General features: G+C 27.4%; 1 protein-coding gene and 1 long non-coding RNA gene across 5 annotated transcripts; both read right to left on the bottom strand.

The window, feature by feature from the left end:
* Positions 1-43,688: 43,688 nt before the first annotated feature.
* LOC129611531 (uncharacterized) lies at positions 43,689-92,782 on the bottom strand. Of its 2 annotated transcripts, none has more exons than XR_008697176.1 (3): positions 92,523-92,782; positions 91,854-92,171; positions 43,689-43,824 (listed from the first exon to the last, which is right to left on the bottom strand). It is a non-coding gene; the product is annotated as an uncharacterized LOC129611531 (long non-coding RNA). The 2 variants fall into 2 exon arrangements; XR_008697175.1 differs by lacking the exon at positions 43,689-43,824 and adding an exon at positions 90,561-90,665.
* Positions 92,783-94,797: 2,015 nt separating this feature from the next.
* On the bottom strand, positions 94,798-111,189 carry LOC129612989 (myosin light chain alkali). 3 transcript variants are annotated; one of them, XM_055526878.1, is made up of 6 exons: positions 111,062-111,187; positions 110,834-110,864; positions 106,993-107,301; positions 106,814-106,900; positions 105,416-105,468; positions 102,147-102,919 (listed from the first exon to the last, which is right to left on the bottom strand). In XM_055526878.1, the coding sequence occupies exons 1-5, from the start codon at positions 111,062-111,064 to the stop codon at positions 105,428-105,430; spliced, it is 471 nt and encodes a 156-aa protein (XP_055382853.1). In that variant the 5' UTR covers positions 111,065-111,187; the 3' UTR covers positions 102,147-102,919; positions 105,416-105,427. The 3 variants fall into 3 exon arrangements, with proteins under 3 accessions (XP_055382847.1, XP_055382853.1, XP_055382839.1); XM_055526872.1 differs by lacking the exons at positions 102,147-102,919; positions 105,416-105,468; positions 106,814-106,900; positions 106,993-107,301 and adding exons at positions 94,798-95,414; positions 95,486-95,578; positions 95,674-95,979 and having other exon boundaries at positions 111,062-111,189; XM_055526864.1 differs by lacking the exon at positions 105,416-105,468.
* Between the last annotated feature and the right edge of the window lie 10,499 nt (positions 111,190-121,688).

The raw sequence follows: 121,688 nt of genomic DNA on the forward strand, positions 1-121,688 counted from the left end.
GTAGAAGAAAAACGTATAGTATGCCGCAGTAGAGGAAGCCAGCCAATATATTTCTGCGTTTGAAAAATTGAAAAAATTCATATGGCTATACTACAATAAATAGTTAAAAAATAGCATTTTTAAGGTTTTAGAGGATATAACTTTTAAGGGGGGGGGGGGGGGGGGGGAGGGGACTATACGAAAATTAGTTTCTAGTAAACATCTATGTGCATATAAAATTTCAGCTTTCTATCTTCAAGGGTGTAGAAGTTTTGAAAACAGACATACGGACGGACGTACGGACGCATGGACAGAGTGAAACGAACAAGCATTTTCTTCAAAAAATTTTTTAGAAAAGTGCTAAAAATTTTCATTCGGAAATCTTAGCAAGTTCAAGTTTGAAAAAAATCAGCATGTTTTTATTGATTAAATTTTTTTAAGCATATCTATATATAACTTATATAATTTAACTAATAAAAATTAAATTTGATTTAAGATTTATTAGTTAAATTAAATCAAATTTAAAGTTAGTTAAATTTAGTTAAATTTAGCAAAAGTAGAATTTTTAATTATCAAAGATTTATAATTATGTAAAAAAATATTTTTAAGATTTCAGTTAAGAACCTATAAAAAGGGGAAATTAAATACCTTTAATTGATCATTTCTCTTATAGTTATTGCTCATTTCTCTTATAATATACGAAAAGTGAAGTAAAAAAAAAACAACAATAAAAACGTTTCAATCGGTATAAACCGATTGAATTATACCCTGCACCTTTCGTTATTGTGTAGCAATTACTCGAACCTGTGAAGTCATTCTATAGAAACTTCACGGATATGTCTGACCTATAATTGGACATCCGACTGCCAAGTTTCATGAATCTGACTTTATAATTTTTCCAAATATTTAAAATAAGCTTTAAGACTTGTATGGGAGCTACTCGAACCTGTCAAGCAATTCCACTAAAACTTCAGAAATATATCTGACCTATAACTCGACACAAAACTGCCGAGTTTCATGAATCTGACTTTATTATTTTTCCAAATATTTAAAATTAGCTTCTTGAGTTGTATGGCAGGTACCCGAACCTGTCAAGCAATTCCTCTAAAACTTCACAAATATATCTGATCTATAATCGGACATCCAACTGCCAAGTTTTATGAATCTGACTTTATTATTTTTCCAAATATTTAAAATTAGCTTCTGGAGTTGTATGGCAGGTACCCGAACCTGTAAAGCAATTCCTCTAAAACTTCAGAAGTATATTTGACCTATAATTGGACACATGACTGCCAAGTTTCATGAATCTGACTTTATTATTTTTCCGAATATAAAAAATTTGCTGTTGGAGTTGTATGGCAGCCACCCGAACCGGTGCAGCTATCCCATTATAATTTTTAGAGCATGTGTAGAATATAATTGGACACATGTATACAAAATTTTATATTTATAGCTTTATTAGTTTTTGAAATATTTAAAATAAACTCTTTGAGTTGTATTGCAGCTACCCGAACCCGTTGTCCGAATTAGTCCAATAACAATAGGGCTCGTCCTTGGCACAAAAGGAAAAACTTGTGGAAGTTTGGTGTCGATTGCATTATTCGTTTTTGAGTTATCGAGCGATCGGACGGACGGACGGACGGACAGACGGACATATCTAAATCAACGCAGAATTTTACGCTGAGCAAGAATATATATATGTCCATACCGCAGATGACTTCTTCAAGTAGTTACAAACTCCATACCAAAGTTAATATACCCTTCACGAAGTGCAGGGTATAAAAAGGGTTTACTTTTGCAATAATTCCTTTTCAAACTAAAAAATAATGTCGATAGAAATTAAATTGAGGGAAAGCATACGAATTATATCGAAGTTGACCCGATTGAAACCATTCGAAAAATTTTTTTAATGCGGTTTGCAGTGGCCTTTTAGTTACCAGGCCAGTGTTCCATATTTGAAAATTTGATGTATAACCGACCGAATTGTGTATTTTCTAGTTAAGTGAAAGTGTTACAGAATATTATAAAAATGTCTGTTAAATACTTTTTTCCAATTATTAGGACATAAGTAAGCTTATAGTTAACATACTTAGAAAAATGTAAATTTGGCTCTTAGTAGAGTTTCGCTTTGTGCTACCCGAATTTCCTGAAATGCTCGCCAGTTAGTTTCGGTAACAACCAGAACTCAAATATCAAATTTCAAGAAATTCCATCAATTTGTTCTGTGGATATGGTGAAAAATGTAAAATCGGCCCGCAGATCAGTTTTCGAGCCCTGATCTTTCCAAAAAATATTAAATTTCAATGGAATAGGTTGATTATTTCTCTTTATATACGCAAAAATGTATATTTGGCCCGTAGTAAACCTCTAATTGGTGACACCTGATTTCTTCCAAAAGTTAGGATCGAGCAAAGTTTATATGTAACTGAAACTTCAAGTAAATCGGTTGAATATTTTCTTTAAAATGGTGAAAAATGTAAGACAGGCCCACTAAAAAGTTTAGTTCCCGAGGCCTGATATATTCCAAAAGTTGATCAATCCGTGCCATGATTGAAATAAACTTACATACAAAATTTCATCAAAATCGGTTCAGTGCTTACACCCAACTTGAGATACACGCGTGACTAATGTACTTTTTATTTTATTTAAAGAAAAAAATTTAATTTTTTACTTTTCTGATTTTGTTTTTATTTTATTTCTTTTTTTTCTCTTTTTATTAATAAAATAATTGTACATAGAATTTTGATTTTACATTTTTATTATAATTTTTACACTACACTTTTATTCTAATTCTTGCTTAAGCAAAAATTTAGGTGAACTGCACTGTTTTACAAACTGACTACAATTAAATTTTTGTTTTTTAAAAACGAACAGTTGCGTTGGATCAAATTTGCTTAGTATGCATTTTTAATATAAAATATTCCATGTGTAATTTAAATCATATTTTAATAAACAACTCGCAACGTGGTTAAATTACTCACGTTGTCTAAGCATGATAAATTGTCTCGGTTATTATATATAACTCTCCCTTCGTTAGGGTTAAGATTCTCCTGAATCTTTTTGTTGAAATTTGGTCCATCGCAATTGCTTTTACAATAAAACAAGATTATTATAATAGTTATTATCAGCATCATTATTATTATTGCTGTAAGTGTAATGAGATAAGTTGACAATGAATTTTTATTGTTTCTTAATTCAATAATTTGATTTAAATTTTTTCTTGTTTCTAATATAATATCATTGAAAGAATAAGATTGGTTAAAAGCTTTATAATTTAAATTTGGGATTATAAATTTATTTTTTGTTTCTTTAATATCATTATAAAATGTTTGGTTGTTTATGTTTATAGTACAGTTATAAAATTTTACGAAGTAATTTCCATTTAAAACAATCTTTCTCTCGTCACAATTTGTGTATTATACTACTATCGTCGATACTAATTATTTTAAAGTTACAATTTTTTATTGTCCTACAATTTTTGTTCTGTACACAATGGTCTAATTCGTTCAATTGGTGAAGTGCTTTAGTTTCCTCATATTGGTAAAGTTCGTTATGAAATTCTAAGGTTTTTGTTATTGAAGTGTCTATTAGATTGCAATTATTTTCGTTAGCTAATGGGACTATTAACTTTTCGTTGATTGAGACTAATTTAAAAGGTATTTTGATTAGAAATACCAACCTATTTGTTGTGGTTCTCGAGAATCCTACTTTTAAGTGTTTGAGTTTATCTGCATTTATTTTAAAATTGCTTATTTCGTCATGGTTTAGAAGAGAAGGATGAATGATGTTCAGGCCAGTTAGGATAATATTGTCTTGCAAATCTTCGATAAATTTATTTATTTGTTGTATTGTTAATCTCAGGTCAAAAGCTGCAATTTTTAGAGTATTTTCGTTCACATTATTTTTAAGCAAATTTTGAAATAATTGTCTGTCTTGTTGAAAATTTGTTAGTAATTTATTTATGGAGTTATTCAAGTTATTGTTAATTTCTATCTGTTGGTTCATCTTTTTTATAATATTATGGTCATTATGTTCGATTAGGTGAAGTTGTCGGTTAATAACTTGTCTGTCTTCGTCATCCATAGTTCCAGTCAACCATTTATTAATTGTTCCTAAGAAATTAGCAAGTCCTCGTTTTTGAATACTATGATGACCATTCCTTAAAGTAGCTAATTTGTCTTGTAAACCACCAATTTCATTGATTATTGGCTGGCTCAAACCTGTGTCAAGTAAAGAGGAACTCCTTTTTAATTCGCCTATTATATACTCCATTTCGTTTAAGTCAATTATATGTAACGAGTAGTTGAATGTTTTTGGTATTTGAATTTGGTCTTTTTGAATAATCGTTCAATTTTCTCTATTTGAAGCTGATTTGACTGTACTAGAGGCAGTTTTAGAAATACTAGAAATAGTGTCATCGTCATTATTATCTGAAAATTTTAAAGGTCGTTTAATATTAATAGGATGTACGTTGGTTAAGTTATATTTTCTAAATTTTGGTTCTTCTTTATGTCGTAGAGACTTATAATTTTTAATATAGCCTATTTTGCGATTTTCTGTATAATCTTCCCTATTTTTATTATGCTTAACTAACCGTTTCTCTTGAGATTTAATTAGGTTACTGTATATATTTTCATTTGAGACAAGGTTATTTTCCGCGTTTTCTGGTGTAGTTTTTATTGTACTATGATATAAAGTATTGTAATTTTTAATTGCGTTTAGCATTAGTATTCTAACAGGTAGTAATTCTTCTATTATAGTGTAATTCTTCTAGTTATAGTGTTATTTAGCCTTTCAACGTCGGAATTACCGGTATGGCTGTTCGGTTTGGCTAAATGAAGTTCGATATTTTCTTGATTTAGGAATTCTTTAATATACATAATTTTAAACTCATTATCAGCCACTAATTTTTTTGGTTTTCTGTGATTGAAATAAATCCTTAATTTTTCTATTATTTCCTATGGTTTTTATGTTCTAATGGATAGGCAGTTGCAAATTTTGTAAACTTATCAATAAATATAATGAAATATAAGGTTTTATAGGTTTTCTGTCGTATTTGCCCTTGTTGCAAATCTCGCAGTTGTTTGTAAGTTGGTTAATGATTAATTTTAGTTGCTTATGGTAAACTTTATATTTTAAATATTCATATAATGAAATAATTCCAGGATGTTTTTGTTCTTTATGATGTAGAGATACAATTTTTATAAGTTCCTCCTCTGTTTTTATGTCTTGTGCAAAGTAGGTACATTTTAGAAATTTTGTATTGGGAAATTGTCTTATTAATATTTGTTGAATAGAATTATACTCGCTATCTGATACTTGAGTAAATATTGCTATTTTGTTGTCTGATATGTAGGATTTTAGTTTGTTCGTAAGTTCTGGTTCGTTTAAGTCGGGTCTAATGTAAATTCTTCTCTTACAGTATGGTAGGCTTTCGAATTCTTGGGTGAAGTTGAAAGTAAATATGAGTTGGGTTTTGAATCTATTGACTATTGTTTCTAAGATAGGAATATGGTCAAGTCGTTCTTCTTCTTGCGAATGTATTGTAGCTTGGAGAGAGGTGTTGTCATTTTCGTCATTGTTATTGATTTCGGTCAATTCTCTCCCTTCGTTAAGACTGAACGTCTCGGTCAGGTTTATTTCGTTTTCGTTTGAATTAATACGGCTTAAAAAATCTGCAAGTTTATTGTCTTTGCCCTTTAGGTATTCTATTTTAATATTGTACTCGCCCAGAGATAATATCCACCTTTGCAACCTTGGATTTAAGTCTTTTCCCAAATATTTAGTATGAAGCCATTTTAAAGCTTGGTGGTCCGTTTGTAGTTCAAATTCCCTCCCGTAGACGTAGGGCCTAAAGTATTTAACTCCCCAAACAAGTTCTTTCTCTGTTATGCTGTATCTAATTTCGTGATTGCTTAGCGTCCTGCTAGCATAGGCAACAGGGTGGTTGTCCTGCATCAGCACCGCTCCTATAGCAAACTGACTGGCGTCCGTATTTATTTTAAATGGTTTATTGAAATCAGGATATTTCAATATGGGATGGGATGTCAATAATATTTTTAATTGTTCAAATGCGTTAATGTACGTTGGGTCTAGGGTATTTATTTTACAGTCCTTTTTCAGGTATTTAGTTAATGGTTGTGCAATTTTAGCATAGTTCCGTATAAATTTTCTATAAAAACCCGTTACACCTAAAAATGACTTTATCTGTTTTTGTGTTACTGGTAACCTTAAATTGATTATGTCCTGAATTTTTTTTGGATTCGGCTTAACGCCTTCACGGGTCAGGACGTGTCCAAGATATTCGGTCTCCTTACATAGAAAATTACATTTATCTACCTGAATTTTTAAATTTGCCTTTCTGAGGGCATTAAAAATCTTTCTTAGGCTCACCACGTGCTCTTGTAACGATGTGCTAAAAACGAGTATATCGTCTAGATATACAATGCAAATTCGATTAATATATTCTCTCAGGATTGAATTCATCAGCCGTTGGAACGTGGCTGGCGCGTTTTTCAATCCAAAAGGCATTCGAGTGTATTCGTAATGGCCAAATGGGGTTGAGAAAGCGGTCTTCTTTTGATCTTCAGGTTTCACCTCTATCTGGTGAAAGCCCTTTGCTAAGTCTAAGGTCGTGAAGTATTGAGCGCGGCCTAACTTGTCTAAGATGCTTTCGATATTGGGAATTGGAAACTTGTCGTCGATGGTTATTTCGTTTAGTTTCCTGAAATCAATTACAATTCGCCATTTCTTTATATTAGAATTGTCCATTTTCTTAGGGACAATCCAGAGTGGTGAGTAGTATGGTGAATTTGATTCCCTAATTATATTTTGTTCTAACATATCCTTGATTTGTCGGTTTATTTCTTTTTCATGTATTTTAGGGTAACGATAACTTTTACAATAAATTGGAGTATCTGTTTTGAGTTTAATTTCATGTTTTATTTCATGGGTAGATGTTAAATTATCTCCCTCCCTAAAAAATAAGTTTGAGTTTTTTGTCAAAAATTCCCGTAATTCGTTCTTTTCTTCGTTATTTAGATGATTTTGGTTTATTTTGTTAAAAATTTCGTTGTTGGTGTCTAAAAGAGGTTCGAAGTGATTCGCTTCAGCGATATCACGAATGTATTTTATATTTTCAAAATAAATCTTATTCCCTGAACATACTTCCAGATATTGGTTTGCAGTATCGATCTTTGCTTCAAAAGCCAATAAAAAGTTGATACCCATAATGGCGTCGTATTTCTTGCTCTTTAGAGGAAACACCTTCCATTCCAATGTTCCTTTTCTTTTTAATTCTATGGGAATAGGAGTAACCATTTTAAGATTTACCTTGTTAGGGCCTCCCAAAGAGTTATAGGTTATGGGTTTTGCTAATTTTTCGGTTTTGAAGGGTAAAATATTAGGTTTTATAAGGCTTGTGTCTGATCCTGAGTCAATCAAACAATTTATTTCTACACTATTGAAAGTCAATTTTATTATGGGTAGTTTATTGTCCTAGGCTAGTATGTAAAATTTACTTCCTCGTTCACTTCATTTGTAGTGTCGATGTTATCAACCTCCATCGGTTCGGTAGTCTGTATGCGAAAATTCTGTCTAAATTGTCCAGAACCATTTCTGAATTGGTTAAAATTCTGTCTAAACTGTCCAGAGTTTGGTCTGAATCGTCCAGAATTTTGTCTGAACTGTCCAGAGTCTTGTCTAATACTATTTTGTTGAAAGTTTCTAGAGTAGTTTTGCCTTGGGAAATTATTTGTATTGTTGTGTTGAGAAAAATTATTATTGTGGAAATTACTGTTTTTATTAAAATTATTATTTCTAGTATTTTTATTGTTATACAAGTTAGAATTACTCGATTTATTATTACTATTATAATTTTGTTTAATTACATTTTCTCTGATTAGGCCAGAGTTCTCTAATAAATTGTATGCTTCTCTAAGCGAATTTATATTTCTATTTAAAATTAGGGAAGCTAAATGAGATTCGATTCCATCTATAAACGTTTTTAATACTACAGATTCGTTATTTTTCGGGGCGAATTCAGATGGTTTATCTGAATCGTATTCGTACTTCTCATTTAACTTTCCTAATAGAGATTCTAATTTATAATAAAAATCACTTACCGACGTTTTTCTTACTGAGAATATCTGTTGGTATAAATGATGATATGACTGTTTCACTCCGAAGTTTTTTATAAGTACTTGTTTTATTTCTTCCCAGGAATTATTTTGGATAGTTCTGATCACATATAGGGCTGGTCCCTGTATCTTGTTCAGGATTACTCGTTGATAGACATATCGTGCTGCACCCACATTGCTGCTGAGTAGGTTTTGTATCGTCTCCACCTCCCTTATGAACGATGTTAAAGCATATGATTCGTCACCTCTGTATTCGTGAATTCTTTGAGCATCCTTAATAAGATCGCTAATTGATATTGTGAATGTGTTTGGATTTGGAGTTGATGAATCTTCCTGACTGGATGAAGCTTGCTGGGTATTTGTTTGACTCTGTTGGCTGTTGTCGGTCTGCATGTTTTCGTCGCTATCTTCACTGGTACTATTGGCGTTATAAATTTTCGTTTTAAATTTTTTTTGAAATTTTCTAGTAGGTAGTTTATAAAGTATATAGTTTATAAGTAGGTAGTTTATTAATTTATTTTATCGATAATATTGATTATGTTTTATTTACACTTCGTATTTTATTCTGATGTTTTAATTTAAATTTTATTCAGTATATATATATATAATTTAGTTTTATATTTAATATAAATTTTCTGATTTCCCTACCATAGAGAAGAACATTCCCACCAAAAACTCGATATGCAAAATTTGTTGCCATCACATAACCTACCTATTGTACGAGTAGTCGTATACCCAATACGGTCGGTAAAAAAGAATGTAAACAGAAGTACATTTGAAAGATATGTATATATTATGACTGTATACTTTGTTTTGTGTGTACCTGGAATTACGACATTTCGCTTAACATCGCAAATTTTCAGTCCCCAAAAAGTGATTAACCGAGAAATCCCTGTACCTAGTTCTGAAATATTTTCCACAAATAATGAAAGAAAATAATATAGATACACAGTACACATATACACATACATGTATCTATCTGCAGGTAATTAGATTATTAATAGTTTACAACTATTTAGTAATGCATTTTGTTTTGCTTTTAGAATGTAATTTCTAAAAATATTTGGAAAAAATGTGCTTTAGAAATTTTACTTTATACGTCCGTTTATTAATCCGTTTATATATAATTTATATACGTACCTTTTAAAAGTAAAGTTTGTAGAAAAATATCTTAATGAAATGTAAAATCACTTTCAGTTCTCCGGAATGTATGCAGAATATTTGATTTATTCATACATTTCGGAATAAGATCGTATTGGAGTAAAAATACTTTAATTGAATGATTTTACTATATAAATTTAAAGCTACTCGTATAAAATTACGAATTCCCAAAAGGTAGTTTTCTTACGCTTTTCTTATACATGTCATATAATTGTCGCCAGAAATAAACAATTAAATAAATTAGCATACTCGTATAATAGGTGTACCGGTTAATTCGTGCCGTTTTTTTTGAAAATTCAATGCTTTATTTAGAAAAAATGGTTACAATTTCAATATTCAAGGTAATTGCCATCGTTAGCTGCAACATTTTACCATCTTTCTGGTAATTCACGGATCCCGTCTCGAAACCATGTTTTGTTTTTGTCGGCCAAGCAAGAATCGATCCATTTTCCGACATCGGTGTGATTGGTGAAGTGCTGGGCAGCCAATTCATGCTGCATCGATCGGAACAAATAGTAATCAGAAGGAGCAAGGTCTATACTATACGGCGGGTGCGGTAGAACTTCCCATTTCTACGTTTCCAAGTATGTTTTGACCGCTTGAGCAACGTGTGGCCGTTCAGTGTCTCTCGGCTTTAATTCCTTCGGCACCCAATGTCCCACCTTTCGAATCATCCCCATTTCTTTTATCCGGTCGGAAATGGTTTGTTGAGCAACACCGAGTGTTTTTGCAAGTTCATTTTGCTTTTGGGATGGATCTTTATTGAGCAAGGTCTCCAATTCTGCATTTTCAAACTTTTTCGGCTGGCCGGGGTGTTCTTCGTCTTCCAGCTCAAAATGACCACTTGCGACACGTTCGCTCAGCTAGAGCATGCTCACCAAAAACTTCCACCAAAATACGATAACTTTCGGCAGCGGTTTTCTTCATATTAAAGTAATGAAGAAGAATTTCCCGCAAAAACAGATTATCTGGTACAAAATTTGACATTTTTGAAGACAAAAAAAACAATGTTTTTCACACTTCAACAAAAAAAGTTAAACTGACATTTATCTTAATGGAAATTTCTTCATGCAACTGCAGAACAGATGGATGACGTAATCAAAGGAACGAATTAAAGGCAGAAAAATTCATTAAAAAAATTTTTCTCCTCGAGCTGGACTCGAACCAGTGACCTACCGCTTTCTAGGCGGACGCTCTACCAACTGAGCTACAGAGGCATGAAGAAATTGCCGACGAAATGTTCTCTACATTGCTCATACTGTAATTCACATGATTACTAAGTATTTGTTTTGTTTACATTGATTGCTACATACAATCTACTATTAAAACACACAATAACAAGAACATATATATTTATAGGATTGTGCCTATTGCACTAATTAAATTATGAATTTTACTAATACAACATCATAGTTGCGGAAATAATAGGAATGTGCTTATTACACTACTAATTTATCTTAATGGAAATTTCTTCATGCAACTGCAGAACAGATGGATGACGTAATCAAAGCAACGAGTTAAAGGCAGAAAAATTCATTAAAAAAATTTTTCTCCTCGAACTGGACTCGAACCAGTGACCTACCGCTTTCTAAGCGTCCGCCTATCCATCTGTTCTGCAGTTGCATGAAGAAATTTCCATTAAGATAAATTAGTAGTGTAATAAGCACATTCCTATTATTTCCGCAACTATGATGTTGTATTAGTAAAATTCATAAATTAAACTGACATTTGTAGCTAATGACAGCAGCTTTCGAATGAATGTTTGGAATTGTGGAACGGAGGTTTAAAAAACAAGTTACGCCATCTGTTGTGAAAACGGCACGAATTAAACGGTACACATATTATTTTCAGCAATAAAGTGCTAGTTCTTAAGTTTTTTTCCTCAAATGCAGCATAAAAATTAAAGAGAGGGTATTATAATCGTATTAATACCGTACTTAAGCTTTTTATAAAGCACTATTAAAGTCACGGATGCTTACATATTTTGGTATATACATATATGTGCATGTATGTACGTATATGTATTAGAAAGTGTATGAAAGTAGTTAAGCTTGGAACAGAACTTATAAAACGAAAAAAATAAATATGTAATAATAATAATAAAACTAATACAAAAGTAAGACAATGAATACCCCTTTCCTAAATAAAAGTATAAAAAATGATGTCTATTTTGTTTTAAATTTTGATATTTTTGGCGCGCAATGCTTATGTTAATTTTATATAAATAAACAAATGAAACTTTAATACAATTTTACATTAAATGTGTGAAATATGTATTGTTATGTAAACATGTAACTAACTTTCATTAGTGTCAGTCTCAATTATATAATTGATAAATGTTACTTATACTATTATTGCTATTAAACAGTAAATAAACTAGAATTTTCTCCAGACATTTCTATAATAAAACACAAAATTTTAATGGCACACATAATTGAACTTTGGTGGCTTTATTAATAAAAAAAAAATCAATAAAAATATTATGTAATTTCGTTCACTTCTTGAAATATACATACATATTTACATGTAAAATTAAACGTAAGAATGTATTATTTATTATTATTAATCTGTACATGCATATACTATGTTTTAATATAATTATAGAATAGGTTTTTATTAAAGAAAATTTTTCTATCCTTGTCATACAACTCTTTCTTCGAAGTTGTGTTAGAAGAAGTTGGTAATTTATCCTGAATGGAACAAAGAAAAAATTTTTTTTAAATTTTGACATTTTTTACAATAAATTTTTTGTATTTTATTTAATTTTTATATTTTATTTACATACATATGTATATAATACTAATACTTCATTTTTTATTTTTAAAATTTTATTCAAATTAAATAATGAATTATACATATGTATGTATATAAATATGAAATTGCAAGAAATTTTCTCATTTTTATTAATTTTCAAGATAAATATACAATACATTGTACATAACGTTTCAATATGTCAAAATTGAATTAATTTTATAGCATTTCATGACAGTAAGCTATTAATCGATATTGAAAAAATAAATAAAAAAAATATTATATTAATTTTAATTATAAAAAGAAAAATCTAAGTTTTCTTTGCATAGATTTGGAAAATACGAAAAATAAAAATGAAATTATAATAGTATCAATTTTTGGAAGGCATATGTATGTACGTTACATATGTATATCCGTACACGTGTATGTTTATGTACATATTTATTTGTGCATGGAGTTTTTGCGTTGTTAAAAAAACAAATCGAAAGTAAAACTTTTTTAATCCTAATCGAAAATACGAATGCAAAAACAAAAAACCACAGTTTATGTGAACATACTTTTAAAATGTAAAATCATAAGTTAACGCAGTTTTCACCAGGTTATTTTAAACAAATTAAATTATTAAAGAACTTAAATAATTACAAGGTAAGTTAAAATTAACGTTACTGATTAATTAAAATTAACGAAGATTAACTTAAAGGTTTCTTTCTAGCATTTCATCATTACCGACCGTATTGTGTATACAATAGGTAGGTTATGTGATGCATATCGAGTGCATATCAACAAATTTTGCATATCGAGTTTTCAGTGGGAATGCACTCCTCCATAGTAGGGAAGTGTAAATAAACTATTTTTAGCAACCTGTCGGTCTGTCGGTCTGTGTGTGCACGTGTGTATCTCAAGTTCGGCTGAACCGATTTTGATGAAATTTTGTATGTAAGTTTATTTCGACCATGGCACGATTTGATCAACTTTTGGCATATATCAGGCCTCGGGAACAGAACTTTTTAGAGGGCCTGTTTACATTTTTCACCATTTTGAAGAAAATATTCAACCGATTTACCTGAAGTTTCATATATAAGCTTCGCTCGACCGTCCGCGTTACCTCCTAATTTTTGGAAGAAATCAGGCATCAGCAACTGGACGTTTACTACGGGCCAAATATACATTTTTGCGTATATAAAGAGATACAATCAACCGATTCTAATGAAATTTAATATTTAAATTCTTTGTATTACAACAATGAACATATAAATTTGGAAAGATGAGGGCTCAAAAACTGATCTGTGGGTTGATTTTACATTTTTTATCATATATACGGAAAAATTAATGGAATTTCTTGAAATTTGATATTTGAGTTCTGGTTGTTACCGAAACTAACTTACGAGCATTTCAGGGAATTAGGGTGGCACAAAACGAAACCGTACTAAGAACCAAATTTATATTTTTGTAGGCATGTTAACTATAAGCTTACTACTGTCATTAAAATTGGAAAGAAGTATTTAACAGTCATTTTTATAATATGCTGTAACACTTTCACTTAACTAGACAATACACATTGCATTTTTTTGATTTAAGTTTCTTATGTTAAATTAAACAATTTAAATTTTTGAAATTTCTGAAAAAGTTTCTTACTGACTAACTATTATACTTCTGGATAAACTTTATGTTAAGTTAGATTTAGAGACTTTATCCATGAGTAATTGAAATGTTATTCTTCAGATCATTTGCAGAGGATTAAGATTGGAGGTATTTTCAGTAATATTATTATTTAATTTGCAAAGTACTGCAGTTTTCTATGTTAGAACCTGTTATTTTTTTAATTCATTTTTTTTGGTAAATCATTTAGGATTAAAATTGCAGCGTTTGGTGATGATACAGCTTTCAGTTATGGGGGGAAAAGTTGTGCTCATATTATTACTCATATAATCATATGAAATTCAATTCAAATATTCTTAGAATTTGGTTTAATACGCAAAAATGATAAAATGAAATACATACATACGTAACTTTTAGTATTTTTATAGAATATTTTAATTGAAATGAAATAAGTGATATAAAATACTTTTATTTCGTTGAAATTTTTTTAAAAGAAAATCCCAGCCAGATATTCTGCTGTTTGGGATTTTTTTACGAATTCAAATACTTTAAGTTTAACTTTTTAAGTTAAAAAATCTATTATCGTTCGTCACTTATTTTTAAACAACAGAACGTTTATAACTTTATTCTCCTAATATATTAAGAATATAATCTATATTCTTTCTACAAAATTAATGTTCATACTTTGTTTAAATGAAATCTTTGCAAATATTTATAAAAAAACTGAAATAAAAAAAATTTATAAATTAACAAGTTAATAACTGTGACACACTCACCCGATTATAATATATATGCACTATTATGGTCTTTATTTTTTATTATTAACAAACTACTCTACTTATCTAAAATTTAGCATATAATTTAGCCAAAACATGAGACCTTAACTAATATCACAGATTGAGCTAAATTAATGTTATAAAGTAACACAAACTATGCCTTCCCACGTCAGTAAAGCACATGTGTTGTACCTGTTCTGTTAAAAGTTAAACTCCTAAAAAATCCAATACGAGTATGTGTCATGATTGCATTGCAATTTGTGATCATTATAAAAAATTTAATTAACAAAAAATAAAAAATAACTTTTTATTGTTGTACGTATGTATAAACCAATAGTTTGTAAAGTAGCACTTTCCATTGAACAGGGGAACATCCTATTTTTAAAAACATAATATATTAAATTATAGCATTCACCAATATGGTTGAATCATTTATCAATAATATAATGGTCGAATTTCACCGATCAGCAAGTGAGGTTAGATATTATGTAATCTAATTATTTTTTTGTTGGCATGGTATTTACAACTAGGAGGTTGAAAACATTTTTCTTCTAGCGAAATAAACTTTTTATTAATGAATGAAAGTCGCTAAGTTTCAGAACTCTTCAATTTACAGCTTTGAAGAAAAACGATATCAAAAATTTGAAAAAAAGGTGTTTAATGGTTAATTTCTATTATTTAATTTTCATTTCGTTATTCTAGTATTTCGCAGTAAAAGTAATGTCACTTCTTTTCTGCAGGATTAAAAAAATGTTTGTGGTTTCGATACAATAAATAATCAAAAACGGACATTTTCAGGGCTTTGAAGAGCAATAACTTTCAGAAAAAAACAACAAGGTAAAAATAGCCAGGTAAAATTAGCCAGACAAAAACATTCTTCTGGAGAAATAAGTTCCTTGCAAAGATCTATTTGCTTATGAAATTTCAGCTTCCAATATTAAAGGATGTAGAAATTTTATAAACAGACCCAAATGGACTGACAGAGTGAAACTAATAAGGACTTTTTTTAAAATTCAAAAATAAAAAAGATGCGCTAAAATCTACAAAAATAAGAATCTTTTAACTATTTTTCTTAGAATTTATTCTTTTTCATTCTTTTTACTTTTTTTTTGCAATTATTCTTCTTTCTCATTCTTTTTTAATAGCTTGAACTATTTGCACAGCAACTAAATCCTACGATTTATTAGCAGTCAAATTATTTGAGCAATTATAAATTGTGGCCATTACTTATGATTACAAAAATATATTTACGTTGTTATCCGTTTTAAACTATTCAACTATATTTGATTTAAAAAACAAATAAAAATCTTAATCCAAAGAAAAGCGATAACTGCAGTTAGTTTTATTAAATTGATAATCATTTACAGTTTTTATTGTATACTTTTTTTGTGCTTGATACTTTTTTTATTGAGAGTCTAAGTTGCATTTGAAAATTTTTCTTTAATTTTCCTTAATATTTGGAAAATGGAAAATATACACAAATTTTCACACTATTACAAAGTATCTATTTCAAAATGTTATCATACACAGATTTACATATACATATTATGTAAATAGAAAAATTATTTTATGTCTCCAAACTTTTTTTTTAAATAATGTTTTGGTTTTGATATCCCCTTCGATTCTTTTTATTTCATTTGAATTTAAAACGAAAATTTCAACTTTTATTTGCTATTTCAAAGTTAAATGATTTATTAAAGTGTTTTTAATATTTTACTCATATTTTCGATAGCTTAAACTGCTCCAAAAATATTTTAGTATGTAGGTCTAACATTGCATGTATGTTAAAGAATTTTAAAGAAGCATAATTTTAAGTTTTAAAATTGTAAAACTTTATACTTAAATCTAATAAATTTCAATTTACAATGCTTAATATTACAAGTTTTAGTATTAGTTTAAAACAATTCTGATTATAGTAGGAATGAGAAGTTTACTGAAGTTTCGTGAAGTGTTTCGAGAATCACTTTAAATAATATTATAAAATTAAAATTATAAATTAAATTATAATTTATAATTTGCAATTTTTATTTTATTAATTTATATTTTAATTTATATTTTAATTTGCAGAGAATAAATATAGTTTGTAATACGAAAAATTGTGGAAAATTATTTTGGTTTCCCATTCCTGAATTTAAAATTTAATATAATACGTTTATATACATATGTATACGTATTTAACGATTTTTAGCTTTTTAATAGTGCAGATATTTTTATTTTTATGAAAGAAAAACGTACTTCTTTGTCGAATCGAATAATATGTTTCTAATGTTTGGATTATTTAAAATAAGATGTCGTGAAAATCATATGAAAGGTAACGGTTCCGGGGTGCAATATTTAATAAATTCTGTGGTCATATTAAAGTCTAAAATATATTCAAATAAATTTAAAAACTCGAAAGGCGTAGCACATATTATGACGTTTTTTGAATCAACCTGTTGGTAAATATTCTATATTATATTATTCAAGCCAAAACCGATGGCGAAACCATCGGGTATTTTCACAAAAAAAATAATTCTGAATTCTACAACATTTAGGTATGTATATCATATTATAAATTGTATACAGATTTGTTGCAGAACTTTTTTATTGTTTTGTTATGTTTATTTTCTCATAAGTTTAAGAAGCGTGTTGCGCAGCGCAAAGGCGATAAGATTCGTTTTTATATAATTTATTCTTAATAATTTTCTGCAAAATGAATAAAATCAGCAAAGACATATAACTCGTGCATGATTAGTTATCATATCTATGAAGCTAATTGATAGAATTTCTTAAAATTGAAAGTTTGAGTTCTATTTGCTACCGAAACTAACTGACGAATTTTTCAGGGACCAAATAGTTAGCATACAATGAGCCTCTGATAAGAGCTAAATTTATATTTTTCTAAGTATGTTAACTAAAAGCGTACTAGCCTCTCTAAAATTTGTGGCGAAAGTAAAGCAAATTTACTTGTTGAAACAAGTTCATTTAGTTGGTTTCCCCAACAATTTGCCCTGGTACAATTTCATGCACGGTTTCTACAATTAAAATCTCCACCGACTATAAAATTTCCTTTTATTCTTGATATTTTTAATAGGTCATTTTTGAATAGTAAACGTATTATGTTTTTCTTATCACTTTTAGATTCAGTAATACTACTTTTATTTATGAGTTTACCTGAAAAGTACATCGAATAAATTTGTATACTTTCATTATTATTAATAAATAATTTTATTCCAACGTTTTCTATCAATCTTGTTTCAATTACAGGCAATAATTCACGTTTTAAAGTTTTTAATATTATTACAGCTACTCCACTTCCCTTATGCTCTTCTCTATCATTCCTATAGACATAATAGGCAGGGTGATATAAATTAATTTTTGATTCTAGCCAGGTTTCACTAACAAGACATGTTTGAATATTTTCTCTTATCAAAAATTCAAATAGTTCTAACCATGTAACCAATCTTATGTTATTGATTGTACTACACATGACTATATAAATATTTAATTGATAATTCAGTGATTACCTTGAATTGCTCTTGTTTATTATTGCATTTACTTAGCTTTGCAAGTAGTTCGTCTGTTAAACTATTTATTTCATCTGGAGTAAATAAATTTGAATTTTTTTGGTTTTGTGTGTTTTCAGTCATATTGTATGATATAGTGCAGGATTATGTAAATCAGAGGCACTGGCGCTAGAATTAATATTAATATCAGCACGAGGTTGAGCTTTTAAATTATTGTTTTGTAATTTTGGGAAATTCATATCGTAATTCGCATTTAGTGAAAACTGATGTTTTTTAACTTTGGCATTTCCCAAATTTTTATTTTTATCTACAATTTTATTATAGGCTTAGCGAAAAGGACATATTGGATCACTAGAGGTATGGTCTCCTTTACAGTTTATACACTTTTTTGGATTCTCATTATTACATTTTACAGTACTATGATTGCCAGCACAAAATGAGCAATACGTACGTACATTGCAGTGGGTCCGAACCCATGTCCATACATTTGGCAATTTCTACACTGCGTTACTCTTTTTGCATTATTTACTTTAAATTCCCAGCGAACCTTCGTGAAATTAATTACACTGTAGTTCTGTTTTAATTCTGACATTTTTATTGAGTTTTTCTACACGAGATAAAGAGGAATTTCAGTATTAAATTTAGTAAAAGATCTAATTTTTTTAACTTTCAAAAAATTTAATTTCAGTTCTGTGTTTAGGATTTCTTTTAACTTATCCTCTCCAATACCATCCAGCCCAGATAATATAACTTTAAATGGTTTTTTGAATCCATATGAAAAAAATTCACAGTTTTTATCTTTCAATGCGCTGTTTACCACGTCGTACGATTCAGATGACTTGCAAAAAATTTTTATTCCTATTGAAATTGTTTTTATGAAATAATCTTTGATAGAAATTTCTCTCATTAGATTATGCACAAAATTTGTTTTAATCATTTTACCTGCTGATTTCAATAGAGTAATAGGTGGCACTTTTGGGTTTTTTTTATTTCATTTGCAATTACATTATTACTATTATTTTGATTAATATTATTTGTTTCTTTATTATTACTGGTGTTAGTATTTTTATTGGCATCACATTTCATGTGCACATTATTATTACTGTCATTATCATCATTAAAACGTTCGCTGATTCAGCGACCAATGTCCTCTTTCGGCTTATGTTGATGTTTTATGTTTATTTTAACAATAATAAGAAGAAAAAGAAAAAAATAGAAAAAAAAAAATAAAAAATTCTCCTATTTTGTATAACATATTACAATTGCTAAGAAAATATGTATGTGTCCGAACCGAAGTAGCGTTCATTCAATACTGATTTACTATAATGAGCATTGCGGATATATGGATGTAATTTTTTACATTTTGCGAGAGAACGAGAAGCCTCAATCTAAGTTTTAATTTTTCTTTATTAAATGAATTACTAATGTACATGCGCCAGTGAGCAAATCTAAAATGCCAAAAATTTTTAAAAAGGATGCATACCTTTTTATATACATCACACCATTAATGTTCAAATAGGTGAATTATGAAAAATATCTAATGTGGTCAGCCATAACCGACCGCAATGTGTATTGTCTAGTTAAGTGAAAGTGTTACAGAATATTATAAAAATGTCTGTTCTTTCTATACTTAAATGCTTTTTTCCAATTTTTAGGGCATTAGTAAGTTTATAGTTAATACACCTAGAAAACTGTAAATTTGGCTCTTAGTAGAGTTTCGCTTTGTTTGAGAGTTAGTTTGGGTAACAACCAGAGCTTAAATAGCAAATTTCAAGAAATTCCATCAATTCGTTTCGTATACATATATGATAAAAAATGAAAAATCAGCCCACAGATCAGTTTTCGAGTCCTCATCTTTCCAAAAAATTTATATGTTCGTTGTTGTAATACAAAGAATTTAAATATTAAATTTCATTGGAATCGGTTGATTATTGCTCTTTATATACGCAAAAATGTATATTTGGCCCGCAGTAAACGTCTAGTTGCCGATGCCTGATCTTTCCAAAAAATTTACATGTTCATTGTTTTAATACGGGGAATTCATATATTAAATTTCAATGAAATCGGTTGATTATTTCTCTTTATATACACAAAAATGTATATTTGGCCCGTAGTAAACGCCCAGTTGCTGATGCCTGATTTCTTCCAAAAGTTAGGAATTTTTGCGTATGATCGAGCAAAGCTTATGTATGAAATTTCAAGTAAATCGGTTAAATGCTTTCTTCAAAATGGTGAAAAATGTAAAATCGGCCCGCAAATCCGTTTTCGAGCCCTGATCTTGCCAAAAAATTTATATGTTCATTGTTTTAATACGAGGAGTTCATATATTAAATTTCAATGAAATCGGTTGATTATTTCTCTTTATATACACAAAAATGTATATTTGGCCCGTAGTAAACGTCTAGTTGCCGATGCCTGATTTCTTCCAAAACATACGAATTTTTGCGGACGGTCGAGCTTAGCTTATATATAAAATTTCAAGTAAATCGGTTGAATATTTTCTTCAAAATGTTCAAAAATGTAAAACAGGCCCGCTAAAAAGTGCAGTTCCCGAGGCCTGATATATACCAAAAGTTGATCGATCCGTGCCATGGTGAAAACAAAGTTACATATAAAATTTCATCAAAATCGGTTCAGCCGAACTTGAGATACACGCGTGCACACACAGACCGACAGACGGACAGACCGACAGACCGACAGACCGACAGGTTGCTAAAAATAGTTTATTTACAATTCCCTACTATGGAGAAGTACGTTCCCACCGAAAACTCGATATGAAAAAATTGTTGCCATCACATAACCTACCTATTGTTTACACAATACGGTCGGTAAAAAAGAAAAATCAAAGAAGTGTTAGATAAAACTTATATTTAAACCGTCAAATTTAAGTTTTGATTTAATTGACGGTTAAGTTTTTTACCTTCTTGTTATTAAGAAAAATTGGAAAAGTTTACAGTTTCGGAAATATAAGACGTCGAAAATTCGAATTGTATAAATTTCAAGAGGCGACAGGAATGGGGATGGAAAATGCTTCTTCTATAATAGATTTAATTATTTATTTAAAGAAGTCTGAAACTTTAGCGGCTTTTTCAGACTTCTGCAACTTACGGCGAAGGGACGAATTTTTTCTCCAATTTTTTGTGGAAAAGTATTAACAAAATGAGTACGACAATAAAATAGTAAAAGCTTTACTTAAACTAAGAAAAAATTTACTACGGAAGATAAAAAGACTGTATTAGAGGATCTTAAAATCTAAAAAGGAACCCTTTTCCTTTCGCAATTGGATGTATTGAAGGCACCTATAAATGAGCAAACCAAAAAAGATGCAACAATAGGACCCAATTTTATAGTTTTTTATAACGGTTATTCTTTTTTATAACGAAACCTAGAATTTTTAAATGATGTGCATAAAAGGGTTTTTTCGGTATTTCAGCTCTTATATAGATTTGACATGCAGGATGTTCTTTATAGAAGAACTGCAAAATTTTAGTGCTCGTCTTTGAAGTTTTGTTTTGCATGTCCTGTAGCTTATGCTGCAAGTAAAATTTTAAAACAGCTTTAGCATATTAGCAGTTTAAAAAATTTCAATGCAAAAGTGATTTGTAATATTAAAATTTCGGGCATTGAAGATTTACTAAAGTAAATTGTTTAAATTTTTAAGGTGATTTGAAATTTATCTTTTTATTTTATTTCTGCCCTGAAATAATTTCATTTTCAATAAATTTTAAATAAATTCGCACTCCATTTTTTCCTGACATACTTGTGCATCACACAAAAGTGATAGCGTCAAACTTTGTAGTACTTCAAATATTGCAAAAAAGCATTTTTATGTCTGATTAAGAACCTGTAGCGAATCATACAATACCGAAAAAGCCCAAAGAGTATCTATGTACAGAGTTCAACACGTGTGAGTATAGAAAAGGCGTTGGATCGATTAAAAGGATTATTCAGAATGCTCAAACATGTAGAGTTTAAAAATATTTTTATGTAAAATAAACAATAATGACTTGCATAATAAATATTTCATAACATTATCATTGATCATGATAGTATTTATGACCACTTTAATCAAGAAAAGAAAGCAAGCAAACATCACACCAGTGATAACATTAAAAATATATGATATAAGAAGTCTGGCAAATTTATCAAGTATACGAGTATTTTGAGTATTCCGTTCTCAAGCTGGAAGATCATGAAAATACATGTATATACGTGCATGGTCTAATAAAATAGAAATAACTATGTATACAAGGTGTTTCGAATAAGGTGGTAAATAATTTCAGGAATGAAATTATGAATTTCCAGCAAAAAATTTTATGGGTGGGGGAGAGATTTCAGATTTACTTGGTTTCTATGTCTGGTGGTTTCGAAGTTATACCCGTGTATTTAGTATATGCAGCAAAAATTTGATACCTTTTTTTCAACGAGTATAACTGTTGCCCACAAATTGAAAAAACCTTTTGATATTTTAATATCTGCACGCAGTCAATTATTGTACGCTCTTTCATTTTCGAAAACTTCCACTTCCACTTCCACTTTTAAAAAGATTCTCCATGGATAAACTCTTTGTTATAAAGTAAAACTAACACTGAATTATTTTTGCTTTTACTCCATATTTTCGAAATACGAGTAGCTAATTTTGGTTAGTTTTTTAATTTATCAATTTCCAAAAATTTACACATTTTGTTTTTTATGTAAAAACAAAATTCCTTTGTAACTTTTTTTTGTATGAGTACGAATCAACAATGCATTTTAATATAATTCAATACCATATTATGCTATTCTACAATTAAAAAAATAAATCTATCGACGCTGCAAAAATTAAATTTAAATGTATTGTTAATATTGAATAAGTAGTAAAAAAATTAGATTCACCAGCAAATAAATATTTAAATAAATAAATATTTTTTTTCTAACAGAAACTTAACCAATTTGTGGGTCAAAATTAATGCAAAACGAGAAAAAAAATAGAGTTGACCTTGTCAACTCTGTGATACCCGTACGAATTTGTTATCCTATGTGCGAATAACTAATGTGCCATAACTGACTATGGGACAGACTATGACTTTAAGTTGCCGTATTACCATATTAATTTATGCAAAATTTCAGTACTGTGGGTTTTTCAAAATACTGGTAGTGCCAAGCTACTATTTAAGTTGTATGGCAGTTACCAGAACGAGCAAAGAAATTTTAACGAATTTTATCATACACATTGGCCCTACTAATATATTCGTTTGTATGAAATTTCAATACCATAACTTTTATAGTTTCTGAAGTATAGCCAAATAACTTTTGAAGTTGTATGGCAGGTACCAGAAGGAGCCAAGTAATTTCAACGACTTTTATGGAACATATTGGCCCTACTAATATATTCGTTTGTGTGAAATTTCAATACCATAGCTTATATAGTTTCTGAGATATAGCCAAATAACTTTTGGAGTTGTATGGCAGGTACCAGAAGGAGCCAAGTAATTTCATCGACTTTTATGGGACATATTGGCCTTACTAATATATTCGTTTGTGTGAAATTTCAATACCACAACTGCTATAGTTTCTGAGATATAGCCAAATAAATTTTGAAGTTGTATGGCAGCTACCCGAACCGGTACCCCGATAATGTCCAATTTAAATAGGGTTCTGGCACTTACTACAATAAATCATTTGTGAAAATTTGGTGAACTTAGCTCAATTAGTTTTTGAGTTATCGTTGGGACGGACGGACGGACGGACGGACGGACGGACGGACGGACGGACGGACGGACAGACAAAGCTAAATCAACTCAGAATTTGACGCTGATCAAAAACATACACTTGAGTCTATATCTAAGACCGTTATTTCTTAGCGTTACAAACGGTAAGGCAAATTTAGTATACCCTTCGAACATACGTTCGTACGGGTATAAAGAGCCGGTTTGACTGTGTTATTAATAATATGTACTTATTGATTTTTCAAACACATGCAACTCAAATATACGAGTATTGTATATTAAGCAATGCAAGTAGAATATACATAAGTAAAAAATCTTTTTACTTTAGAAAATTATTGTTACGTACAATAAAATTTTAATGTTTAATTAGGTTTAATGAAAATCAAATTGAAATTAAATTAAAAATTCAAATTTTGTTATGACAATATTAATTATATTAAATCTTGTTTATTAAATGTTCAATATTTAATTAATATTATTATAATAACTATAACAATATTAGTTATATTAATTTACTTTAAAAATTAGAAAACGTTATTGTACGCGTTTTAAGAGTTACTTATTCTGTATGTTAGATTTTCTGATGTTACTTATTCTGATGTCAAAGTATATCTATTAATAAATAATTCGACTCGTTCCATTCCGTTATTTTTCGTTTGCTTGCCACTTAAAAAATCTTAAAATGTTCCATTTTTCTTTAGAAATAGATGGTAGTAAGAGTTATGTAGGCAAGAAAAAAACAAAATATTGTAAACAAACGAGTGTATCAAAAACATTGAACTGAAATAAAATTAAATTAAGTTAGGTAAAATTTTTTTTTTTATTTTTCATTTCATAAAAGTTAGGTAAAAACATTCGAATGTATGAAAGTAATGGTTATAAATTTAAAATTTCATACTTTGTTATACGGTCCATACCTAAAATAGATACACAAAATTATGTAGTAATATGCATGTACCCCGTTTATATGGCTGCTCCAAACTTTTTATAATTTTTATCTAAATGTTACTTGACCTGAAGCCGGCTTCACTCAAGTCGCTTACTTGACTTGAAATGTTAATGATTGGAAATTTAATAGCTAAACGTCGTTTTTGGACTTTTAAGCTAACGTAAGTAAAAACGCAGCTTGAGTTTCGAGCTGATATCACGTAATTTCTATGCTTCGTAGACGAAGCATAGAAATTAAGCAATTTATAAAAAAAAATGCCTATTACCGTGAAGGCATATACGCGTGTATGTATTTTTTATTCATAAGAAATATTTGTTTTAAATTTTTAAAACAAAATTGAAAAAAAAATAAAAAATTCATAGTTTATGTTACAATAAATGTAATGACAATTACTAATTACAAATTTTAAGTTTTTTGTTAATATTATTTGTCTTTTTCAAATTATATACTCGTACATACATATAATATGTAAATTATAATTTTTTTTATTTTAATAGTCCAATTTTGTTTTTAAATCGCTTCACTTTTATAATATGGATACACCATTTCTGCCACCTTGTACAGTAATAAGTTACAGAAATAAAACTCCCGCGTATACTTTATATACGAAAAAATAAATAACTCCCGCTTTTAAAAATACATTATAACAGGTAGACATCTATTGCGTACTCTTTCCCTCTCCCACAAATTCTTATGTATATAAAAATGAAAATAAGAAGGTATACTGCTCGACTCTTTTAGCTAAGGGAATTTTTTTTATACAAATTTTGGTGAGTGATTGCATTAGTGTGATGTAAACGGAGAGTCGAACTACTTATTAATAGATATTTTTTTTTTTTTGTTTCCTTCTTCATTCCTAGGAGGAGTATAGGGCTAGTGCATGATATCTATTATATCTAGAGTTAGCTAGGTACGTAACCTACCGTAGTTTTTATTTATATTAAATATTTCAATTTATTAATATTTACTGTTTATTTTTCTTAGCCTTTAGTATCGAATATTATGAATATTTAAAAATTACTTGCATAATATTTATTAGTATTGCATATTAAGTTATATAATATTGAATATAATTTTTATAGTGACCTGACCGGGGTTTGCACCCGAGACCCTTTGGTTAAGGTGCCATAACCACTGCGCCAATGGTCAGGTCAAATATTAATAGATATACTTTGGTTATAATATCATCAAACATATTAATGTTTTAAATCAGGCATGTCAAACTCATTTATTATGGTTCGTGCATTTTAAGGTTTCCGCGCATTGCTTCGGGTCGCACAATAAAAAAACTTAAACTACTAAATTATTCTCGAATTTTGATGTTTATTATCAACATAAAAAAATATAAAATTATTTTTTGAAGAAATTTAGGAACGTTTTTGTGACTAAATCTTCGAAATTCGGTTGATTTTCATTGACAGTTGTAAATTTTGATATTGATTGAACATGTCGATCTGTTAATCTTGATCTTTCAGCCGTTTTATTATTTTTTAATATCGAAAACAATTGTTCACACGAATATGTGCTTCCAAACATGGCTAAAACACGCCATATCATGATTATATCTTATAGTAATTGAAATATTGGGAAATTTATTTATAGATAAATAATTATAAAATTTAGTAATTTCAAATTCTATGAATTTTTGTTTTAATACAGAATCGCAGAGCATTTTGATTTCAATTTTAAATTTGCAAGTATTTCATACTATCAACAGAAAATGATAAAGGAAATGTGTTAAATTGAATTTGACATCTGTTAAAATCTAAAAATCTTCTTTCAAGTTCAGTTTTAATAATTAATTCTGATTAGAATATTCGGAAAATTTCGAGTTTACTTAACTGGTCTTTTGTTTACAAATATAAGAAAATTAAACTAGTTCAAATATATAAGTGTTTGAATTATAGAACAATTGCCTACACTTCTTGAAAAAAACTAACGTGAAATTTTGGTTTTGGCTGCATTTTACATACAGTTGGTTTTTTCGCATATGCATAAGTTGGTTTTTGGATGTGTGACAAACACCCGACAACATTCGTTCCGATTTCAAGACTTTCTCACTGATCTCAATCAATATTTATAACAAAATTATGTTGAGATCTATCTCACAAAAGGTTCTACACCCCTGACTAGATTTTTAAATTATTGCAAAACACTTTCACACACTTTCTTAAATATTAACATACTCTCTTAAACTTGGCTTAATTATGTATATTTAAATTACCTACATAATGATTCACATTACACATTAATAATTACACATTAATAATTTAGTTTAATTTCGAAAAATGAATTAAGTGTAAAATTCATATTTCTTTCATTATAATATGTATAAATGATTTGAAATTCTATACTTATATTCTATTCTATAAATGGTTACAGTGCAATTAAGTTGATTTAAAATAAGCAAGTGTTCTTTAAAATAAAATAATTATAAGTGTTTTAAATTGAACATTAGAAATAAGTTAAATGTAATAATAATAATTATAAATGAATTAATAATTAAAAATAAATTAATAATAAAAGAACATTACAACTTAAAATAAAATTATTGCTAAACGACTAAAAAACACTTGAAAAAAAGAAAGACTAAAGTGAAATACTGATATATTTTATAAATATATAAAATCTAATAAATAAAACGGAAAATTACTAAATAACAATAATTAAAACTTTAATACAAAATTTATAAACATAATATTACAATAAAAAAAAGGATAACTAAACTAAATTTAAAATTATAACTCTTATAACAATAATTAAAAAATAAAAAATTTTAAAATAAAAATATATAGTGGTTAAATAAAAACATTTGGTTAATATTTCTACATGCAATTAATATTCTTATATATTATAATTAATAATACAAAAGTTTTACATGCAGTCAATATTCATCATCATCAGTTAGAATTTTCATCATCACAACCATACAAAATCATCCAATCATATAAATTATTTCAACTTGGATATTTGCATCATACATTCACATTTTCAACTTAAATCAAACAAATTGCACATTCAACCATTCAACTATTCAATTGCGTTCAACTAATCATTCATCAACACTTTCAAGCGAAATCAACATCATCAATACACATCCATCACTTCATCAACCAAAAAGCATCATCAATATTAAGATAAGTTCTATTAATTTCTTAATTTCTAACATTTTTTTATAAAAAGAATAATTACATACAATTGAAAGTTCACTAATTGAAAGTTCACTAATTAACCAACCGAAATCATTACAATTTTTCTTTTTAATAAAACTAAAATTTAAATCAATTCAAACATTTTTTGTTTTACTATACGAGTATTAGATACTAAACTAAAATATTTTTATCATAGCATACATACATAAATACATAACACAAAATATATTGTATGTATCAAATATATTAAATTTTAATATCAAATTATACATATATATATATTACATATAATATATTTCATTTAAAATTTTGCAACAGTTAGAATATATTAAAAATATATTATTTTCTTTAACATTTCGTCGCTCCAGAATCCATTTTGTCCATTTTGTCGGACGTCCAAAATACTGAATTTTGGGAAATCGAGTCTGAAGTTTGAACGAAAATTTCTCGAAAATGAGCCGATAAACTAGGGATTTTTATTAATGAAAACTATAATATGCCATTTTCGAAAGAAATTTTTTAGTTTTGAACACGTACGACAAAATGGTTGTACATACGACAAAATAATTCTAAATTAATTTGAATGCGATTTTATTTTGCATACAACAAAATAAGCAATAGAATTTTAATCCATAGCAAAATAAATGAAAAAGAGAGAGTTCTGAAATAAAATATTTTCACATAAAAAGTAATACATACGAAATAATGTTTCATTAAGATTTATTTTTATTTTTATTCTTATATTCTATTACAAAATTATCAAAAATATTTAAAAAAAATAACGGTAACGATATTTTATTTCATAATATCACAAAAACCTAAAAAACAAAAATAAACTTCAAAAGTTCATAAGTTACTAATACATAGTATAGGTATTCAGTCATAGTAAATACTAAATATTAGCTGTGTTCTTTTGCATCCGGTTCAAGTTCAAGATCAGTCATTTAATATGAAAAAAATTACTGTAGATAATTTGAGTTTCAACAGCACTGTCATCTTTTTCATATTAAATGACTGGTCTGGAACAAGGACCGGATCAAAAGAACACAGCTATTTATTAAATTTTTCATTTAAATAAGCATTCATAATATTGTACATCTAGATTTGGTAAAAATTTGTAAAGGCTTCGTATATCACATATTTTATCTTTAGTTACTTCTTTTGGACAAGTAATTTTCAATTTACTTTCATAGACGTTTTTGATGTTGCAAGAGTACGATTGGTGGCCTTTCTTATAATTGATGAAGTAGAAAATTCTTTTTCTGCATTACTTAGTTTATATCCAACACTGAATAGGTCATCAGAATTATAAAACAGGATTCTTATTTTTTTAAAAGGAATAAGCTGATAATTAAAACTTCCAGATTTGGCAGAATAATTTTTGAAATCATTTTTTCTCATTTGAATGATGTTGAGATTTACATTACAATATTTAATGTTCTTTAACTTTTTTAAAAGATCTAAAGGGCTATGTATTTCTTTTTCCTTTTGGTATCGATCTGTTGCACTGTGAACAAAATCAACTTCTTGTATTCGAGAATGACCTGGTTCTGAAAATTTTTGTGTTTTAGTTTTCAAAGCTGGATTTTCATACAAAAATTGAAGCAGGGCAGTTGTCATGATTTTATTCTTATTTTGTGGAATACATGAATCGCTCCAAAGCACAAAATCTTTAACTCCAACAAAATCATTTAAAATTTTCTTTAAAATTTTGATTAAAGCGCTTGCTATTTAATTTCCCGATCTGCCGGACTCAACTTCATTCCAAATTGCACAGTAAGTTTTATTAATACTTTTTTTCTGGTAAACAGTTGCGGTTAAATTGAAAACGTTAAGTTTTCTTGAGTAATAATAACTTGATGCAAATCCTTTAGGTAACATAAAAACACTTTGTAAGTCGAAGCTAATTAATAAAGTAGATGCATTTTGGTTGTTTTTGTCTAAGGCTTTCTTGGCTTTTAACGAATCGTTTTCACCTTTATGAATTTGAAAGTCTCTTATTTCCGATTCACTAGGTTCTTTTAAATTTTTAAAAAGTGAACAACGATCACAATGGTCTTTTTTTGGTTTATGAAAGCTTAAATTAAAATTGTTGTTGAAAATTCTGGAAAATGTATAGAGAGTGACTGAATTTTCAGGGTACTTATCTTGAAACAAACTGTGCATTTTGGATATAGATAATCCTGGCTCTAAATATTTTCGGGAGGAAGTTGAACGGCAATAGTGAGAGTCCATTGTGGGAAAGCTTTTTATAAAATCTTCTATTTTGGTAATGGTGTCTTGATTAGTAATTCGTTTGACGTGCTTTCCCTTTTTTAAATTTTTGGCTATTCCAGTATCTTTATCGTGTAAATGTTGAAAATGATAATATATTCGTGTTTCAGAAATATCTAAAGTATTTAAAAAAAATGTAATTAATTTTATATGCGCATTATAATTTTACATTATAATTTTATATGCGCAGCACACTTATTTTCATACACATACGACAAAATAATTGTTATTATTGTACACAGTTATTCTGTTGTAAGTAACACAAACAAAATACGTACGATAAAATAACTCTGGCGCCAAAACAAATATTTTTCTGTTGTTGGTACATACGATAGAATAATTCTGATAATTTTTTTCGTGTATTTTGCACCGAATTTTTATCGTATACACCAAAGTTTGGCATTTACAACAGTATAATTGTAAAAGTTCCTAACTATGTGGCGTATACGATAAAATGACTACTAATTATCTCCGAAACTATGCCACCTACGAGTACTAGGGTTTTATCAACAGATAGAGCATAAAAAATTTAGCAAAACCTAATTGTATGTATGTTTGTTTATTTAGAAAACATTTTTTTTTCTCAAAAATACACCTAGGTCAAAAAGACGTTTACCCAGCATCATAAAGACATACAAACATAATTTTCCAATTATAACTTTCGGTTTGTTAATTAATTTTTTTAATTAGTGATACAAATATTATTTTATTTAATTAATTAAATTTTGAAATAATATATACATTATAATTTTAACTCTTATAAATTTAAAATTTTTTAATATTAATTTTTCTTAGATATGGAAAATAAAAAAACAATAAATATAAATTATATCTTTAATTTTTTTTAATATTCCCATATAAGTACATACTTACATACGGGCATGCATATATAGAAATTGTATTTAATGAATTTGATATTTTTTTTAATATCGAAATAATGAAACTTAATTTTTCAAATTTAACACGCATGTATGTACATTGGGGTATGCACATATACATTGTCAAGATTTAAGTGCATTGTGATCTTTCATATTGATTTATTTTTTATACCCTGCACTTCGTGAAGGGTATATTAACTTTGGTATGGAGTTTGTAACTACTTGAAGGAGTCATCTGCGGTATGGACATATATATATTCTTGCTCAGCGTAAAATTCTACGTTGATTTAGACATGTCCGTCCGTCCGTCCGTCCGTCCGTCCGATCGCACGATAACTCAAAAACGAATAATGCAATCGACACCAAACTTTCACAATTTGTTTCTTTTGTGCCAAGGACGAACCCTATTGTTATTGGATCAATTCGAACAACGGGTTCGGGTAGCTACCATACAACTCTAAGAGTTTATTTTAAATATTTCAAAAACCAATAAAGGTACAAATATAAAATTTTGTATACATGTGTCCAGTTATATTCTACATATGCTCTAAAAATTTTAATGGGATAGCTGCACCGGTTCGGGTGGCTGCCATACAACTCTAAAAGCAAATTTTTTATATTCGGCAAAATAATAAAGTCAGATTTATGAAACTTGGCAGTTGGGTGTCCAGTTATAGGTCACTGGTCAGACATATCCGTGAAGTTTCTATAGAATGGTTTCACAGGTTTGACTAATTGCTATACAACAACGAAAGGTGCAGGGTATAATTCAATCGGTTTATACCGACTGAAAAGTTTTTACTTGTTTTTACCTGAAGTGATCATACATTTATTTTTTTATTTTTTGGTGAATACAGTTAAACCATTTTTTATTGAACGTTAATTTAATTAAAGAATTTTAAATTAAAATAATATTAAATTGAACTTGTGATCATACATTTATTTTTTTTATTTTTTTGGTGAATACAGTAAACCATCTTTTTATTGAACGCTAATTTATTTAATGAATTTTAGATTAAAATAATATTAAATTAAACCAAGTTTTTCTTTCCATTTAAAAAAATTTTTTTTTTTAAATTTATGATTCGAGGATTCATATATTTATATGAAATTATTTTGAGGAGATTCTTGAATTCGCAATAGCTATTTTTGCATCGATACTATCAAATTTTTTGATTTCAAGTTTAACTATTTTACAATTTTGTACACTATATCGACCTATTAAGTGTATACTGAGCCTTATTAATAAAACTCGTTTATTTTGGAAGTATTAAATATATTTATTTTATATCAAAATTCAATTGAAAATTCTTCAATTTTTCCTTTTTAACATTTTTGTAGTTTAGATTACCGTTCCGAATTTTTGTTTTCATTTAAACATTTCATTTTAATTTGATACAAATTTTTCTTTGTTTTAAGTCTTCTATATTATACAATCAATTTAAATATGTCAAACGACGAGAAAATGCCTATCCAACAGACCCATTCTACAAATCCTTTGATGCCTCCGACTTCCGACCTTTTTCGGGCGGATCCTAGTGCTTTGGAGAAAGAAACAAATGCCGACTCAAACCCTTTCAGTCCTGCGACCGAGATAAAACACGAAGTAGACTCTGTGAGCGTTCGTTTACCCCCATTTTGGTCTGCCCACCCGGCGACCTGGTTCATTCAGGCGGAGGCGCATTGCGTCTGCATTGCCTCCAGATACACTAGATTCCGTGATCGACATTTTAAATAATCCACCAAGTTCGCAGCCATATGAAACTCTGCAAGGGGCCCTCATAGAAAGACATTCACTCTCCGAAATTAAAAAATTGAAGTCTCTCCTGGATCGAGAAGATATCGGTGATCGTAGGCCATCCGAAGTCTTTAGGTCCATGCGGATGCTGGCGGATAGCTCATTTAATGAAAATATTATAAGAAATTTGTGGCTTCGTTTTACCGCGCAACATTTACATCACCTTACTGGCCGTGTGTGACAATTCTATGAATGAGCTCACTTCTCTGGCAGATAAAATATATGAGGCTTCTCAATCCGCGTTTTTAAATGCAGTTTCGAGAACGAACAACGCGAATATATACGCTAGCTCTCCAGTTTCGGGTCAACTCACCTACACTTCATCTAATTTAGAAGATCGTTTGTCGAGGATTGAAGAAATATTAGCGAAATTCAATACGGGATTAACTTTTCGAAGTCGTTCTAGAAGTCGGAATTCCAGTCGAAATAGGTCCGCCTCTGGGCAACCGATGTGTTGGTACCACAAAAAATTCGGGCGTGACGCGCTGAAATGTGTAGGACGGTGTAGATTCTCCGCCTCCTTTCATAGAGCGAACACAACTTTCACCAGTTCAAAAACGAATTCCCAAAACTAAAGCGCCCCGTTATTGTCGCGGCTAATACGGGAATTACTCTTCACGCCGCTTATTCGTAAGAGAGTTAACAACGACATTTCATTTCTTGTCGACACAGGCGCTGACGTCTCTGTTATACCAAACATTAGATGCAAAATTTGGCCTTCGGAATTCTTGCTTTCTGCTGCAAACGGCACTCCTATATAAACTTACGGTACTAAACTTCTTAAACTAAACATCGGTTTGCGCAGACAATTTTCACACGCTTTTATCATCGCGTCAGTAGGTAGACCTATAATTGGGGCTGATTTTTTGGAACGTTTCGGGCTATTGGTCGATCTTAGGAACAGGAGATTGGTAGATGTTATAATAATAATTATAAATGAATTAATAATTAAAAATAAATTAATAATAAAAGATTAAAAAAGAAAACATTATAACTTAAAATAAAATTATTGCGATTTTTTTATTTATTTTTTATTTTTATTTTTATTCAAACTTAATGCCTAAAGAGGTACAAAATCTCAATATAAGGCTATAATATTCATTAACAATTTTTAAGAGCAAAAATTAAAGAAAGTAAAAAAAAAAGAAAACAAATGCAATTTAAAGAGAAAGTAAAAAAAAAGAGAAAACGAAAAATAAAATTCAAACAATAATAAATTCAATATGATATTTTGACATTTAAATTAAGAGAAAAAATGAGATAAAACTAAAATTTAACGTTACTTTGTAATGATGATAATAGAGCAAGAGAAAAAAAGAACAAAGTTAAACACAATAAAATTAATATTTACAATAAACTCTTTTTGAATTTAACTAAGATTTGTATTTGAATGCATCGCATATTTATTTATATATATCTTTTTTAAGGTCTCCTTCAGTTTTGGTTTCGTCATGGATTTCAAATTATGATCTAAATTATTATGTAGTTTGATTGCTTGGTATGAGTCCCGTATCTACAGGTATTCTTTTTATCAAAATGTAATAGATTTTGACTTCTTGTATTAACTCGATGAAGATCTTTTCTTTTGGATAAAATTGTGCTTGCGTGAATATTATCAGCATTTATGTCATGGATATAAAGCATTAATTTGATATTGACTAAATCACGAATTAACAGCAAATCATTACTTCGATGAATATATTCATTATTTTCACGCATTTCCATTTTATGTTCTTAATAAAATTAAGAACATAAAATGGCCTTCTTGCCAAAATTTGGCAAGGAACCATATTTATAAGAGTTAAATTTCATAATTTTCAAAAATCGTAACGGGTCACAGGATTCAGAGCTGCGGTCCCCGCCCGTTTTAAATTGTTAAAAATTTTGTTCGAGTATAAAAAAATAATACAGGTATAAAATAATTATAAATCAGATATAAAAAAAATTTCGTTCGGGTATAAAATAATAATAATGCAGTAAAATGACATTAAATTGCTTTTTAATAAGAAGCAATTTAATGTAATTTTACTGCTTTCACCAAAACATTTAAAAATTTATAAGAAACGAGCTGCCCAAATTAGAAATTTGTTAATTTTGGCAGGCTGGAAGATAAAATTTTTTACAGTTTGCTTTGATTTTAATTAAGAAAAAAATTATTTTGAAATACGAATTATGGATGCTCGTCATTTAAATGGGCATCTCATTACAATGACGTTCGTTTATTTTATTTTTCGTAGATGATGCATTGTTGCGACTTTATGGAACTAACGTATCACTTTGTGGCGGAGAAAGTAAGTAAATTTTATACTTAAAATCTTCGAATTTATATAATTTACGGGTCCAACATCTATGAATCCAAGCAAAATACTTACTAGGTTTTTTGAGAAAAATATATTTACATACTTTCAAATTATATGTGAATAAATATATGATTGTTTGGGTACCAAAGCAATTATGTTAATAATTGAATAGGATTGTGTACAACAAATTCATGTTTAATGATAAAGTAATGCCATATATATCTACAGGTCATCAAGCTCAGGGAGCAAATTAAAAATAGATTTCAACTTTATATGGAGTTTAAATGGAAGGTGTGTAGGAATTTGTTTGAAAGAAATTGATCAATATTTTTGACTCTACTGATTCTACATATCTTTTTAAATTTAAAATTTCAAAAAAATCGGTTGGTATGTTCCATCTGAAAAATGCATTTAAAAAAAAATTCCAATTTTTGGTGCAGACAATCTTTCTTATCTTCCGAATGGAAGGGTACTGAATTACAAAGTAAAATTTTTGAATAAAAAACAGAATTTAAAAATAAATTGAACAAAAAAGGAAAAAAGTAACAATTATAATCTAGATGGCTTTTATGTTAAAACTACAAGTATACTAAATATCATTATATTTAGTAATTTAATCTCATTAGATTCATTAAGAATACCCAAAAATTTCACAAAAAAATAAAAAAATATTTCAATCGGTATACTTCAGAAACATAAAACATTAAGAATTGTTTTTGTAAATTTTTCCGATTCAAAATTTCGGAAAATAATTTTAACTTGGAGGTCTGATATATGTATATGGCATTAGATAAAGTAATTAATTTTCTCTGTTTAACAGTTAATAAGTTATTATGATGTTATAAACAGGTGTCCTTAATAAAAGTTACAATTTTTTTCTTTTGCATAAAAAAAAGTTCTTTCTATGTAATTCAAGAATACTTTTTATGATATTTTTAGCACTTTTCCAAAAATTTTATGAAAAAAAGTGTTTATTAGTCTCACTCTCTCCGTCCGTCTGTCCGTGTGTCTGTTTACAAAACTTCTACACCCTTGGAAGATAGAAAGCCAAAATGTGTACATAGATCTTTACTAGAAACTTATTTCCGTGGAAGAAAATTTTTAGCTACCCCCTTTATATGGGGGGAATATGTATGGCACAAATTAAATATGTATGGTACAAAGGCCTTATATTTAAGTTAGGATAAATGTTACCATCGCCATTTGTAGAAATTTTGAAAACTTACTTAGCTGATAGATTATTTAGAATTAAACAAGACGTTGAATACTCCACGCTAAGAGAAATAAAGGCAGGTGTTCCTCAAGGCAGTATATTGGGCTCAACGTTGTACATGCTTTACACGAGTGATTTGCCACAAATAGAAAATGCTACGGTAGCCACTTTTGCTGACGATACTGTAACATTCGCAGTAGGAGCGAACACTGACGATTTGACAAAAAAATTACAGTAGGCAATTAACAAAGTAAGCCAGTGGACTAGGGATTGGAAAAGAAGTTGAATGAAGCAAAATCGGTTCACATAAACTTCACCAATCGGAAAATAGTGAATCCACCACAAATTAACTTAAATGGAACGAACGTACCGATCCATAACTCAGCAAAATACCTAGGAATGACTTTAGATGTCAAGCTAAGGTGGAAAGAGCATACATATAAAGAAGAAACACATAGAATTAGAAAATAAATATAGAGAAAAGTATTGGCTCCTAGGTCGTAAATCCAATTTGGCAATTGATAATAAGATATTAATTTATAGCCAAATCATTAAACCGATATGGCTATATGGCATTCAACTGTGGGGTTGTGCCAAATTCAAACCTTCCAGCATAAAGTTCTACGGGGCATGGTAAATCCGCCATGGTATATACGTAACAGTGATATCCACAGGGACTTAGGAATTCCTTTGGTTGTGGATGAAATTAGGAGTTGTGCTACAAAGCATAGGGCTCGTCTAAAACACTATGTAAATATCTATCTGCCTTTTTCCTTCCACTGTCGGAGGAAAAAGGCAAATAGCGCCGTCCTTCTTCGTCTTTCGAGATTTTTTCACCTATTAGAAAAAAAAGAAGAATAAAACAACATCTTCCCCCCTCTAAGAGTTATACAAAACCTTAAAAATGGCATTTTTTAACTAACTATATATTGCTGTGAAATCACAAGCATTTTTCAAATTTTGCTTTTTCTACCGCGGTATACCGTGCTTGAACTTAAAAAATAAAATGGCCTTTAAAATTTACCGTTATCATAAATTCGTTTTTCCAAATTTTTGATGTCGTTTATTTTCTAGACTCCAGGTCAAATACTGAAATTTTAACACATTTTAGACACTAATAAATAGTTCATTTCGTTAAAAGAAAATTTGTCTCCATCCCCACTCCCTCTCAAGTTCGCTACACGAGATTGGTAAAATTTGATTATTTGGCACTTTATATTTCTGAAAGTTTTTTAAAATTTCTATATATGCAGAAAGCTAACGGTAAATTTCATGCCATTAAAAAATGCAATTATTTTTCTTAACTCACACAATTAACCCTTAAAAAGAGCAAGACTGCATAAATTGTTCATCCTAAATGTATGCAATCATTGAAATATTTTCGTTTATGAATGAAAAAATTTTAATTGTGAAAGTGTATTAGTTACACATAGATTGTTTTTTAAAGCAGTATTTTCACTTTCTAAAAGGAAAAATGCTACATTACAAGCCATTGTTTGACCCATCTTTATTTCTATTGTCGTCTATATAAGTATTGTAAATGTTAATGTTTTATTGCCTTTTTTAACACAATTTTTTTCATCTCTTTTAGAATATATTCAAGGATAAATGGATTTGTCAGACAAAATTTGTTAACCTTGTTTTACAACAATATATATAGTTGCAAAACAGGGCTAATAAATTTTTTGAAAAAAAAGTAAATAACTTTTCAAATTAGTAAGTTTTGTTGCAAAATAATCTTGTAAATTTAAAAAAATAAAATCATTTCAATTTGAATATAAATTTACATACTCACGGAAGTAAAGTTGGAAAGTTTTGATTAAAGAAGTTTATTTTTTTTTACTAATCTTGGAACACTTTAGACCGCAAACAAGGGTATTCTTTAAAATAATTTTCCTAAATCGTTTTGGTAATCGTTGATTGTATATTTGTTATAAAATTTATAAAAGACAGAAAATAAGAATTTGAGAAACAATTCGTCATAAAAAAAAGTCAGAGCCAGTATTATGCTTCTTACTATTAATTCTTTAATATAGTTTCACCTGGTTTTACGATTTTTTATGTTTTATTGAAAATTTTATATACTCGTAAACTGTGTTCGGTATATAGCCAAAAAAAATCAGAATTTTATTTGCGAATAAAAACTGTGTTTTTGTCAATACAGTTTTTTTCCTTTAAAGTATTTTTCTGCTGAAAGTGAGTTTTTCGTTTCCGATTTTCTCAGAACACACACTCCGAAACTGTATATCCTAAGAAAACGGAGGGGGGAATTTCCTCTAAGGAATTTTAGGTTCCCCGATTATAGTTATGCGACTGTCGACCTAGTTAGGAACTTACTTAAAAAAAATTGAAATTAGTGTGTAAATACCCTGTAAATACCACAATTATTGTTGTTATTATTGACTAGTGGTGTAAAAATGCGCATAATACAAAACGAACCCGGTCACGAATACAACCCATTTTCTTATTAACTACACACAAGCTTGAAGCAAAACTTTTGAAAATTTCAGCTTTATGCATTTTTGTAATACGTTCAAAGGGAAGTTTTTAACAAGTAAATATCCCATCGTAAATGTCTCAAAGACATCTCGAACACAATGTCTTATGATCGAAAATGTTAAACGAGAGTTGAAAAACGTATTTAAAACGTCTGTTCAGAATTTTTTGAATTCAATTTTCAATTTTTAAGACGGTATTTTCAAAAGGTAGGAACTTATACAAAGTGTTTAAACAACATTTCTTATAATACAAATTATATTGCTTTTGTGTATTAATGCTATTAATGATGATTATTAAAAAATCATCATACCTTGGCAAAGTTTTTTTTAATTTTAAAAGTGAGGGAAAGAAAGTTGCGAGTGTTATATACAATTTATATGTTTAATTAGAATTTTTGGAAGAACTTATGATTTATACGAATAAAAGTTTCGTGAGTAATAAAAAATCAAAACCAGAAAAAAATAATAAATACAATTTTTCCATTTGTTTTAGTAATACTAGTGAAAAAGATTCAACCCAGATACATAAGAGAAAAATGGTGATTTTATCAATCCGATTGAAGTATGAAATTTAATTTTGCCTGAAAGTGGTAAAAGGAACTTCTTTATGGAAGAAATATTATAGTATTTTGAATTATTTTTCTCAAATTTCACACTTATAAAATTTGAACCCAGTATCTGTTTTTACGATCCGAAAACACAATATAACGAATTGTAAAAAAATATTGCAGTTGTTACTTATTTGAACAACTTTCGTAACATTAAGACAATGACACTTTCTATTTCTACAACAATTTTAATGTATAAACCAATTAACAAAAGAATAAATTTCATAAATCTACTCATTTTGTTATTTATTCTATAGATAACTTAATTTTAATAAAAAACTTAATTTTTTCCCCTTTTAAAAAAAATGAAATTTTATTTATAATATTATAAATATTTTAAAACTATTTCAAACATGTTATATTGAGTGCTTAAAAAATTTTGTTGTGCACTTCTTTCATATTTTATTAGCAGGTAAACAAGAGTAATCTATTTATAAAATGGCCCTGCCTGTGCATGAATCTTAATAGTAAATGCAAACAGATAAAAATTTACATCTGTACTTACTACCTGTCATTTTACAATCGGAGTTTTTGAGTCATTTGCTATTCGTAAGATACTATTTATTTCAAAAATAAAAAAGATATTCGAATCCGGTCATAAAAATATATTATTGTCTTTTCCAAAACCTTTTAAATATTTTTTTACTTTTATTTCTATTTGTGAGAAAATTTTTTTAAAAATTTTTTTTTAAAATTTTCTCACAAATAGAGGTAAAATTTAGAAGTGTATACAAAATTTGTATTTAAAAAATAATATTTGATTGTATTTTAAATATTATTTTCTAATTCCCTCTTCACATTTTTTCTTTACTACGTATTTATATCAATATTTAATAATTATCTTTCATGAATTATATTTTCAACTTGACACCACAGTTACTTCCCATATCTTGAGTTAACTTACCCTATGAGAAAAAAAAAGCTGCTCACTTAAAAATAATGAAATGCTTTCAGTAACATATAAAACGTTGAAGGCGAAGGTAGTGCTTGTTGTTTTTCCGCTGTTTCAAGAATTTTAAAATAATTATGAATGAAAATATTAATATATTTTTTTGATTTTTCAAATATATTTTCTAAATTTTACCTGCTTTATAATAAGTGCTAATTTTTTTTAATATTTTTTCTCAAAAAATAGCCACTTCGATTTAAAAAAACCCATATAAAATAAGGTCGTGCTTTCAAGTTTCTCTCTGAGCATTGGGGCTTGTTAGATATAAAGACATTAATACAGTATTAATACGATTTTACTACCGTCTCAGAGCTGTCAATACCTTTACATTTTAAAAAACTGCTAAAGCTTTTTAATACACTTTGGAACAAAGTATATCTATAAACAAGTAGTTCGACTCTGCGTTTACATCACTCACCAATATTTGTATACAAAAAATTGAGTAAGCAATAGATGTCTACCTGTTTTATATGTCTACCTGTTATACTCGTAATGTATTTTTAAAAGCGGGAGTTATTTATTTTTTCGTATATAAAGTATAAGAAAAAATATTAAGAATTTTAAAAGCGGGAGTTTTATTTCTGTAACTTATTCCAGTACAAGGTGGCAGAAATGGTGTATCCATATTATAAAAGCGAAGCGATTTCAAAAAATTTAAAATTGGACTATTAAAATAAAAAAAATTATAATTTACATATTATGTGTATGTATATAATTTAAAAAAGGCAAATAATATTAACAAAAAACTTAAAATTTGTAATTAGTAATTGTCATTACTTTTATTGTAATATAAACTATAAATTTTTTTATTTTTATTTCAATTTTGTTTTAAAAATTTAAAACAAATATTTCTTATGAATAAAAATACATACATGCGTATATGGCTTTTTTTTTCATTTTCACGGTAATAGGCATTTTTTTATAAATTGCTTAATTTCTATGCTTCGTCTACATTGCGGCTTGACGTGATATCAGCTCGAAACTCAAGCTGCGTTTTTACTATGTTAGCTTAAAAGCCCAAAAACGACGTTTAGCTATTAAATTTCCAATCATTAACATTTCAAGTCAAGTAAGCGACTTGAGTGAAGCCGGCTTCAGGTCAAGTAACATTTAGATAAAAATTATAAAAAGTTTGGAGCAGCCATATAAACGGGGTACATGCATATTACTACATAATTTTGTGTATCTATTTTAGATATGGACCGTATAACAAAGTATGAAATTTTAAATTTATAACCATTACTTTCATACATTCGAATGTTTTTACCAAACTTTTATGAAATGAAAAATAAAAAAAAAAATTTTACCTAACTTAATTTAATTTTATTTCAGTTCAATGTTTTTGATACACTCGTTTGTTTACAATATTTTGTTTTTTTCTTGCCTACATCAATCTCATTACCATCTATTTCTAAAGAAAAATGGAATATTTTAAGATTTTGGAAGTGGCAAGCAAACGAAAAATAACGGAATGGAACGAGTCTAACTACTTAGAATACAACTTTTACAACATTAATACATACTTGCTTGAAAATTTCAATTTAAAGTTCTATGCAAATCTTATGCTGCATTTTAGGAAAAAAACTTAATAGCTAGCACTTTATTGCTGAAAATACATATATGCTAGTTTATTTAATTGGTTATTGCTGACGTTTATATGACATGAAGAAAAGCGTGCTCAATTTTTTGATACCCGATTTACTTTTATTTTACGTATCCACTACGTATAGAACACATGTAGGAAAAGTGTACAATGTCAAGAGCTTTAAATAAACCTTTTAGAATGTGATACTTTGTAAAGTTTACGCTGTAAGCGCATGAAGTCACGGTTTATTTTAAGTTTAACTGCATTTTTAAAATCATGGATATCTTCACTATTCACTAAATTCAAAGTAAAAATTTTAATTTTGTTTTTGAAATGACTAATTAAAATAATGTTTTTGGGTTCTGCTGGAAGATCATTGAAAATTTTAAAGCATTTAAGTAAACCATTTACTTGAATGCTTAAAAGTTTTTAAGTTGCTTATGTTGTTGATTTCTTCTGAACAAAGTTAGATGGAAATTATATATTATAATCAGTAATATAAAACATTCTATTCAATATGAAATTATGCTTTGTTTTATTATTAATTGTTTTGAAAGCCGTCAAATATAGCTCACGTCTGCAAATGTTGTCCAGACTGAGATACCTGTCTGTGTAAAATCTATTTGTTGGAAGTCTGTTTAGAAAGAAATGAATTGTTTAAATTGCTTTCTTGTGCATCTTATCTAATTTTTGTAATGTCTATTAGACTCTTCATTCATATTATCCTACATTTAAATTGAATAAATGCTTATAACTTCGGAATCATAAAACATAGAGTTATCGTCGGAAGCTTGTTTTACAGACGATTGATTTTTCTCTAGTTTTGCTCTTACAAATAATTTGATTTGAGCCATAGTTTATAAGTTATTATTATTACTTATTATTTAAGCCCCCTCCACCTATGCAATTTTTTGGTGGAAATTGATCAAAGAATCATCCCTAAAATAATTTGCCACCTTATGCGAAACACCCTGTATAATGGAGATGCGTGCAATTTTCCTCTATTTGCTATTTACATTTATATAAAACTCACGCACAGTGTGGTTATTTTTATTATATTTGTACTTTTTTACTACATATTGACATTTTATAGCACTGCAAAACGATTTGTGGTACTTTTTTGCACTTGTTACTTTCATAACAAGTACTTTTTTAGTACTTGTTATGAAAATGTTATTTGTATTTTTAATATAAAGCAGTGGTACTGTATTGCAATTGAGTAATTCAATTTATAATTGTAAAATATAAATATAAATTGAATTACTTCGTTCCATCAATTTGCAATACATAATGTGTACATATTATTCATTTCAAAATTTAGTTCCAAAGTTGTTGCTCTTATTTATAATTAAAAAAAAATTGACAAAAAATATAATATTATTTTCATAATCGAAATTTAATTTGAAATCAATTTCGAACAAATAACTGATTTCGAAGAGCATGTGTTAATTTCTGACAGTGGCACGAGTGCCGCCCGTTTTTAATGTTCTTAAATCTTTCTTGCAAAATTCATTTTAAAAGTTTGAATTCATTTTTGACAAAACGACTTTTCGATAGCACTTTTTTTTCAGAAATTATGTTTTCTTTCTTATTTGTGTTACATAAAAGAGTTGATGCATACCTATAAATTCAAATAAAATTTTGAAAAATTAAATTTAGGGCTTTCTTAGTCATATGTCTAAAATGAGAACTTCCGAAAATCTTTATTTTCTGTTTATGATATGTCCAAAATACTGTGCTAAAGCTCTCCCTACTACTTTTTTCAAGACAAAATGCTGCTAAAACAGAACGTGAAAATGACAACATCACTCACGCATAATATTATTTACCTACACTGTATTATTTATACAACATAGTGTGCTTGTACATATTTCTAATTGTATTTAAAATTATTCTTTAAGATTATTCTCATATTGTCTTTAAAAATTTATCCTTTAAGAAGCCATGTTTCTTTCATACGTAAATATATTCCACTTCAAATCGTTCCACAATTTATACAAACCTGAAAATATAAAATAAAAAAAAGATGTTAAGCAAAGTTTTAAACCATTTGTAAGAATATTTAAAAAAAAAGTTGAAAATACATGGCGTTGCTGTCGTTTAAAATAATTTCTTTTCAAAATAATATAGTTTTTAGTACTTTTTAAACTTTCATTGATAGGATTGATGGACGATTAACGTCATTCCAGAAAAAAATCATCATTCCATTGAAAAATCCTAATTGACGGTCACTTCCCACAAACATTTCATCGTTTTTCTGGTTGACTAACGGTAACTTCACACAAAAATATCTTTTAATGTTAATAGGCTGTATGAAATTTTTCTGGGAAGTGACCGTCAATGATGGACGGTCACTTCACACAAACATACCATTCTGAGTTTAATTTTAATGAGCTGAACGTTAAATTTTTTCTGGGAAGTGACCGTTCATCCTTCGATTGAACAAATTCAAGGATTGACAGTCTGTATATAAATCGCTTTTTGGACGTCAGCCGCGTTAAAAAGCTTTCGAAGAAGTTTATTTCTCGTGCTTTTTTGTTAAGTTACATGTTTATTTATATTTATATATATAAATAAATTAATATACATATTTATATATATTTATATATATGTATAACATACATTTAACTACATGTGCTTATACAAATACATGTGTATGTATAATACGTATGTACATGCGTTTGAACTGGGTAAATATTAGTTAAATTTTTAATAAAATATGTACATAAGTATGTTCATGTCATATGTATGTATGTATATATAATTTATTATATATACATATATATTTTGATTTCATGCCAAAAATCAAGTAGAAGTGTGAATTTAGAGAATTAAATTTAAAAAAAACAATTCTCCTGTATTTAGAAAATAATAGTGCTCTTTTATATTTATAGAAATTAAATTATGTATAAGTTTATTTTTATATTTTTACAAGTAAATTTTAATTTAATATTTTTCTTATTCCATCAAATCTTGACTTTTTATTATGGATCTAAATATTAACAAAGGGCTTAACAAAGCCTATTATTTCTATTTGTTGATATAAAGTATGTAGCTTTCGTAATTTTGCAACTCGCACACTAAAATCTGAAATCTTTTTTTCTCATCCTTTATGATTTCTTTTTAGAGTTTTTATCCTCGCTTTGTCTACTTATCGAAAACGTGTTAAATGCGTTAAAAAAATTTTAAAAAAGAAAGTTGAATGACATTAATATTTTTAACAATTCGCTTACATACAGAGTGTTTCGCATAAGATGGCAAATAATTTCAGGGATGATTCTTTGATCCAACAAAAATTGTATTGCTGGAAAAAATTGAAAAAAAGGGGAATAATTATTAAAAAAAAAGCGGCGGGGTGGACGGGTAATACTTGTTTTCGACCTACAGCCTATATAGAAAAAATAGTACCAGATTTTTCCTGTATATATAAATAAACGTATATAGCTTCGGAACAACGCGACTTTGGGTTACTACCAGGGGCTTGCTTTACAATAAATATGATCTGAGCCATAGTGATTGAGATAAAGCTAGTCAAAATCAGAATTTTTGTTCAAAATTTCTCGCAAATTTATGTTATTTTTTTCTTTATTGTTTTTTACGATGCGCTACAATGAGATCTAAAAGTTAACCCGTATAACATTTTTCTCCATCTCTATCTCTTGCCAACAAAACGCGTTAAATGTGTTTAAAAAACATTCGAAAAATGCAAATTATCCTAAAATTAATTGACAACCTGTATATGAGGAAAAAAATTAAGTTCAATCAACAGATCCCTTTGCGTTCGATAACAATTACAAATTATAATCAAAATATATATGTATGTGTATATGAAAAGTCATATGAAGCTTGAACATGATTCAAATTCTTTTTGAAAACATCAATTTCCATTATAAGATTTGAACTATTTTTGCTGTTGAAACACTTTGCAAATCATTATTTTCTTGTTTTCGTTATGTGATTAACATTATTTACATATAAACATGTGAAAAACTTTTTCTTAATACGAGTATGTATTTCACAATTTTAAGTTTTCCAAAAAAAAAAAACTTGATATCATTGCATCTTTGGTGCATCTTATGTGTTGCAAACGCAAATTTTGTGTTTTTTGATTTATTAATGGGGCAATAGGTATGGAATGACATAATTTTTTCTATCTAACCTGCTTTCTCTTATCTCGATTTGCTGATGAGATATAGAGTGTCGAGTTTGTATGGAGCAAACCTGTTTTCGAATATTTTTTCTTGTATGCTTTAAAAATTTTTTTTTTGTGTCTACAGAGCACAGTTTGTATAAAAAAACTCAAAAATATTACTTTATTAGTTTTTTTTAAGTTTAGTTTCCTTAGCAAAATAAGGCTTCTTAAAAATGTCAACTGCTATCTAGAATGACTATTTTGAAAGTTATTTATAATTAAGAATTGTAGCACCTTAAATTGATAAAAAACAAAACAGTGGCTTTTTTTGAGTTTAAGTTTTTTATTAAAGCCTTTTAGATCTTGAAATTTAAACAGTTTTTTGGTATTTCTCCAGAACTATAAATTATTTTTGAAACAAGTTTGAATGCTTGCGTTTCCAAAAGCCATAAACAGCCAAATAATGTCTCCTTTTATAAGCCTACTCTTTAAGCCTTTATAAGACTTTTCAAATATTGTTTATTTGAAGTGCCTTTTTTTTTAAATGGAAGTTGCTTAAAAATTTTCTTAATACTCCTGTAGCTCGAAAACGATTTCGGTTTGACACAATGTTCTGAAAAAAAGTTTTACTTATTTTCGACAGTTGATCATATTCTTATTTTTTTATTTTTTTTAATTTGAAAAACTCTGTTAATATCCAACTCCATATCTTTATTCATTTCATCTTTATACTGACTGCTTATTCGGACATTAAAAATACTCAGTAAGAAAACTTCAAAAAAATCCATCTTTTCTGGTAAATATGGTAAGGCAACATTTTATTCAAACACCTGTATGGAAATTGTTTTGAAAAATGTGGGAAAATATATTATAATGAAGGTTTCACAATTTTCTCAGTTTCAATTCTTAGAATGGTGCTAAAATTAGTCTTAAAACAGGTGTGTATTCAATTTGATAATTTAATTTTAATTTAATATTGTTCTCATAAACGTCTTGATAATCAAAAATAATGAAACCTGCCAACTAGCATGCTTGAAATTTTACCAATATGCTTTCTCAATTTCTTTTAAAAATATGTACCACTAAAACGAAAAGGCTTTTTCATTTTCTAATGACGTTGCAATTTGATTTTTTTTACTATAATTGCAGCAACATAATTTTTTCTTGTTAAAATTATTCAAATATGAACTTGAAATTATTCCAATAAATTGGCTGAAAAACTGTTAGAATAGAATACAAAAAAAACATCAAAATTCAATCAAACTTGGTGAACCATAATTTTATTACTCGTATAAAAACTTTATTTTTTATTTTTCATTGATAAATTAAACGCCTTAAAATTACGCGTTCAGAAGCTGGTTTGGAGAAATCTACAAGAGGGCAGTTAAGTATTAATTCAATATCAATTGCATTCGCATAAGAACAAATTCCAAAATATGAACGTAAAACTTTAAACAATTAAAAATTCTGTGGTATGTTTTACCATGTCAAAAAAATCTTATATAATTAGCACATAACCGACCAAAATGTGTATTACCTAAGTTTAGTCAAAGTTTTGCAGAAGATTATGAAAATACCTTTTGAACACTTCCTTTAAGTTTAAAAAAAGTTAGCAAGTAACTAACTAAAAGTAGCATACCTAGAAAAGTGTAAATTTTGCTCTTGATATAGAATTTAGCTTGGTACCATTCGAATTCCCTGAAAGGTTCACCATTTAGCTACTCAAATTTAAAGAAATTCCATCAATCCGTTTGGATTGGTCAAAAAAGTAAAATCGGAGCCAGTAAGGTTTTCGAATTAAAATATTCAAATTCAAACACATTGATTGATTATTTCTCTTTATATACGCCAAAATGTAAAATCGTTATATGCGCCGAAATGTAAAGTATTGTATAAACAGGGTCGAAAAAAGAGGAAGACAATGCAAAACTTATTTCTAATACTGATGAATATTCGTTTATCTATTGTATCCAAATTGAAAAGGTTAGATCAATATAAAAGAAAAAAATATTTTTGCAGTTTTAAAAAGAGCTTTTGTGTGGTATTTGCAATATTTTCGAGTAAAATATAATGTAATAGAAACAAAGCTAATTGAGTATCGTTTGAGCTAACTCATTCACGCAAAGTATAGTATCAAAGGCACCTTTTCGAATTTTTTCATATATTTGTATGTACATAAGTTTTTTTTCTATACACACGTATGAGCAATGTATATGAATGTGTATGCATATTAAAAAAAATTGGAAGAAGATCCATAGTTTTCGAAATAAAACTCGCCAAAGTCGGAATTTTGGTTTTTTTTTTTTAATTTTTTTTTAAAACTCGAAATTTATCAAAAATTTGTCCTATTATTTTTTTTGGTTTTTTTGATGCGCCACAATGAGAATTAAAACTTAACCCATAAAATATTTTTCTCTATCTTTCATAGTTTTACCAGTAAAACGTGTTAAATGTATTTAAAAACCATGCTTGATTGTATAAGACCGAAAATAAAGACGAATCAATCGTCCGTAAAACAAGCCACCAATAGTTACTTTAAGATGCATGATTCCGAAGTTATACTCGTAAACATACATATAAAAGAAAAATCTGGTAACTTTTTTTCAACAGGCTGTAGTTCGAAAACGAGTATATCTCTCCTCTCCCCCCCCTCCCCCCCCAAACTATCCATACAATTTTTTGTTCGAAATTGATCAAATAATCATTCCTGAAATTTGTCACCTTATGCAAATGCTATATATAGCACATTTTATGCTCTAAAAAATTTTTGTTGAATTTTGCTACAATAAATGTAGGCAATTGCTTGCCTATAATTATTGGAACAAAATTAAACTTCAATTTGAAAATTAAACTCGTTATTAATATTACTGATTTACTTTTTGGAATTCTCAACTGCAAAGATGTTTAAATTACAACACTATAACGAAGTTAGATTTTCAACATATTGTAAATGCTAAACACTAATATTAAAATGTTTAATATTCAGCCTAAACTATAGTTATATATAAACACTAAGTGTTGAATTTTCAATGCGTAAAGTGTGAAGTTTAAACATCTTAGTCGAAGGTAATTAAATTTCAACACCTAAAGTTAAATTTTTAACCAATATAAGTTTAAATATCAAAAAGTAATTTTAAACTTCTTCCATTGTTGAAATTTAAACATGAACTTGTTGAGTTTTAGCCTCATTTTAGTAAGCTTGCTCGTTGAATTTGTGTATGTGAAATTGTTTATTTTACGCTTTTCAGGAAGAAATTCAAAAGCCGTATAAAAAATCTAGCGTCTGTGAAATTTTTTTGCGTTCACTTGTTGAGCCCAATACGTTTTCTATAAAGGTATATGCAGCACTAGATCCTAAAAATTGAAACCCTCATAATTAGAAATAATTTTGTTTGTTATACTTATATTTATCACCGACAACAGCAATCCAAACTCTAGGAGACGGAATAGCTTGCAGTACTATGTTTATTGTCAGATGTTTTTTCGGAGTGATTTGTTGTTTCATAAAGAAATCGAGAAATTAAAACTTTAATGTGAGTTAAATGTAGACAAATTGATAAATTGGAAATCATTTTTTGGAACTGGATATTTAATCTTTTAACCCGCCTCTAAATGAACTTTCATATGAGCAGTTATTTCTGTAAAAATTTACATTAATGCCTTTGAGTTTTTCTAAATTTGAAGAATTTTTTTAATGCCAATGTGTTTTATAAATGCTGTATTTAACAAACGCAAGTTTTCCACATACATTTAATTTCATAATTCAATTTTGGTCGATGCACATATAACGGCATATTGCATAAATTAAAATAAACTGCATTTTCTGTTTGGAATTAATATAAATAACACTTTATCATAGTTTTGTAATTCATAGTCATACTAAATTTTGTGCAAAATTATTTTATTTGCACCAAATACCGAAGTCACTCGTTAAATACCAGACGCTGAGTGACTTTAGTGTCAAGAAACATCTATGTATTTATATTTATTTTATTTAGGATTAAACTAAAATATATACAGGGTGTTTTGCATAAGATAGCAAATAATTTCAGGGATGATTTATTTATCAATTTCCAGCAAAAAATTGAAAAAAGGTAACGGACTTTTCCTGCATATAAATGCATGCTTTTAACTTCGAAGTCACACAACATAGAGTTATATAATCTATAATATTTAAAAGATACATTAAAATATTTTCAACTTTGAAGAAAAGTGTAAAACTAAGCTAATAACATTGTATACTTAAGTATAATTTTTGGAACCCTTTGTCTCATTATATTAATTCATAAGGTTCTGTTGTCTATAGTAGGGCTATAGTTAAACTTTTTTGTATAGCGACCCCCTTCAAGCATAGGAAATTTTAAACGACCCCCTCCTCCATATAATGAAATATATATTAACCGTAGATGTATTATTTTGCAATGTAAATAAAATAAGGATTAAAGAATACGTCACTGTTCAATCACACAAAATTTATAATTAATTAGATCAATCAGAATAGTTTTCCTTTTGATCTTTTATAATTGAAAAGTACATGTTTGTCGATTTAATAATATTAGAATTTTGTTAATTTTTAATTATTGCTAGTGGTAGAATTAACAGTAAAATAAAATAAAATAAGTAAATTTTATATTCAATAAAATATTAAAATACAATCAATTTCAGGGAAAAAGTTATATGATTTTATATTTTTCTAAATTTGTCCAAAACGACCTATGTTTGCTCCCCTAGCGGTCATTGTGTTATCATATACATAAACATTTGTACATTTGTGTTATTTTTTCATGCGTGTAATAAAACAAGAATTTTTTGTTTCGTTTTTATATTTCCTTTTTGCTTTTCATAAAATGTGGTATTGTGAAATCTTTATCATTATTATATTTTATAATCAAGAGATATGTTATGGTAACTACTAACCTTTTTTTTAACTTTTTGAGAAAACACTTGAGAAGTACATGACAGCACACGTGAGAAATTGAAAGTTTATTGCTTGTTAGCCAATTTTTAAATTGTCCAACTTTTTGGGTTGGATTTAGGTTTATACAACTTCAAAAAATTGACTAACAATTATATATCTCTAAAAAGATACATTATATCTTTTTATAGATATATAACTGTTCTTTTTTAGCACTTTTCCAAAAAATTTTTGAAAAAAAGTGCTTATTAGTTTCACTCTGTCCTTATATTTCCGGAACCACAAGCTTTTTCAAATTTCTATAAACACAAAAAGCTAACGGTAATTTCCATGACATTAAAAAATATAATTGTTTTCCTTAACTCACACAATTAACCCTTAAAATCAAGCCTTATGTTAACCCCACTTTATATTAATTTTTGCTTTATTTCAAAGACTGCATAAATGCATGATCCTAAATATATGCAATCCTAGAAATAGTTTTGTATATGAATGAAAATAATTTTAATAGTGTGATAGGTATATATAGACTGTATTTAAAAGCAGTATTTTCACTAATATTGTTGAAGGGAAAAGTGCTACTATACAAACCATTGGTTTGATCCAACTTTATTAAAAAACAGTTGCACACTTAATTCACTTCATCAGTATACGAAAATTATATTACGTATATGAAAAAAATATTGCATGCTTTTCGGAACAAAATCAAAAATTAGAAAAAATTGCGACATAATGGTCTAATTCAATGCTCTTCAGAACGGCAAGACTTGCAGTTTGTCTTTTACTTGCAATTTCGGAAATGAAACGGCTTGATGAACATTTTTAGTGACTATTTTGTAATTGTAATGTTTGTATATGATATTTTGCAATAATAGAAACAAATAATAGAAACAAATATTATTTTTTACAAAAATTGTAGCAAATAAATTTTTGTGATTTCCAATCAACAAATTGTTAAAAAATGGTATCTTTAAGATTATTAGGGGACAAAGTTTTTGAAGGGAGGTAAAATAGGTAAAAATTTTCTTGCAGAGAAATATGTTCCTCGAAAAGATGTTATTAATAAATGGAATTATAAATGCGTGTGTAAAACTTGCACATAAAAATTCAGCTTTCTATCTCAAAGAGTGTAGAAATTTGTAAACAGACACATAGACAGATGGACGGACAGGAGGATGGCGCAACTATGAAATCTTTTATTTTCAATTTTTCTGGAAAAGTCCTAAACAGGATTAGTTAATGTACAGTTGTAGTGCTATTGCATACAAATATTAACTGAAAGTGATGATAATAAGTAATTAAGTTTTTTTTGTGTGTTTTTTTTTGTATATTTATGTATGAGTCATGCTATTTACATAGGCGTGTTATATAAACCGTAATTTTTATTTAGTAATCATGCGACTTATACAATTTTTATTATGTTTATATAGACAGGGTGTTTCGCATAAGGTGGCAAATAGTTTTAGGGATGATTCTTTGATCAATCTCCAGCAAAACATTGTACGAGTTGCGTGGGGGGGATGCAGATATATTCGTTTTTGAGTTACAGCCTGTTGAAAAAAAGATACCAGTTTTGCGTATAAATAAATTATTGCAGCTTCGGAACCGTGCGACATAGAGCAACCATCAGGAGTTTGTTTCACAGGCGATTGATTGCTCTTTACTTTTGGTTACTAAATACATTTAACACGTTTTACTGGAAAATTTATGAGATATAGAAGGAAATGTTACATGAATTAACCCTTCAACCCATACAATTTTTTGCGCGAAATTGATCTAAGAATCATCCCTGAAATTATTTGCCACCTTATGCGAAACATCCTAACATCCTGAATACTTATATATATATACTTATGTATATATACTTCATATTATAAGTAGACGTGTGTGCATACATATTTTGAAAAAAATATTTGGAATTGAATAAAGCATTTGTTATTGAAATTTTCCTTTAAAATCAAGCATGTTCTTATTCATTTACATGCATGACACATACATACATATGTACAAACATATATATTTTAAATATTAGTATGCGCGTAGTTGTCATTTTTATTGGATTTCTGGCCTCTTTAAGTTAAAGAAATTCAAAACTGCCTAATGCCTTCAAAACTGTGTTAATCCGTGCGAGAAAATAATAACTATAATATCAAATATATGCAGTTTCTAAAAGACAAGCTTCATGCTGAAAGAAGCCACACAATTTTTATATGGTATGTATAGGAGGGGGGGGGGGGGGGGGGGGGTTCTACCAAATATGCAAAGTATACACTTGTTGCAGTAGGCGGGTACAAAGTGGAAGTTTTGAAAAAATGACTAAATTACTTTCCTCTTAAAATTTTTTCGTTATGGTATTTTCTAAAAAGAAAAAAATGTTTTTTTTTTTCTTCGGTTTTCTATAGAAGTTAATATAAATTTAACTTCATTTACAGAAAGTTTTAAAAAAATGTGTCTGTTGGTTTACCCCTGTTCGCAAAACTTCTACACCGTTCAGTATAAAAAGAAGAAATTTCATAAACAAAAAAGAACCTGGCACCCATATTTGAATTGATATGATGAAGATAAATGGATATATCGATGGATATGGTGAAGGTATTATATTATACTATGCAGAATAAAACTTGTTGCATGTATGTATGTATATATCTTTTCTTCGCAAATGTATAATAAAAGTATAAAATGTTATATAGAATTATGCACTTCAATAGATCATTAACAAGCCTACTGGGCTGTTAAGTTTATAATCTTAATATATAAACTTATTTTAATATTTGATGACAAGCTCAAGTTGAATCATAGAACATCGAAAACATAATTAGAAAAACTTCACCATACTTTTTTCTTATCTGGTGAATTCGTAAATATCTACCACATAATGTTTTGTACATAATTTATAATTCATATATATTTTGTCAAATATTTCCCATCTAAATTTTATTTGAAGCAGAGCAAACGCTAACAAAATAAACAAATTAGACAAAATGCATGAAAATACTATAAATGAATCAACTTTTACCAATAATACATCTGACAAATGAACTATATTCATAACTATATATACTAAGAAAATATTTGTGAAAGGGAGTTATATTTAACTGAATAACCGGAAAGTAATAATAATCTTATTTGGCACTTGTTTAAAAATGTACATACAAAATGTACTTGTTTAAAAATGAGATTATTGAATTGTCAACCTTTCTCAATGAATTTACAGTAGCTCTTTTAGCTTTAAAAAGAAATAAAAACTTTTATACTTTCTATCTAAGAAAGTATAAAAGTTTTATAATAATTTTTAATTTCAACTGATCTACATTTGAAATTAAAACAAGATTCGATATGAAAAGTTAATTTTTCCTTAATTAATAATCTTTTCTTTGTGATTAATTTACTCTTACCTTTTTAAATAAATAATTAACTTTCATTTTTGATTTTTTACCGACCGTATTGTGTAAACAATAGTCAGGTTATGTGATGGCAACAAATTTTGCATATCGAGTTTTCAGTGGGAATGCACTCCTCCATAGTAGGGAAGTGTAAATAAACTATTTTTAGCAACCTGTCGGTCTGTCGGTCTGTGTGTGCAAGCGTGTATCTCAAGTTCTGCTGAACCGATTTTGATGAAATTTTATATCTAAGTTTATTTCCACCATGGCACGGATTGATCAACTTTTGGTATATATCAGGCCTCGGGAACTACACTTTTAGCGGGCCTGTTTTACATTTTTGAACATTTTGAAGAAACTATTCAACCGATTTACTTGAAATTTTATATATAAGCCCAGCTCAACCGTCCGCAAAAATTCCTATGTTTTGGAAGAAATCAGGCATCGGCAACTAGACGTTTACTACGGGCCAAATATACATTTTTGTGTATATAAAGAGAAATAATCAACCGATTTCATTGAAATTTAATATTTGAATTCCTCGTATTAAAACAATGAACATATAAATTTTTTAGAAAGATCAGGGCTCGAAAACTGATCTGTGGGCTGATTTTTCATTTTTTATCATATATGTATACGAAACGAATTGATGGAATTTCTTGAAATTTGCTATTTAAGCTCTGGTTGTTACCCAAACTAACTCTCAAACAAAGCGAAACTCTACTAAGAGCCAAATTTACAGTTTTCTAGGTGTATTAACTATAAACTTACTAATGCCCTAAAAATTGGAAAAAAGCATTTAAGTATAGAAAGAACAGACATTTTTATAATATTCTGTAACACTTTCATTTAACTAGACAATACACAATGCGGTCGGTTATGTGCTGACCACATCAGATTTTTTTTTATTAATGTATCGTAAATTAATGAGCATGATGTATTATTGATAATTTACGCAATAATCTTGATAGATTTTATGTAATTTGAAGTTATAAGATCAAACAACTTGAACTACATCAACGTGCGAACGTATGTTCGAAGGGTATACTAAATTTCCTTTACCGTTTGTAACGCTAAAAAATAATGGTCTGAGATATAGACTCAAGTAAGTGCTTATTAGTTTCATCTGTCCGTCCGTCCGTCCGCTTCCGCCCCCTCTCCACTCTCTCTTAAGTTTCCGTCTCTCGAAGTTTGTAAAATTTCAAATTTCTATAAATGCAGAAAACTACCAGTATATTCCATATATAATTATTTTTCTTAACTCACACAATTAACCCTTAAAACCGAGCATTATGTTAACCCCTCTTAAAATTTATTTTTGCTTTATTTCAAACACTGCGTAAATCGTTCATTCTAAATGTATGCAATCCTAGAAATAGATTGGTATATGAATGTATACATATGTAGATTGTTTTCAAAAGTAGTATTTTCACTTGTTGAAGGGAAAAGTGGTACAACACCACAGACATCTTTATTCTCATTATCGAAGTCTATGTACAACACATACCATTGGTTTGACCTAACTTTATTAAATAAGATCTCGTTTTTGAGCCCTTTACGAAAGTAAATTATCTTTTTTGAATACAATATTGAAATTTCTGAATGAGCTATACCAATTTCGTATGTATATATTTTTTAGTCAAACTCAAAATATTTTTCGAAGAATTAAGAAATAATATTATAGCCCATTACAAATATATTTTTTCTTATTTGGCAATATTTTTATTTGAATACTGATAAACTTTTCTCCACCAAAACAATTTCTATTGAGCTACGTTTTATTTTAAAAAACAAAAGAGGGCTCTTGCCAAAAAAAGCTTTTTATATACTTTTATTGTTACCTTTATATATCACAATTGGATTATCAACGAAATTGGATTAATCCGAAATTGATATATATTATATTCCTTTTAGTTTTATTTTATCCATATAATTGAAATAATTTTAAGTATATTATATAATAAGTATTGAAATATGTATATTTTGCATAAAAATAAAAATTGCCTCTACTTTGAGCAAAACTATGAAATAATTTATTGGCAATTCAGACATACATATGATCTTCGAAATGGTTTATGACCACTTTACATATGCATGTTATTCTCAATGCATAAGCTTACGTCATTTTGTATTATAATTTTAGTACTTGAGACTTAATTTAATAAATTAAACATTCGCAGTTTTTTTGTTTTTTGCTATTAATTATGATAAAGTAATTTAAACATAATTAATTTGAATTAATTAAGATTTTAACAATAATAAGGTCTACAATTTAAAATATAAATGTATATTGCCTGTCTAATGAGTTACACTTACAGTATTAAATCAAACGCATTAAACCGATAATAAAGACCATAGGCCCCTGTTGATTTAAATAATTGTACATTATAGTGTATTGATTTAAATAATTGGACATTTCTTCAACTTATGAAGAACCACTGACTCCAATTAAAAAAACTTCAAATAACAAAACACCAAAAGCAGTCAAATGTGATTGCTTATTTTAGAATTTTAGGTAATTATTTTGATGGAAATGCGTAATTTGATACATGAAATTTAGAAAAACCATGAAAACAATGCAATTCTTATGTCAGAAAAAAAAAATCAAAAAAGCTAATTAATTAGTAACTGTGTAATAGTAGCTGATTAGTGATTACCATATCATAGACATTCATACATATAATTGCCTACTGTGAATATTATTTTTTCAAAGTAATGGAAAATACTAATAGTTGCAGTAAAAATATTATAACATTTTCATTTACTCTTAATTATCTTATATGAAGACTTTTCGCTAGCATTAATGTGTTTTTAGTTATCATCATTAATGAATTATAGTAAATTAAGTAATTGCCAAATAGGTAACAAAGTAAACAAATGAAAATCAAAAAAGATTTTTTGAAAAAGAGATAAATATATTTATATTTATGCTTGAAGGCTTTCTGACACAGACGAACCATGATATAATTCCGAGAGAAAAACACTTCAAACCTATATTAAAAAATTCAAAAGTTAAAATGGGGTTGAGCTTGAATCTATAAATATTCCTTAGACTTTAAGGTGTTTCAAGTTACCCGTAAAATTGAATTAACACATGAGGACTTTTGAAACTTGTTAATATTTCGAAACGCAAATTTTGTACATCACTAATTCGTTTAGAAATCACGAAAAGTGTGTGTAGAGACATGATACGAATATACAAGACAATCCTTACGGATATGCTTGTTCAAAAAGTAAGCTTGTTAATTTAATAATTTTGATTATTGTTTCAAAGTTTTGCATACGTACAAAATCTGAATATTACAATCGCTGAATTTAATAGTCTGTCCACAATAAATAACATGATGTTAATAACTTATCTTTCTTTATTATAAATTTTGACATGTATTTGAAGATATATTTGTTTGTATAGAAATTTTATAATGTGTAAGTAATTATGTAAATGTAGAAAAAACAAAAAAATAAATATCGCGCTGATTTTAAGCTTTTACAAATATTGTCTAGCAAAACATAATTGCGAAACGGCCACAATTATTCAAGTTACCCATAAAGCAAATATTTTTTAGAAAGAAGAAAAAGTCTCCTTTAATTAAAAAAAGAATATTTCTTTTTGCCAATATGCAACGTGGTTTGGTTCTGGTATAAAACGGCTGGGGGTTGATTCCTTCAGTTTTTTTAGGGAAAAAATCGTATGGGTGAGAGAAGAGAGGAAATCGTATGTCAAGGGATAGTTTTGGACGGTTAAAAAAATTTAATTATAATCACTCGAAAATTCATTCCACCTTGAAGCTGTTGAAATTATAACAATGGATTCTTCAGAAGTTTTTTTTCCAATTGACGGACCTGCGCCACGGTATGCCAATGGTTGGTGTCAGACTGACCGTTTTCGATTTGACAAAATTTTGAATTGGAAAACTGAAATTTTTTAAAGAACGCTAATTATCATTCTTTGTAACTTTGCTACACATAACTTTCTTGTATCATACTACACTTAGGTCCACTTTGGGTTTACAGAAGTAGTAAATTAACAGTAACAGAGTACATTCATTGAGTACTCATTTCATTTAGAAATTAACATTCAAATTCAACATTCCAAAGCTCACGACCTTTTTCTAACATAAAGCCATTTTCATACAAAAAAATTATCAAAAGTTGTTTTGCCTTGATCACTTTCCTATTCTCTCATCTTTTGTTCTTTTTTCTCATTAAAATTAGAAAACGGAATTGTTGTTGCAATTGGTTCTATTTATTTATTATTATTATAAGCGGAGCTGACTCTGAAAAACATACCATTTGAATAAAACAGAGATAAAGAAAAAAATTGCAAATAGAAAACTCAAAAACAGTGTTCCCACTTGGTAAAAACAAAATGTATCCAATTTCAAGAAAAAAATGTATCCATAATGTATCCAACCTCATAAAGTAGAATTTTTATACCAAGCCGCCCTATTGTTGGTTTTTTTATTTATAGTAAATTCTTTAAGAAATCACATACAACTTCTATTATATTTTAAATGTGAAAGTTAAGGTCAGAAAAAACATATGCATATATGCCTTCTGTAGTAGTTGAATTATGTGCTAAAGACAATTCACCATTAAAACGGAAAAATTTTAAAAAATATGTACAGCCAATGCATTTTCTATTACAACTAGCTTATACCAAAATATTTCTGGTACGTTCTTGTCTAAATGTTCTAGATTTGAATACAGGAATAGGCAGTACTCATTTAATAAAGCAGATTTCTTACTTTCTTCTAGTACACTCGGAAATCTGTTTAGAAAGGCCAGCAAATAACACTTTAAAGATAAAGCAATTTCGCGTTTTAATATTAGCAGCATTTTACAGTTTTGTAACATATATTTAATGTTTGAGAAATAAATGTATCCATATTTCAGCAAAATTTTGAAATGTAGCCAATTTCGGCATTTTAGCAAATTTGAGTATCTTTGTATCCAAGTTAAATTTGTGAAATGAGTGATAATAATATATTTCATATTTTATAATTATTTTGGACATTTCATATTTAAATACAAAATTAATTACATAAACAAACAAACATTAATATTATCTTATTTTCCCTTTATGTGTGAGTTGGAAATATTTTAATTCATGTAAGGAAGAGCTAAAGAAACTAAAATTGCAAGTATATAAAAGTGAGTGAACTAATTATTAATATTTATTTAGAACATCTTTGATTCCAGTTTATCATAATGTAACACTTTTTTTACTTTTTTTTTAGATGTAGCAGGTATTTTAAAAAGGTTTCGAAGATAGCGATTCAAACTACCTATCGCATAATTAATATCTTACCTCATCTTATTCCAATAAGTATACTTTTTCTGCTCTAATAATATACCAAAAATAAGATTTTACGTCAATATTTTTACTTTGTATTTTTGCTTTAAAACTTAAGTTCATGATCATTTCAAATCATTACTTATTGATTTACTATAATGACCACTGCGGGTATATCGATATAATTTCTTACATTTCGCGGGCCAGCGACAAACCTTATCTAAGTTTTAATTTTCCTTCCTTTATTAATTGAATTACTAAATACTAATGTACATGCATTCATATTTTAACACGTTGAGTCTTAATGTATTACCATTGAGCAAATTTAAAATGCCAAAAATGGTGAACATAAGAAAACCGATATGCGTTGATTCTTTGCTGAATATACGAATAACTAACGCAACTATAAGTAATGCAGAGATAAATTTGATTTCATTGGAAAAAAGGTTAAAAGTTTCTCTAAATTGTATGTTTATCCCTGTGATATAGGAACTAAAAGTATGTCCCCACAGGTGAGCACGGACTTAAATATTTTTAACTTAGAGTCCGTGCTCTATTTTGTTTGAATTGTTTCTATTGTTTTCAAAAATTTGTTTTCAAAAATATTTGAAATTAGTGCGATTCGCACTAGGGGCTTCTAGTAAATTTATATATAAGAAAATTTTTTTGTCTTTATTTTACATTTATGTCACATCAAGCGTGATCATATTAGCCAAATTTTTTAAAAAATATTTCTCAGAAAATGGGTGATGGAACCTTGGCGGACCGATAAATGGTTAGTAAATTAAACTTTTATTTCTCTATCTCTTTTTTGATTGACTCTGATGTCTTCAATGTGTATGTTCCATATTAATAATTTTTTACCAATGTTGATTAATTTCTAGAATTTGCTTTAGATTATGTTAATTTTTGCAAACCAATTATGTTCTTTAGAACCTCTAAGATACCATAACAAAAAAAACATTTACATTTATATAACTTACTTCATAATTCGTAATGGAGTCATGATATATGTAGATACATAAAAGGAACACTTTCACTATAAAAATTACACAATTTGAAAAATATTTATTTTTTCTTAAAATGTTTTTGTAAGTTAAATACTTTAAAAATCTTTTTATAACGTATAAGTACAATTTTTATATATATAACACATTTTACTTTCACGTTTTACTTTTATATCGAGTCGATTTAAAATCTGACTTTAATGTTGTTATATACAATTATTGAAAAAACTGCAACATGATTAAAAATACTAAGTAGAGGTCGACAAATAACACTGAATGGTAATGCACTCTAAGGTAACTCACTATGCTGTAATCACTATTAAATTCAATATTTTTGTATGTATATGTATAAGGGGACCATAAAAGGTTATAAGCATGTGTTAAATAAGTTCATTTCACTAACATGCGCATCTGGTTTAAGTAATTTAATACAAGTCTATAAAATATTGTATATTTAAATTATGTAGGAATATAACTACATATTTAATTTTTTTGAATGAAAATAAAATATGTGCGTTAAGGATGGGCCAGATTAATTTTTATAAACATTATTAATTAATACAGGGACTATATGGTCACAAAAATATTAAAATAGTTATTCTTACTATAAATAGGTATATTACATGCACATAATTTAATGGATAATACAGCATAACGTAAGCACAAAAAAATGAAAAAAATGAAGGTGATTCAAATGATGTGACAATCATATGAGCGACAAAATTGTGTATTTTAAAATTGTATATTTTATATTTACTGGAAGCTAATAAATTTACTTTCAATATAACCTAATTTCCTTGGATGTAATTAGTTAAAAATTGTTTTCAGCGTATTCTATTAATATATAAAAATACTGATATAATTAGAATAATGCACTCTATGATATGGCAAAAAATCTATGAGAGTATGGCTATAACTTTTAGAGATGGGTACAAATTTTTTCTAAGGAAATATACTTCTAGATCTATTTGTGTATTTGTTTTTTTTAGCGTTCTAAATCAATGAGTGTAGAAGTTTTCTAGGGCAACAATTTATTCATTAATTTAAATTACATACATATATTGTGAATGTATGTACATTCGCAACTTTTATATTACGTTATTAGTGGGTGTTTTTATTGATTTTCTATTTTCTTGTTTTAGTTTTTAAACAGCTATATGTATTTCTTAATTAATTACAATGTGTGTGAAAATAAATGAGAAATGAAAATGAAAATTTTTTGAAAACTTAGGAATTGAGCTTTGTGCAACAGACAAATTGCTGTTGTTTTTTTTTAGACAAATTGCTGTTCTTCAACCACCAAAATATTTTTATTTGTATTTTACTATAAATTTTTCCTTCCCCGCCATTCAGTCGGGTCTATGCTATATATACCAGTCTAGAGTGCACTACTTCATCCATCTAATATATTTACACATATAAAGACGAAAAAAAATACCATGTGACATTTATCAAAAAATGCCATGGTTTTATTGTTACCCTCCTTTTTTATAGTCTTGAGATTTCGAAGTTGGTCTGAAAACCGTCTAATTTTTACGTTTTCACTTTTAATCCAGGGAATAAGACTGGCAAACCAAATTAGTGTTCTTAATTTAAAGCTAATGAAATTATCCTACTAGCGATGTGTCGTTGGTGTTAAAAATATTTTGTTTCAGAGATATTTAAGTACAAAGCCAAAATTTTGAAAAAGTTTTTCACATGTTACTAACCAATCGTCTTTTTTATGAGAGATAGTATGATGAACCAAAAATCTCGGAAATAATACAAATTTCCAAATAATCAAAAAGTTAAGAAAAAAACTATAAGAAAATATTTTCAGAACTAAAACAAGATGTTTCTGGCCTAAACTAAAAGAAACTTCCCTAAATTTCTTCTTACTATTATAAATATTTTCAAAAATATCAAGAATATTGTGCCCGCGAGCGCAAATTTGAAAACCTGTATACATATATACATAATAAATATGGTATAATAATGTAATATCAATAAGAATGTGCTTATTACACTAATAATTTAACTTAATGGAAATTAGTGTAATAAGCACATTCTTATTTCGCAACTATGATGTTGTATTAGTAAAATTCATAATTTAATTAGTGGAATAGGCACAATCCTATAAATATATATGTTCTTGTTATTGTGTGTTTCAATAGTAGATTGTATGTAGCAATCAATGTAAACAAAACAAATATTTAGTAATCATGTGAATTACAGTATAAGCAATGTAGAGAATTACAATATAAGCAATGTAGTCCGCCTAGAAAGTGGTAGGTCACTGGTTCGAGTCCAGTTCGAGGAAAAAAATTTTTTAATTAATTTTTCTGCCTTTAACTCGTTCCTTTGATTACGTCATCCATCTGTTCTGCAGTTGCATGAAGAAATTTCCATTAAGTTAAATTATTAGTGTAATAAGCACATTTCCATTAATTTCGCAACTATGATGTTGTATTAGTAAAATTCATAACTTCTTTCCAATTTTTAGGGCATCAGTAAGCTTATAGTTAACATACCTAGAAAAATGTAAATTTGGCTCTTAGTAGAGTTTCGCTTTGAGCTACCCGAATTCCCTGAAATGCTCGCCAGTTAGTTTCTGGAACAACCAGAACTCAAATATCAAATTTGCAAGAAATTTCATCAATCTGTTCTGTAGACATGGTAAATAAAGTTGGGTCAAACCAATGGTTTGTATTACAGCACTTTTCCCTTCAACAAGTGAAAATTCTGCTTTTAAATATAGTCTACGTATACCTATCACACTATTAAAATTATTTTCATTCATATACAAAACTATTTCTAGGATTGCTATATTTAGGATGAACGATTTATGCAGTCTTTGAAATAAAGCAAAAATTAATATAAAGTGGGGTTAACATAATGCTTGATTTTAAGGGTTAATTGTGTGAGTTAAGGAAAACAATTATATTTTTTAATGTCGTGGAAATTACCATTAGCTTTTCGTGTTTATAGAAATTTGAAAAAGCTTGCGGTTCCGGAAATATAAGGTGTCAAATATTCAAATTTTACAAATTTCAAGAGACGATAACTTGAGAGGGGGTAGAGATGGAAAAAAAATTTTTTCTAATAAAATAAAGTATTTGTTAATGTCTAAAAGCCCCTAAAATTTCAAGCTTCTACAGGCTGGGGTATAGAAGAAAAACGACATCAAAAATTTGGAAAAAAAAGCCTTTGGATAACGGTAAATTTGAACGGCCATTTTGTTTTTCTAAAGTTTAACTATAGTATACCGCGCTAGGGGAAGCAAGCCGCTGCCTTTCTACGTTTGCAAAATTTAAAAAATGCTTATGGTTTCATTGCAACAAATAGTTAAAAAAGGCCATTTTTAGGGTTTAGGGTTTTATATGTTCATTGTTTTTTAATATGAAAAATTTAAATAATAAATTTCAATCAAATCGGTTGATTATTTCTCTTTATATACGCAAAAATATATATTCGACCCGTAGTAAACGTCCAGTTGCTGACACCTGATTTCTTAGCAGAGTTAGCAAAGTTCTTAGAAAAGTTAGCAAGTTTTGCGGACGGTCGAGCAAGGCTTATACATGAAATTTCAAGTAAATCGGTTAAATAAAAAAAACTAAAACAGGCCCGCTAAAAAGTGCAGTTTTCGAGGCTCGATATATCCCAAAAGTTGATCAATCCGTGCCATGGTCGAAATAAACTTACATGTAAAATTTTATCAAAATCGGTTCAGCCGAACTTGAGATACACGCGTGCACACACAGACCGGCAGACGGATAGGTTGCTAAAAATAGTTTACTTAAACTTTCCTAGTATGGAGAAGTGCTTTCCCACCGAAAACTCGATATGCAAGATTTGTTGTCATCACATAACCTACCTATTATATACACAGTACGGTCGGTAGAAATGGATATAAATTTAGTTTACTATAGAAAACTGTTAAAGCAATATGTAATGAATTTTTATTTTTTGGTTGAAATTACTTATGGTTAACTGTTTATGTATATTTAAAAATATGTACTTTTAATAAATCAAAGCAAAAGAAGAATCGCTAGTTAAAACAAAAGAATAAAACTTGGTACAAATCATAGTAACAATAATAAAAATTAGTTATTATGCAAATTATGTAGAATTTTATTGACCACAATAACAGAAATAGCATCATTTTTTAATTTTATTCATATTATAAAAAAAAATATTTTTTCTTATCCTAGCCGGTATAAATTAAAATATTCTAGGTATTTAACTACATATCTATGTATGAATTTTAGCATTATTCAATTCAAATAACATCTGATCCATTAGAACACTTAGTGTGTAATTGTGAATTACTGTCACTGTGTTAGAAAGCAAACCAAAGAAATTAAATAATGTACTTGTATAGCTGTATATGAGAAAATGTGTAATGATTGATAAGTTTTATGTCACCCCTCTAATATAATTCCAATAGAAAAAAGCTAAAAAATATACATAACAATACAAGGCTGATCATTATATACGTTACATGCATGCTTATCTATATGTGAATATATACCTGAAATTATCTTTCACGTTATGTCACAAAAATATCAAAATTGCCCGAAAAAGCTTTAAAAATATAAAAAAAAATATAAAAAAATTTTATTATAATTACATAGTTTCCGCATAACATCAATATGAAATTCCGAAATTTTCGAATTTATACAATATCATTCACCTAGTTTTGTTAAGTTTTAATATAAATAAGTTATAAATTTTGATATTTATCAAATTGTTGGTTTTTTAAAAGCTGACATCATTTTAAAATTTGTTAGTCTTCTGTATTTTAAATTATTAGAGTAAGCTTTAATATTTTTTTTATGTTGTTTCTTTTTTCATGTTATTTTTGTTTAGAAAAATAAAAGATTGTTCTGTGGATTAATAAATTTTTTTTTTTAAATTATTTGCTTTTTAAGGTTATCGTGTTCCGGGATAGTTTTTTCTGTTTTAACTAGTTTAACTCTGGAATAAGTGTCTAAATAAGTGTACGTAACAATATAAAATTTTATGTTATATCAGAGAAAAATAGTACATATATTAATTATGTAAATACGTTATGTATTAACATACATGTGTTCATGCAGATATATTTATGAAACTGTATGAAATTAAGTCATTGAATCATTTTATTCATTTTAAATTTTTATATACATACATAGCTATTGTGAAGAAATCTTAATATAAGTCAATTTGTGTTGCTTACCGGTTTATATTTAAAATTCGTTTAATTTCAATGCAATGATGCATGTACATGTGTATATGTATTCTTTCAACGAATCATTTATTTTTTAGCACTTTTCCAAAAAAATTTTGAAAAAACTACTTGTTAATTTCACTCTATCCGCCCGTCCGTCGACATGTTTACAAAACTTCTATACCCTTGAATTTACGATTAACGATTTTTTTATTGAAAAATAATAATATTAGAGATTTATGCTACTTAAAAATAACAAAAATGAAAAATGGTCATATTTTTTTGATATTACACATTTTATTAAGGTCTTTGAAAAATAGACATAGAAATGTTTTTTTGCTATATATCTTGTATTAAAAAAAGAGAATTTTCGAAGTTAAAAAAAATTCATGAGAAATTGTCGGGACAAAAAAAAGTACAAAAATAAAAGATAAGGAAAATAGAAAATTTCTTAAAGTTTGAATGCGTATATTTCCGAAAAATTATGTAAAACCAGATAGAACGAAACAATAGTGATATCTTTTAAATCAAGGGATATTAACAAGACTACGATTATTTATTCTAAGATTGTACGCATCAGTATATCTAACATTTAAATAATCGGCTCCAAGGTAAAAGATTTTGAAAGCTTCAAAAATAAATAGATTTTTTAACGGCAATATATAAAGTTTTTTAAAAAGGGGAAATTTAAAGACATTCGTCTTTTACTACATATTATTCATGCTTTTGTATTACCAAAAGTTAATGCTTTTATATGCAACCACCTCAACAAGCAATTGAATAATTCAGTTTAGATTAAAATAGAACAAAATAAACTGAAATAGCGATTTTTTCTGAATCAAATAAATGAACATCATAAAGTTGCCTAATTACACTATTAAAATAATTTTTCAAATAATTGCAATGAGTAGATCAATCAAACCCAGAGTCAATTTGTATACCTAAATATTTAAATGAAGATAAGAGTTTTTTTTTTTTTTATTTTTTCATTTCATTTATTTTACATTTCCATCTTACAACCATGTATAAAGTTTCAGAAAAGAAAAAGAAAAAACTATACAATAATATACAAATTGGAAAAATAAAATAAGTTATAAATCATTCTTTTGTTATTATCATTTAACAAGTTTCGAATGATATTTTTTAATATTCAAAAACTAAATTTATTTAATTAATTAATTATGAGGGGTAACTAATAAACCATCTTAATAAAATAAAAATATTTAACTATATCAAAAAAAGAATTTAATAATAACAGTATATAAAATAAAAAGAAAAATGAAAAACAATTAAAAATAGAATAGAAATTGAAGTGTAGAAAGCAATTAAAATCTATTTAAAATATCGACTAAACCCAATAGAGATCTAGAATTACAAAATACAAAAGCTAAAGAACCAGACTAAAAGCAAATTCTTCTATACGTTCTAAATCAAAACTAACAAGGAATTGTCTTGAGTGTCTCAAAAACAATACAATATTTGATTCCTGTCTCATATAAATAGGTAAACGATTGAAAATTCTAGGCGTAACGATTTCTTATAACATTCATAAAATATTTCTTTAAATAATTACAATGATTTGACCAATTTAGCCTATTATCCATAAAAAGACCCAGGTATTTAAATTCACTAACCCATTCAATTACAAAGCAACCATCACTACAAGATCTGGACTCATCATAAGAACAGACTTCAAAATTTTTAAAAAGTGGAAATTTATCACAAATCGGAGAGTGATATTTGGCAAGACAATCCGATGGTAAATAGCCACTAAAACCAAAATGCATTACTTTAGTTTTATTACTAATAACTAGCTTATTGTCAAATAACCACTTCCTAACAAGATCCAGATCATGATTTATGTCCACAACCACATTGAAAAAACTGTCACAGCAATAAGAAAACGCAACGTCATCGGCAAATGCAGTAACTTTTCCCCTAAAAGGGAGGGTTAAAATTAAATCAATGAAAATTAAAAGTGAAATTGGTCCAAGAACAGATCCTTGGGACACACCCACATTCACATGCATAACAGAGCTAGTGCAAAAATTTAGACGCACTACTTGTTTTCTATTAGAAATAAAAGAAGCAAGCCACTCAAAAACGAAACCACGAAAACCAAACCCATATAGTTTATCTAATAAAATATCGTGTCGAACTGTATCAAACGCTTTCGTGATATCCACAAATAAAGCGGAACATGAAGAATTGTTATTGATACCGTTATATAACTCGCCACAGAATTTCAACAAAGCCTGCTCTGTTGACATGCCACTCCTGAAACCAAATTGAACATTACTGAAGCAACCATGTTTCTCTAAGTAATTAACAAAACAATTTTTCATTGCCTTCTCAAAAATTTTTAAAATAGCAGGCAAGAGTGATATAGGCCTGTAGTTGGTAACATTAAATGCATTTCCCTTTTTAAAAAGTGGCAAAACCACTGCTGTTTTCAGCTCATCTGGAAATATGCCATGATCTGTTAAAACCATTGTTGTCACAATTAACACTGTCATCGAACAAACTCCAAATACCATTATGACACAAACGAAATCTATTACAATTAGGATTATGGTCAAAGTCATCAAAATCAGAATTAATACTTACAACCGAATCGAAATTGCTAATACACTTGCTAAGTTGATGCAAAATTGCTAAAAAACATAGTAATTGTTACTACAATTAACACAGTATATACGATATAATATATTAAATTTTACTCAATTACTTTTTGTAATTTTCAAGTTTTCTCAGTTAGCGAGTAAATTTGCGACAAAATCGAGGAATATTAGTTCTGTGTAGTAATTTTACTCTGAAAAATAGCAATAATCATGTATCAAGTTGAAAATTATTTCAAAGTAGAGTGAAAGTGATATTACTTTTTTACAAAGTATTTTTTGCCATATTATTTTTTTGTAAAGTAACTTTTATTAACCATAAGTCATTATTTTTAAATTTCTTCTTAGTTTGAATTGAGAGCGATCAGATTGAGGTTGTATAAGTTTAAATTTTAAAGTGATTTCAATAAATAAATTAAGTATGTCAAAAAACATAAAATTAAATTAATTGTTTAAATGATAAATAAAGTGCCATTCATATTTATCAGGCCATCCAGTTCAGAGAGCAAATCAAAAATAAATTCCATATTTATATAGATTTTAAATGGTTTTAATTGGTGTGTCGGAATTTGTTTGTGTGAAGGAAATCGATCAATACTTTTGGCTCTACCGATTCTACATATTTTTAAAATTTAAATTTCAAAAAAATCGGTTTTTAAATTCTATCGGAAAAATGCATTTAAAAAAAAAATTGCAATTTTTAGCGCAGGCAACCTCTCTTGTCTTTCAAATGGAGAGTACTGAATTATAGAGTAAAATTTTTGAAAAAAAAAATAAAATTTAAAAACAAATTGAAGGAAAAAGCAAAAAAATAATAATTATAATCTAGATGGCTTTTAAAACTATGCTAATTAAAATGAGATTCAAAAGAATATTCAAAAATTTCACAAAAAAAAAAAAAAAAATATTTCAATCGACATTCTTCGAAAACATAAAACATTAAGAATTGTTTTTGTATTTTTTTCTGATTCAAAATTTCGGAAAATATTTTCAGCTCGGAGGCTTGATAGTTATATATGGCATTAGATAAATATTTAAAATATTAATAACTTAATATAAAACTTTTAAATGTAAAATAAAAGTGCAGGTAAAATTTTAAAATTACAAATAAAAAGAATTTGATGTGGTCAGCACATAACCGACCGCATTGTGTAATGTCTAGTTAAGTGGAAGTGTTACGGAATATTATAAAAATGTCTATTAAATATTTCTTTCCAATTTTTAGGGCATTAGTATGCCTACCTAGAAAAAAGTAAATTTGGCTCTTAGAAAAATGTAAATTTGGCTAGAGTTTCGCTTTGTGCTACTCGAATTCCCTGAAATGCCCACCAGTTAGTTCCGGTAATAAACAGAACTCAAATATCAGATTTCAAGAAAATTCCATCAATTCGTTCCGTAGATATGGTGAAAAATGTAAAATCGGCCCGCAAATCAGTTTTCGAGCCCTGATCTTTACAAAAAATTCATATCTTCATTGTTTTAATACGAGGAATTCAAATATTAAATTTCAATGAAATCGGTTGATTATTTCTCTTTATAAACACAAAATTGTATATTTGGCCCGTAGTAAACTTCCAGTTGCTGATGCCTGATTTCTTCCAAAAGTTAGGAGGTTTCGCGAACGGTCGAGCGAAGCTCAAAATGGTCAAAAATGTAAAACAAGCCAGCTAAAAAGTGCAGTTCCCGAGGCCTGATATTTCCCAAAGTTGATCAATCCGTGCCATGGTCGAAATAAACTTACATATAAAATTTTATCAAAATCGGTTCAGCCGAACTTGAGATACACTCGTACACACACAGACTGACACACCGACAAACCGACAGGTTGCTAAAAATAGTTTAGTTACACTTCGTTACCATGGAGAAGTGCATTCCCACCAAAAACGCGATATGCAAAATTTGTTGCCATCACATGAGTAAAAAGTAAATTAAAATTTTTTCCTTTTGTTTTGTTTTTTCTTACTAAAAACAAAGTCAGATTTAAAGAACTTTGCAGCTATCACAAAATATCATATACATTAAACAGAAAGGCAGTCTCCTGTCGCGACAAAATATAGTTAAACTTAAAAGAAACAAAATGGCCGTTCAAATTTACCGTTATCTAAAATCCGTTTTTTTCCAAATGTTTAATGTCGTTTTTATTCTAGACCACAGGTTGTAGGAGGCTGAAAGTTTAGCAAGAAAATTTTTAGAAAATTTTTTTCCATCTCCACCACCTCTCAAGTTAACGCCTCTTGAAATTTTTAAAATTTGAATTGTTGACGCCTTATATTTCCGAAACCGCAAGCTTTTTCAAATTTCTAAAAACGCGAAAAGCTGACAGTAAATTCCATAACAATAAAAAACATAATTATTTTTCTTAACTCACGCAATTAACCATTAAAATCTAGCATTATGTTAACCCCTCTTTATATTAATTTTTGCTTTATTTCTGACTGCATAAATCGTTTATCCTAAATATATGCAATCCTATACATAGACTGTATTTAAAAGCAGTATTTTCACATGTTGAAGGGAAAGTGTTACAATACAAACCATTAATTTGACCCAACTTTATTTTATTTTTACCGACCGTATTGTGTAAACAATAGGTAGGTAATGTGATGGCAACAAATTTTGCATATCGAGTTTTCAGTGGGAACGTGTTTCTCCATAGTAGGGAAGTGTAAATAAACTATTTTTAGCAACCTGTCGGTCTGTCGGTCTGTCGGTCTGTCCGTCTGTCGGTCTGTGTGTGCACGCGTGTATCTCAAGTTCGGCTGAACCGATTTTGATGAAATTTTATATGTAAGTTTGTTTCCACCATGGCACGGATCGATCAACTTTTGGTATATATCAGGCCTCGGGAACTGCACTTTTTAGCGGGCCTGTTTCACATTTTTGAACATTTTGAAGAAAGTATTCAACCGATTTACTTGAAATTTTATATATAAGCTCAGCTCGACCGTTCGCAAAAATTCGTATGTTTTGGAAAAAATCAGGCATCGGCAACTAGACGTTTACTACGGGCCAAATATACATTTTTGTGTATATAAAGAGAAATAATCAACCGATTTCATTGAAATTTAATATATGAACTCCTCGTATTAAAACAATGAACATATAAATTTTTTAGAAAGATCAGGGCTCGAAAACTTATTTGCGGGCCGATTTTACATTTTTCACCATTTTGAAGAAAGTATTCAACCGATTTACTTGAAATTTCATATATAAGCTTTGCTCGATCATACGCAAAAATTCCTAACTTTTGGAAGAAATCAGGCATCACAACTGGGCGTTTATTACGGGCCAAATATACATTTTTGTGTATATAAAGAGAAATAATCAACCGATTTCATTGAAATTTAATATATAAATTCCCCGTATTAAAACAATGAACATGTAAATTTTTTGGAAAGATCAAACATACACTTTTGTGTATATAAAGAGAAATAATCAACCGATTTCATTGAAATTTAATATATGAATTCCTCATATTAAAGCAATGAACATATAACTTTTTTGGAAAGATCAGGGCTCGAGAACTGATTTGCGGGCCGATTTTACATTTTTCACCATATCCACAGAACAAATTGATGGAATTTCTTGTAATTTGATATTTGAGTTCTGGTTGTTACCCAAACTAACTGGCGAGCATTTCAGGGAATTCGGGTAGCACAAAGTGAAACTCTACTAAGAGCCAAATTTACATTTTTCTAAGTATGTTAACTATAAGCTTACTAATGTCCTAAAAATTGGAAAGAAGTATTTAACAGACATTTTTATAATATTCTGTAACACTTTCATTTAACTAGACAATAAACAATGCGGTCGGTTATGTGCTGACCACATCAGATTTTTGTTTTTTTCTTAATATTGATATTTATCAAAAAATTTTATCATCTAGAAATATTTATGCAGTTATTACAAAAAGCATTATATTTTAGAATTTTTGAATTATTATAATAATAAAATGAAGTATTAAAAGTAATTAATTAATAAGCGAATTTTAAATTTTTTTTTGTAGAAAATGAAGTGTGAAATGTGTGACTTTCAAACGACGAACATCTTTTCTTATAACACCCATTTGTATTCACACAAAGCCAAAAAAGATATATCTTTTATTTGTATGATTGTAACTAAAAATTTTCAAAATATGTTTCTTATCAAGTACATCGGTATAGAAATCATAATAAAACAATAAGAAATTCCACACTAATAAATATTTATAGTTGCCATATTTATATAAATACACATTCCAGTCTAAAAATGTTTCTAAAATTTCTAGCCATTTAATAGAGCATTTAAAAAACAATACGTGTATCCGCATAACTTGTATTATCTTTTAAAAGTGATATTTTTAGGGCTCACAAAAAAGTCGATTTTAAGAATCACAACAAAAGCACTGGTACTTCGAGCTCCACAAATACGGTGCAGAATTTAAACATATTTAAAGAAAAAAAATTAATTTGTAATGTAACTCATATTGGGTATTTTCAATGAGTTCTCCAACTTCTTTTTGCAATTAAAAAATAAAAACTAAATACAATATTAAAGAAACAGGACTTCAGTCCTGTTAGTAGTTCCTTCTTATATACTAAGGTAAAGGACATTTTTAATCGCAATCACTTGTCAAATTTGTAAACGAACGAAATTTTTTAAAGGAATTGTGTGAATTTAGTTCCCAATATAAACGAGAAACCTACATTAAAAAATATTTTAATTATATTTCTCCTAAAAGAATATAACTTGGTGTAGATAATTACTACAATGATTCCTCTACTATATCCCCATGTTAAATACGTTGTGCTTTTTCAACTTTTCAATGAACAAAAAAATGCGAAAAAAGTGTTTACATAGATTCTTTTTTCTGCAGTTCGAAAAGCATAAAATTGCTTTTGTATCACGACGTATTCAAAATATACAATCCATTAGGATCTGCCAAAAATAAATACAAATTTATAGCTTTTCATATAATGATTAGAAATTTGCCTACAACACTTATATCGAAATAATTCACAAGAGAAATGTGTTAAGGAATTTTAATAAGGGAGGATTTCAAAAACTTTAATTTAAATATCAAAACCTCACAAGATCCTGAAAATTATGCTAGATACTTAAACAACGATTTCAACAAAGGTATAAAATTTAATTCTTCTTTATATGAGCTTAAATATTTCCATACCACATTTGCTGGTTCATATATGTCAACCAGGTTTGAATGATATTACTAGATTCTATTCATACTAGAGATATTTTCATAAAAAAAAAAGTTATTTCGTTACATTGTATTAATGAAACATTATCTTTCTTCGTAAAGAAATTTAAATTATAATGTTATATGCTATATGTTAATGTAATTTATATTTCAAAATGTATAATAAATTTAAAAACAATATAATGTATATCTCAGTAAAGTAAAACATTTTGTAAATTTTAAACAAGTTTAAAAAAATTTAAATTAAAATTTGAAAAAAACTAAACTTAAAATTTGAAAAAAAGTAAAATTTATTTTGTAAAAATAATTAATTAATAATAATTTTATAATTATTAATAATTTTACAATTATTAATAATTGTAAAATTAATTAATTATTAATAAAAAATAATTATTAAAATTGTAAAAAAAGGTATGAACATTGTAAAGTTGAATTTTTATTTATAGGTTATAATAATTGTTCAATTTTAGCTTATGAAAAAGGACTGGCTCTTTTTTTGTTACCGAAACCAATAGGTGTGTATATTTGACGATAACACTTTAGAGTGGTACGCGAAGGTAAAAACAACTTTGATCTTGGTGGAACAAAAGAGTGATTGGACGGATGCTCGATTATCTATTGCATCACTTCTGAATGATTCCGATATTAATGCATTAAATGTATCAACAGAAACCGATGAAACGAAAACCGCATCGATATTACCGAATATGACTTCTCAGTCATCTTCTGAATTAACTTTACATTGAAACTCATCAGGTTCATCCGCTGAAATAATGCCTGACGATTCCACAAGCTTTAGTAAATCAAATTTGAAGTATGGGCATGAGATTTCTATCGTGTAAATTCATTAAATACCATGTTAACTATGAATAGTACAGTTGCATCATCTCGTTCTGATTTAGTTGAATGCACTAAATTGTTTCGGAGTTTTCAAATACCTTGGAAAAGGATACTGACAGACATTTTAAAGTCTCTGGCTAGAAAAGAAAAAATTGAAGGAAATTTAAATAAATTTGTTGAATATAATCACCGACGAAATAAGGAATCTTTCATACTTTTTACTAATGAATGCAATTCGCATTGTTTGTGATAAAATTGCTACGAAATATTACCAAAAGGATTTAGTACCCCAGGTTGTAATCTAACTACGTTGGAAAATCCACCCTCTTCGGAGGTCGGCTCTACGGACTCTGGGGAGACCCTTTTATTGCATTTGATTGATCCGTTCAGGAGAAGCGTGAAAACTCGACGTACGCCACCTACATCTGATGTACGGATTTTAGAAAACAATACCTACCGAGATTGAACTACCGAGCACTCAAGCTCCACAAACCAAGAAGGATATAAACATGAGTAAAGCTCAAGCCAAAAAAAGTGATAATCCGAATGCTAACATACATAAAAGGAGTAGCCAACTAGGACAGCTCTGTGTGGCTTTGAAAAACGAGGTTCTTCAACTGAGGACTCAGAATGAGAAGCTGAAGAAAGAGAAACATGGGCAAATTACAAACAATAAGTCTAAATACAGTAGTCATAAAGAAAAAGACGTTGCACCACAAGCAAAGCAGCTGAGTTCAATCTTAGACGCCTACTCAACAGATGAGGAAAAAATCGCCAGAGAAACAGATTGGATCCTAAAACAAAAGAGGTCCAGTAAAAAAAGAAAAGCGGATTCCTCTCTGGAAGTAGTCCAGGTGACGATCAACGCTGAGAAAGCGGATGTTCCTGATTCTAAAAATCGAGGCGATGTCACGAAAAACTCTAGGCCCCCTCCAATAGTTATAGATAATGTGGTTGACTATAATCAAATAGAGTCAAAATTAAAAAATAAGGACATCAATTATAAGGTTAAAATGATGAATAACAATCAATTTAAGCTCATTGTAAATTCCGAAATGGATTGCAGGAACCTTACCAGAACCATGAATGGATCTGGACTAGAATGACATACCTATGAAAACAAAAATACCACACCATAGGTTGTTTATGTTTACGTTCTCAAATGACGAGTAGACGAAATAAATTTATGAAATCGATCACATTAACAGGATGAAAGCTAGGATAGAGGCACTTCGAAAGGATAGGACCATTCCGCAGTGTAAAGGGTGTCAAAGGTATGTCCATACACAAAAATTTTGCCAGAGAGAACCAAATTGTGTTAAATGTGCAGGTGCCTGCCTTAACCGCAGATTGTAGCAGGGGATGCCTTGAAATAACAACAGCAATAACAATTTGAAGAAGAATTCTGACCGGCCACCGAAGCAATTCACCTCGAGAATAGTCTCAAAAGATGTAACATACAAGGACGTTCTCCAAACGAAAACCAATGACAGTGGCACGAGCAATAAGGCAAGGGCTAGTGACGTGAATGTTTTGTATAAAATGTAAAATATGATGCAAAACATGCTAAATATGATGAACAAAATCTCTCAGAAGTTGAGCATTTTAAAGAGCGAAGGAAAAAAATCGAATACCAAAAGACATGATAAAAGATGGCACGAGGTAATTTTAAAATAGCAACATGGAATTGCAGTGGTATTTTTCTACATAGTCAGAATATAGACGTGTGCCTCGTGACTGGAACACATATGACTTTAAGAAGACTCTAACCACCCTCGAAATATAGCGAAAGGCGGAACGGCGATAATAATAAAAGAAAATAAAGTGCATTGTGATCTGCACCAGATACAAAGAATGCAAATGACGGAGGTTCAAATTACTTCGACTAAGCAAAAATTTAGAGTGGTTGCATTATATTGTCACCCAATTTGGGTGTAATGCAACATATGATTTATAATCATCAATTTGGTTTTCGAAAAAATCACTCAATCTTCGATCAGATTCATCGATTAACTCACCTGATAGAAAACTTACTGGAAGAAAAATCAATATGTTCTATCATATTTTTGGACGCAGCCCAGGTCTTTGATAAGGTTTGGCATTGTGGATTAATAAAAAAACTAAGGCAATTACTACCAAGGCAGTATGTTAACCTGCTCGAATCTTACCTGACTAATAGAATATTTCGAGTTAAACAGGAAGAGCAGTATTCTTCGCTTAGGGATATCAACAGCTACAATGATATAGCAGTTATCGCAATAGGACGAAATGAAAATGAACCTAAACAAATATTACAAAAGGCCAGTGGCAAGATTTCAAAATGGACTAGAAAGAGGAATGTAAAACTTAACGAGGTGAAATCAGTACACGTGAATTTCACCGATGGGAAAACTGACAAGTCATCTTCTTAATTCCGTTCGCAAACAAGGCGAAGAAGCTTGACGTTGGACGCAAAGCTAAGATTGAAGGAGCACATAAAGAAAAAGAGATCTCAACTTGAGCAGGAATACAGAAAGTTTGAATGGCTTTTGGGAAGGCGTTCTTCGTTGGCAATATACAACAAAATTTTGATATATAATCAAACATTTAAACCTGTCTGGGCTTACGGTCTTCAGTTAAGGGGCTGCGCTGCGCAGACTCATATTCAATCTATTCAAAGATTTCAAAATAAGGTATTACGGGCCATTGTAAACGCCCCCCGGTATGTCCGTAATGCTGATATACACGTGGATATCACTATTCTAACTGCCACAGGCGAAATTAAAAAGCAAGCAGCCAATCATAAAATGCATTTATCCAATTATGTCAACATCGAGGTGGCTCGATTAGTCGACAATCAAAACTTTGTTGGGAGACTTAAACATACGAGACCTCTCGAGTTAGTTTAATGTTTTTTATCTGGAACAATGAGTACTTAGTACGCTATTGTGCCAGATCCAAAGCTGGTAAATAATCAAAAAATTTGGACCAAAATTAATGGTTAGTCGTTTGCGACTAGTTTTATAATTTATTTTGAGGAGGGTGTTTTTTAAGGGATTAAAGTTCCACACTGTTGCTTTTCGTCTGGCAGTATCTTTCGAGATTTTTCACCCTTCCTCCGGTAAAAAAAATGAAATGAAATATCCGGAATACTTTCTCGAATGCTATTTAAATAGACATATTATATTATCTGTAACGCCTTTTTCTCTGATTACAACCATGAAAAATAGAAACAATTTTTTAAACAGGGTACCTAAGAAAAAAAATGTCTAGAATAGGAGCATGTATACCTACCAACCAACAAATATTGGCAAGCACGCTAATGGAAACTTGAGCAAACTGGCAGCCCTAAGAAATAAATGAAGGGAAATCTTACAATTCATTGAAATTAAAAACAAAATGCCGTAAAAATAAACTCCAAGAGCAAATTTGAAATATTTGGAAAAACAATAAAGCTAGATTAATTAATCTTCGCAGTCGTGTGTCCAATTATAGGTCTCATATTTTTCTGAAGTTTTGGTGAAATGACTCGAAAGGCTCAGGTAGCTGCCATACAACTCCAAAAGCCAATTTTAAATATTCGGAAAAATAACAAAGTTAGATTCATGAAATTAGGCAGTCTTGTGTTCAATTGTTGGTCCACATATATTCCTTAAGTTTTGGTTGAATGGCCTAACAGGTTCGAAAAGTTGCCATACAACTCCAAAATCTATTTTAAATATTCGGAAAAATAATAAAGTCGTATTCATCAAACTTGGCTCTCGTGTGTCTAACATACAGATCACTTATATCCCTGAAGTTTTAGTGAAATAACTTGATAGCTTCGGGTAGCTGCGATACAACTCTAAAAGCAAATTTTAATTATTTGGGAAAATAATAAAGTTAGATTCACGAAACTTGGCACTCTAGTGCCCAACACTGAAGCTTTGGTGAAATAACTTAATAGGTTCGGGTAGCTACTATACAACTCCAAAAGCTAATTATAGATCAGATATATCCTTGCAGTTTTTGTAGAGTGGTTTGACAGGTTCGAGTACTTGGAATACAGCAATTACCACTATGTATTTCAAAAACAAACTTTAAACTCAAATTATCAAGTAGCAGAGTATAATTCTCTGCTGTTTTTTGTTTTCTCACTTACATAACTTATTCATCTTAAGTTTTTTTTTTAGTTTTTAATTTAGATTTCCTTTTTATTTAGATACTATATAGGTCTGAACAGCGTATAGCGTATATTTTTTGCAGAAAAAATATTAATAGTAAAGGAGGAAAATTTTATTTTTGTGGATTTACTCCCCCAGGTTACCTGTTACTATTATATATATAACTGAGTATATCCAAAAGAAATTTCACAGTCCCTAGAATTTTGCGTAAGGTATTTTTATAACCACCACTGCGAAAAATTAACAGATTTAAAAAAAGAACAATTTTTAATATGAGTAAAACTACAAATTTTATAAAAAAATTAAATCAATTCGAACTAAAAAAATAGTCATTTTAATTTATAACTGATTTGAAATTGTCATTTTAATATATAACTGATTATAAGAATAAAGCTTTAAGTTCATATTTTTACAGAGCCAAAATTTAAAATATTTACATACATATGTCAAGATATTTCATAAAACAAAAGTTTATATTAGTTTAACTTTTAACATAAAACATAAATTTATATTTATATAAGTTTATTTAAATATTTTGTTTTGAATTTTTTTAATTTTTGCAAAATGTTTTAGTTTTAAGCAAAATATTGAAATTTACAAAACAGGTAATGTTTTAAATATTTCAACTAGAGTCAGTATATTAAAACCCTAAGATATCTTGCTGTCATTTTAAAATAATTTTTTTCATTGCTATTTTTTATGTAAGTAAACCATTTATTATATTCAAATTCCGAAAATTTTTCCGTAAATATTAGAATACATAATATTTGTAAAAATTTCAACAAAGCAATTTAAAGTTCCACGAGAAATATTGCAAGATAAAAATGATGCAGTATTACTCGAACAAATAGTATAACTTCTACTTTAGTGAAGTAAATTACTCCTTTGTCAGGAAGAACAAATCACAACTGCACCTGAATGCAAAATACTATACGAAAATTAAAATTATTAGTTCAGATTATTATTACTTATCGAAAAGTAATTTTTGTTCTATTTTGTAAAAGTAAATTTCCTCTACAATCTAGTAAAAAATTTACTCTACAAAAAAGTAAAATTCATGAATTACCCGCCGGTGTAATATTTTACTACCGTCGAGCATTTTCACTACAATTATACTAGTATTATTTTAGTAATTTCACACGATTTTTTTTACATTGTACAAAAGTAAAAAAAAGCGGTATCATCAACAAAAGCAGTAGGAACACTAACAAACTTTTGCTAATAAGACAAATAAAGATTAAGAAAAGTAACGGAAGCCGCGATTTCGGAGGTACAATACAGTTAATATCTAAATACGAACGAAACTTTCCGTTAATCTTAACCCTCTACTTTCGATTCAAAAGGAATGACTGAAACCAATTATCTGGTGATCTGTCATATCAGATGCTGTTGAGCAAACGATCACCTCTCTTGAAGAACGGAATAACTTCTGCAACCATCAAATTATCCGTAAAACAACCAGACAAAACACATCTATTAAAAATGTCAGCTACAAAATTGAAAAATATTTCAAGGGACACAATCGAATGCAAGAGTAGAAATATATTCAAAAAAAAATCGATTCCAATTTCGAATACTGCAATTTATCCTCAACTAAGTTGTTACTATCCCATTTATAATTATCTGGAACAAAACCTGAAAGATATCTTGTATTTGGTGTAAAAAGATTATTAAAAAATGTCGGGATCACACCAGGATCAGAGTATGTAATCCTGACCAGGCTATGTTTGTTAATCCTATCTAGAATAGTGTTTACCATATGTCATTCCATTTATGAATTTCCACTACATAAATTAAATTTACCACAAAAAATTAGTTTCCTTGCATTATTTGCAGAAATATATAAGTATATGTAAATTTTTCAGGAGAATGTCTTAAAGCTGCTATATTTTCTCATTATTAAAATTAGGAATGCAAGAACCTTACATTAAACCAAAATTTATTTGTTAGATAATTAATATTTTACAAATCACATATTTATAACTTTTCATGGAATGTAAATTTTTTTTTATTTACTTTTTTCTTATACATAATTTTTTGATATTTTGTTTAAGTATTCATATAAAATATTATATTATGTTATAGTTTATAGTTTTATAGATACAGATTTCATTCCTATGTTATAATATTTTTTTAAGGAATCTATCACTCACTCCAAATTTTGAGTTTGACTACCGAAATAACCAATTTCAACAACACCTAAGTTCCAACAGTATACCATTTTTATACAAAAATTGGTAAAATTAATGAACTGCTAGTCTATTTAACTGATAAGTTCTATTACTATTACTCTTGACAAAACAAAAATGCAAAGGTCTGACAGGACTTTTCTTTTTTTGTGAACGTGTGTGTATAAATGCGAATACATATAATACATGTATCAGAGAAATGAAATTTCTGAAAAGTAATTTTTTTTTTAGAAAAAAGTTATGATTTTTGTATTTTTATTTCGAGTTTTATATCAAAAAGTAACTAAAACCTAACAATTTTTATATTAAAATGAAATTGGGAGTTATTTTAGAAAAATATATACAAATTTAAATTTCAACTTGAAATTATCAACTCGAAATAGAATTGATAGCAAAAATTAATAATACACTGAATAAATAATAGACGTTATAAAAATTTGATTACATTTTAATTTATAATTTAAATTTGAAATTAGTTTAGATTTTAAAATTTTATAATAATTATAATTATTATATTGCTTTTAAATATTCATGTAATTATATGTTTCGTAAATGCGCGTTCCCAGCTGTTCCTATTATAATAAAGTTGGGTCAAACCGATGGTTTGTAGTTTTGCACTTTTCCCTTCAACAAGTGAAAATACTACTGTTAAGAACAATCTTTTTATACCTAATATATAATTAAAATTATTTTTATTCAAGAATTGCATACATTTCGGATGAACGATTTATGTGGTTTTTAAATAAAATTTAAAAAGGTGAAAAATTTAAAGAGGTGTTAACATAATGCTCGATTTTAGGCGTTAACTGCGTGACTTAAGAAAAATAATTATATTTTTTAGTGGCATGAATTTGAAAAAGCTTGCGGTTTCGGAAATGTAAGGTCCCAAAAATTCAAATTTTACAGGATGTGGGAAAAAATTTTCTTCTAGCGAATTTTCTTCTTCTTCTTTTTCTGTTTTTCTCTAAAAGCTGTTAAAATTTCAGGCTCCTACAACGTACGGTGTACAATAAAAACGGTATCAAAAATTTTGAAAAAATGGAATTTAGATAACGGTAAATTTTTACGGTCATTTTGTTTTTTTTAAAGTTCAAGTATACCGTGTTAATTGTTTTTTTTAAAGTTCATATATGCCGTGGTAGAAGAAGTTAGCCGCTATATTTCTGTGTATTTCACTGCAATAAATAGTTAAATAATGTCATTTTTAGGCTTTCAAGGGGAGGTATAACTTTTTAAAGAGAGGAGATAGGTAAAAATTTTTACGGAAATAAGTTTCTATGGAAATAAGTTTCTAGCAAAGATCTATGCACATATAAAATTTCAGCTTTCTATCTTCAAGTGTCTTTCTATCTTCGGACAAAGTAAAACTAATAAGCACTTTTTTTCAAATTTTTTTGAAAAGTGTAAAAAAACAGAATAGATAAAGTTGACCGTGTCAACTCTGTGATACTCGTACGAATATTGATTTTAACTGCTGCAGATCACTAATATAAACTTTAATGCAACCTCTTGCTTCTTATGTTTAATGCTATTTTATATAACATAATATATAATAGTAGCTATATAAACCCATACAATCTAAAAGGTTTTTTCTAAAAGTTATCGTCACAACACCAAGGTCTCTCTTTATATTTGCGAGATACAGAATTTCCAAAAGCGAGTAAAATTGGGCGAGGCGAGAAGTAAATAAGATAGACGATCAGGCCCTTAGTATACCCTTCGAACAAACGTTTGAACGGGTGTAAAAATATTATTAACTTATATTAGTTTGCAAATTTCCTGACGAGGGAGTCTAAGTAAATCAGTGAATTAAATTTACTAGTACCGTCACTATAAGAAAAATTGCAACCTATTCCTCTGCATTGTGGCATGGAAAGAATGATAATTATTTATTCACAATATATACAGTGGCTCCTACTCGTATTCGTACAGCGAAGCAAAATGTACAATTTGAAATTTTTGTGCAAATGAATTCTTATAAATTTTTTTCAATTTCAGTTTTTTTTTACAAAATTGGCTATTTATCACTAAAATTAAATAAAAACAAAGAAAAAAAAATTATTTTTAGAACTATTCAAGAAAAACAAAAACACGTAAAAAAATGCACACAGTCATAAAGGCACAGTTCTATAAAGGCACCAAAATTCTTAGAAATAATTTATGCAATGTTTTTTTCGTTAATTGTTAATAATTTTTCTTAGTTTAAAAATCGAAAGAAAATTCAACACAGCAACGGAAGTTGATCGTAGCCTATTATAATAAAGTTGGATCAAACCAATGATTTGTGTTGTAGCATTTTTCCTTTCAACAAGTGAAAATATTGCTTTGAAAAACATTCTACGTATACCTACCACACTATTAAAATTATTTTCATTCATATACGAAACTATTTCTAGGATTGCATATATTTAGGATGAACGATTTATGCAGTCTTTGAAATAAAGTAAAAATAAATTTTAAGAGGGGTTAGTATAATTTTCGATTTTAAGAGTTAATTGTGTGAATTTAGAAAAATAATTATATTTTTTAATTTCATGGAATTCACCGTTAGCTTTTTGCGTTTATAGAAATTTGAAAAAGTTTGCAGTTTTGTTAATATAAGGTGCCAAATATTCAAATTTTACAAATTTAGAGAGGCGATAACTTCAGGGGGGGTGGAGATGGAAAAAAATTTTCTTCTAACGAAATGAACTATTTATTAATGTGTGAAAGCAGTTAAAATTTTAAACTTTTACAACCTGGGGTTTAGGGGAACACCGACATCAAAAATTTGGAAAAAACGGATTTTATTAACGGTAACGGCCATTTTGTTTTTTTTTAAGTTCAAGTATAGTATGCCGTGAAAGAAAAAGAAAGCCATACCCTTTCCTTTGTTTGCAGAATTTGAAAAATGCATATGGTTCTACTGCAATAAATATTTGAAAAATAGCATTTTCAGGATTTTCAGGAGGGGTGGGGAGGGGGTATAACTTTCAGAGGTGGGAGATATGTAAAAATTATGTTCTACGAAAATTAGTTTCTAGTAAGGGTCTATTTACATACAAAAGTGTGTAGAAGTTTTGTAAACAGAGACGCAGACGGTCGGACGGACGGACAGAGTGAAACTAATTAGCACTTTTTTTCAAAAATTTTTTGGAAAAGTGCTAAAAAAAGCAAATCACTTTCTGAGATTAGTACTTTAGTGGAAAGGAGTCGTTCAACAATTCTGTATATTATAAAACATTATACCGACTAAAATAGAATACAGAATAAACCACAAAATTTAAATAGAAAACTATTAAGCAACCGTGATAAACGCATTATTCTCCGAGAAATTAAAAAAGACCTAAAAACAAGTGCTACTAAGCTAGTAGAAATAGTAAAGACTCAACTTTCAAAATGTAAGGCGAGAAAGAGTTCGATGGACTATTAGAAATCATGGTTACAATGGTAGAGTTGCGAGAAAAAACCTTTTCATTAACCTTTTCAGAATGAAGCGCTTAGAATTTGCAATACAGCACAAAAAACAATATTTTGAGTTTTAAAAGCACGTAATTTTTACCAACAAAAGTAAATTTTATGTTTTTGGTTCTGATGTCAGACAAATTGTTTGGAGAAAACCTAATTCAGAACTTTTGCCTATAAATTTATAACCTACTGTAAAACATGGTGGAGGTTCAGTGATGGTGTGAGGGTGTTTCCAACACCTGGAATAGGAAATTTGGCTATAACAGAAGGTTATTATGAACCAAGATAAATATATTGATATTTTAAAGATAAATTTTGAGCGCTCGGGAATCGAAGAAAGTTTCAAATTTTAATTAGATAATGATCCCAAGCACACTGCTTATAAAATCGGATCAATATCTCCCGATATTGATCCGATTGAAAATTTATGACAAGCATTAGACAACCAAGTGCGAATACATCAAGTAATGAGCGTAAACATGTTTAAAACCAAATTAGTGGAAGAATGTGTTTAAATTTCGGCTGAAATCACAAAAAAACTTGATGTTATTCTTGCGCTTTTTATAATATAATTAATATAATGCTGTACGAATACGACTGTGACTTGAATTTGTTCAATGAATTTTTAAAAATATTTCTTTTAACAATTTTGTTTGTTAAATGTAATTTAATTTTTATTTTTGTTTACTACTATTATTAAATAATAAAATTTGAATAAAATATTTACAAAATATATTACACATTTTCTGTTTCATTAAATAGAATTAAAATATGATTGCTGTACGAATACGAGTAAGAGCCACTGTACATATAATAATATTATATAATTATATGCATTTTTTTATCACTCTTATAAAAATATCTAATATAACTAAACTTTATCCTAAAAAAAATTGTATAGATTTTTAATATAAAAAGAGTATAAGAAATAATTTATACATATAAAATATAAACCATATAAATATAATTAATGTAGTACACTTAAGGAAAACACACATATACATATTATGTATATCTGATTGTATAAGTTACATTTGAGTAAGGAATATAACATACATTATTAACAAACTTATTAATACCAAATTTATATTTTTTTTAAAATAGTTTGAAAAATACACAAAGTAATTACTTTTGATTGAATACTTCAAAAAAAATTTGTCTGATATTTTTTCTTGTAGTATAGTGTTTACTGAAATCTTAGAAAAAGTAAATAGAGTCGGGAAGTTTTTGAAATAAATTTTTATACGAGTATGTTGCTATAACGCAAAAGTTTTGCGGCAAAACTATAAAATGTTAGCACTAATTGAATTTGAACTTTTTCTATAATTAAAAACTTGTAAAAAGGTTGTTCTTGAGGAAGATTTACGATGTTAATATTACAAATTTATGAAATATGCATTTTTCGCATGTTTTAAAGCACTAATTGTGTCGCATCAAAAAAAAACAAAAAAAAAAGAATAATAACACAAATTTTCAAGAACAAACAAGAAAAAAAAACAAAAATTCTGACTTTAATGAGCTATATCAGAAAAACCATGGCACAGATCAAATTGATTGTAAAACCAATAATAAAGAGCAATTAATTGTCTTTAAAGCAAGCCCCCTACAGTAGCTCTATGCCGCATGGTTCCGAAGTTATAATCGTTTCTTTCAACAGGCTGTACATCGAAAACGATTATAACTGCACCATCCCCCGCGCTCATATAACTTTTTGCTGGTAATTGATCGAAGAATCATCCTTGAAATTATTTGTCACCTTATGCGAAAATCTGAAAAATTAAGAAAAATGTATGCAATATAAGTACGTATGCGTACTCTTACCTTAGTAAGCGTTTGAAATTTTATACTTAAATTCAAATAAGTAAGAATAAACTAAGAATATTTTTATACCCTGCACTTCGTGAAGGGTATATTAACTTTGGTATGGAGTTTGTAACTACTTGAAGGAGTCATCTGCGGTATGGACATATATATATATTCTTGCTCAGCGTAAAATTCTGCGTCGATTTAGACATGTCCGTCTGTCCGTCCGTCCGTCCGTCCGTCCGTCCGTCCGTCCGTCCGTCCGTCCGTCCGTCCGTCCGTCCGTCCGTCCGTTCGCACGATAACTCAAAAACGAATAATGCAATCGACACCAAACTTTCACAAGTTTTTTCTTTTGTGCCAAGGACGAGCCCTATTGTTATTGGACTAATTCGGACAACGGGTTCGGGTAGCTGCCATACAACTCAAAGAGTTTATTTTAAATATTTCAAAAACTAATAAAGCTATAAATATAAAACTTTGTATACATGTGTCCAATTATATTCTACACATGCTCTAAAAATTATAATATGATAGCTGCACCGGTTCGGGTGGCTGCCATACAACTCCAACAGCAAATTTTTTATATTCGGCAAAATAATAAAGTCAGATTCATGAAACTTGGCAGTCATGTGTCCAATTATAGGTCAAATATACTTCTGAAGTTTTAGAGGAATTGCTTTACAGGTTCGGGTACCTGCCATACAACTCCAGAAGCTAATTTTAAATATTTGGAAAAATAATAAAGTCAGATTCATGAAACTTGGCAGTTGGATGTCCGATTATAGATCAGATATATTTGTGAAGTTTTAGAGGAATTGCTTGACAGGTTCGGGTACTTGCCATACAACTCCAGAAGCTAATTTTAAATATTTGGAAAAATAATAAAGTCAGATTGATGAAACTTGGCAGTTGTGTGTCCAATTATAGGTCAGACATATTTCTAAAGTTTTAATGGGATTGCTTGACAGGTTCGAGTAGCTCCCATACAAGTCTTAAAGCTTATTCTTAATATTTGGAAAAATAATAAAGTCAGATCCATGAAACTTGGCAGTTGTGTGTCCGATTATAAATCAGATATATTTGTGAAGTTTTGATGGAATTGTTTGACAGGTTCAGGTACTTGCCATACAACTCCAAAAGCTAATTTTAAATATTTGGAAAAATTATAAAGTCAGATTCATGAAACTTGGCAGTCGGATGTCCAATTATAGGTCAGACATATCCGTGAAGTTTCTACAGAATGACTTCACAGGTTCGAGTAATTGCTACACAATAACGAAAGGTGCAGGGTATTATTCAATCGGTTTATACCGACTGAAACGTTTTTACTTGTTTTACTTATTTTTATTTTCGTTTTCTTTTATTAACACAAAAACATAAAAATGTTTTTAATAGCTACCTTCTTTTTAATTGCAAGTTGAAAAGCGAGTCAAAAAATGCTAGCAAGATATCTCGCAAAATTAAAATTATTTTTTATGAAATATGTATGTACTTCATTCTATTACGAGTAGTTCGAAATGATTAAGTTTAAAATTTTACATTATCTACATAAAAAGTATTTTTCTATATTATTATTTTATCTTATCATCAAAGAGATAAAAATAAATGTATGTATTTAAATATTTTTAAAAACTTTTGAGATAGCATGACTACGTTATTTGAATCCGATCTTTTGAAAAAAAACAAGTCCGAGAATAATTTATTTCTACATGATACCTAATCATTTATTAATATTTTTATACCCTGCACTTCGTGAAGGGTATATTAACTTTGGTATGGAGTTTGTAACTACTTGAAGGAGTCATCTGCGGTATGGACATATATATATATTCTTGCTCAGCGTAAAATTCTGCGTCGATTTAGACATGTCCGTCTGTCCGTCCGTCCGTCCGTCCGTCCGATCGCACGATAACTCAAAAACGAATAATGCAATCGACACCAAACTTTCACAAGTTGTTTCTTTTGTGCCAAGGGCGAACCCTATTGTTATTGGACCAATTCGGACAACGGGTTCGGGTAGCTGCCATACAACTCAAAGAGTTTATTTTAATTATTTCAAAAACTAATAAAGGTACAAATATAGAATTTTGTATACATGTGTCCAATTATATTCTACTTATGCTCTAAAAATTTTAATGAGATAGCTGCACCGGTTCGGGTGGCTGCCATACAACTCCAAAAGTAAATTTTTTATATTCGGGAAAATAATAAAGTCAGATTCATGAAACTTGGCAGTCGTGTGTCCAATTATAGGTCAAAGATATTTCTGAAGTTTTGGTGGAATTGCTTGACAGGTTCGAGCAGCTCCCATACAAGTCCAAAAGCTTATTTTAAATATTTGGAAAAATAATAAAGTCAGATTCATCAAACTTGGCAGTTGTGTGTCCAATTATAGGTCAAAGATATTTCTGTAGTTTTGGTGGAATTGCTTGACAGGTTCGAGTGGCTCCCATACAAGTCCAAAAGCTTATTTTAAATATTTGGAAAAATAATAAAGTTAGATTCATGAAACTTGGCAGTTGTGTGTCCAATTATAGATCAGATATATTAGCGAAGTTTTGGTGGAATTGCTTGGCAGGTTCGGGTACCTGCCATACAACTCCAAAAGCTAATTTTAAATATTTGGAAAAATAATAAAGTCAAACTCTTGAAACTTGGCAGTTGTGTGTCCAATTATAGATCAGATATATTTCTGAATTTTTAGTGGAATTGCTTGGCAGGTTCGAGTAGCTCCCATACAAGTCCAAAAGCTAATTTTAAATATTTGGAAAAATAATAAAGACAGATTCATGAAACTTGGCAGTTGTGTGTCCAATTATAGGTCAAAGATATTTCTGAAGTTTTGGTGGAATTGCTTGACAGGTTCGAGCAGCTCCCATACAAGTCCAAAAGCTTATTTTAAATATTTGGAAAAATAATAAAGTCAGATTCATCAAACTTGGCAGTTGTGTGTCCAATTATAGGTCAAAGATATTTCTGTAGTTTTGGTGGAATTGCTTGACAGGTTCGAGTGGCTCCCATACAAGTCCAAAAGCTTATTTTAAATATTTGGAAAAATAATAAAGTTAGATTCATGAAACTTGGCAGTTGTGTGTCCAATTATAGATCAGATATATTAGCGAAGTTTTGGTGGAATTGCTTGGCAGGTTCGGGTACCTGCCATACAACTCCAAAAGCTAATTTTAAATATTTGGAAAAATAATAAAGTCAAACTCTTGAAACTTGGCAGTTGTGTGTCCAATTATAGATCAGATATATTTCTGAATTTTTAGTGGAGTTGCTTGGCAGGTTCGGGTACCTGCCATACAACTCCAAAAACTAATTTTAAATATTTGGAAAAATAATAAAGTCAGATTCACGAAACTTGTGTGTTCAGTTATAGATCAGACATATCCGTGAAGTTTCTATAGAATGGTTTCACAGGTTTGAGTAATTGCTATACAACAATGAAAGGTGCAGGGTATAATTCAATCGGTTCATACCGACTGAAACGTTTTTACTTGTTTAATATAACATTTTCAATATAGGTATTCAAGCTTTAAAGTTTGGCGATTTCGCCAAAGAAGACAACAAATAACAAAATGTTTCAACGGAATAGATAAATAGAAATTTTTTAATGTGCTGTGTTGTGGAGTAATCTCTTACAATATGTATTCCAAAATTAAAATTAATTGAGTTGTTTTTATTTTAACTATATAAAGGAAATGGAAAACAATCAAAGTAAGTAGTTAATTTTACTTCAAATTTTAAAAAATTTACATCCCAAATTTTTTATTGGTAACTTGTATCTTATAGTACAAAAATAAAAAGATTCAACAACTAACCAACTTGGAGGAAGCTGTAAACCTAATTTTGAGTCTAAGAACTAAATTTAAGCTTTAACTATTTGACTCTATTTTTACAACCTGGCGGTTTGTCGGTCTGTCTAGCTGTGTGTGTACGCGTGTATCTCAAGTTCAGCTGAACCGATTTTCATGAAATTTTATAAGTTTGTTTTGGCTATGTAACGGATTGATCAACTTTTGGGATATATGAGGCCTTGGGAATTTTCGAGATGTATGAGGCCTTAAATTTGGGATGTCAATATAATGAACATATAAATTTTTTTTGGACGATCAGGGCTTGGCAACCGAACTAAGTGCTAAATTTAGATTTTTTATCATATCTATGGAACAAATTGATAGAATTTCTTTAAATGTCATATTTGAGTCCTGGTTGCTACCGGAACTAACTTGCGAGCATTTCAGGGAACTCGGATGGCATAAAGCGAAACTTTATTGAGAGCCAAATTTACATTTTTCTAGGTAATTGGAAAGAACCATTTAAGAGGCATTTTTATAATATTTTGTAACACTTTTACCAAACTAGACAATACACATTGCGGTACCTTAAGTGCTGACCACATCAGATTTTTTTTTTGGTTTTAAGGTATCCGTTTTAATAATTTTGTCATATTTTTAGTTTTAAAATTCACTTGAGAAAGAAATTCATCTAAAATGAAAAGCCCTATTAACATACAAGTAAATACATTTTTTATTTTTTTCAAACTTAAAATTATGTGAATTTTACAATTCAACTTACAATTTAGCTTTAAAATATGGAGTTATTATTTCATTTCGTACTGTTGAGTTAACTATTATCAGTATTCTTTTATAACTCGCCAGGAGGAGTTCTTGTTGTTTTCTTAAAAAGAAAATTTATTCATAGGAAATTTTATGATAAATTTTTTTTTTGTAAGATACATTATTTAATTTAGCTGTGTAAAAATTTTTATGAAAGGTCCCTCACTAATAAACACATAATTTGTGATGATTTATGGAATTGATTCTAAGTATATGCTACAGCATGTATTAATATTATTTTGCGTTAGCAAAAACATACCGTGACTCAATAATGCTTTAAAAAAGATTTAAGTACGGTATTAATACGGTTGTAGTACCGTCTCAGAGCTTTTAATACTTTTACATTGTAAAAAAAACTGCTAAAGCTTTGCGTACATTTTGGAATACAATTTTTACCATATCAATACATCTTTGACGTTTATTTGAAAATTTCAATTTAAAGTTCTGTTCAAATGTTAATTTTTATAAAACGTTACCACATCATTAAAAACATTGCATTTTAAGAAAAAAAATTGATAACTAGAACTTTATTTCTGAAAATATATGCTAGTTTATTTTATCGGTTATGTCTGGCAACATTTATATGACAAGGTACAAGAAAAGCATGTTTGATTTTTTCGATACCCGATTTACTTTTATTTTACGTCTCCACTACGTATAAAACATATTTAGGAAAAGTGTACAATGTCAGGAGCTTTTATTAAACTTCTTGGAACTTGATACTTTGTAAAATTTACGTCGTGAGCGCATTATTGAAGTCACGAATATAGTTAAACTAAAAAAACTTTAGAGAACTATAGTTTTTAATCACTGCTTAAATTACCGTCGTTTTAATTTACCTAATTCAACAACATAGAGTTACTATATTGTTTTTTGTAACTTCAAAAGCTACGGCTTGTTTTTGAGGTTACAAAAAAAAATTTGGTAAAAGAAGGAAGCCAAATTGGAAATTTGAATAAAAACTGGGGCGTATGAAGGATAGAGAGGAACTCTTTTGGATGCAGATAAAAAAATACAAAGAAAAATATTTTTTTAATTTCATAAATACAAAGTAGTTTTTCATACTACGTATGAAAAAATAGTTTAAGTATTTACTGCTTAAATGTGCTTATATCTATATATGTACACAAAAGGACTTATATAAATGTATAAGTTTAATGTAAGCATATTCATCCATTTTCGTGACATTTTTTTCTTCTTGCTTTGTGTATATTTCAAAATATATTACATAATAACTTTATTTTTTTACCTTTTTGTTGTTGATGATTATTATGAACTTCGGAAGTTTCATCAACATTTCCTTGTACTACAGTTGCAGCAGTTACATCTGAATTGGGATTACTCAATACTTCCGCCATTTTGAGTTCAAGTTTTGTAATAATATACGTATATTATATATTAAAATAAATTTGTATATGAAACGGTAATTGTTATTATCCTTCCTTTAAAAGATACAAAAAGCTGCTTTTTTTTTTATCTATTTTTTCTCTATTTCTATCTGCTTTTAAAATTTAAACACAAATACAATTTGTCTTTGTGTTCCACTTCTGTTTTCACAAAAAAAAAACTATATTTAAAATAGAAAAAAGAATATAATATTTTCTTGTCATAAAATTGAAAAAAATAACAAAAAAACAAAACAATTGTTAATTTTAAAATAAATTTATTTCACTTTTATTTTTTTTATTTTTGTCACTGTAAACACACACTTTCTTTTAAATAAAATATGTATTCAATTTTATTTTGACGGTTATGATAATAAACGGTAGATATATCGACATATGCATATGTATACTCTATAATATATACTCTTAGGCATATAATGATTTTTAATCATAAATAACCCTACAAAAGCTGATATTTGGGTATAAGTTTAAGTGTATATGTCAGTGTATGAACATAATACAGCTATACCTACTAAACAATAATTTAAGATGATTACATACATGTGTATGTACTCTTGAGATTTTTTTTCCTAAAGACCAAATATTAAATATAATTGTATTTACTATAACAATTTAAACCATCATCCAAGACATTAATTTGGGTTATTTCGTTTTTAAAAACTTTTTATTTATATAAAATAAAATAAATTTTAAATTTTTTCTTTTTAAACTTCAATTCTGTCCCCGTAATTAAATCTGCGCCTGTACTAACATCAATTTATCACTCGGACATTCCACGGACAACTGAGATATCAAAAATTATAAGAAAAATAATAAAACTTAAAAGTTATATGTATATATAATAAGATTTTATTTATATTATACAAATACAAATTGTATACATAAGATAGAAACTTACTTTGTATTGTATTTGATGACATCAATAAGCTTTACAATTTCTTATTAGAAAGCTTTTGTATTTAATGTTGTACTAAAATAGGAAAACTGAGCATTTTTAAAATGAATAATAATATACACAAATATACCTGAGTGACATCTATTTTATAAAAGTAAAACATAATGCTTTTGTATCAGAAACATGATAGAACATAGGTTGAGTTTATATTGTCAGTTCAAAGTCGATTCTGTAGTGGAAATCCGATTTTGTTATTTTATAACACCTTCAGCATACATACCTTGCATACTTATTGTCAATTATAATTAAATTAAGGTTAATATTTACGGCAGATTGTTTCTATTGCGATCAAATCCAGTTCAAATAGGTTTCAAAAATTTGTGGAAATCTGGTAAACCTTATTTGAAACTTTATATAATACCTTTCAAACATACGTTCGTATGCGTATAATAATCTTTTCCATTAATACGTTACCTACCCAAAACATTTTCATGTAACATGTTGCCAAGATGAGACCATATGACTCGCATTGTCAAAACTGTATAAGATTTATGTAGAACCAAGCATTTAACTCAGCATGCTTTAACTCTACAAGCCCTAACCTTGCAAACTGTACCTTAGTCAAAATATGTTCCCATGCGAACGTGCGTAAGGTACATTTAAGTAGGTATTCTGAAAATTTGAATTCAGCTATACACCGACATTCTCTGTTAAGGATAATCATTTTGAACTAGTACCTGGCGACGAAGGGCAGGAGATCGCACATTACTATTTAGTAAGCATAGATCTAATAAATTTCTCTTTTATTATTTTTATTTATAAAAATGTTCCCTATATTGACATAACAACTATGCTAATTGAATGTTATTATATTTAGTGAAAAAGTAATGATGTTTTGTCTTGGCGGGTTCCTCTGATATACAGGTTGATTCAATAATGAGTGCTTTCTAAAATATAGGGTAGTAAAAATGAGTCAAATTTTTATTAAAAACTAAATATCTACATTTTCCAAAATTTAAAAAAAAAATTTCAAAAAAAGTTCTCTTTACCAATTTTTTTTTTGTTTTTAAATTTCGTTCCGACTGCAATTTTTCATTAAATGCTTTTTTTGGCTTTTTTTTCAAAAATTGTATGGATAATTTTTTGGAAAGTTTAGAATATATTTTTACAATTCTTTTCCCTTATTTATGTTTTATATAATATTTGCTGAATAATCGATTTGCTGAACAGCATATATATATGCTGAAGAAAGTGGCGTAGAGAATTTAGAAATATAAAAAAAGTTACTTAGAAGAAGTCTTAGATTTCTTGGAGTCGATTTCAAAAAATTTATAGTGATAAATAAAACTTGAATTATATAGATAATTATTTTCTTTTGAACATAAGGAGATACTTTTGGATAAGAGGGCGGCTGTTGTTACATTTTCATTTTAGAGATATATTTATACTGATAAATAAAACTTGAATTATATAGATAATTATTTTCTTTTGAACATAAGGAGATACTTTTAGATAAGAGGGCGACTGTTGTTACATTTTCATTTTAGAGATACATAGGTTATAATAAAGGGTTTCAGAGGAAGAGCAGAAAATTGACATCGAGCAAATTTCGACGGTAATTTCTCCTGGAGGAAAAAGTTTCAGTTATTATTAAAATTTCTCATATATCCTCCAAGACATGAAATTTTCTAGAAAATAAATTCCTTCACTAATATTTAAGTACATATGCATATAAATAAAATTTAATTCGCATATAACTTGAAAGATATAGAACTTATGTAAATAGACGGACAGACGCACAGAATACAGGTGGACTTGAACTAACAAACACAGTTTATCTAAGACTTTTTGGAAATGCGGCAAAAAAACAAATATTACATAAACTCAAAATAGTTATTTTATAATTGCTTTATTTATTTATAAAAGTATGTATGAGAATTTATTAACATTGTTTTAACAAAAGTGATATACAATAATAACGCGAAAAAAATTGTTATATTTTGAGCAACTCAATATGTCTACACGTGGATAATATGTGAATATAAATTAGTATAATATTTTGAATATTATAATTAACAATATTTTGAAAGTATGATAGAACATGATAGTAATAAAAAAAAATTCATTCATTATTTGAAAAGTGAATAAAATTTAACAAAAACTTTTAACGCTAACATATTCTAATATCGTATATACAGCTCAAAAAGGTGTCAAGTGTTCTTAATACCAAATTATTATAAATTGTGTTCATCGACCCAAAAAAATTTTCTGTAACTAGTTTTTTTTTCACATAAACTAAATAAATATATAATATTATTAAATTTTTTGTTTTTAACGCGTTAAAAACATACAAAATTTAATTAAATTAGTTTCTGATATTATATATTAGGTAACACATATTAATTACTAGTTATCTAAAAAAAATCTAATATAAAATAATTAAAAACACAGAATAATATAATTTAGGCATTAAGAATATCATCTCTGCAACACATTCTTGCAAGGAATTCTGTAATGAATTAAAATATTATCAAACCAATTTGTTTATATATAAATTGTATTTTTTTATTAAAAACTTACTATGATATGGAATAAAACCATCATCATCTTCTTCATCCGGACCTACACAATCTTCCATCAATTCATCGCCTTGATAATCATCTAAAGGTTCACCTTTAATTAATTTAAATAAAGAAAACTCAAAATAAATTATTTCCACAAATTGACAACATTAATAATAAATGTTATTTAAATAAATTGTTACTTACCCAAGTTCCTGATAGCATAATTCAATTCAGATAATAGCATTAAGCCATTCTCATTTTTATCGTATAATTTGAGACATTCAAGAAAATCCTCATAACAACCTTGTTCTTTTTCTTTTTTAAGTTCAGCATAAATTGGAATAAATTCTTCATAGGTAATTTTTTTTTCATTTCTTCTTTCGGTTCCACCAAGTTTTTTAACCATTTCCATTGTTGGATTTAAATTCAAAACTCGTAAACCATCACCAAGATCGACGGCATCTAAACCAGTTTGTGGATCGGCCATAATTTCAAACATGAATTGTATGTCTAGCAATATATATAAGTGAAATATTAATAATATTGTAATATTGAAATTATTTAGTTAGTTTTAAAATTTCGAAGAAATATAGCAGCTTATGTTTATACGTAATAAAATAACAAAAATAATTTATTGTGAATTGTTTTTAAAGATAATTTTAATTTTATTTTAAATTTTTTTTGCATATGTAAGGGAGAAATATAAAAAATGTGTTTGTCATTTCATAAATTTATTACTTATATGCATATTTTAGATTCAATATATATATATGCATTATGTCTATATACAAATTATAACATATACATATATGCACATATACTTACATACATATGTATGTATTATTTAGCAATAAATTAATTATAATTTGGCGAAGTAAAAGACTTGAAGACTATAGAATACATTTTATAAAAGAATCTAATATATGTGTGCACATACATACGGACGACAAACACTCAAATAATAAATTTTTTGTTTCTCTAAATGCATTTAGAGATTAATAAAATTATACAAATAAAATTATACGAAAACATTATTGTTTTTAGCACTTTTCCAAATAATTTTTGAAAAAAAGTGCTTATTAGTTTCACTTTGTCCGTCCGCCCGTCCGTGGACATGTTTACAAAACTTCTACATCCTTGAGGGTAGAAAGCTGAAATTTTATACGTATATATATCTGTACTAGAAACTTACTTCCGTAGAAGAAAATTTTTACCTATATCCCCTAAAAGCTAAACCCCCCTAAAACCTTAAAATTGCAATTTTTTTAACTATTCATTTAAAAATTAATAGCATAACAGCTAATTTTAATATAGTAAGTTTTTAGTAAAATAAGGCATTTTATAAAAGGTTATAAAAAATTTAAATTTAAACATTTTCTAAAGGGTTTTTGACTATTATTTTGGAAGGTTCATTGGATCCATTTTAAATACTTACCATCACAAATTTCTTTTAAAAATTTTAAATAAAAATAAACAAATAAAATTCTTTACCCATTTTAAAATTTTATTTTATTAAAATTGTTCTTTAATATACGTATGTATTAAAAAATCAATGTATAATATAGATATATGTAACATACTTTAATTTGTACCTGAAAAAAAGAAAATATAATTTATTTGCATATACATACATATGTGTATCTTCATAAGATCAAGCTAGACATTCTATTCAAATTCATTTCCAATTGACAATGTGTTAGATAAATTTTTATTGGTATAGCTCCAGAGATCAAAAAAATTTCGGTAATAAAATTATTTGATTATTATTGAAAACTAATTTGATTTTGCGGTATAAAAATTAATCCTTTTTTTGATGAACATGAATACTAAAGCTACAATTAATAACCATATTCATGAACTGGAAGTAATCTTTATATAAAAGAGAACTGAATTAGAAAATTTTCTTATCAGATAATGTTTTTAAACTATTGTCCATTTAGGAATTTCTTTAAACATTTTTATACTTTTTTTTTGAATGCCAATAATGTTGAGTTTTAATATTAATAATCCGAACCTATTACTATCTTTAACGCTTAATATTCTTGAAAGTACAACGGCTTCTTTCAGTATTTTTAATTGCTATTCATACTCCGCATGCTAAAAACTTTTATTAGGTTTTCAAGTCTTTATGATAATTTGAACAAGTTAAAAAAAAATGTTTTTATGTTTCATCTTTTCTATGTTTTAAAGTTAGTAAAAGTAAATTAACCAAAAAAAATTTTCGTTAATAATTCTTATAGTATTCAGGTAATTGATGACAATTAAAATTCGATTCTTTTTTAATTTCCGTTAGTTATTTTTTCTTTAAAATAAACTATTAAAAATTGATATTATCAAAATAAATGGAATTTGGGTATTTCATTTCGCTTATAAGACCGTGTCTTCAAATTAATGTCTTTACAAAAAAAAAATATTAAATTTAAATTCGATTAAAATTAAATTGTTGCAAACAAATCTATATGAAAATATTAAGTATTACATTTTTAAAATTTTACAAATAATTTAAAAAAATCCAAATATTTAATATATAATTTTGCTTATATATTAATGGGCTTTCAAGCCCAGGTATTTACATATCATTGTTATTGTATATAAAAAAAATTTGAAAAACTTTCCTCTTTCAATAATTTAAATTTAATTTGCTATTATAATTTTTCTTAGCAGAAATTTCAATAATTTTCTTTGCTTTCATTTTCAAGGAAAATAAATACAGTAATAAAGAATAAAAGTTAATTAAAATGTACAAATTAAATAAATTATCATTATAAATAAATTTGTGACCACAATAAAGAGTAGCGTAAATTGACATTTTACTATCATTAAATAATTTTTGTTTTTAATTGTGGTTATACTCATAATCAAAATAGCATTAAAAGCTAAAATTTTCAAAATAAAAATGTTTGAAAACTTAAAACAAATTTCAAATTATTATATTAATTTTTGACTTCAGCTACTTTTTATTGCAGTCACAGAAATATAAGTTGAGCTATAAAATTGCGCGCATATCTAAAATAGGAGGCTTTTCTACCAATATAAGCAAAAAATTTGTATATATACATATATATATATGCAGTATATAATGACACAAAAATTAAAGGAAAAAATAACGAAAAAAAACAATGGAAAGGCTTAATAACTATTCTCACTATAACTAGTACCTTTTTTAGGTACAGTAGGTCTGGTTTTTTTACTACTTATACGTTTTAATTTAAAATATTTCGGGGTTAATTATAGTACAAAAATTTTTTATTAAAATAATAATATATAACTATTTATAACTCAAATATCTAAGGTCAGTCTAATTTTAAAACAATAAAATTCGAGGGGAAATTTTAGATTTGTCTGCAATAACTTTTGAATTTGTTTAAAAAAATTTACCTTTGAAAACCGATTATTAATTTTTGTTTTTTACTTTTTAAATCAATACTTTATACTCGTATTATACTTGATGCAAAAATTTTTCTTAAATTAAATTTTTAAGTATTATTTAAAAAATTGTATATCTAAATTATTTGTATCAAAATAACTAATTGAAATAGCATAAAAGATAGGCACACATATTTATAATGATTAATATTACATAAATATATATAATATATTTATATAATCTGTACTCATTATGGAAAAAGATTAGTAATGTAACATATTGTTTTTCTAGTTTTATTATGCCAAATTTTAAATTTAAAATAAAAATCGAACACAAAAAAAAAATTTATCTTATAGTTTTGAAAGAAAAATTAGAATGAGTGTTTTAATTAAACATTAAAATAAAAATGTACATGCTTCAATTAAATTTCTGTGCTGCAAGTTCAATTACTTTAGTACTTCTTATATGCTTTTCTATTGTATTTAAGCACAGTGAAACCTATACCTAGATATATTTTTAGAATTTCAATTTTTATTATATTACATAAATTTTCAAATACACAATACAGAAAATTTTCAATAAAATTTTTTCCATTCTAATGTAAATAGAATATGGAAATGAAAAAAGATTACTTTCAGTTCTGTTGAATAAGAGAAATTAATCAATAAATAAATGTATACAAAATAATAAAGCAATAAAGCTTAGTAACAAAAGTGAAGTATCCTCTATAATTATTTATAGTAACTATAAAAAGCACTAATGTTAAAACTTTAAATTTATTTTAAATTGAAATTATAAAAAATATTGGTTTATACAATACCAATTTCGTTTAATATTTCATTGTTACTTTAGGTTACGTTAAACTAATTTTACAATCTAGAGATTATTATATTACTATAACAAATGAAGGTAAGATTGATGTTTAAAAAAAATACAGACTTATAAATTGTAAATTTTGTTAGATTAAAGACTAAAGCCATAAATGAAAGAACTTGAATTGAAAGTAAACTAATTAAATATTAATCTCTCAATTTCAGAAAATTATTAAATTTTTGAATAATATCCTTACACCACAACTGATTGCGTTTAACCGCATTTGTGTGTATAATACCTGCCCACAAAAGCGACCTGTGAGTTATAACAAAAATGTCCTTATTATTTATTTGTCTCTTGACAAAATTATTATTTGTTTACATTATCCCTCACTTTAATAAAACCTTAATGTATCGAATTCCTATGATATTAAATTTAACTGAATAACCTGTACTATTAATAACATATAAAGTAATTAAATATAGACTGAGTTCGAAATTGCAGTAACTTCAATTTAACCAACCGCAATGTACAAATATTTTTCTTGGATACATATGGATTTTTAAAAATTATTTACAGGACAAGAAATATTACTAAAATACATTAGATTTTGACGAGAAAAAAATAAAAGCAAAAATCTGCTCTATCTGCACATTTCCTATGCGCTATAGCTAAGTAGAAAAAACTTGATGTACCGTAAAATGTTTGTACAATTTTCTAAAAGGCAATACGGAAACTCTCTGCATTGCAGGTATGCAATTTTACATCGATTACGAACTCAGTTATATTAAAAAAAAAGCTCTTAAATTAAAGGCCACAAAAGCAAACAAAAAAAAGAAAAAAAACTTTTTAAGTTATAAAATTAAAAAAAAGTAGAATTATTTTTGAAAAAAAGGATAAAGTTAGTATTTATTACATATATATATATATATATATATGTTATAATATATATATATATATTACACATATATATGTATATGTATTATGTATATATATATTATAATACATATAATATATATATATATATATGTATATATATATAATATATATATGAAAATGAACAAATAAACAATATTATAAAAGTATTTACAAGAGAATATGATATTTTATGAGCACCTTAATATTTTGGTCTTTCTTTTCTTTTTGTTTCAAATTAAATATATATGTATATATATATATTTTATATATTTATATATAAATATAGATATATATACATATATATATATATATATATATATATATATATATATATATATATATATATATATATATATATATATATATATATATGTATATATATATATATATATATATATATATATATATATATATATATATATGTATATATATATATATATATATATATTCATATATATAAATATCTATATATTTGTATGCATATATGTATATATAAATCAATGCAAATACCTGGGTTATGCTGAGAAATCTCATACTAAATTTAATTTTTATTTATATAATATCATTTATAAATAGTAAAACTATTAAATTAAATTATAAAATATGTGTGTATAAATTCCATTAAATTTATATTGTTTTAAAATTAATATTATTAATTTTATTTTATATTTAATTACAAGCTAAGTTCTTGTTGATTTCGTCTGATAAATTTTTATATGATGTTTTATTTTTGTTTATATTGTTTTCCTTTTTCTTTAAATATATATATTAAATATAGTAATTAAACAATTTGATTAAAAATAAATGTTTGTATGCATATACTTTAAAATTTTATATATATATGCATAAATTTATTTAAAAAGTAATGCAAAATTATATAAAAACGATTCATAATTTTACGAATTAATTAAGAAAAAAAAACACAAAATAAAATATATTTTTGGTTTTCTATGTTAAAAATCAAAGAATATTTATTAACGAAAATATCGAATATTTTCATAGATTTACAAAAAAAATAAAAAAAAAAAATTTTTTTTAATTTTATATTTTTTTGTGATAACTTTTGTATTTAATAAAAAGTTACCTTTTTTATTTTATTTTTTTTAACTTGCACATATTATAGGTGAAATAACTTTTTGTTTTTTCTGAACTTCTTTAAATTTTTTTAAATTTCAAATATTTTCTAATTCGGTTTTGTTATTTATTTAGTAATAGTATTTGAAATAATAGTAAATAAAATGATGTTAATTTTTCTTTTTAAAATTATAATGTCTCAGCGGATATTTCAAAGTGTATGGTACTCATACAGAAAGCAACATATTGTGAAAACAAATTGTAGCAACAAAATAAATTATTATGAATTAATCAAAAACCATTTTTCTTATGCTCTTCAAAATGCTTTTTCAATAGCTCACTTAATGTATGAGTAAAAATAAAAACATTTGTTTAAGATAGTACATATTTTTCAGTGCTGAAATATTTTGCCGAATAAAATCCACAAGTTTTAAGGTGATTTATGTACTTATAATTTTTTTTAAAGATGTTTTATTTTCTTTTTATAAAAAAGTTCGTAATTAAATTAATATTAAATTAATATTTAAAAAAAAATAGAATTATAATAAAAATTCCAAAAAAATGTCACCCAAAACGGCCGTATAAAACTTGTGGACTCTTTCTATACAATATTTTGTATGTATAAATGCGCAGATAAAGTTGTTTCTTTTTTAATAACTACCATAAAATTTCGATATTAGTAAACGGATTTTAATAGGTTGGTAATTGTTGTTTTCCCTAATGATGTAGCTTAGATATTTTTTTATTGAATGTGATAAAAAAAGAAAATGATGTTATTTTTGTTTTACATAATTTTTTTTTAATTTTAATGTTTTTTTTTTTAAAAATGGATTTTCTTTAGTTTATAAATTTTAGGTTTTTTGTGTGCGTGTCGATCTTCTTTCTCCCCTTTCAAGTAAATGAAATAAGAGCACGAAATAAATTGAAAATTTATTTTATATTTATATGTTTTTTTCGGATATTTTTTTCAATTGTATATCTGGATTGCAATTTTTAATTAATAAATTCTTTTTTGTTTTAATTGTATATATATCTACATATATATTTGGATGTATTAATATATATATATATATATATATATATATTTTCTAAAAATTATTATTTAATTTTATTTATATTATATTAAAAATATATAAATTATGTAAAAATTTTTTTGTCGATGAAATTAAAAAACAATTTTTTTTTTATTTTGATAGTATTTTTAAGATTCAGGTGCCGGTTCTGGTTCCTCTTCTTCATGAACGATTGGTGTTGCACCGGTCATCTTTTGCAAGAAAGCTAAAATTAACAAAGTATAAAAAACTTTAGTTTTCGTACATTAACTTAAAAAAATTCAAAATTAATAAAATTATATTAATTAAATAATATAGATGAGCGCATCTTTTTAAATATAAAATTATTAAAACAACTACTATGTAGTTGTTTAAGAAAAAAAAATACCAAAAACTGTGAAATCAGACACATTTTTTCGTTAGATACGTATACAATGAAAATTTTTTGTGAAAATGTCTTTGAAAATTTTATAATATTGCCAGAGTATAAAATACACAATTATTTAGTTAATTAAACGTCCCTTCAGTGCTCATAATTGTAATTGGTTTAAAAAGCCCTTATTTAGACTTATTTATAATAAAGGATTATATAATTTATTAAACACTTGTTCAAACGCAGTCTTTCCTAGAAAGTACTCGTAAATTGTCCAAATTAATATTGATACAAAAATTATAATATAAGAAACAAATATAATATTTCTCATTGAAGCATACATGTTGATTCTGGTTGAATTCATTTTCTTCTTTATTACGTGAAAATTTCATTTTACCTTGATTCATCTGATTCAAAAAATATGTTAGTTCATTTTTTTCATGTTTGCAGAAGAAAATATTCATAAGTAAAATTTTAATTACAATTTTATTATAAATCAATAAAAATTTTTTTACATTCGTTAAATTTAAACAAATTCAAAGAATGTTTCTATGATAAAGTAAAAGCTTTGCAAACTATACGAGTACGTTATAAATTTTTATTTAGATTCATAAATGGCTCCTAGTATGGTATGTACTGAATTTTATACTTCAATTAATACATTATAACAACTTAATATTATATATATGTGTAAATATGTTTTATGTATTTATGTAAATTGGCGTTCTTTTTCTATATTATTTATATTAAAATAATTAATTTACGAATAAATTTTATTTTTTACTATTAAAACCAATAAATTAATCTTCAATGTATGGATAATACATAAAATTGCAAAGAATTTTATACTACAAATTTAGAAAGTTAAATTCTTAAAAAAAAACATAGAAATAAATAAAAACATAAAATATAAATTAAAAAAAAAGTAAAACACGCTTAAATACACAGCAACAAAAACAAAAGTGTTAGTTTTAAAACGAAAATAAATAAATTATTGAATTTGTATATTGATTATAAATATAATTTTGAGTGCATATATTACACATATAAATATGTGCACATACATGTACATATATAGGTAAATTGTTTATTTTTAAAGAATGTAGCTAATGTGTAATATATTAATTAGGTATAGGTATAGTATTATTGTCATAATATAAAGTAGTTAATTTATACATATAAATAATTGATTGGTAAATTTATAAAATTTACTTCTATACCCAGCAAAACAAATAGTTATTTTAGCTATAAAATTCTCAAAACTAAATTCTTTTATTTGTCATTTTGTACCCAATAAATCGCTTTCTTGTTTCTAATGCGACTGAGTTCTTGATTTTTGACAATTATTGCATTCAATAGCATTGAACCTAGGTCTTTTGATTAATAGCCATCTTTTTATTGACCATAAAAATTTTTTATAGTTGATACTACAAATCATTTTTATGGTCAATTATATACATATTATAAAGTATGACAAAGTTTTTATTCCAAGTTGATAGGGAAACGTTACATTTACAAAAAACTGTTATACATAGTAATATATTTTAAAATTATTATCTGTACAATAAATTAAGCGACAACGTTTTAACGAAATATCAAAAGTAAGTCAAAAATTTTAAATTGTTGAAATCAAGTGCGACAGCTTTTGATTTACTAACGATTTCATATTTGAATTAAGAGTATGTATTTCATTTGAAAAGTACAGGTTCGTATTTAAATCTATAATAAAAACAATTGAATCGACAATATTCATATTTTGATTCTAGATGTATGAAAATTTTATCAACGTTTATATTCTGAGTGTAGATAAATACATGTGCATGCTTTAAAAATTGTAATAAATAATAGTACATATATATATGCATGTATATAAAATTTACATGTTATAATGAACTCATAATTTGAAACATTTTAAAACTGTTTCGCTAGTATACTAGTAACAGAAAATATTTTTAGATTTTATAATTGAAACGTCCAAATATTTTATATGTATTTGCCGTTTATATATCCATAAATAATATATTCGAAATATTTTATGTTACATTTTTTTTAGTCCTTTTCTAATTAATATTGATTAAGTATGTATACCTTATTACTTTCACTGATTAAAATTTTTAAAATATATTATAGGAAATTTATAAAAGCAATGTGAAAATAAAAAGAGTAGTATAAGCTTTTTTTTAATATATAATTTATGCACATAAATTATAAAATCTAACGCAAATTTTAAATAGGTTTGTTATATGATAAATTGTACGAATACATAATAAGTTAATAATATTTAAAAGATTTAAGACGATATACGATTGTTTATATATTTCTTTCTTTTTCGTCAACAAGTATACTTACATATTAATTAAGTTACCATTTGATTGGTGAGGTCATCATTCTTTGAAGGAATTCTATTATGTTTTTTTTTCATATTCGTATTATATTCGGATAAAATTTTAAATTTTAATGTGTTTTTTTTTTATCCAAATAAAAATATTTTCAATCAAATAACAAAAGAAATATTTGTGTATATTGTTTTTGTACGTATGTGTATGTGTTTTTATTTTAAATTTTAAAGTTACATTTATGTAAAAATTTGTGTTGATAATGATGGTATATAGTCAAAACAAATACCATAGATTAAAAAAATATGCAAAAAAAAAAAACAAAATGATAAAATATTAGAAATATATATATGTAAATATATGTTTTTTATAGCTTGTTTATATATGTATATGTATATATGTATTTGCAAGTGAGTTTATTTTACATTGCACGAAAAACTTTTTATTATTCTCAAAAAAATTTTTCAAATCATATGTTGTGTTTGCCTTTCCTGACACAAATATGCAAAATGTTTTATCATTTATTATTATACATTCATAATGTCCTTTAAAATGTTTATATCATGCTTGAAAATTTAAAACTCAGCAAATAAAATATATATACATATACATATACAATATACTATATATTATACATCCATATATGTGCATATAATAATATACACTATATATATATATATATATATATATATAAATTCAAAATGTAAGACTATATATTATTCATAGAAAATCAATTAATAAATTCAATGATACCCAAATGCACATCAGAATAAGTGTGCTCAAATTGTGCCATACGTTTTTTGAATAATAATGAATTTACAAATAACTCATTTATTTTATGTAATTTTTCTTGTATTATCAAATTGCATTTATTCTGAAATTAATTTCAGTCTATTTAGTTCTAGTCAAAATTAACTTAAATTTTTTTTGTAATATATTTCACATTAAGTATGTATGTACAAGATGAAAAAACATGCTGTGGAGGCCGATCAATTTTAAAATTGTGTTCTAAGGCCCTCTTGTAATTCAATTTTTTTAATATTGAATTGCTATTGAAAAATTTCAAGTGCAAATGTTGAAGTTTTTCTATATTGTATCTTTGTCTAAAACTTTTTTTTTGTATTTTCAATTACATTGTGCATATTCCTTAATTAAAACTGAAACGTTTATTATGATTTTGCATCATTAAACGAATATTATGTTTTTGAACTGTTTTGCAAGTTAAATTGTTTTTTTTTTACTTTAACATAATGATTTGTATTTGAATTTTATTCGATTAATGAATTTCTTTTTGTAAGAAGATCTTTGGTTTAATTGTTTTTCATTTGAAAGACATATTTTAGCAACAAATGATACAGATAGATTTTTTTACAATAATAAAAAATATATTATTAAAACAAAAAAAACTTACGGGCATATGGGATAAAACCTTCTTCATCTTCTGGATCCATGCAATCTTTGAAGAGTTCATCAACTTGTTCTTGATCTAAAGTTTCACCTATAAAATTTCATACGTTTTTTTTAAATAATTTCTACTTTCCAAAGTACTTTTAAGTGAATTTTAAATTTTTAATATTAAAGTATACCAACCTAGGGACATAAGAATGTGATTCAATTCAGCAAGAAGCATGGTACCATTTTCTTCTTTATCGTACAATTTTAAACATTCAAGGAAATCTTCATAGCAACCTTGTTCTTTTTCTTTTCTGACTGTGGCATAAATTTGAAGGAATTCATCTTTTGTGATTTTCTTTTCATTCCTCTTTTTCGTACCACCCAATTTTTCAATAAAAGCTAAAGTTGGATTTAAGTTGAGAGCACGCAATGCATCACCAAGATCATTGGCATCGAGGCCCTTTTCACCGATGTTAATGTATATATCAAGTACTTGATCGATACCTTTTTAATGTTTTTGTTGTGTTTGTATTGGCATTAATTTTTTAATTTGTAGGGAGAAAAATTTAACCACTTTTTTATTTTTTATTACCATAATAATATTATTATTTTTTTTTCTCTACTTAAAGAAACTTACGTTATAAAGTAATTGCGATATATCTTGCAAAATAAAACAAAAAGCACTTGCTATTCAAAGCTTGCATTATTTCTGTATTTCTTAATGATTTAAAAAATTCACTCTTGTTATTCAAAAAATAAAAAAATTAAAAATGGACCAAGCATTCGAATGCATTATTTTTAAATAGCAAAAAATAAAAAAAAATTAAAATAGAAAAACTTATGTTCTTATGTATCTGCCTTTAAAAGCATTTTCATATGAACTCATGAAATTCTGCAATCCGACTTATTTTATATAATAATTTTGGTTATCTTGTTGCAATAAATTTCACTGAACAACTTTAGCTTTCTACACACTTTTGTCACATACTCACAAACTTTTTATTTTTATTTTATGTTAAAGTCATATTAATTGATTAATGAAAAAAAAGAAGTGAAAATTATAAAAAAGGAACAAGAGATTATTCACACGTACACCAACGAAAAAGTAAAAAAAAAATATGAAGGAAAAAAATCTATTTTTAAATATTCGAAACTTCACCTTAAAGGTGTTTTACTTCTATTTTTATATTCGTCTTATTTCATCGCATTATTGTCGTATACTAATTTCAATTCGAAAATTTCTCGATCCGTGCGATAATATTAAATAAGCATGTCATCCCTACTACACTTAATTGCATAAAAAGAAAAAATGTGTTAAGCTTGCCAAAAGAAAGGAATGCGAAAAATATAAAATTTTATTTGAGTCATTAACTTTTCCACATATTAAGAGTTCAATCAAAAAAGTTCAATCAAAGTCATATGATTCTTATTTTTAAATCCTATTAATTTTAATTTAGTATAAAAAATTAGTTTCCTAGCTAATCAATAAAGAAAAGAGTCATTTATGGCCCAATATCAAATGATATTTTTTGCTATAGTAAAATACATAAATTAGAATTGCATGCAAAAGTAGAACAGAAAAAAAGGCAATAAAATTGATTTGTTCACTTAATTTTAACTTCTAATACATAGATACATATGTGTATGCCGACTCATATGTCAAGCTTATATTTTTAATTGTATATATGTAAGTACGTATTAGGTATAACTGCGTAAATCAAAAATTACTTTTAGTTTTCAAAACAAAAATGTAGAATTGCGGATATTTTTTATATTTCCAAGGTTCGAAAGATTTTTATCATAAACAATACTGTCATTTATAAACTTCTATGTATATATATTTATTTATATATATACATGTGTACGTGCTACATACAAAGTAAGAAGAATTAGCTTGAGAACACTCAACATTAATTGCTGTACGGCAATGTCAAATTCATTAATCTTTAAATCGCGCAATAAACGCATTTTTTGTTTTTTTTTACATAAAAAAACAAAAGAGACTTTTCTTATACATATGTATGAATTTATGTATGTCGCACTGTCATCAATATTCCGCATGCTTTTCATTAAGTTGCTAAAAATAAAATTCTAATATTTTAAGATATTAAAATATTTTTAAAAATAGATTCCGAAAATAAGAACTGATCTCCACTTTTTAACTATTTTTTTTCTTTTTTTCTTTTTTATCACAAAAGAACGGCAATTAAATTGCATAATATCCAGCGTTTTTTGTTTTATTTTAAAATATTTTAATATCTTTTAGAATTTCGCAGTATTACGCTTAGTATCCCATATTGCATGCAATATCCAATAATATATCGCTTTTGATTAAAACGGTTAAATACTTGAAAAGAAAAAATAATAAAACTTTACGTAACTATACTATTTCATTCTCTTAAATACACCCCGACATTTGAATGACATCCGTGGAATATGCTTGTTGTGCTAACAAAAGATTCCTAAATATGATTAAAGTTTTTAAAAGAATTATCTAAGCATTTTTAAGAATTATGAAATTAAATGGCATACTGTAAATACTACTTATAATTCTTAATATATTTTTAAGTAAGTTTAAAAAGTTTAATTTAAAGAAAATATAACATTTAATAATTAATAGCATTTAATTTTAGTTGTGTTTAATTTTTTTTGTTAAATTTTGTTGTTTTTAGTTGTTTAAAATTTTACCTTATTTCTTAAAACTAATATTAATTTATAAAATAAAAATATATATATTGATTAAAAATAACTATGAAATATAAAATAAATTTTTTTAACTTTCTAATGCATAATTGTAAAATGATTCATACATAATCGTTTAATTCTTTTAGTATAAATGAGAGCTTTAAAATATTTCCTTCTGTTTCTTTCTCATTTTTGCATTATGTAAATTAACATTAAAATTAACCTATTGAGTAAAGTCTGTCGTTTTTCTTTTTTTAAGTATCATATTTTTATTTTACTTTTACATATACCATGAAAAACTATTTAGGAATAGAGTACTTTTAAATATTTTCGCACAATATTTGAAAGGCAAGAAATTCGATATGTTCTGACTTTACTTAAATGAAAGAGATAGATGTTTTTTTTATAGTACATAATCAATGGGCATTATTCAAAAGTATAACTGAGAGTTTGTGTACTCAAATATGTGTAATGTATTTTTGTTACAGTATATGCATATATTTAAATGATATGTACATATGTCTGTACAAAAAGTAAATTTTTCAAAGATTTACGCAATAAAGAAAATATTTTCATAATAATTATCGTAAAAACTGAAAAGAAATAATATGTGTGTATGAAAATGAAAACATTATCTTTTCTTTAATTTTAACTACATACATACACATGTATGTACGTTTTTTTTAAATGCTATGAAATTTATTTGAAATTGGAACACGTTGATTTTTTTTGTTCGTAGCCATTTTCACATACCAAAATAAGAAACTGTTTCATACTAGATATGATATATCTATCCCTTTCTATGATATATATTTTAATTATTTTTGAATTTCTAAAAATAAATCTTTTCTTCATCGTTTTTCAACTTGTGTAAACTAATTGTTTATTTCATTTCAAAATAAATTTAAAAGAATTTTTAAAATTCTTTGTATAAAAATAACTTATAGAACAGTCCATTGTTTTCGTTATATAACACTTAAATCTTAATAATCGAATTAAAAAAAATCTGAGTCTTTTTTTAAGTTTAGATTCAAAATAGTTAAAAGAATTTCGTTTATATTTTCTGCACAGGTTAACTTTCATTTTAATTTATTTTTAAATTTAACTTTAACAATTGATATTTTCACAGTTATTTTTATTTTTCAAATCAATTAATTGTTTTTAGTGATATTTAATCTAATTCAAAAAAATCTTATCCTGAAATAATAATAGCACATGTTATAAAATTGAATCCATTTATTATATTGTAAGCTGCTTTTTTGCAGTATTTAAAAAAAAACAAATCCAGATAATAAAATGAGGAGTACTTGTTCAAATGCAAATGATTTTTAAAAGAATTGAAAAAACTTACTTTCAAGTTCACGTCTTGGTATGTCTGCGGCCTGAAATTCAAAATTAAAAATTTAGATTTTTAAATTTTTTGTTTAATCGAAAAAAATTTAAATTCAAAATTTATATGTAAAGAAATTTTGTTTTCCAATTTTGTATTAATATCCCTCATGCAAGTAATATGTATAAAACATATTCCTTTTCAAATACTTATTTTAATGAAAAATTAAAAAAAAATCTCCCTACTTACCATTTTGTGTGAATTATTTAATCGGTGGCTAAACTTAACTAACTCGCGGATAAGTTCGGACTCGACTGATCACCAACCTGATAGATACAAAATCGAAATATATAAAAAAAAAAGTTTACATTCATTCAAATTTTTTAAAAATGTAATAACGACAACAAAAAATAAAAATAATAAAAAAAAGTTTTTCTAAAAGGTGAATAAGCATCAAGCATATTTACCTAAAAGAACAAATAGAAGCATGGTGTTTATTTTAAAATTTTCGTTAATTTTCGTGCAAAATAACCCGAAGTAAATTTTCTTTTAATATATGTATACATATTATATTTTTATTATTTTCTATTATATTTTTATATTATTCTATTTTTAAAATATTTATGCTTGCAGTAGATGTAATAAAATTGAGTATATTATAATTTTTTCCCAATTTTCGCTCAGCTTTTATTTTACTTCATTTATTTTCTATATTCCGCGTTATTTTATTATTTCTAAATTTTGTATTGACTGCATAAAACATTCGTCACAATTTTTCTTCCTAGTAAGAAAAAAATAAACTATTTTACTTTTAATCAATAAAAGAGCACAATTTAATATTATATACATATACATTATATGTATATGTATGCATTTACATTTGCACATAATAAATGTAAAAATTTTTGTACATATGTAAATACAAAAGAAAGCCACAATCAACCAGTGGCTGACATTAAATTAAAAAATTTTATAATTTTTCTGTTTACATTTTTTTACAGAACATTTTGGATAACAAATTAAAAATTCGTAAATCATATTGTGGTTCAGTTTCACGGTCCAACTGAATAAGCGATGTTCATTTATATGCATTTATTATAGTTATATAGCTTTCTTATCTAATACATTTTTAATAACATCGAATGGTTTGGTAATTAAAACGAATTTAATAACCAATCAAAATTGCTGTCTTTAATAAAAAAGAAAATCATATGTATGTATATTTTTGTCGCATACTAAGTTGATGGTTGAAAATTTAAATTATTGAAAAATAAATCAAAATTTTTAAAAATATATTAAAAAAAACATGTTTCACAATTCAATTCAGCTGCAATTCTAAACAAAATCATTGTATATAAGCATACATTTCAAAGAAAGTTTGGAATGTTACAAAAGACTAAAAAAACAAAACTCGGTTTTATAAAAAGTTACACGACATACAGTTACTCACAAAATTGAGCATACACCCCTATTTAAATTATATTTCGTTAAATATTAAACGATTTTTTACTACATAAAAATTAAATATTTTTATATTTTGAAAATTTAGTTTTTTAGTAATGGAAGACCATAAAAAAATAAGAAAAAAAGACTGTACTATCCCCCGGAACCACAAAAACAAAAAAAAAGTACAGTTTTATGACACACAAAATTGAGCATACACGAATTAAACTTGAAATTTAAAACGGAAACTTCCCAAATAAAATTTTTTTTTTTTTGAGTTTTTAGAAGAAGATAGTTTATGTAACATTGTTGTACTTGAATTCAACACAAAAAGTGGAATATATTAATCTATTTTACGTTTGCTTGCAAAATGGAAGGAAAAAGACGACAGACTGATATTTCTACTCGAAAACTAGTTATTTCCTTGTACTCGAAAAAAAAAATCAATGCGTGAAATTGGAGAAATAATTGGGCGGAGTCATGCTACAGTGCAAAAAATTATTAACAAGTGGAGATATTAAGGAAAATTAACAAATAAGGTAGGTAGAGGGAGAGAAAAAAATTTATCTGCACAAGATGAACGGTATGTTGTTAGGAAAATCAAACGAAATCCTAAAGCAAGTGTACCAAAATTGACATTCAAAGTTTCTAAAAGAATAAATAAGTCAATATCTACAGAAACTGTTCGCCGTGTTTTACGTAAAAATAACTTAAATAGTAGAGTTTGTTGTAAAAAACCTCATATATCATTGGTAAAAATGAAAAAGCGCTTAGAATTCGCTAAAACTTATGTAAACCGACCACAAACTTTCTGGGAGGATGTTATTTTTACAGATGAAACCAAAATTAACATATTTGGTTCTGATAGAAAGCGAATAGTTTGGAGAGAACCAAATACAGAATTTAAAAAAAAATATATGAATCCCACTGTTAAACGTGGAGGTGGTTGTGTTATGTTATGGGCCCCTATGGCTTGAATTGGAGCTGGAAATTTTGAGTATATAGAAATTACGATGGATAAATTTAAATATCTTGATATTTTGAAAAAAAAATTACAAGAATCAGCAAAAAAATTGAAACTGTTTTCTAATTACCACTTCCAACAAGATAACTACCCGAAGCACACTTCGCATATAGTACGGGAATGGTTAGTATATAATGTGCCAAAGCAATTAAGAACTCCACCGCAGTCACCAGATCTCAACTCCATTGAGAACTTGTTCCATCACCTCAAAAGCCACGTCCAAAGTTGCAACCCCTCGAATAAAAATGAATTAAAACTGAAAATAACCGAGATTTGGACAAATATTCCTCCATCTGTCACTAAAAAGTTGGTTGAATTAATGCCAAGACGATTAAAAGCAGTTATAGAAGCCTAAGGGTGCCTTACTAAATATTAATTTAAAAATTTCAAGCTTTTGTGTCCCTTTTTTATACCCTGCACTTCGTGAAGGGTATATTAACTTTGGTATGGAGTTTGTAACTACTTGAAGGAGTCATCTGCGGTATGGACATATATATATATTCTTGCTCAGCGTAAAATTCTGCTTCGATTTAGACATGTCCGTCTGTCCGTCCGTCCGTCCGTCCGTCCGATCGCACGATAACTCAAAAACGAATAATGCAATCAACACCAAACTTTCACAAATTTTTTCTTTTGTGCCAAGGACGAACCCTATTGTTATTGGACTAAGTCGGACAACGGGTTCGGGTAGCTGCCATACAACTCCAAGAGTTTATTTTAAATATTTCAAAAACTAATAAAGCTATAAATATAAAATTTTGTATACATGTGTCCAATTATATTCTACATATGCTCTAAAAATTATAATGGGATAGCTGCACCGGTTCGGGTGGCTGCCATACAACTCCAACAGCAAATTTTTTATATTCGGCAAAATAATAAAGTCAGATTCATGAAACTTGACAGTCATGTGTCCAATTATAGGTCAAATATATTTCTGAAGTTTTGTAGGAATTGCTTGACAGGTTCGGGTACCTGCCATACAACTCCAGAAGCTAATTTTAAATATTTGGAAAAATAATAAAGTCAGATTCATGAAACTTGGCAGTTGTGTGTCCGATTATATATCAGATATATTTGTGAAGTTTTGATGGAATTCCTTGACAGGTTCAGGTACTTGCCATACAACTCCAAAAGCTAATTTTAAATATTTGGAAAAATTATAAAGTCAGATTCATAAAACTTGGCAGTCGGGTGTCCAATTATAGGTCAGACATGTCCGTGAAGTTTCTATAGAATGATTTCACATCCGACTGAAACGTTTTTACTTGTTATTGTTTACTTTTGTTGTATGCTCAATTTTGTGTGTTAAAAATGAGCTATGTTTTTGTTTTTTGTTCAATATTTATTGAAAAATTATTGTTTTTTATTTAATATTTTATGAATTATGTAGAAAAATAAACATATTTTCAAAATAAAAAAAAAAATTAAAAAAATATATAAGCATGTATATATTATTTCAACTTATGTGCTAAAAAAGTAGGTGTATGCTCAATTTTGTGAGTAACTGTACATAGAAAATCAACAAAAAAATCTGGAGTGGTCAGTACAAAACTGACCGCAATGTGTATTGTCTAGTTAAGTAAAAATGTTACAGAATATTACAAAAATAATTGTTAAATACTTCTTTCCAATTTTTAGGGCATTAGTAAGTTTTTAGTTAACATACCTAGACAAATGTAAATTTGACTCTTAGTAGAGTTTCGCTATGTGCTATCCAAATTACCTGAAACGCTCGGCAGTTAGTTTCGGTAACAACCGGAACTCAAATATCAAATTTCAAGAAATTCCATTAATCCGTTTCGTAACTATGGTAAAAAATGTAAAATCGGGCCTCAGATCAGTTTCCGAGCCCCGATCTTTCCAAAAAAATTATATGTTCATTGTTTTAATACGAATAATTTAAATATTATAAATTTCACTGAAATCGATTATTTCTCTTTATATACGCAAAAATGTATATTTGGCCCGTAGTAAATGTGACGCCTGATTTCTTCCAAAAGTTAGGAGGTTTCGCGGACGATCGAGCGAAGCTTATATATGAAATATGAATGTATATGAATTTCAAGTAAATCTGTGGAATATTTTCTTCATAATGATCAAAAATGTAAAACAGGAAGGGAAAATTTTAGACCGATTTTTTCAACTGGTTGTAACTCGAAAACGATTAAATCTCCCCCCATTTTTCATACAAACAACATTCACAAATATTTTTTTAGTTTAGTATGTATAATTTGGAATTTGTATGAAATGTATTATTTAAAAATGTATGCATTTTTCGCGTGTTTTTGAATACATTTAACACGTTTTACTGGAAAAACTATGAGAGATAGGGGAAAGTGTTATATGGGTTAACTTTAAGATCTTATCGTAGCGTATCGAGAAAAACAAAAAAACAACAATAACAAAAATTTTCAAGAAATTTCGAGTTTTGTAAAAAAAAAAACCAAAAATTCTGACTTTGACGAGCTGTATCTCGAAAACTGTTGCTCAAATCAAATTTATTGAATAAATAGCAACCAATCGCCTTTAAAACCAACTTCTAATAATAGCTCTACTTTGTGTGGCTCCGAAGTTATAAGCATTTATTTATATGCAGGAAAAGTCCGGTACCTTTTTTTTCCAACAGCCTCGAAAATTAGTATATCTGCACATCCCCTTACAATTTTTTGCTGGAAATGATCAAAGAATCATCCCTGAAATTATTTGTTACCTTAATCGAAACACCCTGTTCAGTGAATGAAGGTACTATCTACATATTTTTACTTATACCTTCTAAAACACAAGTTTTTATTCTTGTAAGAAAATGTGTTATTTATTAGATGCAATAGTAGAATATGGGTTCATTGAAGTTAAAGAGAAAAATTTTATGGATATCGAAAATTTTTGAAATAAAAGTAAAAGTAGGAATTAGCTTAATGAAATTTACTGGAAAATTCAAAAGTGGTAAGTGAAAATTTTATTCCCTCCTGTCTTTAATTGTAAATGTAAATTCTTATAACATTTGTATGTCTTGACAGTAACTTTCATCTAGAAAAAATAAAATTTTCCAGAAATTAATTGAAAAATTTAACAATTATAAAATAATTTAAAAAGTGTAATATCAAACTTATACTTTGTAAGATGGCACACTTTCCTTTCAGTAGTTTGGACTGTATTTTTACGTGCATAATGTTAAATAATATAGTCTAGTGATCTACCAAAATAGGCATCTTATTGTAAAATAATTTTTCATAAATTTAGAAGAAAACTTAGAGCAATTGATTTAAAATTATGTTGCTAATTAATTTAGTTAATTTATATTGCCAATAAATTTAATGAAGGCATACGAGTATGATTATGGCTTTCAGGGAAAACAACGACCATTGTAACATATTTTTTCTACATTTAAAATTTAATGCACTTAGCCGTATTGTTATGTAGGAGAAAAATTGTTTGAAATTTACGAATTTGAGGGAGTGGAAGGAAATTCAGCAAACGAAAAAATTGTAGTTAAATAAGTAATATCTTTTCTAAGATCTAATTGTGTACAACATTTCATTGGTTATGCCAAGCAGTATAGAAATTTTCAGAACAGTTATAGCGAATAGCCCATTTTGTTTTTAAACTTTTTTTAAATTTGCCAATAGACGCAAGAGAAAATTCTGCAATGTGTTTTACAGAAACCATTCAAGGCAAATTATATATATATATATATTAAAAACGTATATAATAAAGTATAGTACACGCTTATATAAAGGAAACGATAATAGTTTGGTTGATTGACACTTCATAGTTAATGGTTTCTTTGAAACAAGTTTCATACATTCATTAAAGTATCAAGTAGAAATTATTTTTGTATTACCTATAAAAGATTAAATTTTTTTAAAGTGACACATTTCGTACGAATTCCTTTATATAGAGGATTATATAGCATTATTTTTTATTTAATCTATAGAGGTAGGTTCCTAATATTATGTATAATTTTCTAAACATATAACATTCCTAACTGCACCAGTCTATGTTTATAAAGGTGTAGTTGAAGGACATTGATATATTTAGCAAATACTTCTGTGTAACAGAATTTAAGAAAAAAAATAGCGTTTGCAAAAAAAAAAATTATAAGTATTATACATCTACAGTTTGCCACATTAAAGTTGTTATATATATATTTAACTAGAATGTATTTAAATATGTAATAAGCATCTAAATAGAGCTCTTCCAGCAATACATTTTTATGTAGTTACAGTAGTAGTTCCGAGTATTATGTTCTATTAAATGGATAGCGCTCAATTTCATGGTGAATTTTTCTTATGAGTAATCATCAACTTCCTTTACTAAAATATTGGACTCATTGATTTTTCAAATTTAACAAAGGTAAGTATGTATATACCATAATAAAATGCCAACAGTACCATAATAATATGCATACCATAATAATATGTATACAGTACACTTACAAGTTCAAGATCTCATATATCTATTTATGTGTACATAATGTCTAAAAATTTTTACATATTTCCATAAATATCTTAAATTAAATTTAAAAATTATATGACAATACACAATTTCTGTTTGAATCCTATAAAATAATAATACTCTTATATACAATCATAATACTCTCATATTAATTTTTTTGATAGACACTCATCCAAAAATGCATCCGTTCAATACTCTTCAACTGAGTTGGCAATTCTAATAATTTTATTCAATTTATAGAACCAATTGTAGAATTTGTGCGTTGTACTTATATCTTAATATCTAACAAGTCCCAATACCAAATTTTTTTTACGAAGTATTGCGATTTGTTGTCTTCGTTCCTGTTTTTGTGTTTAAATTCCATTGATCGTGTCATATTTCTTATTATTTTTTTCTTCTTTTTACATAAAAAAGAGTTTAATATTTTAAAAAATCTCAGGATATTATACACATTTTTTAAAAAGCTTCCCGTTTGAATTCTATTAGACGAAAAAGAAAGAAAGGTAGTAAGTAAGAAAAAATTAAAAATTTTTTCAAATTCATATTTCAGTATGTTTTCAAACTTTAATGAGGAAGGATGTATAATTTTTTATCTACATTTTGTATTTCTTAATTAGGTAAATGGAGTAGTGTCCGCTAACAAAAATATTAATGAAAGTAATGTGGTACATTTTAACAATTTTAGTTATTTTCTCATTTAAGTTACTTAAAAGCGGCTTATAAAATTGTTTAAAATAATTTCAATTAGTTTTTAAGTTATTAAAAATAAATATGTATGTACTACTTCCAATCAATTTTTTTTAAATAATTATTTTAAAACTAGTTCAACATGTTATATTTTGTGCTTGCAAAATTTATTTGTGCTCTTCTTTCATATTTTATTAGCAGGTAAACAAGAGTAATCTATTTATAAAATGGCCTTGCCTGGATATGTATGGTCTAACTTAATACTTAACGCAAACGGACAAACATTATTTTACAATCGAAATTTTTGAGTCGTTTGCTAAGGTACTATTTATTTCAAAAATAGAAAAAAAATTTCCAATTCGGTCATAAAAATATATGATTGTCTTTTCCAAAACCTTTTAAATATTTTTATACTTATATAATATATTATTAAGGTTTAAAAATTTTGCTCAAATAAAAAGAGAGGTAAAATTTTGAAGTGTATATAAAATTTGTATCGGTAAAGTAATATTTAATTGTATTTTAGATATTATTTTGTAATTCCTTCTTCAAATTTTTTTTTACTATGTATTCATGTCAATATTTAATAATTATTTTTTCATTAATTGTATTTTGAACTTGACACTACAGTTACTTCCCATATCTTGAGTAAACCTACCCTATAAGAAAAAAAAGCTGTTCACTTAAAAATAATGAAATGCTTTCAGTACCAAATAAAATGTTGAAGGCGAAAGTTGTGCTTTTAGTTTTTCCGCATTTCAGCATGCATTTTAAGAATTTTAAAATAATTGTGAAAGAAAATATATTTATATTTAATGAATTTTTTAAACATATTTTCGAAATTTTACCTGTTTTATAATAAATATAAATTTATTTTGTTATTTCTTCTCAAATAGCCATTTCGATTTAAAAAAAACCCATATAAAATAAGGTCGTGTTTTCAAGTTTCTCTCTTAGCATTGGGGCTTGTTAGATATAAAAACATTAGTTCTACTTATTATATGTATATATGTACATACATTTATGAATACATATTTGATGACAATTTAATATAATATATGTATATCTTAATCTAAATAAAAAATACAGGCCATTTATTGTGATAAATATATGTACATACCTATATCCTCATATAAATACAGAACATACATACAGTCTGAAATATGAAAATATGTATATTCGTACAAACATGTAATTCTCTTATTAGAATATTGCCAAAAAAATTTATTTTAGATATTCACACATCATACACATAGCTGAAAAGATACGCTATTTGGGTTTTTTTATATACCAAGGCTTTGGCAATATCCGTTCAATTGAAATTATCATTCTTTTTACCGACCGTATTGTGTAAACAATAGGTAGGTTATGTGATGGCAACAAATTTTGCATATCGAGTTTTCGGTGGGAACGTACTTCTCCATAGCAGTGAAGTGTAAATAAACTATTTTTAGCAACCTGTCGGTCTGTCGGTCTGTCGGTCTGTCGGTCTGTCCGTCTGTCGGTCTGTGTGTGCACGCGTGTATCTCAAGTTCGGCTGAACCGATTTTGATGAAATTTTATATGTAAGTTTGTTTCCACCATGGCACGGATCGATCAACTTTTGGTATATATCAGGCCTCGGGAACTGCACTTTTTAGCGGGCCTGTTTTACATTTTTGAACATTTTGAAGAAAATATTCAACCGATTTACTTGAAATTTTATATATAAGCTCAGCTCGACCGTCCGCAAAAATTCGTATGTTTTGGAAGAAATCAGGCATTGGCAACTAGACGTTTACAACGGGCCAAATATACATTTTTGTGTATATAAAGAGAAATAATCAACCGATTTCATTGAAATTTAATATATGAACTCCTCGTATTAAAACAATGAACATATAAATTTTTTGGAAAAATCAGGGCTCGAAAACGGATTTGCGGGCCGATTTTACATTTTTCACCATTTTGAAGAAAGTATTCAACCAATTTACTTGAAATTTCATATATAAGCTTTGCTCGATCATACGCAAAAATTCCTAACTTTTGGAAGAAATCAGGCATCAGCAACTGGGCGTTTACTACGGGCCAAATATACATTTTTGTGTATATAAAGAGAAATAATCAACCGATTTCATTGAAATTTAATATATGAATTCCCCGTATTAAAACAATGAACACGTAAATTTTTTGGAAAGATCAGGCATCGGCAACTAGACGTTTACTACGGGCCAAACATACACTTTTGTGTATATAAAAAGAAATAATCAACCGATTTCATTGAAATTTAATATATGAATTCCTCATATTAAAGCAATGAACATATAACTTTTTTGGAAAGATCAGGGCTCGAGAACTGATTTGCGGGCCGATTTTACATTTTTCACCATATCCATAGAACAAATTGATGGAATTTCTTGAAATTCGATATTTGAGTTCTGGTTGTTACCGAAACTAACTGGCGAGCATTTCAGGGAATTCGGGTAGCACAAAGCGAAACTCTACTAAGAGCCAAATTTACATTTTTCTAAGTATGTTAACTATAAGCTTACTAATGTCCTAAAAATTGGAAAGAAGTATTTAACAGACATTTTTATAATATTCTGTAACACTTTCATTTAACTAGACAATACACAATGCGGTCGGTTATGTGCTGACCACATCAGATTTTTTTTTTTTGTTGCTGCTAAATTTTGGAGTAAAATAATGATACGAAATAAAAGAAAGGTAATATGTACATACATACATACATATGTATATATGTACCCAAATGTTATTCATATTTGATACCTAGCCAAAATACAAAAAAAGGTCATTCTTCTTATTTCAAATTATGTACGGCGCAAAATTACACGAGAACTATGTATATTAAATTTTTTCTTTTTATCAAAATTTTCATATAACGAAAGATCCTCTCTCATATCAATTAACGTACACATTTACATACATATTTATGTTCTTCATTAATAATATTTAAAAACATTAGCTATAGGTATTTTGCTTTTTTTGTAAACACATACGAAAACTCTCCCACAATTCGATACCTGAAAAAAATTATTACCCGAAATAAAATGAAATTATTGATAATAAAATAAGAGAAAAAGGAAAAAAAATTTACAAAACTATATTGGCGTACCATGTCAAATAGTTTAGTGAAGTGAAATATACATACATATTTCACCTTCAATTTTATGTGAACATATCTGCACATATAATATTTTGTCTTTATTACAAGCTACAAAAAAAAATATTAAAAATTTAAATACAAATACGTACACGTTTGCA

The sequence above is a fragment of the Condylostylus longicornis genome, unplaced genomic scaffold, assembly GCF_029603195.1.
Source record: "Condylostylus longicornis isolate FDR11 unplaced genomic scaffold, ASM2960319v2 ptg000004l, whole genome shotgun sequence".
In the NCBI taxonomy this organism is placed as follows: Eukaryota; Metazoa; Arthropoda; class Insecta; order Diptera; family Dolichopodidae; genus Condylostylus; species Condylostylus longicornis.

Bases quoted from the DNA above. Each gene is read 5' to 3' on its own strand.
- LOC129612989 (XM_055526864.1), bottom strand. The intron at 106,901-106,992 runs GTTGGTATACTT...GAAATTTTATAG, and splicing joins TCACATTCTTATGTCCCTAG to GTGAAACTTTAGATCAAGAA. The intron at 102,920-106,813 runs GTAAGTTTTTTT...TGTTAATTTTAG, and splicing joins AGGTTTTATCCCATATGCCC to CTTTCTTGCAAAAGATGACC.